Raw genomic sequence first — 144,179 nt, 5'->3', positions numbered from 1 at the left:
TACCAGGTCCAGCAGAGCATCATTGCTAGTTGGGGCCTCTATGAGCTGTGCCATAAAATTGTCCTGTATTAGGTTTAAAAACTTTTGCCCTTTAACTGTTCATGCAGTACCATTACTCCAGTCAATTTCTCGGTAGTTAAAATCCCCCATTATTATCCCTGTCCCACCCCTTGCAGCCCAATGATTACTTTTGTAGTACGCAATAGTATGTAATAGTTGGATCAGAAGATTTAGTGCGCCACACTGAAATGTCAAAGTCCTAAATGGGGTTTTATTTAAAGTATTTCCATGTAATAAACATAATACCAGCATGTTTCGGGAACCACACTTTGCCCCATTTATCAGCACTCAGACTATAAACAAAATTTGGATATCATAAGTAGCTCAGTATCATTCATCAGCTGATTTGTGTTACCTTCTTACTTGGATTTGCTGTACGAAACTGTTGCTAAGAGTGGGAGCTGATGAACACCTACACAAAGTGAAAAATGAGGGATGTTAGGAGCATACTCCTATTTCTACACATCAGACACATCAAAACAAAGAAAGAAAATCTATCACTCCGAGCAACAGCAAACAAATTCCAAAATAATAACTTGTAATTCCATGACAAGCGTTACTCTTACACAACCACCTGCACCTTTGACATTTCCATACTGGATGACTAGTGCAGAAAATATCCCTCAAACTTTTGATGTCAACTGCCTATGATGTAAAGAGAATTATTATATAATCAGCGGGTGGGGAACACCTGTAGTCGCTCTGTGATTGGATATCCTACATACCTTGTAAAACTAAATTCTGTATTACAAATTGTAGAAAATACTCAGTGACTGATAATTCAGATATAGAACCTACAGTCCCCAAAGTAAATCTGTTTAAAAAGACCTAGATGAAATGTCATACCTCCCTTTTCTAGGACCCATTGTGCTGTTCTATGCAAATCATGACTCTTTTGAAGATAGTCAAGACTAGCCCACCTCTCCTCTTGAATGTACAGTATCTATCTATCTATCTATCTATCTATCTATCTATCTATCTATCTATCTATCTATCTGAAAGTATTCAGACCCCCTTCACTTTGTTATGTTGCAGCCTGATACTACAGTTGTTTAAATTCATTATTTCTCATTCATCTACACTCAGTCCCCCATAATGACAAAGTGAAAACCGATTTTTAGAAGTATTTGCATATTTATGAAAAAGGAAAAACTGAAATATCATATTGGCATAAGTATGCAGATCCTATCCAACAACACTTGAAATTTAGTTCAGGTTCTCCCATTTAGCTTGATTATTACTGAGATGTTTCTACACCTTGATTGGAGTCCACCTGTGGTGAATTCAATTGATTGGACGTGATTTGGAAAGGCACACACCTTTTTATAAAAGACCTCACAGCTGACAATGTATACTGTATGAGAGCGAAAACTATGAGGTCGAAGGAACTGCCTGCAGAGCTCAGAGACCAGATTATTGCAAGGCACAGATTTGGGAAAGGCTACAAAAATTTTCTCCTGCACTGAAGGTTCCCAAGAGCACAGTGGCCTCCAAAATTCACGAATGGAAGACGTTTCGCACAACTAAGACTCTTCCAAGAGCTGGTCGCTCAACTAAACTGAGCAATCAGGGAAGAGGGGTGACCAAGAACCCGATGGTCTGGAAATTCTGTGTGGAGATGGGATTAAGTACCAGAAGGACAACCACCACTGCAGCCCTCCACCAATCTGGACTCTCACGCGGGCTTTCATGTGTTTTGCACTGAGGAGAGGCTTCCATCTAGCGACTCTGCCATAAAGTCCAGATCAGTGGAGAGTACAAGACAAAGTTCAGGCAACAAGGGAATCCCAGAATATAGCAATGGGTCAGGCAGAGAAACATGCAAGGCACCAGAAAGCTAATGCTATCACAAGCACAGAGGCACAGGCTGATGAGGTTTAAATAAGGTGCCTCCTGCATTGAGGACCAATCCAGCTATAAGGGGTGTATGGCCAGGTTAGTTACCCTGCAGCTGATGAGAGCAGCTAGGAGAGTGAGAAGAATTGTTAACCCTTAGCTGATGGGAGACACTGAAAAGTTGTCAAACAACCGCCCAAATAAACATTTCATCCAGCTTGGGTGTGTTAGACGGCATGGCATTGCCTAAAGGTATTGGTATTGTCAATTATCCAGTGGCACCTTTGTGGGTGATGCTACAATAAAATATTCTTTAATAAGAGTTAAGTTAATAAGATGAATTGATGCAACAAAATATTTACAGAAGAGAAAGAGACAATATTGCAACAGGAAAACAGAATGGATAAAGAATGAAAGAAACATAAAGTGTACAGTAAGTGTGATCAAAACCCAGCTAAGCTTAAACCTGCTCCCACCCCCTCAAGATTTTGACCAGACATCTACTTTAACAAATTCTTTAGTCTGTGATGTCAAATAGATCAGTGTATGCTCCCATAAATGAAAGAAAACTGCTCGCTAATATTCTTCATTTGATGGAAAATGAGAGTTTCAGTCTGCTGATGCAGCTGCACTCTTCTGGTACCTGAGGATGGTGTGGACAGAAATGACCTGAACAATCCAGGGTTCTAAAGAGTGGCCAAGGGGATGTACCAGTGTTTATGATAATGCAGCTGCCACTCTCTACATTTTATACACATAATATCTTTAAATATCTATAGGTTGGGGCGCATGCGTGGCCGGCTCGAGGATGGACGCGCGATAGCTCCCGCTCCGTCCACCCGCCAGCACTGAAGCGGCTCACTCAGACCCCAGGGAAATCCAACAGCACACGGCAGCTCCCGGAGTGTGCCCGCAGCCCACTAGACATGCCCCGGAGGAAAAAGAGTCCGGGGCAGCCAGGGAAACTTACAAACTTCTTCCCGGCCGTTATGCCGGGAAACCAAGATGGCGGCCGCCATACAAACATGTGGGGAGGAAGCAATGACCAGGAGGAGGACTACAGGTCCCAGAGTGTGGATCCCAGGCTACCACACCAGCTTTATCCAGGGGACCCTGGTGAGTTGTCACCCCCACTGTCACCCACGACCTGCAGCCCAGCAAAATCACGGCCACGGCTAGAGAGTGACTCCGACGACACTCACCAGGCCCTAAACCTTCCACCTCAGCCACCACATCCCTCCCTGCCCGATATAGACGCATTTCCAGCGTCTGACCAACCACTGACCGAAATCTGCATGAAAAACATGCTAACATCACTACGCCAGACCTTACACAATGATATATCTGCGCCATTGACCCAAATTACTGCTTTGGTACAAAGACAGGAACGCAGAATCCGCCACATTGAGACCAATATAGCAGACATCATAGAAGCGCACAATGATCTGATTGATGCTCATACAGATCACTTATCAGACATCGAACAAATCAACTTAAAATTAGCTGACATGGAGGACAGATCACGCCGCAATAATATCAAATTCAGAGGGATTCCAGAAACAGTGTCTACCAACGCGTTATTGCCATATCTGCACCACTTTCTTAAGCTTTTAATCCCAACACTCTCTGAAGTTGAGGCCACGATTGATCGCGCACATCGACTTCCTAAACCTTCATTCCTGTCAGCATCCATCCCTAGGGATGTGCTCGTCCGCTTACATTTCTACCATATTAAGGAGAGAATTATGATGGCCACTAGAAATCCACCTCCACTTCCACCCTCTCATGCGAATCTGCGTCTCTATGCTGATTTATCCAAGGCCACATTCTCCAATAGGAAGAAACTGATATCAATTACAAAAGCACTCAGAAATCACAATATGTCCTACCAATGGGGCTTCCCAACAAAACTAATAGTACGACACCAAGGCAGGGTGTATACCATTAAAAATTTGGAGGCTGGCTTGGACTTTCTTAACCTCCTTGGTGGTTTTCCCGAGTGTAGCTCGGGGTAGAATTTCTATACCAAGAACGGTAACCCCGAGCTACACTCGGGCTTACCATGCAGCGTTCTCTGGGGGTCCCTGCAGCACTTACCTTGTCCTTCGCTCCCACGATGGGTCCCCTGCAGCGTCCCCGTCCATCTCCTCCGGCGGATGCCGGCATCTGGCTTCCGTGTTCCGGTCCCCGTGACGTCGGAACGTTCGGGCGGCGGAACCGGCGGAAAATTTGAAATTTTTAAAAAATGACATTTTTGCTGTCATTGCTTTTTCACTGCATTTCACATACATTTTGTCCCCACTGCTTTGTCCTGTGCCCTGCCTGCATTTTGACTGTTCTTTCTGCCTGGAAACTTAGAAAAGTCCATGGCGGCCAAAAAGCGTCCCTTTACATCAAAAGCGGTTTTAGAACAGCGATAGTAAATCAGAACCACTTGCAGAATTGAGTGATAATGATTTGTGGGGAAATTCGTCATCAGACACTGAAAACGATTTTGCGACTTTGCTCAGCGATGTGCGAATTTGCCTCTGTATTTCAAATTTTTGGTTTGATTATATTATTGAATTAAATTTATTATTATTATATTATTATTTTTTATGATTATTTATTAAATTATAATTTATGATTTCGTGTTTCAAGTTTTATCATATCCGGAATGTTTAATAGACTCTTTTTCGGATAGATTTCAGTGAGTTATTCCTAAAAATTACAGCCTACAATTAAAAACTACATATTTCCATGCAAAAAAATGGTACCGCTTTCAGCACAAAATTCCTGACATGATCATACCGCCAGGGAGGTTAAGGCCTGGGGCATATTGCCTGCAGATCCACAGAAGAACAACCCTGGTTCCGTTCAAAACATGGAAGCGACCTGACGGGCCTAGCGGCACAAGCCGCGATACACATGTTTATGTTTTTCCCTGGAGGCTCCTTTTGAACACTCCTTTTTCTGGCGATCGGCCTATATCCAATGACTCTCATCTTCAAAATTTTCTATAGGTTTGACCCTTCTGGAGGTCAAAACCTGTCTGACTCCCCCATTTTTGAGGTAGCGATCCTAGCTACTTTGGTTACTTGCATTATACGCAAGAGTTTTTTTTACTGTTGTTCCTTTCCTTCCCACCTGCCCCTTACCATGGCACCACCAACTGTATATCTCGGACACTGGATCTAGATCTCCTGACCCCGAACACTGCCAAAGAACACCCCAAATATATATATACTCCGTAAATCCATGTATAAATGATTACCATCACATCTCTTAACGTACGAGGCCTCAATTCCCCATTTAAAAGATCGATGCTATCAAGAGAAATCCGAAGATCTCAAACTGACCTACTTTTTATACAAGAATCCCACTTCGCCACAGACAAGACCCCTAAACTGTATCTTCACCGTTTTTCTCAACAATTTATGGCAACTAATGTTAAAAAGAAGAACGGAGTTATTATCGCTGTTAATGACGCTCTCTCTTTCCAATCTGACTCCACCATAATCGACCCACAAGGGCGATACCTTATTTTGATATGCGAAATTACCGAGATTACCTATACCTTGGTGAACATTTATGGACCAAATAGTAAACAAATAAGATTTTATCGCAAGCTCTTCAACCTCATCTCCCAACACAAACGAGGTAGACTCATTATTGGCGGAGACTTTAACGTTCTTAGTAATTCACTTATAGACTCATCTTCTAACAAGAAACCCACCAACCTTGATCTCAACCGCTTATTACATGACCATGATCTATATGACATCTGGAGATGCCAACATGGCTCGGAGAGAGACTACACCTATTTCTCACCCCCACATCTCTCGTATTCTAGAATTGACATGTTCGTCACTGACAAATGGACTTTACAACACGTGTCATCATCCAACATTGGTACTATAACTTGATCCGACCATGCTCCGATCAGCATATCCTTAGACGATACCCAACGGTCAGCGATCCCACCTATTTGGAGACTGAATTCTACACTTTTGAAACTCCCGGAAAACCAAAAATTTATATTAGATGCTCATCACCTCTTTTTTTAAACTAACAGCACCCCGGATATCTCTATCACCACGCTTTGGTTAACATATAAAGCTTATATGAGAGGTATCCTCATCCAACTAAATTCTCGCATTAAAAAACAACGTTCACAGCAAATTGACCAACTCCTCACCTCTATACGCAAAAACGAAGACAATAACAAACAAAATCCGAACCCCACTACGACCGCGGCCTTAAACCGAGATAGGAATGCACTACGCACTATTCTATTACACACCTATGACGCGAACCTCCAAAAAACCAAATCCCAATTTTATGCGCTAGGCAATAAATCAAACTCTCTTCTTACCAAAATCATCAAACAAAAATGGCTTAAAAACAAAATCCCCACGATTTAACACCCAATCTCACATACTCCACTAACCAACCCACAAGACATAGCTAACGCGTTTGCGTGTTACTATCAAGCGCTATACAATATAAAAGACGATCCAAACACGACCCAACCAACAACCCCGTCGATTGAAAATTTTCTACAACATACCAATCTCCCTTCTCTTATGCCTTCCCAATTGGCCTCCCTATCTGTGCCGATTTTGCCTACTGAGATCGAGAAAACCATAAACAAGCTCCCCTTGAACAAATCACCAGGTAATGACGGCTTCACCAATGAATACTATAAGACGTTCGCACCCCATCTCAAGCCACCCCTGTCGGTTCTCTACAACTTTGTTGCCTCTAAAGGGGAATTTTCCTCTGATATGCTACAATCGATAATTACTACTATCCCGAAACCAGGTAAAGACTCCCAATTAGTTCAAAACTATAGACCAATTTCTCTGCTTAACACAGACTTAAAAATATATGCCAAGATAATAGCTCAACGACTGCTTCCATACCTTCCCATCCTAATCCACTCTGACCAAGTAGGATTCATACCAGGCAGACAGGCCCCTGACGCGACTCGACGAATCATATCACTACTACACCACCTTGAAACAGACAATCAACCCTCACTCCTCCTATCACTTGACGCAGAAAAAGCATTTGACCGCATTCACTGGCAATTCATGACGCTTACCCTCCAAAAATTTGGAATTACGGATTGGATGCTGTCTGCAATTTTGTCCCTATACTCCAAACCCTCCGCTAGAGTTCTCACCAACGGCACGCTCTCGCGACCGTTCCAAATCTCTAACGGAACTAGACAGGGATGTCCCCTTTCCCCCATAATCTTCGCTTTACTCATTGAACCACTGGCATCCAACCTCAGAAATGACCCCAGTTTCTCAGGAATCAAATTCCTTAAACACGAACACAAAATCAGTCTCTTTGCAGATGACATTATTCTAATGATCACAAACCCCTATAAATCACTTACCTCAATACGCACTCACATACAAACATACGCTGATGTTTCATACTATAAGCTCAACGAACCCAAGTCATCTATCTTAAACCTGTACACTCCTGCTCCACTCCAAAACCTGCTTACCAAACGATTCCCTTTTAAATGGGAAAAACATAATATCCCCTACCTGGGGATTAAACTGTCTGCCAACACTAATCAACTCTATGCAGCTAATTTTAAACCGCTACTAGATACAATTCCACAGGAGCTTAGAAACCTACGTACAGCTACTTTATCAATGTTAGGCAGAATAGCAACTATCAAAATGTGCATATTGCCTAAAATATTATATATCTTCCGTACGCTGCCCATTCCTATACCCTCCTCCTTCTTTTCCTCGCTTCAAAAAATTCTGAATAACTTTATATGGCTCTCCAAACGGCCGAGGTGCACCACAAACCTCCTGATATGTCCGCCCTCCAGGGGGGGAGCCGGTCTCCCGCATCTAAAATCCTATTACCAAGCGGTCTTACTAGACCAGCTCTTCTACTGGTGGCACCCTACTCTAGACAAAACCTGGACTATCATAGAAACCTCCCTATACTCGCCAGGCACATTAAGAGACCTACTTTTCACGCCCCATGTAGATCAAACTAGACCTCTGCATACACATCCATGTATCCAGGCCTCTATGATGGTTTGGCGTGATTTCTTGACCTATACGCATTCCCACAAAACTAACCTACGAATCCCTACCCCATTATCATCTCTACATTTTTTTTCCCCCCAATTGAACTTGACATCTTGGCAAGCGTGCGGTATATATCATATCCAAGATCTCTACAATCTTCAAAAACCAGACTCTTTTCAGACCCTCCAAGAGAGATTCCATCTCCCTGATAAAGAGCGATTCACTTTTATGCGAATAACACACTTGCTCCATAAAACAAACATACCACTTGAAATAGACTTTCCTGCTACTGCCCACCATTTCCTACATAGGACTATCTATCCAAAGAAGGGAATATCCACGTTCTATACTTTACTAATTGAAGCGCAATTCATAACCCAAACGTCCTCTCTGACTAACTGGAAGAGGAATTTACTTCTCCCAACATCCTCACAATCCTGGCAAACAGCGTTTACCATCACATACAAAGCCTCCAAGTGTAGTTCGCATTGGGAATCATACCTGAAAATTCTCCACCAATGCTATCTAACCCCTGCTAAACTATCTGTATACTACCCACAGCAATCACAAGCCTGTTGGAGACAGTGTGGCGAAACTGGCTCACTTTTCCACTTGCTATGGTCGTGTAAATCCATTAAGTCATATTGGAATAAAGTTTTCCAAATAATTTCTTCAATTATAGATTCACCAACGACTCCAAATCCCAATCTAGCCCTCCTTCATTTAACGATAGAAAAATTCCCCATACGCTCACGCACTATTATAGTACATATCCTGGCAGCAGCAAAGATAAACATTACTAAACTATGGCGGTCTACGTCACCTCCCCTATTGTCCCGTCTTCTTGTTGATCTCAATCTACAATGTGAGATGGAACGAAGAACGGCTCTTCGAAACTCCACTTACCATAAATTTATATTTCAATGGTCTCGATGGTTAAAACATCCTAATTGCTCACTCACCTGATTACTAATCCCAACTCATACTGGATCTTATACCCATAGCTTATTGGTGCCCCCTCCCTCCCTCCCATATTCTTCCTAACCCCTTTTTCCACCCCTACCTAGTTTCAATTGTGTTAAGTTCTTCCACAAGGTTCAGGAACCACGAGCATACCTCTCATGTAAGCATGATTACGATCAATAGGTCCCCGGCCGCGTGGTGGGGATCTACCACCTCTTCGCTCAGCTCATAGATTGTACACTTGTTTTTGTGAACCTTGTACTACAATGTTTCTATATGTTGTTACCCTGTTTAAGATACTGAAAATTTCAATAAAAACTATTTGAAATAAATATCTATAGGTTGCATTCTGGTAACCAGGACATTTTTGTCCAAAATGGGATTACCTTTTAAATAAATACAAATATGTTAGGTATCAGAATGTGCCTAGCCCCTCCTCAGTACCTCCTACTGTAGGCATGTGTGGTCGTAAAATGCTGGTGATTAATTAATACATGTGAATATGTTCTTATTTTGATATCACATTATCAGAAGTTATGAAACACATTTAAATTTTGACAGAATGTGTATTTTATTTTCTGCAAGCTAAACTATTTTACTATTGGGTGAAAAAGCCAATTGCTATTAGCCTGCACAGCTGGTTACATAAAGGTTCCAATTTCTTAGTGTCATTAAACCCAGACTATGAAAAACTCTCATACATGCTATATAACAGAGTGTGGGTGCTCACAAAGCCACTAAAGCATTCATTTTGTATAGAGTGAAATATACCTGGTTGATCCTGCCTTCAGCTGTCCCTCCCTCTTCTCTGTGTCCACTATACAGCCTGGGATTGTGTAGACCAACTAGTGTCCTCTACTGAGCATGCTCAATTTCAGTTCCTTTCTAAGATTTTAATTTCCTCCATTTTCTTATCTGTGCTGCCCATGTGACTATAGAGGCACACATGTGGGCGCAAACACAGTAGTAAATGACACTCCACTCACTCCCTCCTCCTCCATGTCCTCCTATTGCTAAACACTATGGGGACAGGATATAGTATACTGATTGATTGATTGATTGATTGATTACTTCACTAAGAAACTCACAAAAAAGTTTAGTCTTAATATAAATAAGTATTAAATATATCAAATGCAATTGATAATATCTGTAAAGTAAAAAAGGAGCCTTGCATGCAGATGCCGTCTGAACAAAATGGAAGCTAGTGTCAGCCATCTTTGACTCCACCTACACTAGAGTAAAAAATACATATTTGGTGTTCAATAAAGATTTCTAGGGAGCTGTAAAACAGTTTTTTGATATTTATATTTTAATTTGAACTGCTCTGCTGAAACTGTTTTTAGTTGTGTGACTGTCACAGCATCAATCAGGGCTGTGCAGACACAGACTCGTAATATATTTATCTGCAGGATCCAGTAGGATCTTTCCCTGCAGATGCCAAAGAACAGGGAAAGATCAGATAACCACACAACAGCACTACAGGAATAAGATACTTGGAGGATTAAAAAAAAAAAAAAAACTAAATGTAGTGGCTTAATACACAGGGGTTAGACAAAAAAATGGAAACACTACATGATTTGTAGGTGTGAAATTGACATCATGTTTCGTGTTGAAAGTGATGTAACATTCTTTTGCTTCCACTGTGTGATGAGACACCTAGCTAACACAAAGGAATAAAACTTGTTTCATAAAATCCCTAATACATGCATATAGTTGTGATTAAACGCCGCTATTCCTCTGTATGCCCAATCTTCTGCTGGTAGAGCGTGATGATGTCAGCCAACTCCACCCTATGCATTATAACACACAACTTCCTCAGTTCCTCAGGTAATACATCTTTCCAAAATTGGGATAGTTATCTAATGAACCTTTAACGTGGAATTCTATTCTAACACTGTTTAAAAATGCCTCCTCCCTCCCTCCTGCTACCTATGCTGCCTAACCTGTGTTAAAAATGATGTATATTCTTACCTATTTTTAGTCCACTCCTCTCCAGTTGCTTGATCCCCCTACTGCATGTCAGTGAGCAGCAGCTGAAGGGGAGAGCAGGGAGTGCTTAACAATGGCTGGGAATTCCAGGAACCATGATGTTACTCAGTCTCCCATGCCCTAGTCATTATCTGCACTCCCTCCTCTCCCCTGCAGCCGCCATTCACTGACACAGGGGAGATGGAACTGCAGATCCTGTGCCTAGAGCAGACTAAAAATAGGTAAGTGTACACCTCTTTTTACACAGGTTAGGCAGCATGGGAGGGAGAAGGAGACACGTTTAAACATAGTGTTAGTCAGAATTCTACTTTAATGTGTACATTACTACAATGTGATTGCATCCAATAGAACATATCAGACATCTTTGGTGATCCAGCCCTAAGCAGTTTTTGCATAAACTGCATTGCAAATGTTATTAGTTGTTCTGTAAAACAAGGTGCAATCCAAATATACTGGCCCTTTAAGACACAGTCACCTTGTTAAATGTTTATGTGAATTTATTAACATGCCAGTGTGTTTTTATGTGAGAAGGGCAGGTGCTCAATAAATTTTTCATTCATCAGATTATATTTATATTTCTCAAATGATAACCACAGAGTTTTAAAAGTATTGAAGCCATTGGATTGGCATGATACCCCGGCAGCTATTGTTTGTTGGAAGGTAGTTGGCAGTGGCAACTGACTTATTTCTCTTTATGTTGTAGAAATCACCTTTCATATACATTTTTATATAGTATGGCAAGGTATAGAAACTTTCCAACAGCCATTCCGCTTCTGATAGAGGAAGGTTCTTTATTCAAGATTCTGAAAGTGGAACGAAAGGTTAAAGACTACTTGTACTTTTTGAACCAGATTTCATTCTTGTATATTATTTTTTAACGGGTATAGTATATATATTTTTTTAGTTCCTTCAAGCAGAACTTCACCCAAGGCTACAAGTACACTAGCCTACCCTGACTGCAGCCACAGCATTTACAGTTGGCTGACCTTTCTTTCTTGGTCTACCTGACCTTGGCTTGGTATCATGAGATCCCTGAACTTGCCACTTCTTAATAGGTGATTTAACACTTACTGATTGGCATATTCAAGGCTTTGGACATCTTTTTATGTCCTTTTCCATCTTTATATAGTTCCATTACCTTGTTACGCAGGACTTTCGACAGTTCTTTTCTGATCCCCATGGCTCAGTAACTAGCCTAGTCAGTGCTTCCACATAAGAGCTAACAAACTCATTGACTATTTATACACTGACACTAATTGCAATTTAAAAAGCCACAGATGTGGGGCATGAACCTCTAATTGGCAATTTAACCCGTGTGTGTCACCTTATGTGTCTGTACCAAGGCCAAACATTCCAGGGTATGTAAACTTTTAATCATGGCCATTTGGGTGATTTCTGTTATCATTATGATTTAAAAAAGAGCCAAACAACTATTTGATAATAAATGGCTTCATATGATCATCATCCTTCAATAAAAGAGCATTTTTTGGCATGATCAGTCATATTTTCAATATCAATGCCAAAATTTCACAATTTCTGCCAGGGTTTGCAAACTTTTGAGCACAACTGTAGATACATTTTTGCCATATGTTACGTTTTTCCGCAGCCAGCATTCAAAATGTTTCTATCCTGAACAGGGGTGGACTGACAACTCATGGGGCCCCCAGGCAATAGGGGATCATGGGGCCCCTGTGTCCTTGCCCAAACTCAAAAAAGCCTATGAAAAAGGTACCAGGGGCATCTCATGGGGCCCCCTGCTTACCCCGGGCCCTCAGGCAGTGCCCGAATTTCCAAATGGTCAGTCCGCCCCTGATCCTGAACATGATTCTTCCACTTTCAGGAGAGGGAGGTTTAATCTCACCTAAACATGGCAGCTTCTAAACTTTCCCAAAAGCCTATGAGGTTGTTTTACTAAAGGCAAATAGGCTGTGCACATCAAGTGCAGTTGCTTGAGATCTGAGGAGAAGCTCTGAAATGAGGCGAAGCTGCTGATTTCTTTCATCTGATCATGTGCAAGCAAAAATGCATTTTTTTAATTCTCCCTGCATGTTACCCTCAGATCTAGAGCAATTGCACTTTCAGTGCACAGCCTATTTGCTTTTAGTAAATCAACCCCATAGGCTTTTATACAGTTGAGTTTAGGAGGTTTTTTTGGTGGCTCTCCCTCTTCTGCTCTGACTGCCTACACCTCTCCCTGGGATATGTCCTGCAGGACCATTCACAAAGCGCAGTGCAGCTCGCATATGTGCACTGGAAAGCTGTCTGTGAAGCTGCAAGGAGTCACAGCCAGCTTCCCTTACCCCTGGTTCACATATCCACGTTCCTGCGGGCCACGTATTGCTTGGGCACGAGAGTCCATTCATTTGAATGGACTCCCGTGCTCTGGGACACGCAGGGAAGAAGTCCCTACACTTCTTCAGAAAACGCAGCCCGCACGGGAACCAAGGTTCCCAGAACGGTTGCGATTTCCAGTGCCAGCGGCGTGCCATTAGAATTAATGGCACCCGCCTGCGGATCCGCATTCCTATGTGCGGGTGGTGCAGCTGCACGGATTTTTGTGCGGATCCGCAGCGGCACCACCCGCACAGATGTGAACCTAGCTTTAGTAAACTTGCTGGTGCCAGGGACCCAAAGACTGGTGAAGAACCGGCCCGGGGAGGATGGCACTGGGTCCCTGGACACGATAAATGTCCTTTTTTTGAAAGTCAACAGTGTAGCTGCTGACTTTGTTTGTTGAGACTGAAGATCCTCTTGATTGATGGCACAGTTTTCAGTCAATCCATCCATTAATCCTTAAAAACAGACAGGATACAATGACTAATGCCAGCTATAGCTGAACAAATCAGTACTTTCAAATATATGTCTTTATACATGTGTAATTATTGGATGGAAAAATTGACTAAATAATAAATTTAATCAAAGAAAAGCAGCCAATTACAACGCAATTAATTTTACAGCAGATCTAATCCTTTAGGAAACATATAGTATGCTTAAGCGTGGTGCAAAACAAAACCCACTTGCTGCATCCTTGGTGTGGTTTGCTTCAAAGCAAATCTTCTGCTGGGATAATTAGTGAAGCATGTAAAACCTCAGTAAAAAGTGGAAAACACCAGCGCTATAACTGTGTCCTGAGGCCCTATAGCAAAACCATTAAAGTGGTTGTAAAGGCAGAAGGTCTATTACCTTCGTTCATTCTACCTGAGCCCGATCTCAATCCAGTAATGAGAGGCTCTCTCAGCTCTCTCTCCCTCCTCATTTGCTCAGAAACAGCAGGCGGAGCCATTGGCTCCTGCTGCTGTCAATCATAGCTAGTGCTAAGGGAACTACGGGCAATGTCAAGCTGCACTGTGTGTCTTATAGAGCAAGCACACAGGAGTGCCCAGGGGCAGACTGACCATCCGAGAACTCGGGCACTGCCCGAGGGCTCGGGGTCAGTAGGGGGCCCCATGAAATGACCCTGGTACCTTTTATAGGCTTTTTTTGAGTGTGGGCAAGGACACAGGGGCCCCATGATCCCCTATTGCCTGGGGGCCCCATGAGTTGTCAGTCCGCCCCTGGGAGTGCCCCTACAGCAAACCGCTTGCTCTGGGGGCACTCGGTGGGGAGGAGCCAGGAGCACCAGCGGAGAACCCGAGAAGAGAAGGATCAGGGCTGTTTTGTGCAAAACCAATTGCACACAGCAGGAAAGTGTAACATAATTTAAAAAAAATAATAAAAACAGAACCTTTACAATTTTACACTTTAAGGTAAAAAAAACTTCTATTGTCAGCATGGTGAATGAGATGAAGCTTTGCTGATCTGCATCATCCAATCCTGTGCAAGCGACAATACTGTTTATTTTCCTCCAGTTTTCGACCAGTACACTATGCGCAGTATCCAAAAAATTCTGGAATTCAAATGCAGTTCCGGTAAAATGCAGAAGACAATACATCTGTATTAAATGTTTTTAGTTGCTTTTACGTTAGCTAAGTTGTAATGTAGGATTGCTATCTTTTCTTGTTCATGCAATAGCTGCGAATGGCAGTATATACAGTGCCTTGAAAAAGTATTCATACCCATTGACATTTTCCACATTTTTTCATGTTACAACCAAAACCGTAAATGTATTTTATTGGGATTTTATGTGATAGACCAACACAAAGTGGCACATAATTGTGAAGTGGAAGGATGATAAATGATAAAAAAATGTTTACAAATCAATATCTGAAAAGTGTGATATGCTTTTGTATTCATTTGTTCACTAATGTTTTCTAACAAACCTCTGAGGGTTTCACAGAACAGCTGTATTTATACTGAGGTTAAATTACACACAGGTGGACTCTATTTACTAATTAGGTGACTTCTGATGGCAATTGGGTCCACTAGATTTTAGTTAGGGGTATCAGAGTAAAGGAGGCTGAATACAAATGCACATTACACTTTTCATATATTTATTTGTAAACATTTTTGAAAAGCATTTATCATTTTCCTTCCACTTCACAATTATGTGCCACTTCTTGTTGGTCTATCACATAAAATCCCAATAAAATACATTTAAGTTTTTGGTTGTAACATGACAAAATGTGGAAAATGTCAAGGGGTAGGAATACTTTTTGAAGGCACTGTATGTGAACAGTGATAGATGTGGTTAACTCAGATGGAGACTGTTAATAGAAGACACCAGGTTAGATGTGCAGTGTGCTGTCCCTGCATGCCCTCATCTTGTTCTTTTTTTATGCAAAGTAAGCTAAATGTTATCATTTTTCCACCTGTGCCAAATATTAATCACAAGGGCTGGGGAACAGGATAACAATAAGGCAAGGCAGCAATTTTACTAGTGGGTGTAAGGTGAATTCAAGATCAAGGAATCAGATTGGGTCAGCTCTTTAGCCTTGGTTCACATATATGCGGTGCGGTATATTGCATGTGATTCGCACAGGAACCGCACCGCATTCCTGTGCAAATCACATACAATTTGTTTGGTGCAATCAGAGCCATACATTTTGTATGGCTCTAATCGCACCGCTCCCGCACCAAAAGGGTGCAGGACCCTTTTTTGGGTCCACATTAGAATCGGATCGCATGGGTATTCACACCTATGCGATCCGATTCTGCACATCGTACCACATTTTGCGGGCCGCTTTGCTAACTTAACATACACACCCGCAGCGGTTCACATGAACAGGGTGCGATTCTGATGTGGTGCAGAATCCGCACAGAAAATGCTGCGAATTCCACACTGAATCAGTGTGAACCAGGGCTTAAAGTGGATATAGGATCTCTTTTTGAACATGGACCGTAGTAGCAATAATATGTAGCATTCTTGATGGGTTTTTTTAAAGCTAAAAACTGAAATTTAGAATTAAAATGCATATTTAAAAAAAATCATTATATTAATATACAGTATGTATATACAGTAGATAAGGGTATTGATTAAATGGTTAGCACATCCGCCTGGCAGTACTAGAGTCGTTGGTTCAAATCCCAACCACGGTACCACCTGCCTGGAGTTTGCATGTTCTCCCTGTGCCTATGTGGGTTTCCTCTGGATACTCCAGTTTCTTCCCACACTCCAAAGACATGCTGGTAGGTTAATTAGCTCCTGTCTAAATTGTCCCTAGTATGTGAATGTGTGAATGTATGAATGTAAGTTAGGGACCTTAGATTGTACACCCCTTGAGGGTTAGGGACTGACGTGAATATACAATATATACATATGTAAAGTGCTGTGTAAATTGATGGTGCCATATAAGTACCTGTAATAAATAATAATAATTGTTTTGAAGCGGTATTAAATCCAAAAGCAAACATTTATTCTGGTGCAGCTTACCAATTCTTAGATGTGATGGCTGCATTAGTTTCCTTTTTAAGGCTTTCTTTCTTTTATTTTCATCTGGTGATTCACCCAGTAGACAAGTAGATCAGTAAAGGGGTAAATCATAAAACAATAAAGAAAAAAAAGGAAGGGGGGAGGGGGTGATGAAAAATATCACAATACTCCTCCAAGGAGAAAACCAACTACAGTGTTCAATTAGACATAGAGATATACAATACCCAAGCTCAACTGCTCACACAGCTTCTCGTGGCTGTAAACCGGTGCTCAGGCTGAAGTGTCCCCTCACTCAGTCCAAGGAATCCAAAATACAATTGAGCCGCCACTCGATATAACCCATAAAATGAAGATACTTTATTGGCTGCAGCTCGTGACGTCATCATGCAATCCAAAATTAGGAAGTGGTCCAATTTGACTCCCTGGACTTAGTTGTTTCTATAAGCACTTATAACCTTTGTAAGTAGTTTGTATGACCTTTTAATCACCTATACAGGCATACCTCGGTTTAGGAATGCATTGAAAACCAATTAATCCATTCCAGAGGTTAGAACAAAGTAAAAAAAAAAGTCTTTTATCTGTTCAAAACTCTTTATAAAGTGCACTTTAAAGGCATAAATACTGTACAGGGACATGATAAAAAAAAATTTGAAAATGCATTGAAAACCAATTAATTTGTTCGTATTGCGAAAGAAATTTGTAAACCAGACATTATTTTCAATGGATTTTCATTCGTAAACCGAAAGTTACGTTAACCGAGGCGTTCGTAAACCAAGGTACGCCTGTACAGTGTTGCGCTATGTGACTCTTCCGGCATTTTTTCCATGTTGGTTACTGGGTATCATTCATTTGTTGATAGGGCACCTAGAGTAGGGACCCTTAAAATGTAGATACCTTTTCTAAATCTTCCTGTGGTTAAAGAGTCCACTAACTCTGGTAAGAGTTTTCCTTGTACACAGAGGTGGTGGTGCACTCAAAGATGTTCTGGTGTTTACAATATCAGCTGATTGGATAGATCAAGATTTTCATCACTGACTCACTTTTTACTCTAGGATAATTCACATCACTGCTATTCCTTTTTGGGACAGTTTGTTTTTATTATGTATGCATTAACACTGGATTTATTTTTATGTATTGCCATTTATAATATTTAACTCATGTTTTCATTCTAGCACAGCACTTTAGGTTTATCTTTTATCTATACACAATTTATATAAATTGTTGTGTCAGCTGTTGTTATGCTTCTCAGCATGATCTCATGTTTATATAAACATATTGGTAGTAATCTAACATGTTTCGACTTTAACAGCCTTCCTCATAGCATGTGCTATGGGAAATGCCATTACAGCCGAAACGAGTTAGCTATTACCAATGTGTTTTAAATGTAGGCAAATAAGTATCTTCATTATACTGCTTATACTGAATGCCAGCTTAGTTGTACAGTGGCCAATTACTTTTAGTTAGTTAAAAGTGTACAGTCAGAGTCTGCCGGCATGTCCAAGATTCCCATATTTTTAGGTGTCTTTAACTCTTTTAATATTTAAACCTTCAAAGTATAACTAATGGCAACACTTTTTTGGTTATGAATATGGTGGAGATGGATTTGAACACCTATTAGGCTTGTATTGCTGTCTGTGCTCCCATTAGGGAAATACATCCCCTCTATTTGTCCTGTTTACTGTTATCATTGAAAGTGAAAGTAAAAGAAAAATCACAAAGTTTGGGTTGTCCCCAGAAAAGTAATCGGGGAAAAAATTCCAATAAGGACACTAGTTCTGGTGACTTAGGGGGCCCCAGGGGATTCCCTAATTTGCAGGGATTTTCTCTTACTCCCTGTTTTGGCTATGAGACAGGAAGTGAAGGGAAATCTCCCCATTGGGACACAGATGGCATAACAAACTAACAGGGGTTATAACCCTACCTTACTCTATCCAAAATGAAAAACAAAAAACAGTTTAGCCTATAGTTCTAGTTTAAAAATCAAACAATAAGGTAACAATGCAGTAAAAAAAGATAAGTAAAAATTACTTGAATTGATACAGGGCAAAACAAAATGAAGTAAAAAAATGTAAAAAGTCCAAGTCATGTAAACTAATCATGTTGGTGGAACAGTTTTCCCAAATATTGAACACAGTGACTGTATAGAAAGCATTAGATGAGGCAATGGAACAGAGATGAGACAGATGTAGTGCGCACATGATGACAGAGGTACAAGGTGACTAGGAGACCAGGAGCAGTAGGGAGAGAAAGTAGTATCGGAATCCAGGGTGATTCACACATCTCTCCACCCTATAACTGCTGGTTAGCATGTTTTGGGATAGACATTAATACCAGAGCCATAAACAGACGCACCCATGGGTGTCAGCTCCCTGTGAGCCTCTCACACCCTAGTGAGGCATGCGTTGTCAGGCTCATCCTAATTCACAAGCCAAACCAAGAGCTGCCTATCTCCTCCCCCCTCACCCAGTCATATAAAGGCAATCATTTGGTGATTCACAGATGCTGTTCTGACAAAACAAGTGACCCTCCAGCAGCCAGGATGAGCATGTTTGGTCCTTCGAAGATCCTCCTGTGCTGGGCAGCTCTGCTAAGTGTCTGCAGTAAGTATCTGAACCAATGGAATAGGTACCTACAGTATGTAAGATGAGGTGAGATAACTGTAAGATAACTGACCTGAAAGAGATGCTAAAGGACTAAGTTACCCAACCAGTTCAAAAGATTTTTGATAACATGCAACAGCAAAATCAATAAATTATGTAGAATATACCTTTGTAATGATGCAACTATATATAAATATTATAAGAGTATTGTAGTCATAATTTTAGAATTATATTTATTATTATTTAGAATATTATTATGTACTTTATAACAGAAAATCATACTTATAATATCAATGATATCCTTTTGTAATGGTCATATTATATTGCTATATATTGTTTTGCAATATATAAAGAATTACGATATATCTATAATCCTCTAATTATTTTTTCTATTGGTAGTAGTGGTAGTATGTACTATAATAATAATAAAATTAGAAATAATAATAGTAACATTTTGGCATTAGTAGTGTAGTGTACACTGCATATTATCAATTATTACTACTACTACTATTGCAATCACTACTATTATTAATAATAATAATAATAATAATAATAATGGTAGTGATTGCAGTAATAATAATAGTAATAGTAATAATTGTTAATATGCAGTGTACACTACACTACTAATGCCAAAATGTTACTATTATTATTTCTAATATTATTATTATTATAGTACATACTACCACTACTACCAATAGAAAAAATAATTAGAGGATTATAGATATATTGTAAATCTTTATATATTGCAAAACAATATATTGCAATATAATATGAAGATTTACAATATATCTATAATCCTCTAATTATTATTTCTATTTGTAGTAGTGGTAGTATGTACTATAATAATAATAATATTAGAAATAATAATAGTAACATTTTGGCATTTGTAGTTGTAGTGTACACTGCATATTAACAATTATTACTATTACTGCAATCACTACTATTATTATTATTATTATTATTATTATTATTATTATTAATAGTAGTGATTGCAATAGTAGTAGTAGTAGTAATTATTAATATGCAGTGTACACTACAACTACTAATGCCAAAATGTTACCATTATTATTTCTAATATTATGATTATTATTATTATAGTACATACTGCCACTACTACCAATAGAAATAATAATTTGAGGATTATAGATATATTGTAAATCTTTATATATTGCAAAACAATATATTGCAATATAATATGAACATATAGCTGCACCATTACAAAAGGATATCATTGATATTATTATAAGTATAATTTTTTAATATAAAGTACATAATATTCTAAATAATAATAATAATTGGTATGACAAATAATAATAAAAACAATAGTAATATTAATATTGGTAGTAGTAGTAAGGTTAGTGTTCGCAGTGATATTGCAGTACAAAATTGTATATTGTTGTTAGATGTCTGCATTCAACATCTGTATATACACCCTCATGTCAAAAATGTTGTTTTGGGGCATTTTTACTTTTTGTCTTTGTGCAATTTAGTAATAATAATAATAATATCACTATCATCATAATCAGAATACATTTATTATACAACTTTATTTTTTCCTACTGTACTAATATAGCTGTTTTCAATGCAAAGCACAACTGCACATTCTTTTGTTAAGTAACTAATTGATAGAGCTTACATTTTTGTTATTTAATTGTTATCCTTCCTATTTTTTGGGTGCTGGCAAAAAAACGCATTCTACTAAATTAATTTTATAGAAATCATGCCAAGAATCTATAATACCACATAACCCAATCATCCACCACAGTGTATTTGTTTTAAAATTAGTATGCAGTCATTAAATAAGTATAAATATTTATATTAGTATGATTAATTGGTACAGTATATACCTGATTGTTAGTGATTTCTTTGAACATGCCAAATGAAAAATCACTTCCAACTACCTTTCGAAGGTGACCAACCTATATTAACCTACCACCAACAGCTTAGTCTATTTAATGGCTCTAGTAGAAACAATTGGCAATGGATACATTTTTCTATTGAAATTTGTATAAAAGGGGCTGGTATTACCAGAATATCGCTGTACCTCCTGTCTGTATAAAGCTTCTTGCACACAGATATAATAAATTACTGATGTTTTATACTCAGGAGCTTTTTGACAAAAAGATCCTGATTAAAATGCTCCATAAAGATCTTATGTAAACGTGGAAAGATGCTTCAACATGTGTATGTGTATACCTATGTAAAATTCTTCTTCATCCTCTTCTAGTTGCCAATGTTGCAATATACCCGTCTACACGTGTATGTGCATAAATTACTGCACTCAAGCATAAAATGTAGATTTTTTTTCTTTTATTGCTCTGTGTTTATCGTCGTGTTAATGATCTTTAAGCAGCTTTAGGCACTGTTCTATAGATCAGTAAAAAAAAAGTGAAGTTTTTTAAAAGAGGACTAAGAATTACTTTATACATAACATTTAAGGCAAGCACCTTGACATTGGTATTCCAGGGACATTAGTCATGAAAATAAAAATGAAAAATGTAATTAAAAAGAAGACATTTTGATTATGAGTTATTACAATGGTGGTGTGAATTGTTAACATTTATAAAGATACAAGGATAAAAAAGCCTCTTTTACACGGAAGCCTATAAATTTCACATTTTTATGCATTCAGGCTTTATTTTTCACTGATCTGAATGCAGCCCAATGTTTTTAAACACTGTAAACTTGAGCTGCATTTAGATCAGTAAAACAAAAATAGCGGTGGTCAGTAATTTTACACATGTATGCACGTATATGCGCAAATACACTCATACGCCACCTTCCCTTGATTAAAAAAAAGCTAGAAGAATTTTTACATGTGTATAAACATACAAGCAAATATGTGTAAATATGCACATGTGCTATACAGTCCATCCTCATGTTTTTTTGTACCAGGAATATCTGATATTCTTCCATTCGTGCCATTTGCAAGTACCCAAAAAGTATTGGCAATTTAATACCTTTTAGTGGCTAACTAAAATAATTTAAGAAGGAATCTAGTGTTCCCAAAACATGTATTTTGTAATATTTAATTAGCTACGAAAATTTATCACTTTGCTATTATTTTTTGTGCCTTTTCTGTCTGTGTATGTATTCTTGGCTAATGCAGTATATTACTTGTCTTTCTGCACACCGATGGAAAATAGCAGGCTGTTTAAAAAAAGGATTCCCCTCTTTTATCCCTTTCAAAGAAACTATATAAAAGAACACAAATTTATAGTAAACTGACACTCAGCAATAAACTTGTTAGCTAATACATAAACCACCAATTGGCCCAGCAGTTGATTTATCCTGTACTACAGACTGTAGCCTGTATGTCAGCTCTGAGAGTAGTCAATGCATACATCTCGTGTTCTCTGTCCATGGTGCTGGGTAAAGCTGAAATATTTCAAGAACAGAAGTACATACCATTTATCTTTATATAAGCAGATAAAACATACTGTCTTTCAAGATTCTCAAGTTGTAACAGAAACATTAAGGACATGCTGGGCCATGAGCTTCCTCAAGAACCCAACTGGCCCTCCTTGTCTGTATTTTTGTGGCAGAATGCACAGACAGTATTGTGACCAAGTGGTCAGCATTGTAGCCTTGCAGGTCTATGGATTTTGGTCACTATGCACATGGACTATATGTATTCTCCATGTCTGTGTGCAAAATAACTTCTGGGAGGACAGGATAAACTATATAGACAGGTTCATGTTTGGTTCTTTTCTCAGCAGACTAGTAAACTTGCATGGAAGGAGAGGAGCATTCATTGTTCAGCACTAGCAATCAAGAAGTGAAGGCTGCATCTGTTATTGGCAAAAATGTCTGTGCTCATGTACAAATAACTGCAAATAATACATCAAAATAAATGCAATGTATAGTAGTTATTTATGAAATATTGCACATTCATATTTTGTATGCTAATCAGCAGTCTTTGCTCTGGGCTTTTTGTTCATACATTTCAACAGAACTCTTCTAGCCCTCTTGAATTGTATTGTAACTGTTCTATCTCCCTTTGTTTTGTAAAGAATTGCACAAACTTTTTGGTGCTATAAATCCTTATTATTAATAATAATAAAGTAATAATAGTAGTAATAGTAAAAATAATAATAATAATAATATAGTAATAATAGTAGTAATAGTAAACATAATAATAATAATATAGTAATAATAGTAGTAATAGTAAACATAATAATATAGTAATAATAGTAGTAATAGTAAACATAATAATAATAATAATAATATAGTAATAATAGTAGTAATAGTAAACATAATAATAATAATATAGTAATAATAGTAGTAATAGTAAACATAATAATATTAATAATAATAATATAGTAATAATAGTAGTAATAGTAAACATAATAATAATAATATAGTAATAATAGTAGTAGTAATAATAAACTACTAATAATAATGATGATAATAATAATAATAATAATACATTTTTACAGACTATCCCTGTGCCCTTTAATGGAAAAAGTTTATTGTTTACAGATCTAAATGGCTCATGCTAATATTTGCACATTAAAGTGAAATCAAAGCAAAGATTGCTCCCTTGTTAGACGGCTGTCTTCACTGAGACAAGATCAGCCTGAAAGGATATAAGTACTGCTGTGCTATAAACACATCAGTTTAAAAACATATAAAAAAAAACAAAAAAAATGTGCACAATAAATCTAATTTTCCTATAAATTATGAAAATCTATTGAAAAGCCAATTTACACAACAACGATATACACATGTAAAAGCTCTAGGAAACCTATACATTCTAATTCTATAGAATAACAATAGAGGCAGAATAAAGTTGTATCGTGTTAGTCATCAGCAAACATAGAAGTTTGGGTTTAAGGTGATACCATTTACAAAATCACAATACTTGCATCTATGCGGTCAATCAAAATTGTCTAATGTCTGACTCTTCAATGTTTTTACAGATGGTTCTCCACATAAGTTTTGCAAGGAGCCAAACTACATGCCCTCTAGTCCTAATGGTAAGTCACACATTAAAAAAAAAGTCATGAGAGAAACATGGGCACTGGTAATGTTGACCTTTGTTTCCAAAAGTGCCATCATCTTGACCCTCTGGCTTTGATGTTGACTTTCTAACTCAAAACAAGTGTGTGTGTGTATGTATATATGTATATATATATATATATATATATATATATATATATATACCTCCAAATTTCATGATGTCCATATTTTTTCCAAGTCAAAGATTCCAGAAGACCTGAAGCCAGAGGGTCAATATAACAGAGTGTCTAAATTGTCAACAGTGGCAACCCAAAATAAATATTCCACTCATATACAGAGCATGGTCTGCTGAGTCACCTATTGGCTTCATATACCTGTACACCATCTTCCAATTCTAGTCCCCATGTTTGTTTCAACCATCTATTAAGTTAAACTCCACCTGCTACCAAATAGGTGTACTTAGGGACATTGCTATGGTCCACCAAGACCCAGAGCTTCCTTGGACACACCTATGGTGAAAAATTGCAGAGGGCCACAGTGAACAGGTTTTACAGTGACTTTTTCTTGTTTTTCTAATTCTCAAATGTTCCCTTGCTTTGTTCTCTTCCCCTTTTTACAGTGCCCTTCTTCTCTAGTAGTACCCTAAGTAATTCTTAACACTAGTCTTCCTGTGTGTCTGGCCTTTAGTTCCAAAAAGCTTCTCACCACCTTTTTTAATCCTCAATTGCAAAGCAGCGTTATTTGCTTGAATGGGTCTTCTTCAACAGGGGTATCATTTCTGCCATGGCAGTAAAGCAGTGTATGCAGCCGTGGCCATTTGTTATTTTCAGAGGTGGGGGTGTCTATAAGGTAGGCTGTATAGACCCCTATGATTTCTAACAGCAGCCCTGTGCCCGACACTACATCATCTCTCAAAAGGAAAAATGCTGTATTTTTTGCAGGACCGACCCTTTTAATGCTATATGCCAATATAAACAATAGTTAACTTGATGGACGCTGAAGTGTAAAGCAAAGTATGTACATATTTTGCATTACTTGGAATGTAGTCAGGACTATAGCCTTATGGACTACTTACCTAGGGGAACAATCTTCTTGCCCAAATTTTTCAGCTCTCTACAGAAAGTAGCATTGCATATCATGTGGATTATTTTGTGTTAATTACAGTAATTAAATTCTGTTTATGACCACACCTCATGCATGAGATTATCCAGCTGTGCCATCTCCCCATGGCAGACCAGAGATTTTATTGCATGTGCACAGTTTTTTGGCATTAAAGTTGTTGGTGTTTCATCTTTTTGATTGGCAAGGGTGTGCCACCACCCAGATGACTGTAGACTCTGCCTAGAATCAGGCTGAGCAATATGACGATAAAAAAGTCAAGATATTAATCCAATTGGGATTCCACCCAAAGGTGAGGACACAGGAGAGAATTTTCAGCCAGGTCTTTGTAAATTAAAAGGGAATAACAAAAATAATAATAACATAGGGAATGGCATTATCACTATAGGTGTTGGTGGTGCAGAAAGATGTTGTTTATGAAGGCAAAAAGCAACCTGCAAAATCTGGTAATCTAGAGCATTAGAGTATTCCATTGGAAATCAACTCTTATCACTACTACTTTACAAACCAATGGAATCAGTTTAATTGGGCTTACTGCAAATCATCATTGCTCACAACCTTATTAACCACTTCAATACGGGCACTTATACCCCCCTCCTGCCCAGGCCAATTTTCAGCTTTCAGCGCTATTGGAACTTGAATGACAATTACTTCGTCATGCAACACTGTACCCATATGAAGTTTTTATAATTTTTTTCACAAAAATAGAGCTTTCTTTTGGTGGTATTTATTCACCACTGACTTTTTTATTTTTTGCTAAATAAAACAAAAAACACCTGAAACTTTTGAAAAAAAAAACGCACTTTTCTTCGATTCTGTTATAAAATTTTGTGAATAAATAACATTTCTGCTACATTTCTTGAAAATAATAATTGAATTTGTATTTTTTTTTTCAAATGTTTCTATTTTTTTTATTACATTTTTTTCTTTTTTTTACCATTTTATTTTTCAGCACACTGTGACCAAAGCAATACAATGTTACCATAGTAACATTGAACTACTTTGGGCAAGTGATCAGGATTTTTTTTTCTTTTAACACATTATGATTGCTAATACCAATGTATTTAATTGATATTTGCAATCATTGTTACTGAATGAAACTGAGTGATTCAGTCTTTTGTTGTGATTAGATGTGATTGGGCATAGCTGGTCACATGATACAGAGGCACTGTGTTGTGTACAGAGGCACTGTGTTGTGTACAGAGGCACTGTGTTGTGTACAGGGGCACTGTGTTGTGTACAGGGGCACTGTGTTGTGTACAGGGGCACGGTGATGTGTACAGGGGCACGGTGATGTGTACAGGGGCACGGTGATGTGTACAGGGGCACGGTGATGTGTACAGGGGCACGGTGATGTGTACAGGGGCACGGTGATGTGTATGGCGGCACGGTGATGTGTAAAGGGGCACTGTGATGTGTATAGAGGCACTGTGATGTGCAAGGGGGCATGGTGATGTGTACAGAGGCACGGTGATGTGTACAGGGGCATGGTGATGTGTACAGGGGCACGGTGATGTGTATGGTGGCACGGTGATGTGTAAAGGGCACTGTGATATGTATAGAGGCACTGTGATGTGCAAGGGGGCACAATGGTGTAGAGGGGCACTGAGACTTGAAAGGAAACTGAGGACACTATTGGATGCTTTAAAGGGGCACTGTGATGTAAAGGGTGGTGGGACTGTGATGTGAAGGGGGTCTTTGATATAAAGGGGGACTGTCGATACTGATGTAAAGGGGGGGGGCTGGGATGTCAAGAGGAGTTGTGATGTGAAGGGGGGCCGAGGACAGTGTTGTAAATAGGGTGCTGCTGATGTAAAGAAGGGTATATGATGTGAAAGGTCCAAGACACTGGTGTTAAGGGGGGGCATGATGTTTTATAACACAAACATGATAATTGGACCTCTTCCAATAGAAACCTTTACCATCTAGACCTCTGTAAATTTTAATTCAAGACCCCTGACCTATATAGTACAGTGAAACGCTTTTTTCTTGTCCCAGAGTGAGTTAGAACCCTCTGCTGGCTTTCTATTGCTGTCATTGCACTTATTAGGGAGATTTCCCTTCACTGGGATAGGAAGTGGGGAGATCTCTCTCCAACAGACCACCATTAAAAAGATGTTTAATTGTGGAATGACAAATGATAAGAAACATTATCAGGTTTTCATTACTGTTCATATCATCATTGAGAAGATCACCTTCATTCCCTGTCTTGTTGATGATTGTGGCTTGGACAGGAAGCTTATAAGTATCTCCTCAAAGGGGACACTGGCAACAGTAATTAGTTACAAAACTTTAAAAAGTACTTTTTTTCCCCATTTCAGTTTAACTTATATAATACTCCATCAAAACATCAGAATAATGTATTTATTGTTATCATCTTCCATTCACCTAGATGCCAATGCTTTGCTTCCAGTATGTGATGGGTCTCCAGGATTTATTCGGGTTTCAGGTGGATCCATTAGTAAGTACCTATCGTAGTCTACAGTTATTGTTTTGTCTTCAGGAACAAAAGTGATTTTTAGCCTTTTACTGTTTATTTTAAAACTCATGCTTTGCAATTCTACACAGTGACTGTGTTTTTAGCGTTCCTCCATTTATTAATTTGATGTTTTATTGATTTTACATATTTCACCAACTGAACAATATTACCAGCAGATAATACTGTATATAAGCATAACAATCCACGTTATTGAGGATAAAAACAGAATCGACTTACATGTAAAAACAGCAGCACACAGCCTAGTGAAGGGACATGATCACCAGACGGTCATAGGTAGGCAGGTGTAGATGTAGAGGAGAACCAGGATCCACACACAGTACAGTGATGTAAACACAGCTGGGACCAGTAAATGACAAGCTGCAGGCAATGCAGTGTGCAGAGAGTGCTAGCCAGGACACAGGCACAGGGGGAGCACTGAGCGCTCTGCATGCACATAGACACAGCCTCCTGGGACAAGGACTACAAAGGTTAATGGGCAACACGTTTACAGGAAAAATAGCCTTTGTCAACATCAGTGCAGAAGTATAAAAAGACAAAAAGTTATGAGACTGCACTTGGACTCTAAGCTTAGAATTGTTAACTTAATTACACATAGGAGTTAATTACACATAGGCAAATAGGGGGGGAAATTATCAAAACTTGGACAGACAGATCCTAACTTCAGTTTGTTCAGGTAAGCTTTCAAAATGAAAGATAGAAGCTGATTGGTTGCTATGTACAGCTGCTACAGATTCTGGCTGCTCCCATCTTGATAAATTTCCCTTGTTAAATGGACTAAGTAAAGTGTGTTGCTTTTGTTGGTATTCTTACTCTTACTCTTGTATGTTGCAGGCCACTCTGGATCTATGAGTGGAGGAAGCAGCTCCCAGTCTATCTTTAGTGGTCAGCAGTCCAGCTTTCAAAGTGGCAGCATGTCAAGCGGTGGAGGTGGTGGAGGTGGCGCTTATGGACAACCTGGAGGTGGAGGCTCTAGTAGCCAGATTATGTCTGCTGGGGGAGGGGGAGGAGGGGGAGGAGGAGGAGGAGGAGGAGGTGGCTACAGCATGTCTGGAGGAAGCTCTGGAGTTGGAGGCTCAAATGGGCAGAGCATTTTTTCTTCTTCTGGAGGAGGAGGAGGAGGAGGAGGAGGAGGAGGTCTTTTTGGCCAATCCAGCATGTCTGGTGGAGCAGGCAGTAGTTCATTTTCTGGAGGTGGAAGCTCAAGTAGCCAGAGCATATCTTCATTCCAATCAGCTGGAGGGAGCTCTCAACACAGCAATGTCATCATTGCAGGAAATGTCAACCCTCCTCAAAGACCAGGTAGTGGTGGAGTAATTGGAGGTTCCTTCGGCCAAAACAGTATGTCGGCATCTGGTGGAGGTGGAGGAATCATTTCGGGTTCATCAAGTGGAGGGGGTGGCTCATCTCTGCAAGATCAAGTCATCCTTGGAATGATAAAATTTGTCCCAGCATCGGGAGGAGCAATTGGTGGAGTAGCAAGCGGAGGTTCTTCAGGTGGAGGAGCTTTTTCAGGCTCATCAATGGGAAGTGGCAGCAACCACCATTCATCCTCAAGTGGAATGGGAAGCTCATTTCATGGGTCTTCCAGTGGATCATCAAGTTCTTTTCATGGATCTTCAAGTGGATCTTCAGTTGTAGGCACAGGTTCATTTCAAGGATCTTCAGGTTTAGGCACAGGGCAATTTGTAGGATCATCTGGTGGTGGCACGGGTCAATTTGTAGGATCATCTGGTGGCGGCACAGGTCAATTTATTGGATCATCTGGTGGCGGCACAGGTCAATTCATTGGATCATCTGGTGGCGGCACAGGTCAATTCAGTGGATCATCGGGTGCAGGCACTGGTCAATTTGTTGGATCTTCAGGTGGAGCTGGAGGTGGATTTCTTCAACAAATTAGCAGTGGAGGATCCGGCGGCGGTGGCGGTGGCGGTGGCGGTGGTGGAGGCGGTGGTGGAGGCGGCGGTGGTGTTATAGTAAATCCACCTAGACTGCCAGGTAAAGTATAACATTTATTGATTGCATTATGTTTACCATTTAATACACACATTTTATGTATTATTCAATTATGTAAAGATTAACAATGAACCAGCCCCAGTGATTAATATATCATTAGAAGTGTCAGATAATGTTTGTTCAGCTGTACTTTTCTTTATACTTTTTTTGCAAATGAGAAATGACACCATATGCTAAAGTCAGGGTTAGGGCGTGTGTTAGTGTTAGAGGGAGGGTTAGTGTTAGAGGTTGGGGTTACAAGCAGAGTTAGTGCTAGGGTTACAGGGAGGGTGGGTTAGTGCGTAGATTGATGTAACAGAGACCATTTATGTTATTGTTTCAGGGAGGGTTAGAGTTAAAACTGAGGCTACAGGGTGAGTTTGTCTTAAAGGTGGGATTTTAGGGAGGGCTATATTGGGGTAAAAGTCAGGATTAGGGGTGGAGTTGAGCTGCTTTCATACTGATCTGTTTTTATTCTGCTTTTGCGTAAAAAAAAAAGGTGGGAGAAAAATCTGTGACCATGTACTGTAATCCTACAGTCATGGCCGAAATTGTTGGCACCCTTGATATTTTTCCTGAAAATCAAGTATTTCACACAAAAAAGGTATTGCATTAACACATGTTTTGCTATACACATGTTTATTCCCTTTGTATGTATTGGAACAAATATAAAACAGAGGCAGAAAAGCAAATATGACATAATGTCACACAAAACCCCAAAAATGGGCTGGACAAAAGTATTGGCACCCTTAACTTAATATTTGGTTGCACACCCTTTGGAAAACATAACTGAAATCAGTCGCTTCCTATAACCATCAATAAGCTTCTGACACCTCTCACCCGGAATTTTGGACCACTCTTCCTTTGCAAACAGCTCCAGGTCTCTCTTATTGGAAGGACACCTTTTCCCAACAGCAATTTTAAGATCTCTCCACAGGTGTTCAATGGGATTTAGATCTGGGCTCATTGCTGGCCACTTCAGAACTCTCCAGCGCTTCTTTGCCATCCATTTCTGAGTGCTTTTTGACGTATGTTTGGGGTCATTGTCCTGCTGGAAGACCCAGGATCTTGGACGCAAACCCAGCTTTCTGACACTGGGCCCTACAGTGCGACCCAAAATCCTTTGGTAATCCTCAGATTTCATGATGCCTTGCACACAGTCAAGGCACCCAGTGCCAGAGGCAGCAAAACAACCCCAAAACATCATTGAACCTCCACCATATTTTACCGTAGGTACTGTGTTTTGTTCTTTGTAGGCCTCATTCCGTTTTCGGTAAACAGTAGAATGATGTGCTTTACCGAAAAGCTCTATCTTGGTCTCATCTGTCCACAAGACGTTTTCCCAGAAGGCTTTTGGCTTACTCAAGTACATTTTGGCAAACTGTAGTCTTGCTTTTTTATGTCTCTGTGTCAGCAGTGGGGTCCTCCTGGGTCTCCTGCCATAGCGTTTCATTTCATTTAAATGTCGACGGATAGTTCGCGCTGACACTGATGCTCCCTGAGCCTGCAGGACAGCTTGAATGTCTTTGGAACATGTTTGGGGCTGCTTATCCACCATCCGGACTATTCTGCGTTGCAATCTTTCATCAATTTTCCTCATCCGTCCACGACCAGGGAGATTAGCTACAGTGCCATGGGTTGCAAACTTCTTGATAATGTTGCGCACTGTGGACAAAGGCAAATCTAGTTCTCTGGAGATGGACTTGTAACCTTGAGATTGTTGATATTTTGCCACAATTTTGGTTCTCAGGTCCTCAGACAGTTCTCGTCTCCTCTTTCTGTTGTCCATGCTTAGTGTGGCACAGACAGACACACAATGCAAAGGTTAAGTGAACGTCTCTCCTTTTTATCTGCTTTCAGGTGTGATTTCTATATTGCCCACACCTGTTACTTGCCCCAGGTGAGTTTACAGGAGCATCACATGCTTGTAACATTCTTATTTATCCGCAGTTGTGAAAGGGTGCCAATACTTTTGTCCAGCCCATTTTTGGAGGTTTGTGTGACATTATGTCGAATTTGCTTTCTTTCCTCCCTTTTTTTGTTTTGTCCCAATACACACAAAGGGAATAAACATGTGTATAGCAAAACATGTGTTAATGCAATACGTTTCGTGAGAAATACATGATTTTCAGGAAAAATATCAAGGGTGCCAACAATTTCGGCCATGACTGTATGTAATCCTTCACACTGATCCGTTGCAGGTCTGCTGCATTTTTTTTAAACTCCTGCTTGCTGCATTTGTGGTGCAGGTTTGGTGCTGTAAACAGAACGCCCCTCTCCACTGAAATGAATGGAAAACTCAGCAAAACGCATTAAAAACGCATGTGCGTAGCGTTTTTAGTGGGTTTTTTTGTTACATTTTTTGAGTTGTAAAAAAAATGCCTCACAAATGCGGTAAAAAATTAATTTTTGCCATGTTTTTCTACGGATCAGTGTGAAAGTAGCTTTACAAGCAAGGTTACTGTTAGGGTTACAAGAAGGGTTGGTGCTAGGACTAATACCAAAAATCAGAAAACACCTTACACAGTTAAAATGAATTTATGTGAAATATTTTACCTGCCAACAGATTGAACTTTCTGTTCCTCCGATCTTGTGATTTGCAGGACCCTGCCACGTCATATAGCCACCAATATGTTTCCACTAGTTCCTGGTTCTGTTTTACAGCTTCCTCTGTCAGCTGCCCATTATATATACATCATTTTCCAATGAGTAGCCTAGGAACAGAGGGGTGACAGGAATGTGTTAAACTAAACCAAAATATAGAGGTTTCACGCATGGCTATAAAACGTAGAAGAGGTGTAAACTACAAGCCTGGGCAAGGAGAATTACAAATCCTTAGTCTAGGACCATATGACAGCAGGGTGGTCTCTTGTGGCAATTCACTTTTCTAACATGGTTCCCCAATCAAAGGTAGATTTCCACTAAAAATGATAGGTCCTGAATGTATTGCCCATCCGTACATCAATTGTGTGCTGTCAGAACCTATTCTGTTTTTCCTCCCCGGCCTGGCCAGTATAGAAATGTGACATAAAATGAAAATGTCTTCAAAGCTCAGGAGATTTTTCCAACATGTCAGACGTATAAGTGTGTCTGATACTTAAAACTTCTTATAACTCTTAAGCAGTATTGTATTGTTAGCCCAGCCCAACCCCCTGTAAAGGAAAAAAAAACCTCCATATGTTATGGAGATGAGGAGATGGCGAGATGTTCTGTGTTCCTAACAGACTTCTTGCCTTAAAGCAGCTGTAAACCCTTACATATACCCAGTGAAGTGACTGGCCTTGGGTGATACACAGAGATGAAACAATTCCTCCTACAACAAGTTGTACCTCTTTATCTGCAGTCTTCTCTTCTCTACATCCATTCAAAGAGATAAATTTATATAGCTTATCTGAGAGTTCAGAAAAAAAGATCCAGAGAGCTGAAATTACATACTGCAGAACTCCTTGAGGAGAGTTCTGAATGCTGATTGGAGGGAAGAAAAACACCCTCCTGCACACAGCCCACAGAACTTGCTAGTCAAGTTGCAAAATAATATTTTTTGTTCTTGGGTTTAGAAACACTTTAACACCTAGCTGGCCCATTTATACCAAGAGATGTTCAGATACCACCCTAATAGTTCACCAACTGTTTGTTCAAATAAACATGTCTGATCTTATTGTCTATAGGAGGACTAAACCCAAATGACATTCCAGTGTCTAAAGGCTGCAAGAAGCCTGGAGGAGGTGGATGTGAGTACTATTTTTGTTATTTATTTGTTATCTGTTTTAGTAGGCTATAGAATGGTTTCCGCTTTGGAAAACCCAAAACTCCAAGGTGACACATATTCATATCATGATCCTTATTGTGTTACCAAAAAGTTCCATCAACTCAAGCTATTGACAGGTTGAATGACACCTTTGGGTGTTGGGTGTTTCTGCATTCCCACTTGCCACAACTATTACGTTTTACTTCTGCAATGATGTTACATTTTGGACCGTGCAGCATATGAAATAAAACCTTGCTTGTCTTCACAGTGGCCACTGTGAAAGATTACAAAAAACATTGATGGGTTAGCCCAACCCCCTTTATCTCGAATTTCAGTGTGAACATAACTGACAATATCTAACAATTGTTTGATTATTATTGAGGAAAACAATTCCCCACAATGGACACACTTGAAGCATGCTTTGTTTCATTTGAGAACTAAATGTATTCCTACATCATTGTTGCAGCTGACCATGGAACCGGCGTTGGAGGAGGAGGCGGCGGCGGCTCCCAAAACCAAAACCAGGTTTCTGGTGGTGGTACTGGAGGTGGCTTATCTCAAATTTCCCAGTCACAAAATCAAGGATCACAGCAACAAGGTGGAGGCGGCAATTTTGGGTCTGGAGGTGAGTGATAATTCATGGTTTTATCAACAGACACCGCCCTTTAAAAGGCTGCACTTTGATACTTCATCTCTCTCTCTCAAGTGAGATTTTGGAATATCTCAAATGAATTCCTGCCCACACACATAACAATCTGACTATATAATCGCTGTGTAATGTGAAGTATTAAGGTCAACTTAAAGGAATCAAAGTTTTTCCAATCAGGAAGGGCTTCACATTTCACAGTTGTTGGTAAATGTACATTTTGAAAAATCAGAATGTAACTTGTGTGTGTCTAGTTATTTCAATAATTGGAAAGTTAGGTCCTTTTTAGTCAGTATTTTTATTAAGGTTTTGTGTTAAAATTGCTGCGAAAAGTACAGAAAACCATCTGATGATGTGCCAAAAATTCAGTGAGCTCCTTTCTTTGAGCAAACTATGTTGCCTCTACAGCACTGAAATCCCAAGCAGTGTTGTCACCTCTGCCTGGGGTCTTACCTTCTTGACTACAAATCACTTCCATTATATGTAATGGATGTGGAGATGAGGTGTACCGTAGTATAACTGGAGAGAACGTCAGTGCAGCAGAGTTTCTGTGGTGTCAGATCACTACAGGATGTTAGAATATTTATTTCAGGTACTTATATAGTGCCGCCAATTTACACAGCGCTTTACATATATATATATTGTACATTGACATCAGTCCCTAACCCTCAAGGGGTGTACAATCTAAGGTCCCTAACTTACATTCATACATACACATATTAGGGCCAATTTAGACAGGATCCAATTAACCTACCAGCATGTCTTTGGAGTGTTGGAGGAAACTGGAGTACCCGGAGGAAACCCACGCAGGCACAGGGAGAACATGCAAACTCCAGGCAGGTGGTGCCGTTGCTGGGATTCGAACCAACGACCCGAGTATTGCCAGGCGGAAGTGCTAACCATTTAGCCACTGTGCTGCCCAATAGAAGAATAGAAGCTGAATGCTTTTCTGGCAGACCAACAACTATTTGTCTTTACTTTCCGAAGTTGCAAAGAAACAAAAAGGGGAAAAATGTGTATATGGAGGTTTTTTGTTTTGTTTTTTTAAATACAATGAAACAAATGTTCAACAATGACAACAGTATGCTACATTACAAATATATATATATAATTTTTTTTTCATATAGTTATTGTGAAACACATAAATATCATCACCAAGAGCCACATAGGACAGAGTACCTTTTTCCAGAAACTCATCTATGCAGCCTCTCAATCTAAAATAGAAAAGCTATACAATATCTATACAAAACACTATACAATCCCTTTAAAAGTCCTTGTCCTTGGGTTGTGTTGTGTTTTAGATAGGACTATTTTTGTATTGACATATCAGTCAACAAACAGAGCATGTTATGTGTTGTATAGACTCTCTTTAGTACATCTTTTAAAAAAAAAGCCCCCCTTTTACAGAGTTCAATAGCTCAATCTGAACTGTATACACACATTATCAGAGCAGAGTCCCTTTTCAATCCAGTATCAAACAGCTCCATAGTGTGCTGTAAATTCAGCATCATAGGTGTAGCTTGTGGGATTTGAAATTATATAATGGTATTAATAGAGAAAAAGGTGCAGCACTAATAGTGATCAAATATTAATATAGCTTCTAAAATAAAGACATTAAATTCTCATAAATGCGTTATTCAATCTAGTGTCCAAAAACATAGTGTGCAAGTTCTGTCTGGTCTCCTTCTTTCATAAGGATGAATGATCCGAAGATGAACAGGGAAATAAATGAAATGCGCACTCACCAGAAGTGCGTTTATAAAACGCATAAAGGAGTTTTGTCTTTTTTTTGTCCGATACGTCTATGTCCTTGGCTCTCGGGTGAAGTTGTATTCTCTGATCCTCACCACTCATCCATTATGAGTCAGTAATTTTTTCTTTGTCTTTTCACCTCTGATTTGCAAATAAAGTATTTTACGCAGTATCACGCTATGTGATGTCCCTTATTGGGCTCTTTATGAGCACCACCCTTTCGCAGTACCGAGTTTAAGGAGGGACCCCAGAGGTGCATGAATGTCTGAGGAATCAGGGAACCTGGCCATAATGGATGAGTGGTGATGATCAGAGAATACAACTTCACCCGAGAGCCAAGGACCTAGACGTATCGGACAAGAAAAAGACAAAACTCCTTTATGCGTTTTATAAACGCACTGCTGGTGAGTGCGCATTTCATTTATTTCCCTGTTCATCTTCGGATCATTCATCCTTATGAAAGAAGGAGACCAGACAGAACTTGCACACTATGTTTTTGGACACTAGATTGAATAACGCATTTATGAGAATTTAATGTCTTTATTTTAGAAGCTATATTAATATTTGATCACTATTAGCGCTGCACCTTTTTCTCTATTTGTTGTCTTGGAAGGTTATATTGGTTGCCTTTTTTGGTGTTCTAGCGGCTTGTATCTGATTTTTGATCACAGTAAGTGCTCGCTATACAAATCTATATCTATATAATGGTATTAATCTTAATCTGATGGGTTATGTACAACGTCTATTTTTTTTATTCAGAAAAGCGTATCAGTTTTAAGGGCATTCCCCTCCGGTACATGTCAAAGCATCCTAACCTATAAAAAATAAGTTGTTAGAACTGTAAATTAGATTGTCTTATCTGTGATGGAAACAGATTGGCCAAAAACCCAGACAAGGCAAGATGAAAAGTGGATTGGTTGAACCTGATTATCAGTACCACAGTATATTACAAAAAAGTGGCTAGTCATGGTAAGGAACAAAAGGTGTAGCCTAGTGTGGCTTCTATTCTGCCCTCCAACATTGTGATGAGACAGAATATCTCCGATGGAGAATTATATGAAAAACCATACCGCCAGAACATTATACAATATATATGTTCTCTGTATAAAAAATAGATCTTTTTTTGCATTCTCTCTTATTAACTACCAGTTGTAAATTTCTCTTTCTTTCTCCTAAAAGGTTTTTCCCAGCAAGCACAATCTGGAAGATAGATCCTTAATGGGGCAAATTCACCAACTACTGAAGTGGTAAGTGTGTGGACACTATCTCATTCTATGGGAAGCAGTTGGGATCACTATCAAAGGGAAAAGGAATCAATTAAAAAGGAAGACTCATAAAAAAAAAAAGTAGTGATGTACCGATATATCGATCACCAACAATTATCAACTGAAAATAGGGTTATCTGCAATTTGCCGATAGGAAAAAAAAGGTGGCGATGATACCGATGTTTCATTTCTCTAAGGATAAGTTTGCCTTTCATAATATGGTACGCAGAGTGTAATGTGTTATGAACGGACTGGCCCTATTGCTCCCTGCTTTGACAGCTAGCAGGGCATCTTCTCCTTCCGCTGTCAAAATTTTTAAAAACCGCGACCGTGCGGGGCTCCACCCACGTGGACGCATCACTCATTCACAGGCTACTGTGAATGAGAAAATTACAAGTCTCGACAGCCTTAGCGGCTATCGGCTTGTAGTTCTCAATGAACTCCCACGGCACTGTGAGCGCTGTGGTAGTTTACTGAGTCTTCCTGTCAGTGTGTATCAGCTTGCTCGTACTGGATGTATGAGCAAGCAGATATACTGACAGGTCTGCAGGAGTCCTGCATGGCACCAGTAATCTGCTGATTGCTGGCGCAATGATTTCCAGCCTCCTGCAACAAAAAATAATAAATGCACATTTTTTTGCAGGTAAAAAAATGTGCATTTATTATTTTTTGTCAATAGGTGAACTTATTCTTTAATTTATTGTGCAGTGTATGTATGTGTGTGTATATATAGTATTTTTTTTTCAATAAAACTTATTTACTGGATATATACACACACATATATATATATATAATTTATTTTTAATTATTATTTATTTATTTTTAAACTATCCATTTCAGTGCACCCTGAATTTTTGGTTTCGGTCCAGAATTTTCATTTCGGTGCACCACTGAAAAAAATTTATTTTTAAAGCTTGGCTCCTTATAACATTCAGACAAATGATGGAGATATGTTAAGAAAGTGTTTTTTCTTCTGCTTTCTATGGGTCATAATGGGTCCTGCCAGGTCCTTTAGATATCTATATTCTAGAGTTGCTATACCAATGAACAGGAAGTAAAAAAAAAAATAGTGGTCATAAAACTACTATGAAATTAAAGCCTAATTATAGCCATTTTTGACTTTTTAGTTTAGAATGGTAGGGTGGGGGTGTCCTTATGAATCCCATATAAGAAATATGGGTGCGGTTGTCATCGTGGCACAAAGGTTCAGGCAGCAGTAAAAACATTGTTATATGCCCTAACCCTTTCTGTTTTTTTTTACTTTGCTGGAGAAATGACCCATCACTTCTAGTCCTTACAGGAAATGTGGAGAAATCTCCACCTTAGAGTTACTAAAAACCTGACCAAGGTTCTAACTCCACTCTCTATGACTGGAATTGGGCTCCACATACATTTAAGATTTTCTCCATTTTCTCATATAACAACGTATCCATATTTTAAATATCTTTTCAAGGCAATTTTCTCAAACTCTGCTCTAGGAAGATCAAGTGGTTTAGAACAAGCCCTCTTTACTGTTGCACTATTGTAACATTTTGTAAAAGATAATTTTCTACCTTTTCCAATATTTTTTTTTGGAAAGTATTTAATAAATATAGATTTAGAATGAAAAAATTAGAATGTATAAGATGGTGTTAGAGCAAAACACAGATACAGAAAGAGCCATATTAGAAGGCACGTAAGACACAAACCTGTATCTAGGGAAGAAAATAAAAAAAGCAACCTCTAAATGTAAAATTCTATACTTTACTTTTTTGACTGGTTGATTGCAGCAGCAGAACTGAGGATGGAGTTTTGTTGGCTACTGTTCCTCAGAATAGGTTTCCCACGGGAAAAATCCAAAATTACGTATATGACAGGTTAGAAACTGTCACTAGAATTAACAGCAGTTTTTCAAACCCTTGCTCCTCAAAAAACAAACAAACATTGTTTTATTACTTGTTGATCCTGCCAGTAGATCCTTTATTTTTTCACTTTCTATAAAGGGGTGACTACTCTTGTCATTCTGAGAAATCAAACAGCAGTGTAATCACCCTGTGGACAGGGTAGTCTTAGAAGAACACGTGGCTTTAAATAGACTTGTTTATTTTATTTTGACCTTTTTGCGCTTTATCCTTGTTATAATAATAGGACAAAAGTTTGAATAACCATGTGTAGTAATAATCATGTCTCTTTCTTACAGAACATTCAACATCTGATATGCTGAAACAGAAAAATTGCGAAGAAAAATAAGGGATTGTAAATAATTTATTTTTGTACCAGTTGTCCTATATTGGGGTCTATTCGCTCCCCAAAAATGTATTAATGGACCCTTTTACGGATGCGTGGATGAATATTGGTGCTTGTCCTCTGGTCAGCTCAGGATTTCCCAAACACAACTTACTCTGATCCTCTCAATAAGCTCTTGCCGAGAGCAATTTTGTGCCATATGAAATGTGTTTTTATATCTCTTTTTAAATAAAAATGTGAAGTCTTAATTTCTACATGTGCAATAAAATTTGCATCAGATATGTGTTAATGCGGGTTAGGCTCATTATGCTATATATCTCGTTTAATAGCAGGGACTTCACCTGTTCACACTATGTGCTGCTTTAGCACAATGCATTACTATGTGGTAAGGTGTGGTATGTTAAAGAATTCCAGGCATGCTATATCTTTTACAGAGTTACATTGGACCAGCTTGGACCAATGTAACTATGTAAATACCATACCTGACCAATGCTCTTGGAAGCCAAAAATCACTGAAGAAAACATTACTACACCAGTGATCTCCAATTATTTACGGATCCTGTAATGAGCAGCTTGTCCTAATGCATTGTGAATACAGGAGGTTGGCTCCCAGGCACCATTCAGAGAATGTTTTTTTGCCTTTTCTGAATCGAAGCAAAAGGTTCTCTGATTGGACAAGGTGGAGAGCTGGGGCAGTGCAGAAAGAATAATACTGGAGACAACATCTTGGTGAACACCAGAGGTGCAAAAGATATTTTGACTGGCAGAGCCACAAACTGAAAATGTAGAGTGTAGGAACTGCTTGTGTGAAACATGTAGGTACAGTACATTCACAGAGGCCATAATGTCTCCCGGGTAAATACAAGTAAGAATAATACTGGGGCCAGCACCTTGGTGAACACCCAAGGTGCAAAAGATAGACCGAATGGCAGTGGCACAAACAGAAAGTAGAGAGGGCCCACAGCAAATCATAGGAACCGCTAGTGTGCTGGAACAATGGCAACATGTAGGTATGTGTACTTGATGTCCACTGAGGCCATAAAGTCTCCCCGGTAACGGGGCAATGACAGACCTGGAAGACTCCATGCTGAGTTTCCGGAAGATAATTAATGCCTTAAGATCCAAGATGGGGCACATGTCCACTTTGGGATTGAGAACTGTAAACAGATTGGAGTAAACACAAGGTCTAGGGCAACGACCCCCTTTTTCAGAAGACCTGGTAGAGTGACAAACCAGAGAGTGGGCTGGAAGTGTAAATCTAGCTTGTAAGCACCTGGAAACCACCACCCTCACCCAAGCACCTGATATCCAGGAGTCCTTAAAGGTAAAAGATGTCCACCCAATTTGGAAAGTGGGGGGTGGGGCGCACGCTCATCTGGAGGAAGACTTTTCTAAAGGTTTGGAACAGATGGAGTTCCAAGGCCTGAGGGAGGGCTGGGGGCCAGACTTGAGTTTGAACTTAGAGTTTCTGGTCTCCATAAAAGAAGACTGAGAATAGTGGTGCATGAGAAAAGTCTTAGGAGGATCCTAGACTGGAGGACAACACTGATAGAAGCTGGTCCTCTAGTATCAACGTTGTGCTTACTACATCAATAGAAACTGAAATGGCCTCTTAAACTTTGGGAGTGATGGCACAAGACAGAAACTCATTAGAAGCTTGTATATTCGGTAAAGGCTAGAGAAACTTGGCATTGGGCAGACTCTCAGTGGCTGATAGATCAGAAACCACTAGATCTGCAAATAGATCTGTTGCAGAATCTTAAGAAGTCGCATACGTGTGACTCCCTGCAGTCAGAGTTGGTAAACACCTGAGCAAGTTGCCCTAAAAAATGTCAGTCATGACTGAAGTAAAAACCTCATTAGACAGAGCAGAGGAGGCAACCACACCCAACAGCGCTAGTGAAGTCTTCAAAGACAGTAGAAGCAGCCGTAAGAATGAGGCATATGGCTTCCAGGCTGCAAAAGTTGGCCACATTAGCAGAAGGTGAGCTAGGAGCACTTGGTACAGATGGACTGTCCCCTCTATTTCTAGAATTAGACATGTGGTAAAGCAACATAGCTTAGGGTATGAGGCAAGGCCTCAGCAATCACAAACCCAGCCACTAGTAGCAAGTGTAGTGTCTGATGGCCATAGATGACCAAGTCACTGTACATGGGCAGCAGGAACAGACTGAAGGTTAGAATTACAGGTTGCTCTACAAAGTAGGAGCAGCAGTGGGGTGATGCATCCTCTATGCTGAATGGTGGAAAACAGGACATCGCACACGTGTGCAATGCTCCACCCAGCGAACAGCATCAACACTCAGCATTAAACCTTTCCACAGCAAATGGAAACAAGAAATTTAAAGTGTTTGTAAAGGCTATTTTTTCAATAAAATAAAAAAGATTTCTTCTCATCATATTGTTTGAGAACCTTAATAAAGCTTGATTATAAATAAATATTTCATACTTAGTGGATTGTGCAAAAATATTGCCCATAGAATTTCTCACCTCCTCTTCTGGAGTCCTCCACCTGTGCTGTTCCCTCCTTCTTCCCTATGGGTGCCCCCTCAGCAGGCCGTGTGCTGTAAGGGGCACTTGTGTGAGGGCGCACTCCAGAGCCAGGGTTGGCCATGCCCCTGCTCCCTCCTCACAGGATATGGCAGCAGCAAAAGCCAATGCCTCCCCTTGGTCTCAGTGTGTCCTGTGAGACTAGGAAGGAGTAGCAGGAACAGCACTGAATCAAGAGAGGACTCGGTGAGTGTTTAGGGGCAGGAGGACAGGTAGGAGGCTTTTTTTTTTACCTTAATGCAGGGAATGCATTAAGGTAAAAAGCAGTTTAGGTTTAGAAGCACCTTAATGGTTCAAATGTCAAGCTAGTTGCTGGTGTTCAACACGATTAGCATACTCAAAGAGTAAGTCTTTAGGGACAGGTCAAGACAGGTTAAGTGTTAAGGCGATGCCATAACTCCACAAGTATCTTGTTACTAAAAATGGAGTCTGGAAAGTGCCTACAACCGAAACAAGTGCTGGAAGGGCACTTCCAGTCCAGCCAGGGCTGGGTATGGTACTCCAAAGCCAGCTACAGATCCAGATAGTTCTCATGTAGGGACCTGGTCAAGCAATAACAGCAGGAATCTTGACTGAAGAAAATAAAACCAAAGAAAAAAAGTAGGGTTGCACAGATATCAATACCAGTACCTGTGCCGATACTAGGCATTTACGTATCATTACTCGTGCAAGTGCACCAATACCTGAAACCGATACCTTCAGGTTCGGTTCTTTCAGCTGTCGGCAGGATTTCTACAGCTGACAGCTGAATTGTGAAATAAATAATGCCGGAAATTATCCGTTGTTAAGGAGCGAGCCACCACATCCTTAACAACCGATTACTCATTTAGCTGTCAGTGGGGCTCCCCTGATGACAGCTGAAGTGTAAACAAAACCAGGGGTAGCTGCTGCTGTGGCTGTCAGTGTGTCCAGAGGAGCGAATTTTCACCTGTGGGGTCTGTTGTGCATGAAGGAGTCATGTTGGAACAGGAAGGGGCCATCTCAACACTGTTGCCACAAAGTTGGGAGCATGAAATTGTTCAAAATGTCTTGGTATTCTGACACCTTAAGAGTTCCCCTCACTGGAACTAAGGGGCCAAGCTCAAGCTCTGAAAAGCAACCCCACATCATAATCCCCCCGCCACCAAACTACATTTGGCACAATGCAGTCAGCCTATTGCCATTCTCCTGGCAAAACACAGACACATCCATCAGATTGCTAGACAGAGAAGTGTGATTTGTCACTCCAGAGAACGTCTCCACTGCTTTAGATTCTAGTGGCGACGTGCTTTACACCACTGCATCCAAAGTTTTGCATTGCACTTGGTGGTATAAGGCTTGTATGCAGCTGCTTGGCCATGGAAACCCATTCCATGAAGCTCTGTATGCAGCGTTGTGCTAATCTGAAGGCCACATGAAGTTTGGAGGTCTTTAGCTATTGACTCTGCAGACAGTTGGTGACTTCTGCGTACTGTGTGCTTCAGCATGCGCTGATCCCACTCTTTCATTTTACATGGCCAACTACTTAGTGGCTGAGTTGCTGTTATTCCCTCTTGCTTTCACTTTGTTATAATACCATTAACAGTTGACCGTGCAATATTTAGTAGCAAGGAAATGTCACAGATGACTTACTGTACAGGTGTCAACTTATCACGTGGTACCACACTTGAATTCACTGAGCTCCTGAGAGAGACTCATTCTTCCACAAATGTTTATAGAAGCAGTCTGTATGTATAATGTAAACAGTAAAAATATGAGCGCTGGGTTACAATAGGCAAATTGGGCACAATACAGGCGGGAGCAGCCGGCATATAAGAGGAAACAACCTCAGATCCTCAAAGAAATGCCAGAAAAAAAAGTACAAATGCGGCGCTCAATAATAGTTACAGTATGTAGCTGGTATCTCACAGTATTAAAACTTCATTGATATGATATATACGGATTAATGTGACTGTTGTGACACAGTGAGCAATAATAAACTTTCGTGACTGCCGTGACCGTGGTACTAAATGATATTACCAGCAACAAAGCTTATTAGGTAAAAATCATGCGGAGTGAAGTGACTGTGGATATACAGTAAGCAAAGGTTAATATTCGTAACTGTTAACGCTGGAAGCAATGAGCATAATATGCATCGATTAGATAGTATCTCGTAGTAACGTAAACTTGTAGGATATAGTTCATGCGGAGTAATGTGACTGTAGTGACACAAAGAACAGCGGATAACTTTCGTGACTGCTGTGGCTGGAAACAATGAGCATACTATGCACTAACCAGATAGCACAGATAAATGTGCGTTGGAGTAAATAAGACCTACTCCTAGGTACTCTGGGGGTGGGAACTCAGCATGCGGATGTGATCATCAGGTGGAGGTGCTTCACCAGCTGTCATCTATCCAAAGCAGGTTTCCACATCTCAGGTTAACTGTGTCCAGCAGTACAATTTTCAGCCATCAGGGGGATCGTACGAAGCAGATGGGGACCAGGAAAAGATCCTTCAGGATAAGGACTCTCAGTGCCAGATAGAAGAGCCCAGAGAGAAAAGAACTCCAATAGTGTAGTATGTTTAATGGTCAAATAGGAGTAACATCAAGGTACAGGTAAGTAAAACAAAGCCAGCACTTACATGTGAGGTAGTATATGGTTAGCATTCCATGAGAAAGGGAATCTCTCTAACGCGTTTCGTGTAATAACACATTTTCAAAGGGAGAGAACCCTGTCCCCCATTGATTGATTTCTCCGTCACATCCAACAACGCTACCATCAAACCCGCCCTGCAGGCCAGAGTACTGGGTGTCATTCTGGACTCCAACCTATCCTTCCAGCCCCAAGTCCAATCTTTAACAAACTCGTGCAGACTCCACCTCCGCAACATCGCCAAAATCCGCACGTTCCTAACCCCAGAAACCACTAAACAGCTCATCCACTCCCTCATCATATCACGACTCGACTACTGCAACTCCCTCCTCACTGGCCTGCCTCGCCGCTGGCTATCCCCTCTTCAGTCCATCCTGAACACGGCTGCCAGACTCATTCACCTTTCCAACCGCTCTGTCTCCGCCACCCCCCTCTGCCAATCCCTCCACTGGCTTCCGATTGCGCAACGGATCAAATTCAAAATCCTAACGCTGACGTACAAAGCTGTCCACCATACTGCCCCGAACTACATCACTGACCTAATATCCAAGTACCGCCCAGCACGCACACTCCGCTCCTCACAAGACCTCCTTCTCTCTAGTTCCCTGGTCTCCTCCTCCCATGCCCGCCTCCAGGACTTCTCCAGGGTGTCACCCATCCTCTGGAACTCCCTGCCCCAACCCATCAGATTATCACCTACTCTCCTCTCCTTTAGGCGCACCCTGAAAACCCATCTCTTCAGGGAAGCCTACCCCACCCCCTGCTAACTTGCCTCCCTCCTCCACTCTTCCTACCACTCCATCCCCCACAGCTATCTCCTCCTGTGCCACCACCCCCTCCCTCCTAGATTGTAAGCTCGAAAGAGCAGGGCCCTTGATCCCCTCATGTTTTGCATTGTATTGGTATTGTTCTGTCACATGTTCTGTCTCCCTTTGTAATGTACAGCGCTGAGCGAACTATTGGCGCTTTATAAATACTGTATAATAATAATAATAATAATATCCTTAAATAGGCAAAGGCCAAATGAGTCCATTCAATACAACTGCGGCATCGCGGGCTTCCCGCGCATGCGCAGTAGCGTGTACCGCCCGCGCATGTGCACTAGCGCGTGTGGCGGCCATGTTTTTGGCTATAATGTCTAGAGGACAAATAGCAGTCGCGCATGCCCAGTGAGACCTCCGGCGGCCATTTTGCTGTGGATTAGAACAGTACATTAATGAAGGATGTACACAGGGCGCAGGGGAATATTCCAAAGTGTCAAATGGTTTGTCAGGGCATGTGGACATCTATCAATTGTTGTTTGTGGTGGTGCAGTAGAGTCTATAATACTAGGTTCAAAATCGATGGGATTATAACATGATCTAAATCTCTATGCAGAGATCTAATAGGAGCCACAGCACCACCTAGTGACCAAATGTGGAATAGATGATATGGGAAAAAGATCTCTCCTTATAAAGCCATAAAACATATGTAAAGCAAAACCTCTGACAGGATTAATCATAAAAATCCTACAATAAAAAGAATAAATACCTCGTGGTGACTGGATTAATAATAGGTTAAAAACAATGTATGATAAAAATTAAAGATTATAAAAATTACAATAATAGTATTCCATATCTTATTACTAAACCATATAAAAAAAGGTAAGAAGATAATCTCTGATGTCATAGTGCTTAAATACAACATAAAGGCCTATAATGCCCAATGGGTATTAGATAGTAACATAAATGTATGTGAATATATTAAAATGAATAATAGTGATGATAAAACTATGAATATAAGAGACATGGGTCATAAAAGTGTGAGAATATAAAAATATATAAAATGCACTCCAACGAGGAGTGAAATGGATAATGATGAGTATAAAAACGGAAAAAAATGATGAACCCAGTAAGGGGATAAGGGATTGTGTGATGTTATGAAGCAATTGATATCGAGATCGATGTTCAGGCCAGATGGTGACAGCGTTTGTAATAAATAAATCCATTTTGTTTCTAATTTAGATACAGCTCTTTTACTGTATGTACCTCGCCATTGTTTTTTAATAACATCAATTCCCGTAAATTTCAGGCAGTGGGGGTTTCTGTGGTGATGTTGTCTGAAATGCATGGATACAGAGTGTTCCTTAAACCCCTTTGTGATGTTTTTCAAGTGTTCACGCAATCTATCTCTTAGCCTTCGAGTTGTTCTCCCTACGTATTGCTTCCCGCAGGAGCACTCTAAGAGGTAGTAAATAATTGATTGTGTCGCGCTCCACCTCCTGAAATACGATATTTGTAATATTTTAACCATGCATATCATGCACTACTGTGTTAGATAATGAATAATGTGAGTGTATATTATTCCATGATCATATAATATGAATAAATATAGATAAAAAATCTCTGTGGTCCAATTAATTATTAAACAATATTAATAAAAAATGAAATCAATTTATTTATTTATTTTTTATTATTTTTTATTTTTTATGTTTTATTCTATTTTATTATTTATCTTTTATTATATTTTTTATTTATTATTTTTTTCATTTTTATTTTTATTTTAATTTTTTAGATTTTATTTGAGTTTAATATATTTTTTAAAAAATTTTCACTGTCAATTAAAGGTTAATAAGTATTTTTATTGTTTTTTAATGGAGGCTTTGTGTACTTAAAAATTGTATTCAATGGTGCCCAGCTCAGTTACAGTACTAATGGTGTTAAGTCAGAGTAAAGTAAGGGTGTTCTTCAATAAACCCTATGCAAATAATATAAGCAATGTGCTTAATTTGTGAACACATTGCATATGTATAAGTAATATCTGGCCCCATTGAGATGGCCGCTTCCATGCGGACTTCGAGAAAATGGCGCTGGAACGGCCTATATAAAGATAGCAGCGTTATGGCGTCCTATTGAATCCCCCTGAGGAAGCCACGTGACACTGTGGAGTAACGCATAGGGGAGGGGCTCTGACGTCACAACGCCACCAGTCAGCAGAACGGCGAGTACTGCTATTGTGCATGGGCACACACTGAAACACGCTCTGTATTGTTTTGAGAAATGTAAGTGCGCATTTTACCGGAGACAAATTAAAGTCTTGTTTGAAAGATAAAGCACTATGTGGGAATTCTTCTTTTACATGGCCTGAACTGGAGGAGCAAAAGGGGAGAAGAGGAGATAGGAGATTGATCCCCTCAGGACGAGGAGGATATCCGTATCCATCCACCTAGCCCTTACAGCTCAGAAGAATCTGGGAGGCCACCTAGTGGAAGGAGAGTAATATTATAGCCCATCTCAACAGCAATATATATATTGTTTACAATATATAAAGATTAAAATTGGGACATTCACATTGTGTCTAACTAAGGACAATAAATATATAGCTCCATTTAGAACTTTGGGCTGTACAAGTGAGGTGAATATATAATATCACTTGCACAGTAAGATTAGATTGAGGTTTTTATTTATTATTCATTATTTATTATTTGATATCAACTTTTTATATTTCATATTTATTTTTATATTATTCATTATTTATCATTAATCATTAGTATTAATTTATTTATGCATTTTGTATTTTGCACATTCACATTGTGTTTTGCACATATATGTCACTTTAGATGGTGGTTTTTATTTAACATTATTGATATGGAATTTTATTATATTTATTAGAGTTTTTTCACATAATTGATTTCATTTTTTATTAATATTGTTTAATAATTAATTGGACCACAGAGATTTTTTATCTATATTTATTCATATTATATGATCATGGAATAATATACACTCACATTATTCATTATCTAACACAGTAGTGCATGATATGCATGGTTAAAATATTACAAATATCGTATTTCAGGAGGTGGAGCGCGACACAATCAATTATTTATTAGTTTATTATCACACAGCATTATGAGTATGTGTATTTGTGTTGAGGCACCATTATTAATTTAGGTGTTAGTCATTTATAAATCATTTTTTAGTTGTTAGTTATTAATAAATTTTGCACATACCACTATAGTAGCTCACAAGTATATTTTATTATTATTTAACACTCTAAGAGGTAGACTACATGTGTAGTGTTGCATGTGATGGTGTTTTCAATGTCGAACGTTATACCTGTGGTATTCGATCTAAATGATTTTACAGTACTTTTGTGTATACCATTATAAACGCATAACATGCATCTATTACAGGGGTAAAAGCCACTGCGGTTGAAGAAAAAACTGGGTTGTTTGGGAGGGTTAATTATATTGGGTGCCAGTTTGTTCCTAAGTGTTGGTGCTCTGCGATAGGTGATTTCTGGTAAATCCGGTAATGTCTTACCTAAAACTGGGTCGTTTTTGAGGATGGTCCAATTTTTCTTGATAATTTTTGCAATATCTTTGTATTGCGTTGAGAAGTTAGTGATGAAAGGACATACTCTTTCTGCTTGGACCTTTGGTTTAATGGTTAAAAGGTCATTCCTATCCATATTAACGATTTCATTAATTTCACTTTCTAATGAGGTGGCATTGTATCCTTTCTCTATAAATCTATTCTTGAGAATGTTAGATTGTGTGATAAAATCTTCACGATTAGTACAGTTCCTGTGTATACGTAAAAATTGTCCTCTGGGTATATTGGCTAGCCATCTCGGTAAATGGCAGCTGTCTTTAGGAATGAAACTGTTCCTATCCGTTGGTTTAAAATAACTCTTTGTGGAAATAGTGTTACCGGTGTTAAAAAGTGTAAGATCTAAAAAACTGATAGTAAAATAATCGTACTGAAAGGATAACTTGATGTTTAATTCATTAAAATTTAAAGTAGTAAAAAAATTCAATAATGTGAACTCGTCTCCCTCCCATAAAAGCAAAATGTCGTCTATGTATCTGCGGTAGAAAATTAGTTGGGGCCAGTCGCGAGAATAAATGAGGTCTTCCTCCCATCTTGCCATAAACAGATTAGCTAGGCTGGGTGCGAACTTCGCACCCATGGCAACTCCGGTCCTTTGCAAATAGTATTTATTGTCGAACCAAAAGTAATTGTGACTCATAGAAAAATCCAGTAGATCCAGAATAAAGTGCTTTTGTGTTAGAGGGATGTCGTCAGCAGTATCCAAATAAAACTCAACAGCTGCGTGGCCATCTGTATGTATGTCTAGGTGCTTGATATTTTACATCTGTGGCCATGGAGGTGATTGGAACACCTGAATCCAGTGATTTGGAGAGCTGTCCCAATACTTTTGGCAATATAGTGTGTGTGTGTGTGTGTGTGTGTGTGTGTGTGTGTGTGTGTATATATATATATATATATATATATATATATATATATATATATATATATATATATATATATATATATATATACACAGTCCGGTCCATAAATATTGGGACATCAACACAATTCTAACATTTTTGGCTCTATATACCACCACAATGGATTTGAAATTAAACGAACAAGATGTGCTTTAACTGCAGACTGTCAGCTTTAATTTGAGGGTATTAACATCTAAATCAGGTGAACAGTGTAGGAATTACAACAGTTTGCATATGTGCCTCCCACTTGTTAAGGGACCAAAAGTAATGGGACAGTTGGCTTCTCAGCTGCTCCATGGCCAGGTGTGTGTTATTCCCTCATTATCCCAATTACAATGAGCAGATAAAAGGTCCAGAGTTCATTTCAAGTGTGCTATTTGCATTTGGAATCTGTTGCTGTCAACTCTCAAGATGAGATCCAAATAGCTGTCACTATCAGTGAAGCAAGCCATCATTAGGCTGAAAAAACAAAACAAACCCATCAGAGAGATAGCAAAAGCATTAGGCGTGGCCAAAACAACTGTTTGGAACATTCTTAAAAAGAAGGAACGCACCGGTGAGCTCAGCAACACCAAAAGACCCGAAAGACCACGGAAAACAACTGTGGTGGATGACCGAAGAATTCTTTCCCTGGTGAAGAAAACACCCTTCACAACAGTTGGCCAGATCAAGAACACTCTCCAGGAGGTAGGTGTATGTGTGTCAAAGTCAACAATCAAGAGAAGACTTCACCAGAGTGAATACAGAGGGTTCACCACAAGATGTAAACCATTGGTGAGCCTCAAAAACAGAAAGGCCAAATTAGAGTTTGCCAAACGACATCTAAAAAAGCCTTCACAGTTCTGGAACAACATCCTATGGACAGATGAGACCAAGATCAACTTGTACCAGAGTGATGGGAAGAGAAGAGTATGGAGAAGGAAAGGAATGCTCATGATCCTAAGCACACCACCTCATCAGTGAAGCATAGTGGTGGTAGTGTCATGGCGTGGGCATGTATGGCTGCCAATGGAACTGGTTCTCTTGTATTTATTGATGATGTGACTGCTGACAAAAGCAGCAGCATGAATTCTGAAGTGTTTCGGGCAATATTATCTGCTCATATTCAGCCAAATGCTTCACAACTCATTGGACACCGCTTCACAGTGCAGATGGACAATGACCCAAAGCATACTGCAAAAGCAACCAAAGAGTTTTTTAAGGGAAAGAAGTGGAATGTTATGCAATGGCCAAGTCAATCACCTGACCTGAATCCGATTGAGCATGCATTTCACTTGCTGAAGACAAAACTGAAGGGAAAATGCCCCAAGAACAAGCAGGAACTGAAGACAGTTGCAGTAGAGGCCTAGCAGAGCATCACCAGGGATGAAACCCAGCGTCTGGTGATGTCTATGCGTTCCAGACTTCAGGCTGTAATTGACTGCAAAGGATTTGCAACCAATTATTAAAAAGTGAAAGTTAGATTTATGATTATTATTCTGTCCCATTAACAAGTGGGAGGCACATATGCAAACTGTTGTAATTCCTACACCGTTCACCTGATTTGGATGTAAATACCCTCAAATTAAAGCTGACAGTCTGCAGTTAAAGCACATCTTGTTTGTTTCATTTCAAATCCATTGTGGTGGTGTATAGAGTCAAAAATGTTAGAATTGTGTCGATGTCCCAATATTTATGGACCTGACTGTATATACACACACACGCACACACATATATATATATGGCTAACAGGCTGTAGTGACCCCTTTTGTGGACATTTCCTTGTTCTGTGTGAGCTGAGGCAAGGGAGTCTGCCACGCTGGGATTTGTAGTGTCATAGAGGCAAGAGGGAGAAAAAGGAGGATTCTCTGTTTCTCTTTGTCCCCCCTCTCCCCCCACACTCTTTCCCCCCTTTCTTTTTTACTCCTTTGTCTCTCTCTCCCTACACCCTCACCCCACTCTCTTGCTCTGCACTCAAGACATAATATTTTATGTTACTTACTCTTGCACTCAAGCATGTTGTATGGACTGCAGGAGGAAGGGGATGAGGGATGGAGGAAATGAAACTGAAGGAGCAGGAAGATGTGAGACTGCAGGAAAACGACGTAGGCAGGGGCAGATGTGACTGGAGGAGGAGGACGTGGGATGCGGGAGATGGGACTGGAGGAGGAGGGCATGGGATTCGAGAGATGGGACTGGAGAAGGAGGAGGTGGGATGACAGCATGGTCCTCCTAGCTGTGGGGCTGGCAGTGCTGAGTGTTGGGAGTGCTGTGTTTTTTCAATCACTTGGTCTCAGCCAGATGATAATATTACACAGCACATTCATAGATGATGGAGACCCCTCTCCCTGCTGCTCCTCTTGATCTCCATAATTGCCGGTAATAGGTATCGGCGAGTACTTAGAATAAAATATATAGGTACTCGTACGTGTTACTAAAAAAGTGGTATTGATGCATCCCTAGAGACCAGTTATGGTGGTCCATGAGGTCAATCCAGGCAGTGAGCAGGGTTACTATGGAGAACCACTGGTTCCTTTCCAGAGGCGTAAACCAATGTCAGCAGAAGAATAACAGAGGGGTGGAGCTAAGACTAGTGTCACATGAAAACGAAATAATGTTTATAAACACAATGAAGGACAGAAGGCCATGTTGTACAGGAGTAGTATGTAAATTGTACAACAGGATTTACTACAGTTTGAGTCATGCAATATATTCCTCCCTCAGCTGCTCACTGGGACAAAATGAAACCTGACCCTGACCACTTCTTCATTATCCATTGGTTTAGGGTTCATTCATATATGTGCTAGTTGAAACACTTCAGCCATCAGTCGAAAAGGCATGGCAAGAGAAATCCTTTCTTTTCTATGGTGTCCGTTCACACCTATGCTTGGTGACACAGTGTGACTTGGCAAAAGGTGCAGGCCTTTTTTTTTCGGTGCGGCATAGTACCTTTTTTGCTCCATAGACTTCCATGGGAGTGCAAGAAAAACACATGCAACATAAATTTTAGTGCACGCATTTTGGTGCATGACAATAAGCCTCCATTTCCTTGCAACCAATATTTTACTTTGCCTTCACTGTTCCAAACAAAAACACATAGTGAATGAATACAAAAAAAAAAGGACCACTACAAATTGTGGGCTGGCTGCCCACAGAGAAGAGCGAGGAACATCCAGTCCCCCCTCTTCCTCTGTGATGAATGAAGCTGAAGGAATGAAGAGGATTTCATCACTTCCAGTATTTGGTTCTTCGTTTACCTGGCCAGGGAGGCATCTGATTAAACCAATCTGTGTTTGATCCGCTGTCTTGGAGAGTCTAATAGTCCTCTCAGTAAAAAGTACCTGACGCTGCCCAAGCTATTACAAGGAATGTTGTTCATCCCTTGTGATAGCAATAACAATGAATTTAAAAAATGAATAACAAAATAATTTTAAAAATTTGTTACAATTCCCCCTTCCAAATACAAACACATACGCAAGTCCCGCAATGATACGTAAATGGTGATTGCACCACACATGTGAGGTATTGCCACAAATGTGACACCATATGCAAAAACTGAGGCATGCTTGTAGGAAGGGTTACTGGGCTGACCTAAATGTTTTTTGTTTGCCAGTGTCCTATCCTCCTGTAGGTGGCAGTATAACCCAATAGTTGAAAAGGAGCTTTGTTTTGTGTTTTTAATAGTCAGCTGCTGACTTTCAAAAATCAGGCACTTACCAGTGCCTAGGGTCCAGAACTGTATTCCAGCAGCTGGTTCTCTCTTAAGGATACGGAATCCTGACACCACCATGTTGGATTAAGGATCCAGCTGTAGCTTCCTGAGGAAATACATCCGGTTCCCAACTATGCATGTGTGAGCTCAAGTAGCACTTTTGTAATTGGTCCTCAAGTCTCCTGGGACATGTGACGTGGGCTGGGAGGGGGCAAGGGATGCCAGTACTCTCCAGGAATCAGTATTCTCTCCCCCTCTTTCACCAAAACTCAGTTTCAAGCTGGGGGGCGGGGGTGAACCAGCGGGACTTTACTTTGTGAATGAAGTTCCACTTTAAAGGGTTTAAAGTGTCCTTTATAGAATAAAAAAATCTAATCAAATGAGTTTTTACATACACTAACTACCATCTAAGTGGCATTCTTGGTTAAAATGAATGTCAGGAGAGGAACATAACCCAGCATTTATAATCACAGGGGCAACTCCGTTTTCTAATCCTCATAGTGTCATTACCGTATCAAGACAGATGTGACTGTCCAAGAAAGTGACAGATGGTGTGAACATTTGTAAAGCACCCTTCTTTTTTAATTTACCTAATCCAAACTCTATGGCGACATAACGTCAGGGATAGACTCACACAATCACCACATATCCCAGACTCAATGACTTACGCCATAAACTTTTCTGTCACTGTCCAAAACTTCAGCATACTATAGCCCTGTTGTTGCATTGTAAAGTGCAATTCTTTCATTAATTTTTTATGGTTTACCTAAAAAAATACTTGTTTCCATTTATATCATACATACAGGAACCATGAGAATCTTGGTCTCAAACAACTGATAAACTATGTATACACAAATTATAGACAAGTGTTACTGCATAGACTGGGCCTCTTTTCACTACCACCTTTAGGAGATCATATTCAATTTTGTGGTAGATTGTTGATTAAGTTATAATCTAGTTGGTTGATGTATGAAAATGAAGACATTTCAGTGAGACACAACATTCTACAATTTGTTCCATAGGAACTAAATCTGAGGCTGGAGAGCAAGCAGCCTGGAATCTAAGCTGAGCCCACTGCCTGTCACAGTCACACTGGGGTGATGGAGATCTTTCTGGGTCACAAGAAAGACCTTATGGGGGGAAGAATCAAGTCCTTCTTTGCTCCACTCAAAAACACAAGGAGCAGTGTGCACCGTCCACATTGTCATTATATTCAGAGACTTCATGATCTCATTCTGTTCGGCACAGTCTAGGGCTGATTTAGTTCTTTCATTCTGTACGGCACAGTCCAGGGCTGATTTAGTTCTTTCATTCTGTACGGCACAGTCCAGGGCCGATTTAGTTCTTTCATTCTGTACGGCACAGTCCAGGGCCCATTTAGTTCTTTCATTCTGTACGGCACAGTCCTGGGCCGATTTAGTTCTTTCATTCTGTACGGCACAGTCCAGGGCCGATTTAGTTCTTTCATTCTGTACGGCACAGTCCAGGGCCGATTTAGTTCTTTGATTCTGTACGGCACAGTCCAGGGCCGATTTAGTTCTTTCATTCTGTACGGCACAGTCTAGGGCTGATTTAGTTCTTTCATTCTGTACGGCACAGTCCAGGGCCCATTTAGTTCTTTCATTCTGTACGGCACAGTCTAGGGCTGATTTAGTTCTTTCATTCTGTACGGCACAGTCCAGGGCCGATTTAGTTCTTTCATTCTGTACGGCACAGTCCAGGGCCGATTTAGTTCTTTCATTCTGTATGGCACAGTCTGGGCTGATTTAGTTCTTTAACATCTGCTGCAAAGTCCTTATTGTTTGTTGAAGTCTTGAGATTTTCCGATGTATGGCGCTATCCTGCAGAGAAAAACCAAGAGATTTTAGTAGAAGTAGGTGTTTGCATAATTCCTCTAGTGAGCACTAAATATGATTTGTGAGTCAATTACACCAGGGGTAGGCAACCTTAAAGAGGTGGACATCTACCTGAACAACATGGGAGAAGTCAAATATCACTGGGCACAGTGTCGTCTCCTCACACCAGTTAAACGTGTAATTGCTGTATTAATGTGTTACAAAAGTGTGCATTGCATGGTAATCATGGGTTTAAATCAGGTAGTGAGGAGGCAACATATCACCTCCTCACCACCTGTCAAACACACTCGGGTCGCTTTTTAGAGGAGCAGCAGTACCTGCTGCACTTGTGAACGAGCCCTTAGTTGCACTGACAGCGGCACCCTTCACACATAAAGTTGGTGGGGTGGTAAATCCTGTGGTTTAATCGCAGTTTTACTGCCCTCCCCCCCCCCCCAAATCCCTAACCCCTTTAGCTGCTGAGGCAGCAGCCAAAGGTATACACATGCCGCAGCCGGAATTAAGCCCCCCTGTTGCTTTTGGTGGGTGCTACCGCCAGCCAATCGCTACCCATTCAAGTAAATAGGACACTCTACAAGCGCCCTGCAACTGCATGTTTCTGCAGGGGTCCAAGGGGTTAAAGCAGGTGATGAGATAGAAACACAACACTGCCTGCTTTAACCCCTTGTTTGCTGTACTGCACAAGCTTGTAGGGCACTTGCAGAGTGGCCTCATTCACTTAAATAGGTCATGCTTGGCAGGTGCTACATCCATCAACCATGACAGGGCATATAACTCCTGCTGCGGCTGTGACATGTGTACACCGCTGGCCATCAAAGCACATGGTACAAACAAGTTTTAACTATGGGGTTCCCCCAAACTGCAAATGTAAATGAACCCCTATTGTTCTGGGCCCCCTATAAGGGTGTTTTCACACTGATGTGCTGCGGTTTACCTTCTCCACAGGTGCAGCGCAGCTCATCTGTAACTTCCCTGGGTTAGCTGTGCTTTGCCATTGACTTCTATTAAATCCTGCAGGTGTGGCGCACTTTGTGAAAGCACACCAAAACCCCTGCATTCAGAAGTTTTTCACAAATAGGAGTCTATGAATAAGGGCAGCAAATCCGCAGGAAAGCTGCAGGTACACTGCACAACACGCGGGTATGAGTAAACTGCAGCACAGCAATGTGAAAGCAGCCCTATACTCTTATGTCCAGTGTATTGATTCACACTGACCTGAGCATCTCCTCTTCTTCTGGCACCACTCTGGAGACCACTTGGCAGGATAAGAGGTGGAGTACAGTTGGTATCACTCCACATGGGACAGGAGCCAGCACTACAGAGGAGGCATCAGCTTATGCGGCTCCTGCTCCCTACTACAGCTCCAACTTCACAAGTAGTCCCTCTGCATTGCACTCTGTTTGTTGTTCTGGAATGGCGGGTCAGAAAGCCCAGACTGCAATCTACCAGTCACCTGGCCACAATCTACTGGCAGATCACTATCTACGGGTTGCTGACCCCCAAACTACACAGTATAACATGTTGCACATGAGGATGAGACACATATATAAAACACCGTCCGCTGGGTACCTCATTGTCTTCCTCCTCAAGTGGCTTCTTGCCCTGAAGTTGACGTTCTAACTTGTCAAGCTTAGGTTGTAGCTTCCCGACCTCTGACTTCGGGTCAACAAATCCCTGGTGAGTAAAAGACAAAAACAGTCAAAGATGTACAGTGGTGAGATCTCACCCTAGTTCTAGCAGGAAGAGAGAATACATTGTAAAATGTAATTTTTTTTAAAATTTGTGTCTACTGTGTGAGCCTACCTGTCCACGGGATATCATTTCCATCCTCACATTACTTGGGTACCCCAGCCTACCCACTGTGAAAATTAGGTGCATGGGTCACACGGACACTTTGATTAAAGTGGATTTTTTTCACCCAATCCACCCCCCACCACCGTGTTTCTTTTTTAAACCACTACTTAGCTGGTGGGGAAATATATGCATTTCAGATCCAGCGGATCCACTGCTGTCCAGCTAAGATCCACTTCTCTTCTTGGTCCCACACTGCCAAGTTTTTGTATGATGTTATTGATAGGCTGCTGGCTGCTACTAGGCCCACCCCTTCTTCTTTTAGTGCATGAAAGGCTTTGCCCCCTGGGATATTGATGCGCATATCCCAGGAGGCAAAGGTAGGACAGTGTATGTCATTCATCTGCACATGAAAGGAGGGGCATAAAAAACGTAAATAAAGGGGGGAAAAAAACCCTATTCATGCAGAGGGCCAAAGGAGGGGTGGAGATCCACTTTGATTACAGTTTTTACAAATCTGTACCAGTGTTCTGATCATCTCACTAGAGGCAGATTTTTCTAACCTGAAGATTCATATAAACGCAGCAGTTATCTGTTACTTGCTCCATGGCCCAGCCAATTCTGTCATCGCCCTCTTGAGATGTATCACTGGACAGCTGAATATCAAGAGATCCTGACAACGACAGCGTCTGTAGAGGGGAGCAGAAAGACTGAAGAGAGGCCAGGTCCTCTTCCCGCGAACAGAAAATGTGGACTGTTTTGATTAAAAAAAAACAGACATGAGAAAAATGACTGCTAAGCCAAGTATATTACACATTGCTTTCCGAAGTGCATGCCACTAACATTTAGTATAGAATCATTTCGAGAAAAAAATATAGGGTATGTAAACAGCACATAAACCCGACATATTTTTCAATATGTTTGACATTTTTTTCATCATGCCTCACTATACACAGCTTTCTTAAAGTGGAACTTTAGTCAGAAAATTAGGTCATGCTAGATGACTTCAGGTTGGCCCCTTTTGCAGGTATAGCTATGTAAAACATTATAAATTTGTGCCTATACAGTTTAAAATTCAGTAATACACCCTGCTCTACACATGCTCACTTGCCCTCAATTTTTGGCACTGTGCTGAAAATCAGAGCCACTAGAGGCCAACCTGCTGACGGCTTAAAGATTTACTTATGCTCAGGGGCTCTGGGCTTCAGCAAAATGGCAGCAAGGAGAAAGCGGAACAATGCCAGAGACAATTTACATCACACACTGATTTTGTTAACATAATTACTAATGTGGAATGTATGTTCCTTGATAAAGAACATTCTTTTTTATCAAGCTGTTATAAGTAAAGTTCCGCCTAATCATTTTTTTTTTATAACTATTGTTTTTTTATTGGTCATTTGATTGTTTACAACAATTAACAGTATTTTCGCAATAATGTATTACAGATTTGTAAAGGATATATATAAAAGAGTATGAGCATAGTCAACATCTTACAAAATTCAGCTTATAAACAATGTGACTTTGTAGTCATTACTGTCATCAATACATTTCTTTTTTTTTGATGAGTATGCATTGTTTGTTTGAAATATTCAGTAAGTCATTAGTTTAGAGAAGAAAGGTTGTGAGAAGTGGAGATTAGAGATTAGAGAGAAGTAGAATAAAGAATGAGATTTGAAATTATTACATATTTCCTTTTTTTGGATAATAGGGTGATAATAATAGAGTGGAGTAACTGTATCTCTAGTGGTGTTTGATTGGTACATCTTGTAGTTTCTTATGTAACGGTACATCGATGATCTTTGAGCCATAAGTCCCAATGTTTCCGGAATTTAGCAGATGAGTTGTGTATTTGAGCAAAGGTTTCTTCGAAGGCTGTGTTTTTGTTCAGGATTTCAGTTACTGTGTGAATGGATGGCGTTGTAGTTTGTTTCCAAAGCCTGGCAATACTCAAACGTGCCGCTATCAAAATATGCATTAGTACATTTCTGGACTGTGGTGGCCAGGAGTCTATTCCTATTCCCAAAAGTGCCAGGGCTGGATCAGGAATTGGAGAGGAGTTTGTAATTGATGTTATAAATGTGAAGATTTCTGACTAGAATGGAGTAATTTGTGGACATTCCCACCATATATGGTACAAGGATCCTTGTTGGTTACAGTTCCTCCAGCATAATGAGGAGTAGCGGTTGGATGAACGTGCTGCCAAATGTTGTGTTGTTATGTACCATCTGTGTAATATCTTTTGAGCTGATTCCCAATGGTTAATGCATCTGGTAGTTTTCCTAGTCCAGTTTCCTGCTGTTTGCCATTGTTGAATCTGGAATTGTTTCCCAATGTCTCGTTCCCATTTATGCATCGTTGGTAATTTTCCTTGGTGACGATGTTGAAGAAGGATATTATATATGAATGAGATACCTCGTTTGTGAGAATCTATTCTTTCATAAAAGTTGGTCAAAGATCTGAGGAGAGAATCTTCTTGGTATTCCAGGTTGCGTAATGCATGACAAATTCTTAGATATTTGAAAAAGTCCTTATGCATAATTTTGTATGTTTCAGAAAGTTGTTGAAATGTTTGTAGGGTACCATTGGCATATAGTTGGGCAAGATTTTGAAGGCCTGCTTTTGACCAGGATTTAAGTTCTAGATCAGGTGTCATCGATCATATGGAGAGTAGAGGAATGAAGCCATTAATTGTAGGGTGATTTCCCTTTGAGGTTCGTAGAATAGACACCCAGGTGCGGAGAGTCACATTGATTGTGTCTAGGCAGTATCTTAGGGCTCTATGGGTGAGAGTAAGAGCTCCCAATGTGGCTTGAGTGTCACTATGGATAAGGGACTGTTCTATCTGTACCCATCGTTTGTCTATTTGAGGTGTCCCCCAATGCTCTGTCTGATCCAACACTATTGCTTTATGGTATAATTGTAGATTGGGGGCTCCCATACCTAAATTTGATCGAGAAGTGTATAGTGTCAATTTGTTGACCCGTGCCTTTTTGTGTTCCCAGATGTAAGTGTTTAATAGTGATTGTAGTTTTTGTATGGATGAAGATAGTAATGGTATTGGGATGGCTCGAAAGAAATATAAAATGTGTGGTAAGATAAACATTTTTACAATAGCAATTCGCCCAACCCATGAAATAATAGTGTTGGAGAACTCTTTACATAGTTCTGTTATTTTAATGAGTAGATTGGAAAAGTTGATCTTAAATGTGTTCGAGTGGGGAGACGTTAATTTTATTCCTAAGTATGTAATTTGTGATGATGTGGCCCATGAGAAGGGGGAGATTGATGAAATTTGTTTATGTAGTTTAGGTGGGATTGCCATCGGCAACATGGAGGATTTGGCTTCATTTACTTTGTACATGGATAATAAATAATTGTAAGATAACCTTTTGCAATGCTATTATTGAGATGATGGGGTTGGTCATAGCAATTATGATGTCATCAGCGTACAGTCCTATTTTATGTGTTTCGTGACCTATTTTGACACCTCCAATGTCAGGTTGTGTATGTATTGCTTCTGCCAATGTTTCTATGCATAAAGCAAAGATTAAAGGTGATAAGGGACACCCTTGCCTTGTACCATTCGATATCTGGAATGGGTCAGAGAATATACCAGATGACCATACTCTAGCACTAGAGCATGTATATAAAGCCATAATTGCTTTCTTGAACGAACCTGTTATTCCAAATTTTTTTAGTACCAGTTGTAGGTATGGCCAGTAGATTCTGTCAAACGCCTTTTCTGCATCTAATGAGATGAGTAGAGATGGTGTTTGTGTGTAATTTGCCCATTGAGCTAAATTTATGAATCTATGTGTGCCGTCTGGTGCTTGACGTCCGTTGATAAATCCAACCTGATCTGAATTAATTGGTTTTGGTAATAATGATTGAAGTCGGTTGGCTAGTAGTTCGGCATACATTTTTGTATCTGTATTTAAAAGTGATATAGGTCTAAAGTTGGCTGGTGATGTGAGAGGTTTGCCTGGTTTCGGCAGTGTGATAATAAGGGCTTCTAATGTTTCTTTTGGGATATTTTCAGATGTGAATTTATTAACAAATTTATGTAGATATTGGATAAGGGTTGGAGCAAAGGTTTTGTAATATTCATTGGTATAACCGTCAGGTCCTGGTGATTTGTGAGAAGGGAGATCATGAATTATTTTATTAATTTCAGAGGTGGTGAAGGGTTGTGATAAGGAGTCTAGTTGTTCTGTGGAGATCTTAGGAAGTTGGAGTGATTCCAGAAACGTATTAATTTGGTTATCAGTAGGAGGTGTAAATTCTTGAGAGTTTTTTATGTTATATAGTGTTGCATAGTATCTACTAAAAGCATTGGCTATATCTAGTGGATTTATAAGTTTTCCCTTAGATGGGTCTTTTAGATATGCAATTTTCGATTTGGATCAATATCACTTAAATTGTTTTGCTAAATGTGGTCCCACCTAGTCATTTTTTGTGAATCTGTTGCAAGGTTTCTTACCTGGAGATCCTGCCAGGAACAGTCTTTCCTGTTGCATGCTGACAATGCTACTCCAATGAATCTCATTAAAAGCAGCATTCTTAGCCTGCCATGCGCACTGCTTCAAGTGGCATCTGTGTTTGTCCATCAGGTCTGTAGCCTAACAGACTAATAAAGGAGGATGCAGAAAAATGATTTGCTTAGAAAAACTGTCTACAGTGAGGCATAAAGCCAAACATATATGGAAATTTAGACTTTGGATTTACATAGACTCGATGAATGATGTTTTCCATCAGAAGAAGGATGAGGAAGAAGGAGGGAGAAGGAAGGAGGGAGAAGGAAGAAGAGGGAGAAGAAGAAAAAAATGGAGAAGAAGAGAAGGAGGAGAGGAGGATGAGGAGGAGGAGAGGAGGATGAGGAGGAGGAGAGGAGGATGAGGAGGAGGAAGGAGAAGGTGTGGGCTGGGCTCTTGTAATATTATTGGGAAGGGGAAGCAGTCAGAGGATTGTGAAAACAATAAAATCATAGGAGGAGGAAGAAGAGGAGGATGAAGATGAGGATGAGAAGAAGAAGAGGAGGAGGAGCATGAGAATAAGAGGAGGAGGAGAAGAAGAAGAAAAGGAGCATGAGAAGAGGAGGAAGAAGAGGAGAAAAAGAGAAGGGGAGGAGAAGGAGAGGAGGAATACTACAAAGCAGCAGCAGTGGAAGCAATCAGTGGATTGAGAAAACATGGAAATTATGATAGGAAATCCAATAATATAGCTCTCAAGAAACAATCACAATACACCACAGACCATGCTCACTCACCTTCAGGTCTTGCCTTGGTCAGGCTGAATTCATTCCTCAATTTTCGTACTGTCCTGATTACTGAGAGAGCAAAATCAAAGCATTTCCCCTCCTCTGGGTAGTTCCAATGACCCTAATTAGGGGAAAAAGAATCACTAATAACAAGCACAAGTAAAATACCAAGACTACCCATTTGGCCAGCATCTGATTCAGACTGGGAAACACCCTCCAGAGAAGAATCAGGTGTATGGATGTAACAGCCTATTGTAAGATTTAGACTTCTCAATAGATAAAACATGAAAATGCAAATGTGTACAGGAATGTATGACCTGCAAGTATAAAACTTACTCCAAAAATCTGTTCTGTATCACCTGCATTGTACTTGGAGTGTAGCTAGAACCTAGATAAGAGCTATTCTTTCACTTTTTCTGATAGTTATTGGTCTGTAGTACCTCACAGAGCTTTTATAAATCTCAGGGATATGATTTAATGACTTTAGAAGCTTTAATTCCATCATTAGTGAGGAGTGATAAAGCCAGCTGGCAAACTGAAATTGGTGACATTTAAAAATAGTCTACAGTGAGTAATTTACATTGTGCATGTTATGCTTATTTTTATGTTGCAGCAACTGCATGTTTATTAAAAAAGAAAAACGGCTCCAATATTTTATTGTATTAAAGATACTGTTCGGACAAAAGCTAAGAAAGCCTAAATCTACTTCCATCCCCATTCTAAGCCCTATACTAACTACTCTGTATAGGAAAGACTTCTATACCTCTTCCTAGATTGTATCCTCTATAGAGCAGGGCCCTCTGTTTCCTTTTGTACCAAATTGTATTGTAATTGTAATGTCTGCCTTCATTTTGTAAAGCGCTGCACAAACTGTTGGCATTATATAAATCCTGTATAATAATACTTACCTATTGTGAAGGCACTCCAGTCTGGTCACATGATCTCCCCAGCTGCTGGCTTCAATGAAGAGGAGAGATGGTCTACAAGGGCTGTAGGGTCTGGGCGGTGATGTTACCCATAGACTTACTATGGGGCATCCGTTATCTGCTCTCCATCCTACTCTGCAGCTGGTGCTGGGAGCCGATCATGTGACTGGACCGGAGCACCCTTAGATTAGGTAAGTATACACATCTTTCCTTTACAGGGTAGTTAGAATAGGCATAGAATGGGGCTGGGAGTAGATTTAAGACTGGATAGCTTTTGACCGGACTTCAACTTTAAGACCATGCATGCAAAAAAAGGACCTAAAATCAAAGAGTGGAGATTTGCTATGTTGCAGAGAACGTCTAGAAATTCTAATAGTCAATAAGCAGAAGATTTATGAATCCTTCCTGAATTCCTCCTGAAAAATAACAGTGCGCTGCATGGTATGTAAGTGTGCCTAAGTATTCGTGTTCCTACAGCCTCATTGCTGTATATCTGAGTGTGAGATTAAAGGCTAAGTTCACCTTTATAAAAATGAATTAATAAATGCACATATTTTTGCAAAAAAAAAGTGTCTTTTTTTTTTCACAAAAGCCTGCAAAGCCATGCGTTCATGATCACTGGATCATGTGTACAATATTAGGCTCTTGCTGACACTTCCTCCAGCTTCCTGCCCGTACCTCTGTGAAAGCTTTCAATTGGAAAGCTGGAGCAAGTGTCCATAGACTACAAGTGCAACGATTACTGCATTTGAATTACATTGAGCACTACAATTCCGTCTGCTGTGGTGGCAGTTGAGGCATGTAGTTCTTTAATTCACAGATCCTTGTAAATGAAAGACGTGACTGCGTGAGCCCAAATACAAGTGTAACATGTTGCTAAAGGTGGAGTTAGCCAATAAAGCAGTGCTGCCTCTGACTGTTAGTGTCATGAGATTTGGTGATGTCATTACTGTGCTGCTCACTATTCTACTTGCTGGGGGTTCTTACACAATGAAGCAAAGCCCTTCCTCTGCCAAGATGGATGCCTCTACACCAAGACACAGTGGAGAACCTGGAGAACCAGGCATGCTAAGTTAGTAATGGAGAAAAGATCAGCTGCTGCAGGGAGACCACAGGGAATACTGGTGACTAGCCCTTTGCCATCTGTCTGCTTTTTTTGGGCATTGCTTCCAAAGTTCAGTTCCTCTTTAAGGCTCACCCTATGGTTGCATTTGAGTCGTTTCTGCACTGCGTTTTGTGTTGCGTTTTGCATTGCGTTTTTATTTTTTTTGTTGTTAGGCAGATTTAAAACGCAAAAAACATATCAAAAACACGGCAAAAACATACTACATGCTTTTCTGCAGCATTACCATTGAAGCCTGTAGAACCAAAAATGCAAATTTTTGTGTTCAAATAAAGTCCCTGACCCTTTCCAAAAAATGCACTGGGTGAAAACGCGCAGATGTGAATTTGTCCCATAGCAAATTATGTTAAATGGACTGTACTGCGTTTCTGGAAAACGCTTAGGTGTGAACCTTGGGTTACCTAGGCTACAGTGTGGTCCTCCAGTTCTGGGAGGGCATCCATGGACGTTCTCCCAGAACCTCACCTCCCATGCGCTCTCTGGGGCAGTGCATCGGGCACACTCTGTGACCGCTGTGTACTTTGGACACAGCTAGTCACAAATTGTGGTAAAGCGCCAATCACAGTGGATCTCATGTAAACAGACTCACACATTGTGTCTTTGTGAGGAAAGAAGAGCTTATAACTAGTTAGGCTGTCAGTACAGAGTTTACACTGATCATCAGTGCCCAGATGATCAGTAAAGCCCCATCAGTGCAGATTATCAGTGCCGCCTATCAGTGCCCATCAGTGCAGCCTCATCAGTGCACATCAGTGAAGAAGAAAAATTACTTATTTGACAAAATTTTAAAACAGAAACTAGGAAAAACATATTTTTCCATTTGTTAAGCAACAAATAAAAAACCCAGTGGTGATTAAATAAGACCAAAAGAAGGCACTATCTGTCTCAAAAAAAAAAAAAAAGATAAACATTTTGGTATAGGTACAGTGCGACAGCAATGAAAGCTGAAAATTGGCCTGGGCAGGAGGGAGCTGAAAGTGCCTGACATTGAAATGGTTAATATGTTGTCAGTGTAACTCCACAATCATCAAGCATCCTTTACTGTGTATTTTAACCTTGGACAACTTTTCTTTTTCACTAGATTTAAATTGATCTGAAAGACTGCCATTGTTGTATTTGGTGTGGATGTTGTACCTCTGGTGTGTTATAGGTTGTACCTATAAGGGGCAAGGGATGCATACAGGCAAACTTGCTCTCAGGTTGTGCTCAGATCATTTTGAGTTAAGGACCACACACTGTAAAGGTGCCCTGATGTGGCAGTGTGGCTTTACCTGTATTTGCAAATGTATAGTTGAACTGGATGGACTTTTGTCTTTTTTCAGCCAGACAAACTATGTAACTATGTAACACAAACCTATGTTTGGTAAGGTTTTCTTGTGTGTTAGAGATTTTTGGTATTACATTAACCTCCTTGGCGGTATTCCCGAGTGTAGCTCGGGGTAGAATTTCTATACCAAGAACGGTAACCCCGAGCTACACTCGGGCTTACCATGCAGCGTTCTCTGGGGGTCCCTGCAGCACTTACCTTGTCCTTCGCTCCCACGATGGGTCCCCTGCAGCGTCCCCGTTCATCTCCTTCGGCAGATGCCGGCATCTGGCTTCCGTGTTCCGGTCCCTGTGACGTCGGAACGTTCGGGCGGTGGAACCGGCGGGAAATTTGAAATTTTTTAAAAATGACATTTTTGCTGTCATTGCTTTTTCACTGCATTTCACATACATTTTGTCCCCACTGCTTTGTCCTGTGCCCTGCCTGCATTTTGACTGTTCTTTCTGCCTGGAAACTTAGAAAAGTCCATGGCGGCCAAAAAGCGTCCCTTTACGTCAAAAGCGGTTTTAGAACAGCGATAGTAAATCAGAACCACTTGCAGAATTGAGTGATAATGATTTGTGGGGAAATTCGTCATCAGACACTGAAAACGATTTTGCGACTTTGCTCAGCGATGTGCGAATTTGCCTCTGTATTTCAAATTTTAGTGTTTTTGGTTTGATTATATTATTGAATTAAATTTATTATTATTATATTATTATTTTTTACGATTATTTATTAAATTATAATTTATGATTTCGTGTTTCAAGTTTTATCATATCCGGAATGTTTAATAGACTCTTTTTCGGATAGATTTCAGGGAGTTATTCCTAAAAATTACAGCCTACAATAAAAAACTACATATTTCCATGCAAAAAAATGGTACCGCTTTCAGCACAAAAAATCGGAAAGAATCATACCGCCAAGGAGGTTAAGGTATGTAATTTATGCCCTTTAAAGCTGGCCAAGTGTCATATATATTGTCTCATGTTAGGATCCTGCATGCTAAATAATGTGTGAGTGTAACATGACACAAGTAAAAATCCTCCCTTACCGTGTGTCTAGGTGTTGGATACTCAGCAACACAGACGCTGGGAGCATTTTGCGAAGCAGCAGCTGGAAGACGTTGCCACAGCTCCTCTGACAGGTAAGGCATAAATGGGGACAGAAGGCGAAGCATGTTCTCTGCTCCCCAGTAGAGTACTTGTTTGGCATCAGCAGCACCAGGTCCATTCAAAATTGGTTTTACAGCTTCCTGTGTTGGAGGAGAAGATAACAGACCTCATGTGTGGGTATCAACCAAGGATTTCTATAGCAATGTTTTAACAGAGATTTAGCCCTCATGCACATTTGACGTTTTTACAGCAGCTGTTTTTGGCGTTTGATGGTTTTTACTACAGTCAATAAACTCCGCAGCATGTTATCCTATGTGTCCATGCACACATAGGCTGTAATCAGTGTTTTTTGGCTGGGACATTTTTTTGGCAGGAAAAAAAAAACAAAAGTAGGTGGTTTCTATAGGAGTTTTTTAGCTGTAAAAATGATCTAACACTGAAAAACGCGGTAAAACACGATAAACCAGCGGTTTTGGACTTTTTTTTTACCTAAAAAAAATTTTTTTGAGGGGGGGTGGAAAAAAAAACGCGAACAAACACGGAAAAATGCCTCTAAACGTTAATGCAAAAACGCTAAAAAAATCTGAAAAACTCATGTTTTTAACGTGACTTTACACAGCTAACATTACCAGTGTTATCAAAACGTCCAGTGTACATCAGGAATTATTTATGGCACTTCTGAAATATCTCTGAAACTAGGCCTAACTACACGCACAAAGCGCAAATTCTTTGGAGCCAGTACTGTGATCCAGGTGTTCTGCCAGACAACACAACCAAGTACTGGAACTCTCTCAAGACTACACTGCAGTATGTAATACAGCCTGGTCTAGGGCCTGTGAATGGACAATGGAAAAGCAGCAACACACTAAATAGGTCATCCTTCTACTCTCTCCTCAGTTCAGGAAGCTAATCTGAACAGTACAATGCAGTACAGCCTGATCTGGCTCACAATGCTCTCCTTTTCTTTCCCAGTATAAGTGCTGTGTGGGAATAATAGGAGGCCGATATACACAGTGTTCCAAATTATTATGCAAATTCTATTTAAGTGTCACAAAGATGAAATATTTTGTTTTTCAGTTTAACTCATGGATGGCATTGTGTGTCAGGGCTCTTTTGATCACTGAAAACAATCTCGGACACCTGTGATAATTAGATTGGCCGGTGAGCCCAATTTAAGGAAAAACTACTAAAGGATTGTGTTCCACATTATTAAGCAGAGCACCATTTTCAAGCAATATGGGGAAGAAAAAGGATCTCTCTGCTGCCAAAAAGAGTGAAATAGTTCAATGCCTTGGACGAGGTATGAAAACATTAGCTATGTCACGAAAACTTAAGCGTGATCATCGCACTATTAAGAGGTTTGTGGCTGATTCAGAGCACAGACGGGTTCGTGCAGATAAAGGCACATTGAGGAAGATTTCTGCCAGATCCATGCATCGGATCAAGAGAGCAGCTGCTAAATTACCATTACATGGCAGCAAACAGATATTTGAAGCTGCTGGTGCCTCTGGAGTCCCACAGACATCAAGGCGTAGAGTCCTCCGGAGTCTTGCAACTGTGCATAAACCTTCTATTCGGCCACCACTAACCAATGGTCACAAGCAGAAACGGCTGCATTGGGCAGAAAAATGCATGAAGACTAATTTTCAAACAGTCCTGTTCACTGATGAGTGCCGTGCAACCCTGGATGGTCCAGATGGATAGAGTAGTGGATGGTTGGTGGACGGCCACCCTGTTCCAATAAGGCTGCGATGTCAGCAAGGCGGTGGTGGAGTTATGTTTTGGGCAGGAATCATGGGAACAGAGCTGGTCGGCCCCTTTAGGGGCCCCGAAGGTGTAAAGATGACCTCTGCAAAGTATGAGGAGTTTATGACTCACCACTTTCTTCCCTGGTACAGAAGGAAGAACTATGCTTTCCGTAATAAAATCATCTCATGCATGACAATGCACCATCTCATGCTGCAAATAATACCTCTGCATCAATGGCTGTTATGGGGATAAAAGGAAAGAAAGTCATGGTGTGGCCTCCATCCTCCCCTGACCTCAATCCTATTGAGAACCTTTGGAGCATCCTCAAGCAAAAGATCTATGAGGGTGGGAGGAAGTTTACATCCAAACAGCAGCTCTGGCAGGCTATTCTGACATCTTGCAAACAAATTCAAGCAGAAACTGTCCAAAAACACATAAGTTCAATGGATGCAAGACTTGTGAAGCTGCTATCAAATAAGGGGTCCTATGTTAAAATGTAACGTGACCTGTTAAAATGTTTAAAAAAGTTAAAATGTTGTTAAAAGTTTGATTGAAATAGCTTTTGATTTCAGTAAATATGCTGCAAACACAACAAATGACAATTTTCAGTTCTTTACAACCTATAAAGTGTTTTGAAACTTACTGTGTGTAATAATTTGGAACAGTGCATTGTAAGTTTTTTATGTTTAAAAAAAATCCTGTTATCATTAGGAGGTTTGTTCAATAAAATGTGAATTGTACTCTTAATAGTTGATAACATGAAAATTATGCTGACTGTTATTTACATCAATTATTTAGGTAAATGAGAAAAATATCATTTGCATAATAATTTGGAACAGGGTGTAAATGCAACTTCAGGTAATAACATTAGCTGTATATATTTTCCTGGAGTTCAGTGTTAGGGCTCATGTACACTGCAGCTGATAAACTGACGTTCAGGAGCTTTTCTGCGTTTTTTTCAGCAGCCCCTGAACTCTCCCTAATGTTTTCCTATGTGTCCATGTATACATCGTCGTTTACAGTCAGTTGAGTTTACAGTCGTTTTTTTGAACGCACCAAACTTGCGCTCAGGAGTAGATTTTATCAGCGTTTCAAACACTTGTAAACACGGCTAACCGCATTTATAAGCTTTTGCATTTAGAAGCGTTTTTAACTGGTCCATATCCAAATGATGTTCTGAGCCTTTTTTCATCATCAGAAATGCATGCAAAGCATTTTCCATGTATTCAAATACCCCAGCGCAGTTAGTTCCAGGTTTTGTGTGAAGGAAAAAATGGTAGAACGTGCCGCATTATGCTCATGATGGGATCCATAGTGAATACAACCAGAAAAGACAGGTAATCTCAACACATACTGATCTCTCTGCTTCTGCTCTCTCTATTTCTCTCAAAATGTCTGAAATAGTTAATTTTTTACTGTTTTTCAGTGCATTCTGGGCATTTGAGAAGGTCTCCTGAGGTTATCTTAAAAAACGCTTCTAAATACAAACGCTCATAAACGTGGCATGGAAACGTGGCTAAACAGTCGTTTTTTAACCTACGTTTTCCAGCAGTCAGTTTCCATCATTCAAAAGAGTTTTCCAAACGTCCTGTGTACATGGAGCCTTAATGTTTACAATACTCTAGTCTTAACACTTCATTTAGACAACAGATTTGAAGATTCTCCCCGGTGGTTAATTATATGTCATGCATCTGACTTCCCTGCAGATTGCTGTCACAATAAACTAGACAGTTACACTGCGGTGTCGCAATGTAGTTGTGTTGGTATACCCACCACATAGACATCACAGTAGCTCTGCAACCAGAATGAATGAATGGCCCCAGCAGCTCCATGAATCTCGAAGGTCTGGAATTTCTTCTCGCACTCCTCTGTCGTTTGCCTCAGACGATCCAGAAGCCATCGGTCAATGGGGGCATGGGGCCTTAGCTACCATGAAAAGCGTATAATTCAAAGTCTATTCAGTGTGAGTTTCAGTCTGAGCAGCACAACAATAAAAAAAGCCATTTCACTTAATTCAGTACTTCGACAAACAAGCAGAAAGGAAAAGATAGCAAAATGTTACTGGGTACTGTGGACAGTAATTTATCATATATTAAAACATTTGCTTTAGAACAAAGAAAGGGTGCAATGTTAGCCAATAGTGATAGAAGAGCCTTGATGTCATGTAATCAAAATAAATCTTTACAGTGCTATACAAGTGCAGGAATGGACACTGCTCAAAGATAAAAACAAACAGAGGGCACACCAGCCTAGTGCATTACCTTTAAAAATGTATTTATTAATGAGAAAAGTAGGTATTGTACTCACAAAATGACAATGCAGTTAAAGGTAAAATCGGGAAAGAACCACTCTGTCCAATTCGCACTACGTGTCTGTCCGTAATGGGAACTCAGGACCTCCAACAGGCTGACACGTTTGGAGGACCAGCCTCTTCCTCAGAGCCAACTCAGGCTAGTTCATGAAACGCGTCAGCCTGTTGGAGGTCCTGAGTTCCCATTATGGACAGACACGTAGTGTGAATTGGACAGAGCGGTTCTTTCATGATGTACCTATGGCTGCATTGTCACTTTGTGAGTACAATACATGCTTTTTTTCATTAATAAATACATTTTTAAAAGTAATGCACTAGGCTGGTGCGCCCTCTGTTTGTTTTTATCTCTACTCAGTATATGTGGACTTCCCTGGTCCTTTGAGGGCAGCAAGACGTGCATATCCCAAGAAACTCGTGATGTGATTGTAAGCTCTAAGGAGCAGGGCCCTCCTATTCCTCTTGTATTGTCTCCCATTATATTGTAAAGTGCTGAGCAAACTGTTGGCATTACATAAATCCTGTATAATAATAATAATAATAATGATGTGGTCCTATCCATACAGAGTCCATCCCTAAGCGCAGGAGTATCTGGGTTTACCACTATCTTCTTCATGGACACTGCTCAACTAACCCCAGGAGTCCAATGTTGAGGAATGGCCTCAGCTGCCGTACTAAACATGCCTTCTGACGTGTTTCGCCCCGCCCACCGGGGGCTTGGTCACAGAGCACATATGTACTACAATCAAATGTCAAATTACTGAGCATAAAAAACATAAATTGGTTTATTTATGCACAGTGATTTATGACATTTGATTGCAGCACATAACGCTGTAAAGATTCATTTTGATGATGTAGAGTGTAACAGCACTTTGATTGCAGCTGCTCTTGTGTATATGCACATTCATCCTAGCGCAGGTGTATAATATATCTTGATGTCATGTGACTTTAGTAGAAGGACATACCTGATCCATCGGCAGTGGAGTAAAATCTTCACCCAGTGCTGTTAATGTAAATTTCACTCCATTCCAGATTTTATTGCAAAAATGGCGGACAGCGAGGACGGAGGTAACATCTAGATTAATATCATCACCTTAAGGGAATATGAAATGGAAACAAGCAAAATCAGAGGGAAAAAAAGTTGCAGTGTGATAAAGACAATTTCTAAACCTTCTAAGCTTTAGTTTGAAACCAAACAATAAACTGCCCAGCTTTGCTTTCCACAGCTTTGGGGAAATCAACTGAAGCTATGAGCAGGCAGCATGTACCTTCTATACAGTCCAGTGGATGAGTAACCATCTCTGAAGATGCCAAAAACATTTTCTATGAGACATGTAAAGCTAAAAGTTTTTATTTGGCTGTGGATAGCACAGAGAAGGGTTAAAACCTCTATCAGGTTATTTTTTCTGCTTGTTTCTTGATTATCTCGAAGATGCAAGGAAATGAGAGGCAATCTCTCCACAGCAGTTGGAATACTGATAGACTGTTGTCACAGGAACATGTCACAACTGGAGGATTGTCCCTCACTGCTTTGTTCAATGACAACTCAAAATGTTGGATTTCCATTGCTTTTCCCACTCTGTTCAAAACTAAAGAGAAACGTTCATCTGCGATGGCTTCATTCACATTTCTTACCTATACTGCATTAAATGATCTGCAAAATAACACTAAGGGTTATATTTTTAAAAAGCAATTTCCACAGCTATGCTGTCTGATCATCACCTTATTAGCTTCACTCTCTCCCCGTCTCCCACCTCCTCTCCCTCCAACTACCTAACAGTTACCCATAGAAACCTTTGCCACCTCAACCCTTCTCTTCTCTGCTACTGACCACCTCTAAGACAAGATATCATCCCTGTCCTGCCGAGATCTAGCCACTTCTGTCTACAATAGTTCACTGTCATCCTCCCTAGACAAGCTTGCCCCTCTCACTACATACACAGTCAGGCCCCGACCCCTACAACCTAGGCAAACAGATGACACCAGAGGTCTCAAAAAACATAGCTGCGCTCTTGAGCGTCTGTGGCATAAGACTAAGTCTCAGAATGACTTCAACCAATATAAATCTGCCCTCCAGAAATACTATTCCTGCCTCCACACTGCCAAGCAGACCTATTTCATCATTCTCAGTAACACCTTCTCATCCAGTCCCTGTCAACTCTTCTCTACCTTCAACTCTCTTCTTCATCCTCTACTGCCTCCACCCACTAACTCACTCGCTGCCCAGATCGCCAATCACTTCAAAAAGAAAATTGATACAATTCATGAGGAGATGTCCGATGTGCAGATACCCCCACTACTTCAACCCCACTAATATAAACAAGGTTGCTAAACTTTTTTCTAACACCCACCTAACCACGTGCCCCCTGGACCCTGTTCCATCGCAAATGCTACGGTCACCCTCTGACTCTATCCTACACTCTCTCACATCTTCAGTGTCTCCCTTGCTTTCAGCATCTTCGCCAATTCTCTAAAATATGCATTAGTCACCCCCATAATTAAAAAGCCCTCACTAGACCTCACCAATCTTAACCTACGACCCATCTCCTTAATCCCCTTTTCCTCCAAACTCCTCGAACTCTTGGTCTACAACCAGCTGAGCAACCACCTCACTGAGAATAACCTTCCTGATCCCCTTCAGCCTGGATTTCGCTCTCAGCACTTCACGGAAATTGCTCTCCTCAAACTTAGAAATATTCTTCTAACAGCTAAAACCAATGGACACTATTCTGTAGTCTTACTCCTGGACCTCTCTGCTGCCTTTGACACAGTGGACCACTCCATCCTCCTCAAAAAACTACTCCTTTGGTCTCCGTGACTGTGCTCTTCATTGGTTCTCATCATACCTATCCCACCGCACCTTCAGTGTCACTTACAATTCTACTTCTCCTCTTCCTTTCTTCGTTGGGGTTCCCCAAGGCTGTTCTGGCACCCCTCCTATTCTCAATCTACACCTCTTTTCTAGGTCAATTGATCGCCACCCATGGCTTTCAATACCATTTCTATGCTGATGACACTCATTCCATCAGTCTCCTCATGCATCACTAATCTATTAACTGCCATAGCAGCCTAAAAGACACACCACTTCCTGAAAATTAATCTATCCAAAATTGAGCTCATAATATTTCCTCCCCGACGTGCCCCTTCCACTGACTTTTCTGTCAATATCAACAGCTCAAACATCAACCCGTCCCCGCATTCGAGGGTGCTTGGTGTAATCCTGGACTCTGAACTGTCCTTTCGGTCCCACATCCAATCACTGTCCAAAGCTTGCCGCCTCAACCTCTGCAACATCTCCAAGATACGCCCCTTCCTAACCAATGACACCACCAAGCTTCTAACTCACTCTCTGGTCATCTCTAGCTTCGACTACTGCAACTCCCACCACACTGGCTTGCCTTTGCCCAAGCTATCCCCCCTCAAGTCCATCATGAATGCTGCTGCCAGACTCATCTGCCTTACCAACCAATCAGTGTCTGCCACCCCTCTGTGCCATTCCCTCCACTGGCTTCCACGCACCCAACAAATAAAAATCAAGATACTTAGAACAACTTATAAAGCCATCCACAACTCGGCCCCTAGTTACATCACTAACCTGGTCTCAAAATACCAACCAAATCGTTCTCTTCATTCCTCCCGAGACCTCCTGCTCTCTAGCTCCCTTGTCACCTCATCTCATGGTCACCTCCAGGATTTCTCCAGAGCCGCTACCACCCTCTGGAACTCCCTTCTCCAATGTGTCGAGCTATTTCCAACTCTGTCCACTTTTATACGATCCCTGAAAACTCATCTCTTCAAAGAGGCCTATCCTGTCCCCACCTAACAATTGTACATGTATTTTGTCCATCAACCCATCCCCCACAGTTATTAACCTTTGTATCTCTTGACCCTCCCTCCTAGATTGTAAGCTCTAACAAGCAGGGTCCTCTGAATCCTCCTGTATTAATTTGTATTGTAATTGTATTGTCTGCCCTTATTTTGTAAAGTGCTGTGTAAACTGCTGGCGCTATATAAATCCCGTCTAATAATAGCTATTCGTCCAGTGAAACTGCTGGTATATTTGCTCTTTGAGAATGAGGTAACACCAAATGTTCTTCCTCTATTTCCTCTACAGGTTGAATGTTAATAATTCAAATAAAAACAGAGTAAATCAGGAACATACCATATTATGTCCACTAGATGGAGCTTATTTCCTATGGATACTTATTCCCTATGATCCTCAGCTCCATCTAGCAGCCTTTAATAAATAAATAAAACAATGTATTTCTTCACATACATCTTAGCCTAACTTTACAGCTGTTATCGGGAAAGAATTGTCACTATGTACATCAGTCCAATTTACTAACAAACATTTAGACAAGCATAGAGTGTTCTGTAGAGGATTCTTCTCACCTTGTACTCTATGAGAGCAGAGAGCGAACCTGAGGGCATCCGTACCACACTCAGGGATCCCATTGGGGTAATCTTTTAACTGACAAGAAAAAGACATGTTGTTATAAAGAGTCTTCTCCTTGTATAGGCAATAAAATTTCCATGATCCTCGGAGAATCCACTCTTAGACCAGGACATAATTAAAGTGGAATTTCACCCAAAAGGTTCTGCTGTTTCTCCTCCTCCCCCCTCCTCGGTCATGTTTGGCATATATAATTTTGGGGTGGGGGGGCAGGTACCTGTTTTTGACAAGTAATTGCTCCCACTTCTGCTCGGTTCACCTAGTGCACCTCCCCACCGCAGTTATATGGGACATTTCACAGGTCACAGAAGACCATGAAACCATTCACAAGGCGCAGCGCGGCTGTGAAGCTGCAAGCAGTCACAGCCGGCTGCCCACAGTTAAGAAGCCAGGAGGTACCAAAGACTGATAAATAAGCCGGCCCGGGTAAGGACAGCACTGGATCCTGAGAATACATTTTGGCCTAGATTTATGACGAAATTTGATTCTTTAAATTTTTTTACTGGACATATTTAATAGCAATAAGTCAAAAATATTGTTTTTTTTTCTCAAAATTGTCGTTTTTTTTTTTATAGCACAAAAAATAAAAACACACAGGCAATCAAATACCATCGAAAGAAATCTATTCGTGGGAAAAAAGGGCATACATTTTATTTGGGTGCAGCGTTGCATGACCGCACAATTGTCAGTTAAAGTAACGCAGCGCCATAACGCAAAAAAAATGGCCTGGTCAGGAAGGGGGTAAATCCTCTGGAGGGCAAGTGTAGAAAAGACATGTCTCTTCTGCATTAAAACTACTTACCTGCCTGTCTGCCCTTGTATAGAGAGACACGTATGCACAGCTCACTGTACAAATCTGGTAATGCCAAATCTGGCTGAACTCCTGCTAATGCGCAGGACTGACGTCATCCCCACCCCATGACAGTGGCTGGCAATCAAGACCCGGAAGGCAGCCGCTCGAAGATGTCAACAGCTGAGCGGGGAGCTTGAGGAAGCCATATCGCTGGAGCTGAAGTGAGTATTGTTCTGCAAACGGACTTAAAGTCTATTTTACTAGTTCTGTCTTTAAACCTTGACTCCAGGAATGATCTGTATTGCATAGTTACATTGATCTGCTTTTGACCAATATTAAGTCTGTATATCTCATATCTGAGGGACATTGGGGAAGCGGGCACTTACTGTAGTAGTCAGGGCTACTACAGTGATGGCTGCAATCTTCCAGGTCCTGTGCCAACAGATTCCCCTCTGCACACTGATCACAATGGATCACTCGGTCAGCACTGGAGTAATTCACAGAACTTCTTATATTTTTTTTTTCAAGGAGTAAATGGCATTCTCTTAACTGGACAAGGTGGAGAACCTGATGTTACTGCCTCTCCTCCTCAACACCTCGTCTAATGAGAGAACATCTTGTATTTATTAGAAAAAACAAATTACAAAGTATTCTATGAATGGTAGCAGTGTTGATGATCAGATGTGTACAGAGGGAAAGCTTCTTAAACAGAACCCAGGAGATCATGGCTATCATTGTAGTAGCACCAGCTACTACAGCGACTGTCAGCTTCCACAGCGGCCGCTCAGGTATGAGCTGTGCGTACTTACATTGTGCCAAGCTGGATTTCAATTTGGATTTCAATTTGTATTTCTAACAAGGATTTTTATAGAAAAGAAAAGCAAAACATAAAAAGCTCAGCTAGCTGCCATCTCAGCTTTTGTTTTGCTTCCTTCTTTTTGATTTTTTAAAGAAGCAGATCTACTATGTATAATTATTTCCCTAAAAAAAAAAAAAAATCCATCGCACAGATCTTGTAAAAGCAACAAACATGTAAACACTTCAGACACACAATGATTTTACTACACGTGAAACTCAGCTTTTCTTACCAGTCCAGCTTCTGCCACTTTAAACTCCCGTGGATCCATATTCCCTTCCTTTAACTTGTCCCTCAAATGCTAAAGAAACAGGAGAAGAGTTAGGACATGGAGACGGAGGGACGGTCAGAAAACGTTTCTCTTAGTTATCTTTGTACCTCTAGACTTATTCCAGTCATCACATCCAGAGGATCAAGAACGTTTCCCAGGGACTTGCTCATCTTCCTTCCATGAGCATCTCGGACCATTGAATGCAGAAATACCTGAACACATATACAGACATATTGTGTTATGCTGTATTCCACAGTATGAAGCACAGGAACAAGATAAGACCTTGTTCACACTGGCATATTAAAGCGTACATCCATGTCAGGGAAGTGTTTGCCCACATGGGATGCACAGGTGTTCTGTGTATCCAGGCATGCCCATTCGTGTCTATTGGAATGCAGAAGCTGCACAGAACAGCTGCTGCTCTCAATTTGAAATCCTTGTGGGTGCATGTCCCCGAACACACACTGTGTAAGTTGGGAACATGCACACGCACCACATGGATGGAAAATTGGGAGTAGCGGCTGTGTCTGTGCAGCCGCTGCGCCCCAATAGACGTGAATGGGATTGCCTGTATGCCTGTGCATCTTGTGTGGACAAACACAGACCTGTGCATGGAAGTACACTTAAAGCGGTAGTAAAGCCTCAGTAAGAAAAATGTGCCACCCTGCAGGTTTAAGCCATATTGTACCAGTATGCACTGCATACTAGTACCTTATGGGAGATTTGCCTACACAGATGGAGCTGTCCAGCGCTGAGCTGTCACGGCTCTCTCTGGTCCATGGTGCTTCAATGTTAACCCGCTCTTCCTTCCGGGTTCCAAATCTTCGGCTACTTGAACGGCCGAAGATTTGGTGCACAGGAGTTACATGCATAGCGGCTGTAAATTACGTGTGAGCTGCACATGCGTGTCTCAGATCACAATACCCGCTGATAGGCAGGTGGGTCATTTATGACAGAAGAGACCTCTAGGGTCTCTTCTGCTATAAAAACCCTGCTTGACCGTGCTTTTTTTACTAGATAGGGCTTACTACCACTTTAAGTACGCCCATGTGAACGCAGCTGCAGGGCTATTGGCAAGGATTATGTTACTGATGTCATTAACTATGTCTGAACTTATAAGCTGCTAGCAGTTATGTCTGGTACACACTATCAGGCTTTTTTTTCTTTTATTCAACCCAGCGGGCTGAACAAAAGAAAACTGAAGAACTCTGGAGGAGATCGCTGTACTAACTATCCGATGCTGAGCTATTGTATTCTGGCAGTGGGACTGCCCCCACCAAAACACAGCAATCATAGCCATTGGCTGCCAGCACTGATCGGATGCCAATCAGATGCTGGTCTTCCAGCATGCCCGTTTGACAGAAGCCGGCCGTTCAGCTGACTTCAGCCAGACAGGCTAGTGTACACACGGGACAAATGACGGCGGATTTCTATTGAACCAGCCGATACTGACCGATATTTGTCCCACGTGTACAGGGCTTTAGATGTTGGTTCTGTGTGTGTGATTACAAAAAGTAAAACTTTAACATTATCTTCCATAATTCACCTCCTGTAACTAGAGAATATGATTGTTAGGATTCATCCATTAGGAAACATCCTTCAAACTTTTCTTATAAGATAATGTCACAAGTGCATGCTGCCCTGCATAGAAAAGAGTGGTGGGCTACTAGGTGAAGTCCCCTAATGCATCATGCTGCTTTAAGCTGTCGGGCACAACTGGCTCAGTCACAGAGAAAAGCTGCATCTGGTCATGCTGCAGCACATGTTCCCCCAAATAAAGCACCGCTCAGTCCTTATGCACAGATTAACAGATCTGCACCTTCACCCGTTCCTTTTATGAAACTCCAATTGCTGCATTACTTGGGGCATGGTCACATGAGAGAATTTCTTGTTGACTGCACAATGCAACGTCCTGTCCATTTCAGGAAGAAGACTCAGGATTGCCAATTAAAGTGTATGGTATTGTATGGCCCATGAAATGCACATTATTACTAATTGCTCCTTATTATGGCTTACCTCTTTAAATGGTAACTGCCCTGTCAGCTGCTCTCCTAACATAACCATCCGGGCCACCCAGAAGAAAAGCAGATCACTGCCTGTTTCCAGTAGAGAGTTGGGATAAAATTCTTTCAGGTCTCCTGTCTGTGGAAGGAAAAGACCAAAGTTTAAAATGGACCTGAAGTCAAAAAGTGAAGTTTTGCTATCTTTGATAATATGTAGAAATATTAATTTTACCGAAGCAGTAGCTTGAAACCCTTTGTTTTCAAATCCTTGTAAAATAGTGCACACCCTGGCATCTGAGGGTTCCTAGGCACTCCTGTTCTGTAGCCTAGTTCTATGCAAGCAGTGTGAGATATAAAACATTGTATACCTGTGACTACGATTTGGCCGTGTCACTATTATGTTGCTCACTGTTCTCCTTGCTTAAGGGGAAGATGTACCTGAGGATCTACAGGGCAAGCATCTCTCTTCATTTTGTGGGTCTGTGCTTCCCACCAGTCCTCAGGGGGGGCAGCTATGAACTAAAGAAGTAAATCCTTGCTCATCTCTCAGTATGGACACCTCCACACATTAACACAACATGGAAGGCATGAAAAATCAGTACTGGGGGGAAATCAATGGTACACATCATGGTATGACATCTTAGTCATCAATGCATGTGCAACGATGACCAAGATACCTTTTTTTTCAGCCAGCAATTCCCTTCCATGTAAAAGTAATCCTAGCGGCTAAGATTCTGCTGGATTACTTTCACAGGTGGCAGAAGGGGGTCCGACCCACTCCTGCTGCGGTCTTTACTGGGCTCTCCAGAGCAATTGGGGAGTCTGGTAAGGATGTCACTGGTGGTATCCACTTCCCTGAACACAGTGAGAGGATCTGAGTTTGTTCCTCCCATTGTGTGGCATCGGAAACCGGAAGTGACAAGGATTTCAGCACTTCTAGTTTTGGTTCCTTTGTTTACAAGCTATTGCTAGCTTATGTATAAGCAGTTCAAACCGATCTTGGTTTTATGTGCTGCTTTGGAGTCCAGAGGAGGGATCTGGGGTCTCCCCATTCTCACACGCAAAAGCAAACACACACATGCAGAAACAGCGATCACACCACAAGTGAGTTACTACCGCAAATGTCAAAACGAGAGCAATATTTCTAGCACCAGATCTCCTGTGTAACTCTAAACTGGTAACATGTAAAGGCTTTTAAAGCGTCACCTATGGATAATTTAATGTACCATAGTTTGTTGCCATTCCACGGGCGAGCACAATTTTAAAGCGCAACTTGTTTGGGAGTTATTTGTTCAGCGTGACATCATCTTTTATATCTTAAAACAAATTGGGTATTTTCTCAAAAAAATTTGCATTTGAAAAAGCGATGCGCAAATATTGTGTTAAACAAAATATTGCAAGACCCTCCATTTTATTTTCTAGGGCCTCTGTTTTTAAAAAAATATATATATATATATATATATATATATATATAGTAAAGGAAATAAGTATTTGATCCCCTGCTGATTTTGAATGTTTGCCCACTCACAAAGAAATGATCAGTCTAAAAATCGAATGGTAGGTGTATTGTACCACTGAGAGACAGAATAGCAACAAAGAATTCAAAAGAAATGCATGTCTAACAAATTATGCACTGATTTGCATGTTCATGAGGGAAATAAGTATTTGATCCCCTATCATTCAGCAGGATTTCTGGCTACCAGGTGTCTTTCATACAGGTAACAAGCTGAGATTAGAAGCAGTCTTTTAAAGGAGTGCTGCTAATCTCATTTTGTTACCTGTATAAAAGACACCTGTCCACAGAAGCAATCAAACAATCAGATTCCAAAACTCTCCACCATGGCAAAGACCAAAGAGCTGTCCAAAAATGTCAGGGACTAGATTGTAGACCTACACAAGGCTGGACTGGGCTACAAAACTATCGCCAAGCAGCTTGATGAGAAGGTGACAACAGCTGGTGCAATCATTCGCAAATGGAAGAAACACGAAACAACTGAAAGTCTCCCTAGGCGTGGTGCACCATGAAAGATCTCACCTCGTGGAGTGTCAATGATCATGAGAACAGTGAGGAATCATCCCAGAACTACACGTGAGGATAATGTCAATGATCTTCAGGCAGCTGGGACCACAGACACCAAGAAAACAATTAGTAACACACTATGCCAGCAAGGACTGAAATCCTGCAATGCCTGCAAGGTCCCTCTGCTTAAGAAAGCACATGTCCAGGCCCGTCTGAAGTTTGTGGCTGAACATCTGAATGATGCAGAGGAGGACTGGTTGAAAGTGTTGTGGTCAGATGAGACCAAAATCAAGCTCTTTGGGATCAACTCAACTTGCCGTGTTTGGAGGGGAGATTTGCTGTCTATGACCCCAAGAATACCATCCCATCTGTCAAATATGGTGGTGGAAACATTCTGCTTTGGGGGTGTTTTTCTGCTAAGGGGACAGGACAACTGCACCACATCAAAGGGACGATGGACGGGGCAATGTACCATCAAATCTTGGGTGAGAACTTTCTTCCCTCAGCCAAGGCATTGAAAATGGGTCATAGATGGGTGTTCCAACTTGACAATAACCCAAAACACACGGCCAATGCAACAAAGGAGTGGCTCAAGAAGAAGCACATTAAGGTCCTGGAGTGGCCTAGCCAGTCTCCAGACCTTGATCCGATCGAAAATCTGTGGAGGGAGCTGAAAGTTTGAGTTGCCAAACATCAGCCACCAAACCGTAATTACTTGGAGAAGATCTACCAAGAGGAGTGGGCCAAAATCCCTCCTGAGATGTGTGCAAACCTGGTGGCCAACTACAGGAAACGTCTGACCTCTGTGATTGCCAACAAGGGATTTGCCACCAAGTACTAAGTCATGTTTTGTGATGGGGATCAAATACTTATTTCCCTAATAAACATGCAAATCAGTGCATAATTTGTTAGACATGCATTCCTTTTGAATTTTTTGTTGCTATTCTCTCGCTCAATGTTACCATTCGATTTTCAGACTGATCATTTCTTTATGAGTGGGCAAACATTCAAAATCAGCAGGGGATCAAATACTTAGGTCCTTCACTATATATACATATATATATATATATATATATATATATATACACATATATATATATATATAATGTTTGGGGGTTCAAAATAATTTTCTAGCAAACAAAAAATGCTGATTTTTTTACATGTAAGAAAGGAATGTCAGAATTGGCCTGGGACTCAAGTAGTTAATCACATTTAAATCTGTGTTGAAATCTTGAATTGGATGGACAATGTTATCAGTAGGTCTGAAAGTGAAGGTGGAATATCCTTAACAGGGCCACAAACAGCAATAACAAACACACACACTAAAGATGGTCATAGATGAGGTGATTTTCTTTCCTATAAAATTAGACAAAAGCTCAGCGATCGTGATTAGCTTCTAGCCAAAAGTGTTTATACGAAAAAAAAAACACACCAAAATATTACAAAATACAATTGTTTTCAGCGCTTGTAAAATATAAATGAAAAAAACAACACCCGTGACAAGTGTGTGAATCAAAAAGTAATAAACAGTCCAACAATGTCAAAATATTCAAGGACAGTCTTCTCCTCTGTGACTTCTCTTCATGTATTAAAAAATAGTGTTTGACCTCCACCTTGAATTAAATGCACACTCTCCAGACCCAATTGCTGTCTAAATGAATAGAACAGCAATAGCGCTTTGTTAAACAATGAAGCTCTCCTCCAAGAAAATATGTTCCAAGCAAATCGATATCTCTTCACCACTCTCTTAGCCCGTTGAGGCCACAGAAGACCATCAACAATAGAAAAAGGTCTTATAGTGTAGTCATTTTATTAAAAATTCACAGCCATAAACATAATGGACATGTGTTAAAATAACCAACCAAAAGGAATTCACATTCATGCTTAGCCGCCAAACTCACAGGAGAGTGGCGGCGGGACCTCTGGAATATCAGAATACAATCTCTCTACAGCTGTTTTGCACCAACGCGCATCATCAGGAGCAAACAAAGGGTTCAACTCCCTCACCTCAAATAGTCCATCTGCAATCAAGCTGAAATTGCATTGGTTTGCACATGCCCATTATCTTTATAGCTGTGAATTTGTAATAAAATGACTACACTATAAGACCTTTTTCTATTGTTGATGGTCTTCTGTGGTCTCAACGGGCTAAGAGAGTGGTGAAGAAATACTGGTTTACGTGGAGCACAATTTTCTTTCGTGCAACCACAGGTTGCCTCCTGCAGCGCTATTATGTTCTCCTGGTGAAGGGGAAAAGGGAAGCCGTCCCCGCTGGGACAACACAGTGATTACTGCTAGCAGCTATAATTGCCGATGGCAATAATCACATGTAAAATCCAGCAGGCTGGTTGTACCCAAGTTGATTGATCAATCAACTTGGGTACATTCTTTTTTTTGTAAATTCTTTATTTTTGTACAACTTGGGTACATTCAGCCTGCCCATACATGGTTCGAATCTCGGCTGGTTCCTGTCTATGGCCAATTTTAGACTGAAAAACAAAGTTTTGTCTGGGATGCTATGTTGCTGCTTTTTTTTTAATTTTTTTTTTTTTTTAATACCACATACTCTTTTTCTATTTGCTTTAGTTAATAGCTCTGTCAGTAAAGATTAGGTGTCTGGGATGAGGTTCTTTGCATGGCATTAGTTTGAAATACTAAAAGGGAAGAAAAAGCAGCCTTGTTCATTATATACATGGAAGATCACGTGAATGTCTGTTACGGTTTACCTGATGACAGCCCAGGAGAAATGAAGGAATCAAGCTACACGGACAAGGGACAGTACTTACCTTCTCTGGCCATCCCAACATGGCAAATGGGAAGAGAGCAGATGAAAACCAAGTGTCCAGAACATCTTCATCTAAGATGATTAAGAAAAATGAGAATCAATTCCAGCTCCATATAAAATTGAAACAAAAGAGGTTCTTTTATTTAAACAGGTGAAGAGCAGCAAAAATCAAAGGTCTGCTTAAATGTTTGTCCAAAATGTAGCCATGAGACTGCCCAAGTTCACAGGATAAACTAGAGCTGGAATCAAAGCTAGCACAGGAGATACCTCTTCCCTTTTGATGGACCATATCAAAGTCAATACTTTAACCCTGCCCTCCTGGGGAATGTAAAAACTAGCCTTGTAGTGGGGCTACCCCTGCACTGCAATAGATAAATGTTCACTTTTGTAAAAGGAAAACCATAAAAAACACTTTTGCTCTAATCCAGGGTTGCTCAACCTTTGGAAGAGGAAGGGCCACTAAAGTGATATGGTAACCAGTTGAGGGCCACAATGAAATGAAATGGTTTAGAATTTAAAATTTTTTATTTTCCAAATTAGCATAATGAAAAATTTCCTCCTGCAGCCGCTGAATGCTGGCGGGAGGGAGAGGAGGAGAAGCCGGCTTTCAGCAGTTGCAGAGGGAAAATAGAGATCCTGTATATACTGCCCCTCCTGTCCAAGTGTAAAACAGAATGTGACAGGGAGGCTGCACGGGCACTCTGCAGCATGGGGCAGGGGTTTACCATTGTGACCCCTGACGCTACACCAGTGGTTGGAGGGAGCGTGGTAAAAACATGTCTCAACTATGGAGTTTTAATGCCCCCAAACCGCATATGTAAATGAGCCCTTACTGTCTTGTGCCTCCCTATAAGGCTGCTTTCACACTGATGTGCTGTAGTTTACCCACACCACCAATGCAGCGCAGTGCACCTGCGGCTTTCCTGCGCTTTGCCTTAGACTTGTATTATATCTTGCAGGTGTGGTGCCCTTTCTGAAAGTGCTCCCAAACTCTTGCATTTAGGAGTTTTGGTGCGCTTTCAGAAAGTGTGCCAAACCTGCAGGATTCAGTGAATTTCCCTGGTTTGAGGTCAAGGGCCACAACAGAGGGCTCCGAGGGCCATAGGTTGAGCACCCCCCTGCTCTAATCCTTCACACGCCAATGTCAATGCAGGACCACCAGTCCTGCACTGTGAGGATACCAATGCCTTACTACCTATAACCCGGAGCAGTCATTTTAAATTTTTTTTTAACATGGAAGAAGTCTTGAAATACAGTAACTTCTGGGTCTCCAAGAACCCCTGGTAATAATCACTTAGTGATCACTGGTAGGAATGCCCCATACATTGGTGGTCATTGGGAAGAATCCCCCCTTACAGCTGGCTAAAAAGATCACTGTTGTCAATGGATACTCATCTAAGGGGTAGATGTTGCTCATTGCTCGAGGAATCCCTGTCAACCTCTAGAGGAACCCAAGGTTTGCACAGAACCCTGGTTGGGAAAGACTGTTCTGAAACATCAGATTGCTGAGATTGTTGGCTGCCAGGAGAGTGAGTGTAAGGTAAAGTAATTTAAGGTTTCCCTAGACCAGCCTTTCTCAATATCTTTACCCCACAGGAATGCTTGTAATATTTGTCATGTCTCATAGAGTTCCTGATAAAACTAATTCATTGGGGCAAAGTGGATAGATGCCCCTTAAATTGGTGGTCAGTGGGAACAATCCCCCCTTATAGATGGTTAAAAAGATCACAGTTTTCAGGAGTTGCTCATTTGAGAGGTAGAAGTTGCTCAAAGCTCAAGGAACCCCTAGAAACCTCTAGAGCAGTGGTTCTCAACCTGTGAGTCGTGACCCCTTTGGGGGTTGAACGACCCTTTCACAGGGGTCCCCTAAGACCATCAGAAAACACATATTTCCGATGTGTAAAGAGCAGCTACTGTGTAGAAAGCAGCTACTCTGTTAAAAGCAGCAGTATTGGAGGTTAAACAACACTCATGAATTATAATTACTGGGTAAATAATTTTATGGTTGGGGGTCACCACAACATGAGGAACTGTATTAAAGGGTCACGGCATTAGGAAGGTTGAGAACCACTGCTCTAGAGGAACCCTGGTTGAGAAAGACTGACCTGGAGTATCAGATGGCTGAGAATGTTAGCTGCTAGGAGAGTAAAGGTAAGGTAAGTCATTTTAAGGTTTCCCTAGACCATCCTTTCTCAATCTTTTTACCCCAGAGGAATACTTGTAATAATGTTCAGGTCTCAGGGAGTCCCTGATAAAACTAATTCATTGGGGGTCAGTAGATAAATGCCCCTTACAGTGGTGCTTAGAATGCTACCCTTACAGACAGCTAAAAAGATTTTTGGTGCCATGCAGCTGGTTCTGCCAAGTGGCACTGGCCCCGAAACTATGCAGGTACCACTAAATAGAGGGATCATTACCCATAGCTCCAGGAATCCTTGCTCCTAGCAACTTATTAGGGAACCCTGGTTGAGAATGGCTGCCCTAGACAAAAACAAGCATTTAACCCTTGCAGTGCAGGGGAAGCCCCACTGCAAGGTCAGTTTTACAATTCCCAGGAATTCAGCTTCAGATCTGATCCATCCTGCAAAGTAAATAAAACATTGGAGGAGGAATAGGGACATCTTGTGGCTTTATACACATGCAACAGGTGGCAGTAGAAAAACCACCAGGCAAAGGCAGTTGAACTAACAAGCAATTACTTTCTATGTTTTATTTTATTTTATTCTGAAGAGAAGACGTGATCTGACTGAATATCTGCAAGATAATGCAAGTATAGTAATTACTAGTATAGTCACATGGTAACAGTCTGTGTGTATATAACCATGAACTGTCTGCTAGGCTCCCGAAGACATAATCACCCAGTCTCTGAAAATCTGGCTTTAAAAGTGAAGCCAGCATGTTGACAAGTGAGGGCGAACTGCTGAAAGAGGAACAAGAGCACTTCCAGTGCTGCACAATAATAGCCACCAGCATCTGGGTTATAGCAAAAATACGGAACGCAATATCCAGCAGGACACTGAAGACACAGAAACAGTCCAGATATGCTGAACTCCAGCACCTAAAAAAGACAAAATACCAATGTATAGACAAAAAAACAAAAACAAAAAAAAACCCCAGTGTGGTAACGTTATGCTAATGCTGCAACAGTAAAATGTTAGAACCTGAATATGTGGTGGTCTCAGTGGTCACATGATCAGAAACCAGTCCCACTGACTCCCAAACATTAGTACGGACTAGTTGCTGCCTTTGACAGCTTCATTACTGTGCTGGGAGCATACAGTGAGTCAGTGCTCTCTCAGCACAGAAAGCTCTTCCATCCATGGGCACAAATATGCCAGCGCATAGGAGTTAAAGCCCACCCTGTTTGTTGCTGCACATATGTGTTACATGGGCAACAAGAGGTTAAAGTGAATTTCCACTTGGCAGACAAAATTGAGCAATCCCTACTATATGATTGTTATGTGTTCCTATTTATACTGCTGACCTATAAATAATTAAAAATATATATATTTTTTTACTTTACTTGCTGGTTCTTGTGACCAAGATTTTACATAGGACAGGTAATTTAGATTATTCAGGATAGCTTCAAATGTGCAATTAAGGGAAAGACTATGGGACAGTTTGTTTGTTTTTTTTAATTTAAGTGCAATACAACCCAAGCTTCGAGCTCTTTAACCCTTTTGTGAGGACAGTGTGCACTTCTAACTTACAACTGATAATAAAGATCTGCCAGCACAGTACAGACAGGGTTATTTATGGTAAACATAACTCCTCAGCACCCTCCTAACATTGTTAAGAAAGGGAAAAGCTAGGCAGGATTTTTATCATTAAGTTATACCATGTGAATGAGAACATGCAACAAATATAAAGTGGATGTTATCCCAATTTCTCTGCAAAAGTGGAATTACACTTAAAGTTGTATTGCTTCCGTTGTGTGACATACCTGGTGTTCCTGCCCGTCCTTCTGCTTTCCTTGTAAAAACTGACCATAATAAGCAGAAGAGCACACCGTGGTCAGTTTTTTAGAGGAGCGTGCATTCCTCCAATGACTCTCTTTCTGCTCACATGCCACTGCCCCCCCCCCCCCCCCCCGCACAGCCATTCACTGCTGTTTCTCCTCCCCAGCTCTCTATGATCCATGTGAAGCTGAGAACAGAGGGTATGTGATCACATTTCTAAAAGGGGAAAAAAAGATGTTTATAATGTTTTTTTTATATCTATACACAAATGTTTTCTCCTTGATTTCTATTTTAGGATCCATGAACACTGAGCTTACAAAACCCCAGTTCCCTTGGCAGAAAAAAATGCTCACAAAGCATTTTTGGACAGGAGTTTAGGGACATTCAGTGTTTCTTTTCTGCCAGAAAACGCAAAACCACAAACCAGAAGGGCTTTTTTTCTGCCTCTAAGTGCTGAGCTCAAAATATGCCCCCACTTTGACAGCTAGCAGGGCAACCTTTTCCCCCCTCGTTATCTGTCAAATTGTAAAAAAAACATGGCAGTGCTGGGCTTTGCCAGCCCGGCCTAGTCACTCATTCACTGTGTTCTGTGAATGAGAAACTACAAGTCCCAGCAGCCCTAGTGGCTGTCGGCTTGTAGAACTCAATAAACTACCATGGTTGTTTACATATACTATAAGGGAGCAAAGATACTACACAGATTAGTTAATGCTGAATGGACAAGCATCCATAAAATTGTAGATGTGTTTAGTGACAGCAAACTCTCTCCTAACCTCTTTTCACGCTGAGCTCACTCTCCGCCTTTCCCAAGGCCTTAGCGGCTTTTTTTCGAGCTTCCTCCTCAGTATGAGCAGGTACCCAGAAACCTTCATTCTCACTAGTGATCTAAAAAGGGAAAAAAGAGGACATGTTAAAGGGTCAAATTCTGAGACCGTGTCAGTGGCTATTCCATAGGGTACCGTCAAGTGCAACTCACTGGGAAAATAAGACAGTTCAAACTCAATTTGCCTTCATTTTGAAATGCATTTACCTGCATCTCTGGAAGAGTCACAAGATAAGCAGGAATCTGATGTCCCCACCATAGCTGCCGGGACACACACCAGTCACTTAAAAAAGGGAAACAAATGAACAATCACTTTTCAAAGTTTATCTAAACTATAAAAAAGGAACAAATTACAGTTTACCAAACCTCGAACGTGGCGCTAACATTGGCTGTCATTTTTTCAGGCTTTTTTCCTTTATTTTCACCTATTGATACTTTCAATAACACACTTCTGTCCTAGGATGACAACACTTATTTACTGTACTGTAGCTATGGAGGAGCAGTGTTGTCAGCCTAAAGTCATACATACAGTATGTTAGAACTACAGAACAATTTCTGCTCTCCTCCTCTCCATAACATATGGTTCACTATATTCCTGGCAGATCAACAGGTTTTTCTGTGCTTACAGTGTTTTAAAAAGATGACAAAAATGGGAAAATGTGCATGTTTTGGAGAGATGTACTGATTGGTTTGCCCAGATATATACTTTAAGCGAAAGTCCACCCCATCTCATTTACCAGGTTAAGTCCTGGCAGATACCTGCTTTAGACTTCCAAAAGGCATTTGACTCTATTTCCTGGCCTTACTTGCGGTATCTGCTGCCTTAATGGGGTTTTGGCCCCCATTTTTGCACCTGGACCCTTTCCTTGTACTCCTCCCCCCACACGCACATGTGAAATATTCAGGTTTTCATTTTGTGTGCTTTCCCATTAGATGCAGAACTTGGCAGGGATTTGATTACTCCAAGACCATTTACATCCCATGTTTTGCTATTGTAAAATGCAATAAAAATGTATTGAATGATAAACAAAAGGCACTATCTTACAATTGCAATAGTAGAGCTAGTGGTAGACAATGATCAATTGAGAACCAACACAAACGGTTGTCAGTTCCTTTAGCTCCTCCCATCATCTTACAGAGCAGACACCACAACTACCAGTTTAAATACAGCTTTACGCTTATGTATTGCAATCAAGTAAACTCAAAATGCTTTGATAGGTGGAAGTCAGTCTCGAGGAGTGGGTGTCCACACGTAATGCTGAACCTCCATAATTGCAAGAACTAAAATCCAATAAATGGAAGGGGTGGGCCAGGGACAAGTCCGGCTGAGGAGCAAGGTGCTAGATAATGCTGGATGTCCTCCAGCAAGGAAATCAGTTGGGCTCACAGTGTGCAGTGAAAGCAGAGTAAGGTCAACTCCAGGGGTAAGTATAAAGCGTTTTATTTTTTTAATTGATATGGTGATAGATCATGACATAAAAGCCAAACGTGAAGCGCAACTGGATTTTTTGCAGCAGACAGCACAAAATTTAAGGTGGTTGTAAAGGCAGAAGGTTTTTTACCTTAATGCATTCTCTGAACCAGATCTTGACCCAGCGCTGTGCCTGAGAGGAGAGGGGCTGCTCTCTCTCTCCCTCCCTTCTCACTGGACTGAGTGAGAGCAGTGGGAGCTAATGGCACGGTTTGTGTCAATACATGCACTGCACACAGTTTGACTAGGATTTGGTCCCGCATAAGTGCTCCCATTACAAGGGGCTTGCTATGGGGGTACTTAGAAGGCAGGAGGAGCCAAAATCGCCTGCAGGGGACCTCAGAAGCGGAGGATCAGAGCTGCTCTGTTCAAAACAATTACACAGAGCAGGTAAGTATAATATGTTTGTTATTTTAAAAAATAAAAAAGGAACCTTCTGAATCACTTTAACCTAAGTACAGCAGCAAAAGTTTGTATTTATTTATTTAACTGTGCTGGGCTATTTATCTTTAATAAATGGTGGAAACCGAGTTCTGCTTTAAGAATGAGAAATCCAATGCAAGAAAAATGAGCCTTCCCAACAGAGAAGTGTTCGTAAAACTGTGTGAAAACATGTGAAACACACTCAATTTCCACCTGATATTTGAAAGCCAATTCCTCCAGTTCTTCTGGTGATAAGAAGGAATGATTTGTAACTGTCCTGAGTCAACAGCCTGGAAAAAATAAAGAGCAGACAGAACACGTGAGAAGCAACATACACAGAGAGTCACACAGTACAAGCTTGCAATTTAAAGTAATTGTAAAGTCTAGAATTTATGTTTTTTATAACAAATATGTTATACTTACCTGCAATGGTTTTGCACAGAGTAGCCTTCTGGGCTCCCCAGCTTCCAGGCTGCTCTTCTTTATGTGGCACAAATCTGGGCTTGTGCCTGAGCCACACAGCCTGTGTCCATAGACACACAGTGCAGCTCGGCCCCGCCCCTTCCTCACAACATTTTTATTGACAGCAGCAGGAGCCAATGGTTCCTGCTGCTGTATCTGAGCCAATGAGTAGGGAGAGAGCTGAGAGAGCAGAGAGAGCCTCCGCTCTCATGCATATAGCTAGCTTGAGATCGGGCTCAGGTATGTATTTAGGGGACTGCAGAATGCAGTAAGTTAAAATAACCTTCTGCTCTGACAACCGCTTTAAGGTAAAAAAAACCACAGAGCCATTAGAACCACTTTAACCCAACTTACCTTTATGGCCCTTTGTGCCATCTTCTCACAGTTTACAAACCACTGGTTCTTCAATAAATGCTCAATCACATCACCGGAACGGCTACCAAAACACAGGAAAAGAAAGGTAGAGATAGAAAGATAAACCATCAGGCAGATATAAAAAATGCCAACTGAAAGATTTATATAGGTATGACCTAACCTCAAACCTTCCTTTAAAATCATTTTCAGGCTTTTTTTTTCTTATTTGTCCTGTAGCAAGAAACAGCTTTTAAAACATCTTGTGATATCATCAACAGGCTTGTAAAAGTTTGCATGGGTATACATTCCCAGAACTACATCTCCCAAAAGCTCTTTGCATACACAGTGTGTGGGCAGATTCTTGGGATTCAAAGCAGCAGCATTGCTTTTCTGTAAAGAAATAAAAGGGGTTGATTTACTAAAGGCAAATAGACTGTGTGCTTTGCAGTTGCTCCAGAGCTTAATAAAGGAGTTCTGCTGACTTCCATCATCCAATCATGTGCAAGCAAAAATGCTGTTATTTTCCTCACATGTAATTGGGTATTCTTTGTAAAATGAAAACTTACCACATTTACTAAGCTCTGGAGCAACTGTACTTGCAGAGTGCACAATCTATAATGTATGTGAAGAAGGACAGAGAGGGGTGGTCACATGATCGGGCAGTCTGTCCTGTACATAGACGAACACACAGAGCCATGCAGAAAGGAGTTAAAGTGATTCTAAAGGCTGAAGGTTTTTTACCTTCAAGTATTCTATGCATGAAGGCAAAACCCCTCTGTGTGCAGTGGCTCCTGCAGCCCCACCCCCAATCCTTACCTGAGCCCCCTCCGATCCAGTGATGTTTGACAACCTCTGCTGTCTGGGGACTCTTCCTCCTCATTGGCTGAGACAGCAGCAGGAGCTCTTTGGCTCCCCCTGCTGTCAATCACAGCCAGTAAGCCAATGGGGAAAGAGTAGGGAGCAGGGCTGAGCCGTGACTCTATGTGTCTTATGGACTCAGAGCAGCGGCTTGGGGCTGAGCACGCAGCGGTGCCCCCAAGGTGAGCAGCTTTCCCTGGGGGCACTGCTTGAGGGGGAGGAAGCCAGCAGAGACCTGAAAAGAAAAGGAACAGGGCTGCTCTGTGCAAAACCACTGCACAGATCAGGTAAGTATGGACATGTTTGTTATTTTTAAGAAAAAAAGAAAAAACAAAGCTTTTGTGTCCCTTTAATATAAAAACCTACTTGTACAATCACACAGAAAATAATATTCATTACTTAATATTGTAAATAGGGATCAATTAGCAGAATGATGGTGTTTTTACACTCTGGGGCCTATCCATGCATGCGCACAAACACACACGAACAGGTCATATGACCTACAAAGGCATTAAGCACATTATATTATTTTGGAGTTTTATGCTTCTGTGTGTCTGAAGTTCCATTTGAGTAACAGAAAGTTCATTAAATGACAGTAAACAAATTTGTCCAAAGTCACTGCATTCTCCAACTCTCATGCCCATTTGCTGATGTATGAGTATACTGTTAAGGAACTCCCATTCATCAAGGATTACAGGGAGGCGCAGGAGATGTGGCCATAGCTGATGGGCAAGCTCAGCACTGACTACAGGTGCTCTGTGTGTCCGCTTGGCGTTCTGTAGTCAGAATGTTGGCGTGAATGATGGCAATGCTATCACATCAATCAGCATTGCATTCATTCTCAGGAAGAGGCAGGTGGTGGCAGGATCAACAAGAATATCCACGCATGTATCACCCACCTAGTAAAAAGCTTGCTGTTGTACAAGTAAAACTAAACAAAGAGGAATTTTTAAGGCAATTCAGTTTTTGTGTTTACAAACTTGTTTATGCACAAAGCAAACTACGAACTCCATAGCTGAATCTGCACACTGCAAAATTTGCTGTGACTGTTTATGGGGAAAGGCTCGACTTTTGTAACTTTTTACATGATCGGATTCTAAGTTGGTTCATGTGCAGACAGACCACCCATTATAGGAGGTTCTGGATTGGAAGTGTAGTAACCAAAAATGTGTCAGCATTCTTTTTAGGCTAATTGTACACTGACACAGGTGAGAATTTTCAAGCTACAGGATTGCTAAAAAGGCAGGAAGAACCCTTATCTGCCTTCAATGTGCCGCTCACTCGTAGGCTTTGGCACAGAGGCATCACTGCCTTGCTGCTGAAAACTCTTCAAAGTGTACGTTGACAGCAAGAAAGTAATACCTTGCTTGTCCGGGGGCAAGAGAGAGCCACATGCAAAGAGGTGAGTGTTCCACTGCCCACATGCGTTTTTCAAGGCGATCCTGCCACTGGAAAGTTCTCACCAGCAATAAGATCGCCAATCTGTCCCTAGTGTGAAGTTAGTCTAATGCCTAGTACAGGGCTTAAAATTTCAAGTCCTGAGCTACTAGCCAGGCCTTAGAGTTACTCGCCACCAACAAACACACACAAACAGAGACACCTGTACACACACACAGACATGTACATACACACACACAAACATGTACACACACGCACAGAGACACATGTACACACACAGGCACGTACAGACACGCATACACACAGATACATGTACATACACAGAAATACACACGCACAGACACGTACATACACACAGACAAATGTACATACATACACAGACACATGTACACACACACAGACACATGTACATGCACACACAGACACATATACACACACACATGTACATACACGCAGACACGTACAGATACACACATGTACATACACACAGACACATGTACAATTGTACATGCATACACAGACACACACAAATGTACATGTACACGTACACACACACCCCCATAAAAAGTTGCAGTACTTCGTTGTTTACTCACAGATCCGGGTACTGCACTCTAGGGGGAGGCAGAGAGCACAGCACACACTCCTTGCTTTGCTTTCACTGCGCTCAGCTATTGAGCAATCTGACGGCTCCCAGTGCCAATGACAGATCTGGCCTGAGCTCCGAGCCTGCTCAGCAAGACGGCCCTGGGGGACACACTTGCCCCCACCATAATTTCCGCTTGCCATTGGCAAGCAGACATTTCAAGCCCTTGCCTAGTACACACTATGATAAAATGGAACGAACAATTGAGTGATTTTCCATGAAGGTGCATATCATGATGTAGCCGACATCATGATTAACTTGTACAATAAATAAAGAAAAAATCCTCTTGCGCTGCCAAAGCTAATATGATAAATTAAGAGAAGCTGCAAACACCAAATTGCGTTCCCACAACACTAAAAAATAAAAGAATAAATAGATAAATAGCGCTGCGCTACTCACTAAACCTAACCATAAAGCAAAAAGTAAACACCTGATTCACAGACTATCACTGGGTTGAGGGCTCAGCTGGGTGTTTATTATTCAACATTCTCTTTTTATTTTATTTTGTATGCTTTGTTATATCATTATTTTTGCCTTGATATATATCACTCAGATTGTCTATTTGCACGTGTTGAAGCTTCACTTATTGATTTGTTCATATTTGGTATTCTCTAGCAGTCTAGTCTGTTTGGATATTTTCATTCACTTGTGTTTGGCTATTCTCTAGGTATGCACTTATATCACCTTAGTTAGGGGCTCTGTCAGATGTTTACTTTTTGCTTTATGGTTAGGTTTAGCGAGTAAAACACATGAAAAAACACTCAACAGGTGATCAAGTAGCGCATAAATCAAATCTTATATGTGAAAATAATATTAAAAAATTATAAAAATGAATGAATAAAATAAAATAAAGTGTATAGTCCCCAAAAAAGTCCAAATAATATTATATATTATATACACATTTTATTCATTCATTTTTATAATTTTTTATATTTTTATCACATATAAGATTTATGCGCTACTTGATCACTTGTTGAGTGTTTTTTCATGTGTTTTATTAATTAATTTTTAAAGTGGCATTTTGTTTTTGTGTTTATACACAGTCATTATTTGTTTATTAGTGGTATTTATCACTTTTCACACATTTTAGCACAGTTTTTTTTACCGTTTATTATTATTCATCCCTTTAGGTTTAGTGAGCAGCACAGCACTATTTATCTATTCATTAACTTATACAAAACTTCTCGACCGACAAAGGCAAACATAGCTACGTAGAACAGGAAGTGTAGGGTTGTTTTTTGCTTCCGAGCATATGTGTTTTTTTACTATTTGATTATTTCTGTACGATTACTGTACACATTGAGTGAAAATACGACGTCGTGTTTGCGTACAATAAAAAATTTCTAACTTGCACCTTCAGTTTTTGTCGTCCGAACAGTCGGAATCAGCTGTTGAAAGCACTATACTAACGATCAAATAATTAACCGATTGTTCCTTGTACAGACATGTTCATACAATTTTCTCGTGTATATGGGCCTTAAGACAGCTGTCCCCACTAGAAGGTTTACCCTTACCTGTTGTTCTGGTAACAACCAGGGGCGGACTGACAACTCATGGGGACCCCGGGCAATAGGGGATTATGGGGCCCCTGTGTCCTTGCCCAAACTCAAAAAAGCCTATGAAAAAGGTACCAGGGGCATCTCATGGGGCCCCCTACTGACCCCGGGCCCTCGAGCAGTGCCCGAGTTTCCAAATGGTCAGTCCGCCCCTGGTAACAACATTAGCAGTTTGGAATTGCCATCACTTTCTGCATCAGTGATAATGTTCACAGGACAAAAAAGGAGTTGATTCTACCTACTGAGAACACAGACACCTACAATATAAGAACTTGACAGGGGTTCCAACCCTTTTTTTCCATCTACCCAATACTAAAAAAACAAAAAAAACAAAAACAAATGTGTCTATACTTACACTGTAACTCTGTACTTGAAATGTAATATCATTACTAGACACCCTACATTGTATTTTACTATATAAAATGAAATAATGCCATTAGTACCACAGGGTGAAATGTGTTCTTCTACACTAGCCCCAGAAGAGGAGTAGATTAGGGACACTCCTACCTGCAGACAGGAAGAACCATGGAGTGTTCGCTCTCCCCTCTATATAGCTTCTTTTCTTTTAGTGCAGCCACAATCTTCTCTCGAGCATCAAATCTTTTCACCCCCTGACAGACAAAACATATTGATGATGATGCAAGATGTAATGTAAACCTGGCCACACAAGTTACAGTTTGAATGTACAATCTCCCTTAGACTTGCTAATCAGCATGTATACTGTATATGTAGAATGTAGCAATAGAATAGATCAGTGGTCTCCAAATTGCAGTCCTCTGCTTGCTTTTATCCAGCCCTTGGGGCACTAATTTTCCCACTATTCCCACTAATACAAGACACTCTTCTACTAACACCACAAATGGGGCAAAATTCCATCTACTGACACCACAAATGGGGCACTATTCCTCCCCCTAATATCAAATATGGGGCATTATTCCTCCCTCTAGTATAAAAAATGGGGCACTATTCCTCCCTCTGATATCAAAGATGGGTCACTATTCCTCCCCCTAATATCAAAGATGATGGCACTATTCCTCCCCCTAATATCTAAGATGATGGCACTATTCCTCCCCCTAATATCTAAGATGGGGCACTATTCCGCCCCCTAATATCTAAGATGATGGCACTATTCCTCCCCCTAATATCAAAGATGAGGCATTATTCCTCCTCCAATATCAATGATGGGACACCGTTTACTCCCACTGATGGCAGGACAATTTCTACCCCCACTGGCCACAGTCCAGCCCCCCTAAAGTCTGAAGGACAGTAAACAGGCACTTTGTTTAGAAAGTTTGGAAACCCCTGAAATAGATCATACTACATACAGTAGTTATTTTTAGATCTAAAGAAGATTATACAATCAGACAGCCTCATGTGTGGCTTAGGGCAACAAACAGAACACAGAAACGACAACAGTAGCTTGCAACCTAAAATTATCACAAAATCTTTAACCTGGATCCAGTCTCCGCTGGCTTGTGTCATAGTCCCATCTTCCCCGATCACAGAAACGAAGGGCAATGCAAGATCCTTGGCTATCTCAAAATCCACCTGGCTGTGGGCAGGGGTGACCTTTACAGCTCCTGAAATACACATCAAAAGATACATCTGTGCTGTTCATAAGCAAACAGCTGCATACAATGTTTCTTTTCCCTAGTCCTGACAGCTACACAAAGGAGATAAAGAGCAGGAGTGTGAAACTACTGACATACAAATTCAGTGTGACAGACCCAACCAGGACAGGGGCTTTTGGAGGGGACGGCAGGCTAGCCTCTTGCCTACTGACCATGCACCCTGGCACCCGTGGGGGCTCTATTCTTAGGGAGGGGAGTGCCTAGGGGGACCTTTGGAGTAGTTTTACTTCAGATTCAAGTCCATCTCTCTCTGAAACACGCAGACTCTGAGAACTGGAGGACCAGGATACAGATTTGGGGTCTCTGTGCACAAAAAAGCATTGACTGCTTCAACCCTACTCCTAAACTCAGAGCAGAGGTTAATATAATCAGTTCACAACAACTTGATGCTGAAATCTCTTGCTGTAATCTGTTTATTAAGGTGTTATGTGTTTGCTGTGTCTTTGTCCCATTGGTAATTGAGTCACCTATTGTTTCTGTCTCTTGGCTAGTCCTCCTGGAGGTTCGTACATGCTGGGATTAGTCTTGTGTCAACATTACTTAACCAGTGTGGGATGTTTATCCCAATGTGTAACATTTGTTTGTATTGTTCATGTGGGGACTGCCCCTATTTTTGAAGTGTATAAAAACCTGTATTTCTGTTTAATAAAGGGTTCCAGTTGCACCTAAGCTAAGGTTGGCTAGTTCTTGGGTGCAATGCCCAGCTATATTACCTTGGTCCTGTGTCCCAGCAGCAAGGATGCAGTTCGCTGACGGAAGCACCCATGCGGGGTACCAGATGGTCCATCACATTCAGGATTGGGATAAACGGATTCTAACCAGAGAACAGTTGACTACAATGCATAGTGCTTAGTGGAGGTCACTTATTACTAATGACAAAAACCAGGTGACATGATACTGACCTGTGCCAAACTCGGGCTTGACCAGGTTGTGGGTGACAACAGGAATTAAACGTCCATTGAAAGGATGAAAGAGATTCTTTCCATGGAATTTCTGTGAAGATGATTAATAAAGCTAAAAAATGTAACAAAGACTGTTGATACAACTTATCATACAAAGCGTGTTTTACTGCATAGAGACCCTAGGGATCTGTGGAGGATGTTACACAGATATAAGAGGTAAATAATTACCAATAACATAAAAACTCCCCTAGTAATCAGTGCGTCACTGCGGCTCTGGACCTAGTGAAACCCAAAGCTCCAAAGCAGGAACATATGAGCAACACAATCCATTCTTTTACCCCCCTATATACTGTGCTCGCTAAGAAACACATCTAAAAGTTTTTATAATTATTTAAACTCTCCTGTACCACCACCAACTGGGGAGGGGAATTCCACGTCCCTAATACTCTCAGAGTAAAGATCCCCTTAAGCAGTTTAAAGTGGTATTGAACCCAAAAGAAAACATTATACTGCAGCATATCAATTCTTAGAAGTGGTGGCTGCATTTGTTATGTTTTTTTTAGGCTTTCTTTCCTTTATCTTCCCCTTGTGATCTGTCCAGTAAGTCTGTTGTTTAACAAAACAAGCTATTTTACAGATTTATCAGTTACAGAGACTAACCATTTACCACTGACAGGGGTGTTTACAGTGATCAGCTTTTATTTATCTAAAACCTTTATCCCCCAAAGAAAACAAAAAACTGTTTGTTGTAACAGCTTATAAAGTATTAGTCCTGGTTCACACCAGTGCAACTTGTCATATGACTTGAAAGTTCAAATTTGAAAGACAAGTCGCATCCCATTAGCAGCAATGGAACCGTTCAAATCGATGAGACTCAAGTTGCAGCTACTTTGAAAAAGGTTCCTGCGCTATTTTTGTGCATTGCAACTTGCATTGACCGCTGTTAAATGAAATCACACAAAGAGTGTCAGTAAGCCACAACGAAGTCCCACTGAATAGTCAGCTTTGAAGTTGCACAAAGTAGCATGATATCAAAGCTGCACTGGTGTGAACCAGGACTTAGCTGGTGCCTTAGCTGGAGCTCAGTTTCAATGTGTTAGTGTATCTAAATCTGCTAATGCATTTAACTACTTGAGCTCCCTTCATGGCCAGGCCATTTTTTGTTAATAAGAACTGCATTACTTTAAGTGGTAATTGCACAGTCATGCAACGCTGTATCCAAATTAAATTTATATAATTTTTTCACACAAATACAGCTCTCTTTTGGTGGTATTTGGTGGATTTTTGTATTATGTAAATAAAAAAAAACATCAAAAATTTTTTAAAATATGTATTTTTTTTTACTTTCTGCTATAAACACATCCAATAAAAAAAAAACCCACAATAAGTTTATATTAATTGGTTTGTGTGAAAGTTATACAGCAGTATCTACAATCTATGGTATACTGGAATTTTTATTTATTTTTTTTTACTAGTAATGGCAATGATCAGCGACTTACAGTGAGACTGATGGGCTGGTGCAATGGGCAATTTGAAACTGACAGTGAGGTCAACGGTGACACAGTGATCAGTAAAAATACTATACACTGTCCCTGTAGTAATGACACTGGTTGGGAAGGGGTTAACACCTTGGGGTGTTGATTTGTGTAATATGTGCTGCTTTTTACTAAAAATCCCTCTGTGCAGAGCTCTGTGGTGTTTGCCAACACAGGGCTATGGGCTGTGATTGGATAGAGCCAATCAGCAGGTCTGGCCATGCAGCCACCACATCTAATGATTGGTAAGCTGCAATTTATTACATTTTTGGCTTCGGTTTTATACCGCTTTAAGAATGAACCGTTGCTTGTCCAACTTCATTGTGTGACCATGTGTCTCCTTTACAGCCCTAAGATTATAGAGTTTTCTCCGCACGATATAGTCCCCGTTTAAAAATTTGTATATTGCGCTCATATCCTCTCTTAAGCACCTCTTCGAGTGAATATTTGTTTCAGTGTTTTTCAGGAGTATTCAAAGAAAAGGTATATTATTCACGATATTTCTTATGCAAAATTAACATTTCTAAATGTTCCCTACAATAAACTTTTTGAGTACAGATCCACATTAACTGAATATAAGGCAAGAAGCTGACCTGGTATCTTTTGTCATTGGGATTGACAGCTACAGCAGTGTCACCCAGCATGGTTTCCGGACGTGTGGTGGCCACTGTGATTTCATCTTCTAGAAAGAGCATGTGAATGGAAAAGTAAGAGGAGGTGTAATAGCAAGTAAATAATTTAACAAAAGGCAGTAAAACTTGTTAAAAAAATCTTACCTCCACCTTCTGTGGGATAAGCAAACCTGAACAGAAGCCCAAAAGGAACTTTCTTCTCATATCCAGGCACAGTAAGGTAAGTTTTACTGGTCAGCTGTCTGTTCTCCACCTGTGACCAGAGAACATAGAGTATGATGAATGCTGTACAACACAACTGAGAAATCTTCTACTCAATAGCGAGGTGCTGTACCAAGTAATCAAGAGGCAAGAAGCTGATTCTACAAGATCATACTTAGTGGCTTTATACCTAAACCACGGGTGCTCAACCCATGGAGCCCTCTGATGTGGCCAGCAACCTCAATCCAGGAAAGCACATATCCAGGGTCAGCAACCCATCAATCACGATTTGGACTTGCCAACCCCTCATTCCAGAACATCAGAGTGTATGGAGAGGAAGTAGGGGGCCACGGAGGGAGCAGGAGCCATATAAACCATTGCTTCCTCTATAGTGCCGGCTACTGTCCCAGGCAGAGTGATACCAAGTGCACTTCTTCTGGGACCTGTCTAGCAGCCTGGAGAGCGATACTGTCAGGGAAGGCTTGGCCACAGTGCAGGTGAAGTTCCGCGGCGCACAAATATGATCATGCGCAGAGTCCTTACGAGCCAAACAGATGTGCAAGTACTTGGACATCGGCACGCACACACGCACTCGCACATGCGGGCGCGCGCCTTTCACTAATGCTGGCGCCAAAAGGGCTATTTAAACTGGCTGCAGTAGTTGTCCCATTGCCGTATGGTCTTTTACCTGCTCGTGTTCCCTGATTTCTGTGATTGTCTCCTGATACCGAACCAGCCTGTTCCTGATCTCTGCTTGATTGCTTCCTGCCCTGACCTCTGGCTTGTCTTGGATTATTCTTCTGTCTCCTCTCCTGTCTGATTGATCTTCCATTGCTGACCTGGCCTGTGACCTGACTACTCTTCCTCCTGCCGCTGTAAGCCTGATCTGCCTGACCGATACCGAACCCGGCTCGTCTGACCCTGCATCCTTAGCACGCTGCGCTCAAGTATCCATCCATCCCGCACGGCTACGTCAGAACCCTGCTCCCTGCCTACAACTCATCAGCTCACCTGCTATTACTGGACTGATCACAGGCACCCATACCCCACCGTGCCCCTGTGACCACTGTCTCACCATCAGCAGTCCTTGAGCCAGAGTTGTATGGGAAGCCTGCCTCTTCACGTCAGGCTCACTATCCAGGTACGTGACAGATACCAGCAGAAGTTGGAAGAAGAAGGTTAGTGTATTAAACAACAAATACACTGAGCTTTTGCAATGGGCATAATAGCACCTATAAAATGGTTAACAACTATTAGGATGCCTTCACACTGATCCACAAGTGCAGTGCAGTGAACCTGTAGCTTTCCTTGTGGTTAGCTGCACTGAGCCATATAATTCTATTATATCCTGTGGGTTTGCGTTTCCTGAAAGCGCAGCAAAACTCCTGAATGCAGGAGTTTTGGTGTGTTTTCAGAAAGTGCATGGCACCCACAAGTTATAATAGAAGTCTATGGCTCAGTGCAGCTAACCAGCAGGAAAGCCGCAGGTGCTCTGTGCTGCACCCATGGTGTGGATCAACCACAGTGCATCAGTGTGAAAGCAGCCTTTGAAGGAGCTGGGGGCAGTAAGGGCTCGTTTACGTTTGCGGTTTGGGGGGCAGTAAAGCCCTATAGTTGACTTTTTTTTTTTAGCCATACACCCCTAACCACTGGTGTACTGTCAGGGGTCATAATCACAACTGCGCCCCATGCACCAGGGGGCCCATGCGGCCTCCCTGTCACACTTACAGTTGGACAGAAGGGGTGGTATATACAGGAACCAATCTTCTCCATTTTCCACCTGCAATCGCTTAAAGCCAGCTTCTCTTCCTCCTGCCAGCATTTAGTGGCTGCAGGAGGAAAATGTTCATTATGCTATTCAAAATTAAAAAAAAAAGTGTGAAAAGACGAAAAGGAGAAGGAAAAGAAAAGGCAAGAAATTAAAGGAGAGGGAAAGAAAGAAGCAAGGACAGAAACAAGAAATATAGAGGAGGAGCTAAAAAGATAAAAAATAAATAGGGAGAGAGTGTGTGCAAGGAGCAAGAAAAGAAAGAGGAGAGAGGAAGAAAAGCAATGTAAGAGAAGGAAAATTAAGGAGAGAAAGAGAGAGAGAGAAAAAAAAGAAAAAGGAGCAAACAAGACAAAAAAACAGGAGACAACGTAAAAAAAAAAAAAAAGCTAGAGGATTTGATAAACAGAAGGAAGAATGCAAAAATAAAAAACGGAGAGAACAGATGTTTGCAGCATTTTACAGAAGCTAAAGCAAGTTTCAGATTTCTAATAATCTCACCTCAATGTCAGAAATAGCTGAGCGCAAGGCACAGGACCAATTAACAAGGCGACGTCGACGAGAGACTAAACCATCCTCATAGAGGTGAATAAACGCTTCAGACACCGCCCAGGAGAAACCCTAAACACGGGAAAGAAAAATCACAAACAGAACAAATATGAAGCAGTTCAAGTGTTACATTCCATTGAAATTCAGCCTCTATTCCTTGTTGGGGTCTTCCCTCTATTATTGTTCACTTTAGGCCCAATCTTATTTTAGGACTGAATTAGTCATATGATATAAACACTAACAAGACTTAAGTGACGAATAATCACTGGGTAATACTATATCTTATTTTTAGCAAGAAGCAAAGCGTTGCTCAGAGATATTGTGTAATGCCATTCAAAACTATTTTCTTGCAGCACACGTGACTGACTGCCTAGAGGGATGCTGATTTAACAGCCAGGTTTTAGCAACCATGGGTACACAGGCTTAACGTGAATCCTTTACATCCCAGAAAATGACAACAGAAAATCTAAAATGACTAAACACGATGATGATGTCAGATGGTGACAAAACGCATAGGATAGGACCTGTGACGTCATCATGCCAGACACTGCGGCCATTTAGTGGGTTATCAAATGCACATTTCCATGTTCTTATATAAGTGTGGTAGGCAGCTTGGTTGGATCACTGTGGTGCTGTGTGGATCCTTTAATGACACTGGAGACGGTGCTGGAATTTCCTCTTTGGAGTTGGATCATCATTATATATGAACTCTATAGTGTTTATGTGGACAATATGGTCTATTGTTTTTAGCACTGTAGTTTGATATAAAATACATCACCAATGATCTCCATCTACTAATAAATGAATCAGACTTTATTTTAAAATGGTCTCATGTTTTTATTATTTAAAGAAAAATCCTAGCAACAACTGAATAGATAAAAATTAGCTATTCTGTTCAGTCAGTCTAGTGATTCACCCACTCCTGCCACCACTGTTTACTAAAGCTGTTTATACACTTACTGAATTTCATCCAGTTCAGCAGGAATAGCAAAATTTTGATTTATGTATACCCCTCTCTGTTCAACACAAGCTGATCATCTGACCAGCTTCTGTTGAATGGCCCTGCTGGAAAACCAGCATTCCATCAGTCTGACTAAGGAAGGGAAGAGGAGATCCCCAATGTCAAACTGTCAGAATACAATAGTGCAGCAGGAGTGATTTTGCACACACATTGTTTGCAAGGATTCAGGAATATGCAAGTCTTTTTTTTTTTTTCCAACCCATTGGTTGGACAAAAAAAAAAACTCCCAGTGTATACCCAGCTTAACACAACCTTGCAATTTTGGAAAGCCATAGATTATGCAAATTTCTTTCCTGCAACTACGGGTTGCAGGAAAGAAAATTATCTAATTTCGCCATCAACACAACCGGGGAGGGGGGGGTGCAGGGAGCTGTTCCTGACAAGAGAACGCAATGATTACTGCTAGCAGATATAGTCGCTGTAAATAATCACATGATAAAAATCAGACATGCTGGTTATATCCATGTCGATCGATGAATCACTTGGGTACAATCAGCCCGGCCCAGGGGCGGTCTGACAGCTCATGGGGCCCCCGGGCAATAGGGGATCATGGGGCCCCTGTGTCCTTGCCCAAACTCAAAAAAGCCTATGAAAAAGGTACCAGGGGCATCTCATGGGGCCCCCTACTGACCCCGGGCCCTCGGGCCATGCCCGAGTTTCCAAATGGTCAGTCCACCCCTGGCCCGGCCATAGATGGATCGAATCTTGGCAGATCCTTTCTGAACCAAGCGAAAATGTATCCATCTACGGCCGGCTTTGCTCACCACTGAGGCAATGAATATGTAGCATCTAAACTGCTGTTGTGTGACAGAGGAAGCTGTAAAACTAAACTAAGAAATAATAATAAAAAAAGGGTGTCACCTTCCTACCTTCCAAGACATATAGTGTGGCAGAGGTGTGTAAATCACACAAGTAGCTGAATGAATTTTAAACATTTTTGGTAGGAAAAACAGTCCATGTGCATGTATTTTAAAATGTGTACTGAAATGTTAGCTAAGAGGTCTACTTAAAGGACTTGTTCACACCATCGTTCACACCATGTCCCTAGAGCTGTGCTAATCTGCATTGATCAACAAAAGGGTACATACAAAACAATTGTTTTCTATGTGCTCTGTGAACACAGTACACATGTGATGGTGTGCATTGCACAAAAATGTAGCATTTGTGCATTATTACATGTTAAATGTCAGTGCGCTGCAACATGGTGCATTACACTTCAGTGCATAAAGTTGAATGCAATGTCATTTTGTTACACTTTATCAAAGATTAAAGGGAAAAATGACTTTCACAGGGCACACCAGCATGCAAGCGTTATATAGCGCATAACATTCCTTATTTCCATGTTTTTGGATTCTGGTGTTATCTTTGAAGAGCTTAAAAGATGAGTTCACCTTTTGTAACATGTTACCCGTATTTAGGGTGGACCTGTTACTGTGCAGCAGCCGATCCCCCCCATACCCCCTGTTACAAAGCTGGAGGTTCCTCAACCGTTGTCACATTTTGAAACAGCAAGGCTGTGCAGGGTTCTGCCCACACAGCCGCATCATTCATTCACAGAGATCTGTGAATGAATGAACATCAAGTCCCATTTGCCATCACAGCAGACGACTTGTAGTTCATGAACTCCTCCTGTGCTTCAGTAACTGTCTGTCCGTACAGGAGGCAAAGGCAAACAGCTGTACTGAGTATCTGCTGGAGCCTGATCAGTGGATAGTGGGTGTAACGCTCATAGGTTGCAGTGTAAAAAAACATAAATGCACATTTTTTAACTGTAAAATCATGTGCATTTATTAATATTATTTTTTTTTTGTACAAGAGTTTAACTTACACTTTAAAACCTAATTTCAGACAACTAAAAAGGTATCCCGCACTACAAGGATTAATTACTCATTTATGTCTAGGGGAACAAAGAAGATTTATTTACCAGACACTCCACTCATCCCCGCAGCCTCTTCTCCCCCACGCTCTAGTGGTCTAGGATCCTGACGTCATCAAGGCCAAAGCAGGGTCCATAAGCCTGCATTGGACGTGTTGACGCCAAGGGACAGTACCCCACCAAAAGATAGGGGAGCGCCATCTGCTGGAGAAGCAGAGGATCAGGTAAGAAATAGTATTTTTTCCTCTCCCCTAGACAAAATAGGCAATTAAATCTTGCAGAACAGGCACAAAACCACTGCAAGGAATAATTGTAAATTTTCTCAGAGTTCAGCTTTAACCGTTTCAATACCGTGCAATTTTACACCTTCCTGCCCAGGCCATTTTTCAGGTTTCAGCGCTCTCACACTTTGAATGACAATTGCGCGGTCATACAACATTGTACCCAAACTAAAATTTTATCATTTTCTTCACACAACTAGAGCTTTCTTTTGGTGGTATTTAATCACCGCTGGGGTTCTTATTTTTTGCTAAATTAACAAAAAAAGACCAAAAATTTTGAAAAAAAAACACATTTTTCTTTATTTCTGTTATAAAAGTTTACAAATAAATAATTGTTCTTCATAAATTTAGGCCGAGATGTATTCTGCTACAAGTCTTTGGTGAAAATAACCCAAATTAGGATGTATTTTTTAGTTTGTAGGAAAGTTATAGAGTTCACAAACTATGGTATAGATCTGAATATTGATCAATCCTGAAGTACTGACAGCCAATCTAATATCTTGAGGTCCAAGAATGTCAGAACAGTACAGATATCCCCCAAATGACCCCTTTTTGCAGAGTAGACAGTCCGACGTATTTCATAAGAGGCATGGCGAGTTTTTTGAAGTTGTATTTTTTTGTCATAATTTTTCGGAAAATTAAAAAATTAAAAAAGTTATTTTCACTATTTTTTTTTTTTTACATACGGTCACCAGTGCAGTACAGCGTCATCATATAACTGGCATGGCGGTGAACAGCGACACTGACTGGTGACAGTATGAAAAAAAAAAATATATTTTTTTTTTTTAATTTTTTTTTTTTTTTTAATTATATTTAATTTTTTATTACATTTGTTTTTATTTTTTTAAAGATTTTTTTTCATATTTTACTATGACCAAAATAGTACAATGTTACCATAGTAACATTGTACTACTTTGGGGAAGTGATCAGTATTTTTTTTTTTTTTTTTTACACAATTTGCTTATAGCAAAGAATTACTTTGCTATAAGCAAGCATTTACCTGAATGAAATCGATTCATTCAGCTTTTTTTTTTTTTGTGCTTAGCTGTGATTTGGTCACAGCTAATCATATGACATGTGCATGTGATTAGCTGTGGCCATTCACAGCTAGGCACTAGTATACAATTATACAATGGATGGCATCATGAATGAAGCCATCCATTGTATACAACTGACATGTGACCTGCTGTGATTGGTCACAGCAGGTCACATGGTACCGGCAACGGGAGCCGGTACTCGGATCTGTCATCGGCCGTGTCCGAGGTGCACGGGCGGTGACAGATCGCACTGCTGCGTCGCTCTGCAACCGCGCAAACCGCGCATGTGCGGGAGCACGCCAAATGGCGTGCACCCGGAATACAGGAGCACATTTGAAGCCGCCAAACGGCCATTGGCCGGGCGGCTAATGGTTAAAGTATAACTAAAAGGCAAAACTTTTTTTTAAAGTTTTGGATAGTGGAGAGGGATTGGAACACTTGTCAGTTTTTACTGATTTCTGTGTCATTGTTAAGGCGATTCCCCCTCTCTATTTGTCCTGTTTACCATTATCACTGAAAGTGAAAATAAAAGAAAATCCCATTTTTTGGGTTGTCACCAGAAAAGTAATAGAGGGGAAATCTTCCTCTGGGGACACTAGTTCTGGTGAGCCTGGGGGTCCCCAATGAATCCCCTTAATTTGCAGGGATTTTCTCTCACTTCCTGCTTGACTTTGGGACAGGAAGTAAATGGAGATCTCCAAAACGGGACACAGATGGGGAAAACAAAACTGGCAGGGGTTATAGCCCTCCATTACTCTATCCAAAATGGAAAAAAAAAAACGTTTTCCTATAGTTCCACTTTAATATAACAATGGTGGTCTTCAGATTCCTCTTATGCACATTCTGGGGTGGCTTCGAGCTGCATTGTGGTTGAATATCAGTTTAATCCGAGTGAGTGTAGTTTCAGAGGAGGCATTGTTCAGAATAGGTAAGGGGTAATTGGTATAATACAGATCCCCCAAAAAATGGTAGAGAAAACGATGGGCACGGTAAAGGGAATAATTATAGGAATGGTAACAGAAATGGAAAACACTAAACACAACTCCGCAATTTATCTATAAAAAGTTTACATATGAGGATTCAGTAAACAAGACATGGCCTGAGGAGGTAACAGAAGAGTCAAACCTAGTTCTCTATCCACACACAAAAACAAAGACAAGAACAAAAGTAGGTTAATCTATGGGATTCAGCATGTACCTCATCCATAGTAAAGCAAACTCGGTCCCAGTCAAGTGAAGCACCAAGAGATTTAAGCTGATGGTAAATTCTGTCCCCCTTCCTAGAAGAAAAAAAAAATATTTAAAGTATAGCTAAAAGGTAAAACTTTTTTTTTTTTCTAAATTTTGGATAGAATAGGGGAGGTTATCAGTTTTTTTTCTTTTGCCATTTGTGTCCCATTAGAAAGATTTCCCTTCACTTCCTGTTCTGCAGACTCAACAGGAGGTGAGAGAACATCTTTTCAATGTGAGGGAAATCCTCTCTCAGACAGCTGTCATGGGAACAAGTGTCCCCATTAGAAGAATTCTGTTCTGGTGGCAACCGAAAATTCTGGATATTTTTTTCACTTTCATTTGCGGTGACATTGGTGATTGGGACAATTTGATAGAATGAATCTTCCTAGCGGGGACACAGTGCACAATAAATAACTAAGATTGGTTCTACCGCCCAACTCCTCTATCCTAATCTAAAAAAAAAATACCTTTATTATGCTTGCTTGGGAACTGGAACCAAAAAAAAAAACCCATCATGGCTAGAGTATAGGGCTTCCTTACAAATAAACATTTCCTGCTCATATAATTGGCTCCCTGCTGTTCCTAGCAGTTTTAGCCACACACTGCAAAAAATTCAAGCCATGGGTGGCTTTGTCAGCACCCTCCCACCCGACATTCTTCAATCTGAAAATCTGACCTCAGCTTTCCCATCTATCTTGTGAATTACAAAACATCTCCCCTCTATAATGGGAATTAGGAGAAGGGAATAAAGAGAAGGTGCTTTTAGTCCTAATCAGGAGAGCAGCCTACGGTGATGCTGTCCTCCATAGATACAGTACCGTGTGTACGTGCGTTGTCACCATAGGACAAAAGTGCGTTACTGGCAGGATCACCAGGTGAACATAAAAGGGGGGAAAAAAGAAAACCAATGCAGCCACCACATCTAAGGACTAACACGTTGCAATATTTTATATTTTGTAGTTTGGGGATTAGATATACATGAAGAACAGTGGCTAAATGGTTAGCCTTCTGCCTGGCAGTACTAGGGTCGTTGGTTCATATCCCAACCACAGCACTACCTGCCTGGAGTTTGCATGTTCTCCCTGTGCCTGCATGGATTTCCTCTGGGTACTCTGGTTTCCTCCCACACTTCAAAGACATGTTGGTAGGTTATTATTATTATACAGGATTTATATAGCGCCAACAGTTTGCGCAGCGCTTTACAATATAAGGGAGAGCAGTACAATTACAATACTTTCAGTACAGAAGGAATGTGAGGGCCCTGCTCGTGGAGCTTACAATCTAAAGGGTTAATTGGATCCTGTCAAAATTGTCCCTAGTATGTGTATGTATGAATGTAAGTTAGGGACCTTAGATTGTACGCCCCTTGAGGGTTAGGGACTGATGTGAATGTACAATATATATGTAAAGAGCTGCGTAAATTGACAGCACTATATAAGTACCTGAAATAAATTATAAATAAATAAGAAACACCTTCAAAGGGAATAAGAAAAACAACAAAAACAATTATCAGCCACTAACTCTTCCTTCCACTTCCAGACCGCCTTTAGGAATTCCTCTCGGCCGAGATCGTGTCGGGAAAGTCCTTGTTCTTTAAACAGTTTCTTCTCAACCACGGCCTAGAAGACAAAATGATCAGACTAAGTCTAAAAGTCTGTAAGGTGAACAGATTCTTCATTTCATTAACTAGCGTTCCCTGAATCAATGATGTCTGGAATTAGACTCGTTGGTATAGGGATACAGACACACAGTCCATCTTCTGTGCAGCCCAGTAACACTGAGCCTAGTAAAACCACTGGCTCAGCATTACAGTGCTCCCTACCCAGCCGCTGTGCCTGCCTCTTCAGCAATGTGGAGACTGTTAAAAGTGCAGTTTCAGAATCACGGAGCACAAAATAGCTGACCATTGTGTGACAGGTGTAGCGACCAGACAGAAAAGGCCGCCAAATGAAGCTGAACGTGTACATTTAAAAGACTCGGCGTCGCTGAGCTTACTGTGCTTTGGTATGCCATACAGTATATATTGATTTGGAGAATGACAGATCATAGCTTACCTGTGTTGCAATACCAGCATGATCAGATCCAGGCACCCAGAGAACTTTCTGACCCAGCATTCTCCTCCTGATAAAGAGAAGATCCAAAAAAGAGTTATATGTGCTAAGGAAATATAAAGACTCAAATCCATTCCACAACAAAATAAAACGGTATGTGCATAATGGGAATTGGATGTATTTTTCACTGGCATTTGAAGTGTTTACAATTGGTCCATTTGAATATGATCACATCTATGGATATAGGTGAAGTACACTATATTGCTCATCTTGTGTTAAATGGCAAGCCTAGTCTTTGTCTTTGGATAGCGTAGGGAAGCCTTTGTGGGTTTTTACTGCTATCCAGGGTTCTGTTAATGTATGTTTACTTGATCATCAAAAATTCTCTGCTTACAAAGCTTTGAAAACACACTTGACGTTCATGTTTTTTTATATTGCATAATGCGTATCACTACCCATTGGTTTGGAATTTACAGGCAATTTTTTTTTTCTCTATGAATGGGAGGAGAGATACATTGTATCTCTCTCTCTCTCCTTGCAGAGAGAAAAAAATAAAAAAACTTTGTAAAAAAAAAAAAAAGATAAATAAATATTAAAAAATAAAAGAACAAAAAAAAAACCTAGCTCAAGGTTTGATCTAGTTCAGTGCCAGGGTTAGTGTTTGGGTCAAGGTCAGGGTCAAAGGTCATGGTCAAAAGCTCAGAATTTTTTTTTCCCAGTATTTTTTCAGTTTTTTTGGTATCAGTGTCAGTGTGTTTTAGGTAAAAAACCTAAATAAAATGCGCACTATTGTTTTTGGGCTGTACTGTGGGTACAAACAACAAATAACATACACAAATATGGCATCGCTGCGATTGTCAAGAGCTGCACAATTTATTTTGGGTTGTTCTTTGGTGGTAGGTTATGGTAATAACAAGAAACACACAGCTAAATTTAAAAAAATATATATTTTTTTTTACTATTTTGGGCCAGTTTTCCTTTGATAATAAAAAAAAAAAAAAATCAGGAGATATGCATTACCATTTACCACCAAATGAAAGCCCAATTTGTCCTGAAAAAAACAAGGTATAATCCACCTGGAAGTACAAAGTAGGTACGATGATATGTACAGTTTTGCTAACACATGTCAAAGTTGCACTACCCTTAGGCGTGAAGGGGTTAAATGGGTGAACTCACCAGCGAACAAGAGAGTCCTCAATCGCCACAGTGAGAGCATGTCCAAGGTGAAGTGAGCCAGTGACATTTGGGGGAGGAATGCAGAGAGAGAAGACCTCTGGTGTAGACTGAGGGAGACGACTCTGAAAAGACAAAAACATTCCATGACCGGGAATGCAACATCTAAAACAAGATGTCCCTACTTAATTACCCAATTAAACTTTCAGTCTAAATGAGCTAAATATATTCCTGATACATTAAAACAAAATAGGTCTTCCAGATGGTTTTCTTTATAAAGCAGCCACAGCTAGAGTAGAAAAGCCTGCCTCTTGCCAACATACTGTAGAGAAGAACCCTTGCTCTCTGTGTGGAAGCAGTGGTCTCTCTACAGAGGCCTGGCACACCCACTACTGAGCCAGCTTAAGAGCTCCACTCAGCAGAGGGGAGCACATGCTTTGGTGATTGTAGAGCCATATATCCAACTCAGTAGGGTGGGTTGGACCTCCACAGAGAGGTCACTACTCTAAGGCTTCTTCCTTCCGATCTATGTAATGACGGTACTTTTGCTTGACACTGGGATAGGTTGGGCAGCTTACTCCATAACCCAGGACATCTCAGAAACATATAGTTGTTTTTAAAGAGACCCTGTCAACTTCCAACAATTGCACAGCCTCCTCCCTCCTTGCATGTCATAGCCCTCACCTCTTCTGAGAGTGCCTCATTGCTGTCTCTGCTGGCCCAGCTCCTCAGCCCCTCCACTGCCTGCACAACCTTTTATGTAGCAGCCAGGGGAGGAGCGAAGGGGGATACTATAGAGTGTTACAAGAAAGACACTGGGTCTGTTGAGGCTGCTGACATGACATCGGAAATAGCAACACCCTGCAACTGTCTCAGGGCTTTTGAAGTTCTACACAAGGGAGACTTTTACAAGTAAATAACATGGCTAAAATATGTTAAAATGCACATATAATCATATGGGAAGATTGTTGTTGAAACGAATGATCCGGTGGCAGGGTCTTTTTAATGCAATAAAGTTACCAACAGTACTGTACATAAAGGCAGTTGGTCCACTTTGATCAATCATTCAATCGAGAAGCAATATGTAATACTTACAATAACATAGATATGTATGTGTGTCAGGGTGGATAAAAATCAATGATTTTTTTAAAAAAATAAAAAAAATCTGATTTTTTTTATTTAAATCGGATTTTTTTAAATAAAAGGCTTTTTGAGGAAAATAAAGGTTCAAAGGTTATTCCATCATGAAATAAAGATTAGTTTTTTAATTATGTAGAATAAGGCTGTATATGTTTATTTTTTTTGGTGAATAAATTCCATTAATCCATTCACAATGTCATGCTCTTCCAGAGGTTTTTGTAGGATTATTGGGCAGTTTCTCTGCCTACAAGATATTATCACAGATGCTCGGTTTACTTTTGCAGTTCTCAAAACTGAATTTGACTCAGCGGAGATCACATGCCTCTTCTTCACAGCAAAAATGTTATAACATGAACAGAGTTAAGAAAAAGACCTTAATCCTAACTTCTACAAACCTATGAATACAGAACCAACCCCTTCAGTGCTAAGTTTCAAGAAGTTCAGTGAATAGAAGAGAAACAATATTTTTCTGATTGTTTGGAGTGGAATAGATCTGCACAAGAAGAAAGTGAAACTAAGTGTAAGGAGGAAGGGGCTGACAGTCTAAGTTTCTTAAAATATATATATTTTGTTTAGCCAAATTAGTTAACAAACATGGATGTTTGTTTCAGCAAATAACATATGCTGGAATGTTATTGTTTCAGTTGAATAAATCGATTTAAATTGTTATTATTAAGGTAATGATTATTTTTCTCCTTCCTAAGTACAACAGAAAAGTTGTCCAAATATGAATGATTAACCTAATAAACTGGGGATAAAAAAACTAATATGAAAAGTTGTTATTCTAAAAATCTTCATCTACTTGCATATTAAAGTTATACCAGCAAGAATTAGTCTATGTAGAAAACTATTATTTAAATCAAGCCTTACTGACTAGTGATTTAAATCGTGATTTAAATCAGTTTGATTTAAATCAAATCCACCCTGATGTGTTTATTATACAATATTTACACCTATTCCACATTTGGGTGTCTAATATTTCCCATGAGTGGTGCAGACCAAATGACAACCCTTCAGTGTCCTCACCTGGTACTCTGGCTTGAAAAAACCTTGCTTCACCCACCAAGCATACCAGGCAGCTTCTACATAGCGTGGGCTGTAGGAGGAAGGCAGTGGACATGTTGTATCTGAAAATGAATAGCCATATATTGATAAGCACATAATGTGACAATCACAACTAATACATTTATATCGGGGCAGCATTAACTGCAAATATAGAAGTAACCAGGGTTTTTGTACTTTATCCCAAGTAGACATGCATTTTTTGTATATATTATTATTTAAATTTTGATTATTTACAAATGTGGCTTCTTAGCCCATATCTTTTTGGGATATTTACTAACTTTTATCTGTGTTTGTGTATGTTATTTCATTTTACTTTTCATTTATAATTTTTTCATAATTATTTTTATCCATTATTCTTTTTCTCTTTCCTTCTTTCTTTCTTTCTCTCTTTTCTTGTTGCTCTCTGAAGTCACTGTTTTTGATACAATGGTTTTATATGTTTTGTTACAATGTATTAATAGGTGTATCCTCAGGATTCAGGAGTGCTGATTAGGACAGGTGTTCTTTATTAACTGATACCTACAGTATATAAGACAGCACTTTTGTTGTTTTCTTTGTTATGATTAAGCACAATATCGTGTGAAAGCGTTAACAGGTCCCGTATTCATCTCCTGGTGTTTTTGTGTGTCCCATGGATCTATAAATATACACTATATTCATCAATCCTCCGGTGTGCGGCTGACCATTCTTCCTGTTGCATTGTGTGTGGTGGCGAGCCAGAGCCTGCACCTGTCGTGGATTGATCTGGATTGTTTGCCTGAGCGGTATACGTCTGTTCTTTGGATTCAGTGCAGGGGTTAGCTTTATGAATCTTCTGCTGGTATGTTTTGACTCAATGCTGTGAGGCTGTGACACCAGTTCTCCCAGTGCAAGACAGGGTGAGCATATGCTTAGTCTTGGGGATTCTTTAAAGCAGAGCTATAGACAAAAAAATGTTTCTCATGTTGGGTACAGCAAGGGAGGGTTATAACTGCTAGCCTACAAAACGTGCGCTAGAAGTAAAAATATTAATACGTGCTAATAATGATGTGAATCATTAACAGATAAATAAATACTGGTGATGATGCTCAAATGTAAACCACTTAAACCTCAAATTCACATTACAACACAGCATACACAGTACAAATAAACAACAGTGAATTATGAAGTGTCCATCAGTGTCCAAATGGAATTTAAACAATACGTTGTTTCCATTTTGATGATAGATCGTCTTCTATAAAGTGCTCAGTGCCCTTACAAATCATAAGATGCCTATGTGCTCAAACGACACTCTGCGATTGGTGATCTATGCTCCTCCTTTATCCGCACTCAGCAGACAAGATGGGTCCTCTGGTATATAGCACAAGAGTCAAATATGCATTCTCTGGTAAGGGATGCCTCGTTGCTGGTCTTCAACCTCGTTCAGAATGCCCGTGATCATTCAAAGATATGGAATGAATAGTTAAAGATGAATGAGGGTGCCGCATGCAATAGTAAAAATCAGAGGGGAAGAGGGAACTCTCATGGTGTAGTAACTTATTTATGAAGATCCAGAAATCAAATTGCACTTACATAGATAAAAAATGCATTTGCTTTGAATGAGAGTTAAGAAAAAGAGGCTCCAACACAGCCTGGGAACGCCACTGGTCCACATGTTTTCCACAGACTGGATGTAACATCACCGGAAACCGGATGTTTTGTCCAACGCGTTTTGCCCCTTTCGCAGGGGGCCTTCAGAGTGTAAACACTGTATTGTTTAAATACTATTTGGACACTGATGGAGACTTCATAATTTACTACTGTTTGCTTGTACTGTTCTACGCTGTGTTATAATTTGAATTTGAGGGTTATAATGCGTTAGTTTTTTTTCCGTCATAAAAGTTCTTATACTGACCTTTCCTCTGGCTCACTTGGTAAAGGGGTTGACACCATCCTCCTGCCGATGAGATCCTGGGAGATAGCGAGTACTCCAAATCTCACAAGATGAAGCTACAGTACATTGGCACAACTAGAAGAGTCATCTCAGCGTCCTTTGAAGTACTCTACATTCCCGATGCTCGCCTGAAGGAGGATGATGTCACCCTTGCCCAGGCACCATGGGCAGTAGCAGGGGGAAAGGGAAGGATATTAACTTTTTTCCCCATCTACAGGGTTTACTATAGGATTATGCTGCTTTTCAGAAGAGGTGGGGACTTAAAAAGGTGCCCCTTGCATTTTAGGCTTCATTCACACTGGCCCTGAAACCTGTAGTTTGTGAATGGGCAATGACACAGCTGCTTGTTCCGATTTGACAGGCATTGGGGACCACTCATCCACATCCCTGTGAAACTGAGACAAGTGACTGTCTGTGCTGGCATGGCTCAAGCACATAGACACACGGCCCCTTCATGGACTACTGGCGTTACCACCTGTGTGAAGGAGGCCTTAGATACAAGTTCCACTTTAATATATGCCTACTGACCTTTCTTATCTCCTGGCACTGTGGAGATTTCATACTTGATCACTTCCTTCTCTTTCCAGCGTTGACCTTTAACTTGTGAGACCTGTCATATGAGAGGGATAAGACAATACATATGTCCACAGATAATAAAAATGAAATCGAAAAAAAAAAATCGAAAAAATATATATATATATTCCCATCATATTTTGTGACAATATCGCACTGTGCATGTGTGACTAGCAATGGGCCTTCGGCAGGTTTTTCTGCTCATGCTGCCAATCAATCTTTGGAGGAGTAGCTGGAGTATTCCCCAACTCCTACTCCCAGAGAATGATGATTGCCTGTGCATGAGAAATCATCCTGGTAGAGAAGCTGGGGAACAACCTGTGTATGGGGGCTTGGGAGGAGCATGGTGTTCTGAGCTGCCTCTACCTCAGGCTGCAATCCTGGGCAGGAGAGCACTGACAAGGATGACTACAGGTGAACCTGCAAAGTAACGGAGCCACCCTAAAATCGTAATCAGAGGTAAGGGAAATTTGGAAAGATAATTACATAGATGACAAAAGGAAAACAAAAGACAACAATCCAAATAAAGTAAGTGCAGATGTTTGCTGCTGTAGGCCATTTTTTTTAAATGGCGGGATTAAAAAGGCTTTAAAGCCCAAGTTTAGCTAAAATAGAAAAAAAAACATAGAAATCAGAACAAAGGACATAATTTACAGTTAGTATGATGTGTCCCTTGTGCTGATTCTTCTTTTTTTAAGGGGAAATCTTCCTCTGTCCTACCACCGCCATTATAATCTTTGGTGCAGTGTGGCGTAATAAAAATAAAGGGCTCTCAGGAGCTCTCATCAAGAGAGCTCAACTATGCACGAATTTCCTGTCCGATCCGTCCTTTATGGAAATCATATTACAGCTTCTATGAATGACACAGGATCTCTGAATGGAAGGAGCAGAGCTATCAATCTTCTTCTTGTCCTCCATTAGGAATGGCATAGTGAAGTCGGGGGTGTGGTCAGGATGGAGGAAGATTTCTCCTAAAAGAAGAATCAGCAAAATTAACGCATCATACTAACTGTAAATTCCCTTGTATTGACTTTTACATTTTTGATTTTAGCTAAAAATTAGGATTAAGGCCTCTCGCACACTGCTGCCTGAAAACACTCAGTTTTCAGGCATACATTTTTTTTTACTTATCTAAATGTATCCTGTAGTTTTTACTGTGCCTGTACACACAAGTGCATAAACATGCGCTGTGTATAGATCAGTAAAAAAAAAATCTGTGTTGCCAGTTAGTATTTTTGTGTGTATACATGCATATGCCACACTTGAAATAAAGAAGAATTTTTATTCTTGCGTGTGTATACTTGCAAATACACGCAAGTAATATACAGACCATCCTCACATTTATTCTGCCAGGAATGTCTGATGTTCATACATCTGTACGTTGTGCAAGAGGCCTTAAAATGACACTGCCATGAGGGCAGCATGGGGGTGACCAATGCTGGCCACTAACAAAATACTTGTTTCCTGGCTGCGCCTGACATTAGTATTTCCGGGTGAGAGACCCAGAAGAAGTAAATGAGGGCAATTAAAGTGTCAGAATTTTTTATCTCTATATTTCCAGGTCAGTGACTGTACTGAAGCCAAATTATCATGAGAGCCAGGAAATGATAACGTGTATGTCTATTACCCGAGCAGCGTCCTCTTCCTGCTGAACTCGCTGTCTCTGCCTACGCTCGTCCCGCTTGATGCGCTCTGTGATGCTGGCAACACCTCTGCGGGGCAATCTCCCAGCAGCATTATGACTGGTGTCAAGAAGGAGGCGGAGCATAGTATGAAAGGGGAATGTAGAGACCTAGAGGGGATCAATGGAGAAAGATTACTATGGAGATTCCAACATTTATTCCTATAATGCCGATAACACAGAAGCTTCATCATATTCACTAGGCGAATTCAGATTATATAAACACAATGTAGGAACATTCTACTGATTTTTAAAACACTGTCCTCTCCTGAAGCACTATACAAGGGTATGAAGAATAGAATCTGCCTGCTAGAGGTTTCCCTTAACCACATGCTAATCCACGTATATATATAAAAACTTGCTACTATCAAGAGGTTAGGACAAGACCGTGACTGATTTTCAGCTTGCAATCAGCTGCTTTGTAAGATGATCCAGGTGGTTGTAAAAGCCTTTTTACAGTTCTGTGAATGGCCAAACCCATCTTTGTCTCCTGCAGTGGTTACTGGGCTCTCCCGTTCCTCTGGGGAGTCTGAGACCATAGTAAGCAGTTGGGACAGCTTCCCACAGAGGATCTGTGCTTGGTTAGCTGCTATTTGAGGGCAGGGGAGACATCGGGGTCTAATAGAAGAAAGAAGACCTGTCACCTACCCAGGGGCAGACTGACAACTCATGGGGCCCCCGGGCAATAGGGGATCATGGGGCCCGTGTCCTTGCCCAAACTCTTAAAAGCCTATGAAAAAGGTACCAGGGGCATCTCATAGGGCCCCCTACTGACCCTGGGGCCTCGGGCAGTTTCCAAATGGTCAGTCCACCCCTGAGCCTACCCAAAGCTATCACAAAGGTGCATCTTTGTCCCCTTGTAATAGCAATAAAATTAAAGGCAAAAGAAAGAATTAAAAAAAGAGGAAAAAAAATAAATTTAAATAAAATAAAAATAATTGTAAACATTTTCAACGCCCCCCCTCCCGTCCACTTACGCATACAAGCAAATGCATGTGTAGGTATTGCTGCGAACGTTGGAGTGAGAGCAATGATTTTAGGGTCATAATTCCAGATTAACCCTAAACTGATGACCTGCAGTGGCTTTTAAAGCGTCATCCATGGACAATTTCAGGTACAGTTGTTTGTCAACATTCAACTGATGCCAGAAATTGAGTCTTGACATGTTTAGTATCTGTCAGGAATGGACTCGCCAATGGTGGTGGGACTCACCTGCCTTGTGGGCTGCAGTACCAAGGCTGGCCAGTGGGTGCTCTCAGCATCCAGAATCTCACTCCTGCAATCAAGCCATCACCTGAGGCTGATTGCAGGAGGTGTACTTAAGCAGGACCAGGCCTGTGATCAGTGCCTTGGTATTTGTTTCCCATGAGCCCCTGTACCCTGTGTTCCTGTTCTTCTGCCTATCTGACTTGTTGCCGATCCTGACCTCTGCTGACTTCTCCTGCTCTGACCCCTGGCTCATTTGACTACTCTTCTGGACATCCCTATTCTGATCTGAACCCCCGTTACCGAACCTGGCGAGTGACCTGACTACCCTTTGCCTGCTGCCTTGTACAGTGGGGATCGAAAGTTTGGGCACCCCAGCTAAAAATTTGTATTAATGTGCATAAAGAAGCCAAGGAAAGATGGAAAAATCTCCAAAAGGCATCAAATTACAGATTAGACATTCTTATAATATGTTAACAAAAGTTAGATTTTATTTCCATCATTTACACTTTCAAAATAACAGAAAACAAAAAAATGGCGTCTGCAAAAGTTTGGGCACCCTGCAGAATTTATAGCATGCACTGCCCCTCTTGCCAAGCTGAGACCTGCCAGTGTCATGGATTGTTCTCAATCATCGTCTTGGAAGGCCAGGTGATGTCAATCTCAAAGGTTTTAAATGCCCAGACTCATCTGACCTTGCCCCAACAATCAGCACCATGGGTTCTTCTAAGCAGTTGTCTAGAAAACTGAAACTGAAAATAGTTGACGCTCACAAAGCTGGAGAAGGCTATAAGAAGATAGCAAAGCGTTTTCAGATGTCAATATCCTCTGTTCGGAATGTAATTAAGAAATGGCAGTCATCAGGAACAGTGGAAGTTAAAGCAAGATCTGGAAGACCAAGAAAAATATTAGACAGAACAGCTCGCAGGATTGTGAGAAATACAATTCAAAACCCACGTTTGACTGCACGATCCCTCCAGAAAGATCTGGCAGACACTGGAGTTGTGGTACACTATTCCACTATAAAGAGATACTTGTACAAATATGGTCTTCATGGAAGAGTCATCAGAAGAAAACCTCTTCTACGTCCTCACCACAAAAATCATCGTTTGAACTTTGCAAATGAACATATAGACAAGCCTGATGCATTTTGGAAACAAGTTCTGTGGACCGATGAGGTTAAAATTGAACTTTTTCGCCGGAATGAGCAAAGGTACGTTTGGAGAAGAAGGGGCACAGAATTTAATGAAAAGAACCTCTGTCCAACTGTTAAGCATGGGGTTGGATCAATCATGCTTTGGGGTTGTGTTGCAGCCAGTGGCACAGGGAACATCTCACGAGTAGAAGGAAAAATGGATTCAATAAAATTTCAGCAAATTTTGGATGGTAACTTGATGCCATCTGTGAAAAAGCTGAAGTTAAAGAGAGGATGGCTTCTACAAATGGATAATGATCCTAAACACACCTCGAAATCCACGGGGGATTACATCAAGAGGCGTAAACTGAAGGATTTGCCATGGCCTTCACAATCTCCTGACCTCAACATAATTGAAAATCTATGGATAGACCTTAAAAGAGCAGTGCGTGACAGACAGCCCAGAAATCTCAAAGAACTGGAAGACTTTTGTAAGGAAGAATGGGCAAAGATACCTCAAACAAGAATTGAAAGACTCTTGGCTGCCTACAAAAAGTGTTTACAAGCTGTGATACTTGCCAAAGGGGGCAGTACAAGATATTAACTCTGCAGGGTGCCCAAACTTTTGCAGACGCCATTTTTTTGTTTTCTGTTATTTTGAAAGTGTAAATGATGGAAATAAAATCTAACTTTTGTTGACATATTATAAGAATGTCTAATCTGTAATTTGATGCCTTTTGGAGATTTTTCCATCTTTCCTTGGCTTCTTTATGCACATTAATACAAATTTTTAGCTGGGGTGCCCAAACTTTCGATCCCCACTGTACATATTAGTATTAGTTAAGGTTTGGTTTTGTTTGCTCTGCGTTTGTTTATTTTGTGCAGCTATAATAAATCTTATTATTATTTCACCATACTTGAAGCCTGCTGTGTCAGTCCACACATCTCTGGTCATACCTAGATCCCTGACATAACACCAAGGCCATTCCTGACCAGAAGTGGCTGCACAGGGAAGCCATCTTGGCTTGTTGTTTGTGAAGGATGCATCCTAAGGAGGTTGAGTACCTGTCTCTGCTAGTCTTGGAAGACAGAGTATACGGCTATCAGATTCTGAAGAAGTATGCCAGGGATCAGCTGCTAGAGTGCATGCGGGTTGCTCATTCCCTAGTAGATCAGGGCAGGTTGTTTTTTGAGGTGCAGCCATTGATCCAGGTTTGTGCTGAATTGGCTCTGTAAAGTACTCCTGAAAGCAGGGATGACTTTTCGCCGCCATTCAGTGTGGATCAAGTACAGTCACTGGTATGGTTGTTGGAGGATGATCCGGCTTGCTTCTTGGAGCATTATTCAGCATGTTCACAACATGTGCTAGTGGATTGTATAAACGCAGTGCAGTCTTTGGTCAGACAGGCTAGGTCAGGGGTGGGCAAACTTTTTGACTTGACGGCCGCAATGGGTTCATATATTGGACCCGGGGGCCGGACCAAGAGTAGATGAATGATGTGTATGTGTCATCCATAGTAAGTATAGTAATATTCCCCCATAGTAAGCATAGTAATTAATCCCTACCCAGCCCGATGATCCTACCCAGCCCGATGATCCTACCCAGCTTGATGATCCTACCCAGCCTGATGACCCGGTGTTCGTGATCCAGCCTGATGACCCGGTGTTCGTGATCCAGCCTGATGACTCGGTGCCCGCTGTTCTGCCAGATGACTCAGTGCCCGCTGTTCTGCCTGATGACTCGCTGCCCGCTGTCGAGTCAGATGACTCGGTGCCCGCTGTCGTGCCAGATGACTCGGTGCCCGCTGTCGTGCCAGATGACTCGGTGCCCACTCTTCTGCCAGATGACTCGGTGCCCGCTGTCGAGTTTGGTGACTTGGTGCCCGCTGTTCTGCCAGATAACTCGGTGCCTGCTGTCGAGTTTGGTGACTCGGTGCCCGCTGTTCTGCCAGATGACTCGGTGCCCGCTGTCGAGTCAGATGACTCGGTGCCCGCTGTTCTGCCAGATGACTCAGTGCCCGCTGTCGAGTCAGATGACTCGGTGCCCGCTGTCGTGCCAGATGACCCGGTGCCCGCTGTCGAGCGTGGTGACTCGGTGCCCGCTGTTCTGCCAGATAACTCGGTGCCCACTGTCGAGTTTGGTCACTCGGTGCCCGCTGTTCTGCCAGATGACTCGGTGCCTGCTGTTCTGCCAGATGACTCGGTGCCCACTGTCAAGTCAGATGACTCGGTGCCCGCTGTCGAGCTTGGTGACTCGGTGCCCGCTGTCGTGCCAGATGACTCGTGCCCGCTGTCGTGCCAGATGACTCGGTGCCCGCTGTCGTGCCAGATGACTCGGTGCCCGCTGTTCTGCCAGATGACTCGGTGCCCGCTGTTCTGCCAGATGACTCGGTGCCCGCTGTTCTGCCAGATGACTCGGTGCCCGGTGTCGTGCCAGATGACTCGTTGCCCGCTGTCGTGCCAGATAACTCGGTGCACGCTGTCGAGTTTGGTGACTCGGTGCCCGCTGTTCTGCCAGATGACTCGGTGCCCGCTGTCGAGTCAGATTACTCAGTGCCCGCTGTCGAGCTTGGTGACTCGGTGCCCTCTGTCGTGCCAGGTGACTCGTGCCCGCTGTCGAGCTTGGTGACTCGGTGCCCGCCGTCGTGCCAGATGACTTGGTGCCCGCCGTCGTGCCAGATGACTCGGTGCCCGCCGTCGTGCCAGATGACTCGGTGCCCGCTGTCGAGTTTGGTGATTTGGTGCCCGCTGTTCTGCCAGATGACTCGGTGCCCGCTGTCGAGTTTGGTGACTCGGTGCCCGCTGTTCTGCCAGATGACTCGGTGCCCGCTGTCGAGTCAGATGACTCAGTGCCCGCTGTCGAGCTTGGTGAGTCAGTGCCCGCTGTCGTGCCAGATGACTCGGTGCCCGCTGTCGAGCTTGGTGACTCAGTGCCTGCTGTTCTGCCAGATGACTCGGTGCCCGCTGTCGTGCCAGATGACTCGGTGCCCGCTGTCGTGCCAGATGACTCGGTGCCCGCTGTCGTGCCAGATGACTCGGTGCCCGCTGTCGAGTTTGCTGACTCGGTGCCCGCTGTTCTGCCAGATAACTCGGTGCCCGCTGTCGAGTTTGATGACTCGTGCCCGCTGTTCTGCCAGATGACTCGATGCCCGCTGTCGAGTTTGATGACTCGTGCCCGCTGTTCTGCCAGATGACTCAGTGCCCGCTGTTCTGCCAGATGACTCAGTGCCCACTGTTCTGCCAGATGACTCGGTGCCCGCTGTCGTGCCAGATGACTCGGTGCCCGCTGTCGTGCCAGATGACTCGGTGCCCGCTGTCGAGTTTGCTGACTCGGTGCCCGCTGTTCTGCCAGATGACTCGGTGCCCGCTGTCGAATCATATGACTCGGTGCCCGCTGTAGAGCTTGGTGACTCGGTGCCCGCTGTAGTGCCAGATGACTCGGTGTCCACTGTTCTGCCAGATGACTCGGTGCCCGCTGTTCTGCCAGATGACTTGGTGCCCGCTGTCGAGCTTGGTGACTCGGTGCCCGCTGTCGTGTCAGATGACTCGATGCCCGCTGTTCCGCCAGATGCCTCGGTGCCTGCTGTCGAGCTTGGTGACCCGGTGCCCGCTGTTCTGCCAGATGGCTCGGTGCCTGATGACGTGCCTCTGCCTGCTGCCCAGCCTGACGTGCCTCTGCCTGCTGCCCAGCCTGACGTGCCTCTGCCTGCTGCCCAGCCTGACGCACAGCCTGACGTGCCGGCTCCTGATGCCCAGCCTGCTTCTGGAAATACTGTGTCCAGCAACCTGCCTTCCTGCGGTCTCCTGCAAAAAGATAGGCCTATCAGCAGGAGACCCAGCCAATCGCTTGATTCCGGCAGTGGGATGTCCAGCCAGTTGCCGGACCCAGGCGGTGGAACATTAGGGCCATTACGGACTGTTTAGAGCATCCTGAGGCCGCTCCTTGAGGGGGGGTACTGCCAGGAATGGACTCGCCAATTGTGGTGGGACTCACCTGCCTTGTGGGTTGCAGTACCAAGGCTGGCCAGCGGGTGCTCTCAGCATCCAGAATCTCACTCCTGCAATCAAGCCATCACCTGAGGCTGATTGCAGGAGGTGTATTTAAGCAGGAGCAGGCCTGTGATCAGTGCCTTGGTGTTTGTTTCCCATGAGCCCCTGTACCCTGTGTTCCTGTTCTTCTGCCTATCTGACTTGTTGCCGACCCTGCCTGATCCTGACCTCTGCTGACTTCTCCTGCTCTGACCCCTGGCTCGTTTGACTACTCTTCTGGACATCCCTATTCTGATCTGAACCCCTGTTACCAAACCTGGCGAGTGACCTGACTACCCTTTGCCTGCTGCCTTGTACATATTAGTATTAGTTAAGGTTTGGTTTTGTTTGCTCTGCGTTTGTTTATTTTGTGCAGCTATAATAAATCTTATTATTATTTCACCATACTTGAAGCCTGCTGTTTCCCTGTGTCAGTCCACACATCTCTGGTCCTACCTAGATCCCTGACAGTATCTATTTATTGATTATTATTGTGTGTTTGTGCTCAATAAAACTTTTAGTGTATTTTTTCCTAATTTATCTTTGCATTTGATAAACAGCTGTGCAAATATTGTGTGGCACGAAAAATTAAAACAGCCACCATTTTATTCTCCAAGACATCTGCTTTCAAATAATATACAAAGTCTGAGGGTTCTAAGTAACTTTATTGCAAAAAATGCTGATTTTAACATAAATGAAATATTTTAATACACCCCAGAAAGCATGTGGTTAGAAAAAAAACTCTACTGAGAAAAATAAGCACACTGCCAACATTCTAAAAAAAAAGCAAAAATTAGCCGCTTTGGCTGTCTCCAGGTTTAGTATTTTCAAAGTACACCGTAAGTATGATCGGAGCGATGTTAGGAACCTCTGATCTACATCCATCCATCAGTAGCTTTTAGCAAGTGCCAAAGCCAATGGATCATAATGACAGTCAGGGAACTGGCATTTTCAGTGAGAGACATCAGCAGTTGAAGCCCCCTAAATTCTCAGGTTTCCTTTAACCCTTTTGCTGCCAGTAATTTTTGCATGTTTTTGCACATGTTTAAAAAAATCATTTTAGGCCTGAAGATTGCATAGAACCCCCAAACATTATACAGTGGGGAAAAGAAGTATTGAACACGTCACCATTTTTCTCAGTAAATATATTTCTAAAGGTGCTATTGACATGAAGTTTTCACCACGTTGGTTACAACCCATGCAATCCATACATACAAAGAAACCAAAGCAAATAAGTTCAGAAAATAAGCTATGCGTAATAAAAATGGAATGACACAGGGAAAAAAGTATTGAACACGCTAACTGAAATGTATTTAATACTTCATACAAAACCCTTTGGTGGTAATGACAGCTTCAAGATGCCTCCTGTATGGAGAAACTAGTCGCATGCATTGCTCAGGTGTGATTTTAGCCCATTCTTCCACACAAAACAGTCTTCAAATCTTGGAGGTTCAGTCGGCCTCTTCTATGAACTCTGATCTTTAGTTCTTTCCATAGGTTTTCAATTGGATTCAAATCAGGTGATTGGCTGGACTATTCTAGCAGTTTTATTTTCTTTCTTTGAAGTCAATTGAGTTTTTCCTTGGCTTTGTGTTTGGGATCATTATCTTGCTGAAATACCCACCCTTGTTTCATCTTCATCATCCTGGTAGATGGCAGCAGATTTTGCCAAGAATGTCTTGGTACATTTTTCCATTCATCCTTCCTGCAGTAATATAACGTTTGCCAGTGCCGTATGCTTGTCACTGTTGGGATGGTGTTTTTGGGGTGATGTGCAGTGCCATTTGACCTTGGTGTGAATTATGGCAAAGAGTTCAATTTTGGTCTCATCTAACCAAACTATATTCTCCCAATATGTCACAGGCTTGTCTAAATGTTGTTTTTTTGACAGCAATGGAGTCTTGTGTGGTAAGCGTGCATACAGGTCATGGCGGCTGAGTGTATTATTTATTGTTTTCTTTGAAACAACTGTACCTGCTATTTCCAGGTCTTTCTAAAGCTCTCCACAGGGTGGTCCTTGGCTCTTAGACAACTCTTCTGATAATTCTTTTCACTCCTCTGTCAGAAATCTTGTGAGGAGCACCTGGTCGTATCCGGTTTATGGTGAAATAATGTTATTTCCACTTCTGGATTATGGCCCCAACAGTGCTCACTGGAACATTCAGAAGTTTAGAAATCCTTTAGTAACCAATGCCATCAGTATGTTTTGCAACAATAAGGTTGTGAAGGTCTTGAGAGATGTTTCTTGTGTGACTCCTTGGTACTGGGACACCTTTTAATAGGTGATCTGCGGAGACTGAACCAGCTGATATTAATTTAACAGTTTAGGGAGTGCAAAGTATTGGTAAAAAAAAAACACTTACGTTAATTTTAGGGCATACAAATGTAATAAATTACTCATTTTGTTTGTAAAACTGAAAAGATGAGGTTGCGCTGGGTATATAGATACTTAACATGTCAAACCTTAAAATTGCATGCACCTGTGAAATGGCGGCAAACTTCAATACCCTATATTATGCACAGACAACACTTTAAAGGTTCCTACATGTCGCCAGTTTAGTTACCCAGGAGCCCTGGTGCTAGAATTGTTGTTTTCATGCATAGTTGTCCCTGAATTGTGCATTTATGTTCGTACATACATGTATGTGGGGGTCTCAAATATTTTTTTGGACGGGAAAATTTTAAGTGCTTTGGTGCTTACTGTCTATGCATGATGGTAAAAAACCTTCTGTGTGCAGCATCCCCCCAGCCCCCCTAATACTTACCTGAGCCCCATCACGATCCAGCGATCTGCATGAGAGCCTTAGCTCTCCAGGGACTCTCCCTCCTCATTGGCTGAGACAGTCAATCACAGCCAGTGAGCCAATGGGGAGGGGGGCGGGGACGGTGTGAATGGACACGCAGAGCAGCAGCTGTGGGGGCACTTGGCAAAAAGGAGGAGCGAGGAGCGCTGGTGGGGGAACTTAGAAAAAGAGGATCAGGGTTGCTCTGTGCAAAACCACTGCACACAGCAGGTAAGTATAACATGTTTGTTATGGTTTAAAAAAATCCTTTTAATATCAGTTTTTACAAGTATATATAAACCCTCACATTGTAAAACAACCCATTCCGTTTACAATAGAAATAAAATGCATTTGTCTATAGCTATAAAAACATTATAAATACCTTCCCCCCCCCCCATGTTTTATAAGTGATCAAATTCCCTCTATGCTCCTTATGTAACTGAGAACAGAGAGATGGGGAGGAGAAACAGCAAAACACTGGTCTTCCCAGTGAATGGCTATGCAGTAGGGGGTGGTGTCAGAACAAGTCTGATCATTGGAGGAGAGCACACAGTGTTCTCAGCACAGCTAGGGAGCTAACCATGCTGCACTCTCATGCCTAGTGTGGTCAGTTTTTTAATAGAAAATCAGAGAGACTGGCAGGAACACCAGGAATTTCACACAAAGGAAGCAATACAAAGAGAACAGGATACTTTTTCAATATGAAATGCTGGGTTTACAAATTCTTTAACATTTTTTTTCTCACATAGAGAAGAAGTAATGAATTACAATTCAAGGAAGTCCAGTTGCTAAAATTTGCTTCCAGACGAAGTCCATATTTCTCTTTTCAAGTAAAAGAAAAAAAGAACCACCTTACATAAGGTGTCCCCCTCGGGGTACCTCTTAGTTCAGTTACTCCCATTAGAGTACCCCCCTTAAATCAGGTGTCACCATACATGAGGTTCCCCCACCAGTGTTCCTTCACATCAGGTGTCCCCATACATCAGATTCCCCCATAAGAGTCTATCTATAGATCAGTAAATTCCATCAGAGCCAGGTGGGAGGCGGGAGCTGGAAGAAGAAGCGTGCTACAGGGGGCGGGGCACACACGTGAAATCATTGGTTGGTATAATGCCGGCAATCCTAACAACCAATGACTGCAGCTTAGTAAGGATCCAGCAGAGCAGAATGGTGGGCTTTTGGTTCAGACTGGGCTTCCAGGCGGTCCGCCATTTAGTGAAGGCTGACATAAGGGGGAAAAAGTCCCCTATTTTTTGGTGACAGGTTCTCGGAGTCTGAGACATGGCAGGGATGAGCATGGGGGGGGGATGTGTGCAGAGCCGCCCAAGCGCTTCTATCTGTCAGCTGGCAGTCGGGTTCTCAGATATGCACACTGGCTGCAGCCACAATTATTATTATTATACAGGATTTATAAAGCGCCAACAGTTTGCTCAGTGCTGTACATTATAACGGGAGACAATACAGTTCAATACAAGAGAGATAGGAGGGCCCTGCTCCTTGGAGCTTACAATCTAGGAGAGTGTGTGTACAACCCCTCCACTGTCAGGTCCATACAACATACAGATCTGGCAGTACACGGGGTTAAAGCACTGATCCAATGAGAAGGTGTGCACAGTGCAATGTCTGGGAGGAAATACAGGAACATTTATTATACTTCAATGAGTTGTGGCTGGCTCACGTCTACAAAACAATAGGAGTTTGGGTTGGAGATGAGTACAGAAGACACTCCAAATTCATCTCTAATCTGGAGATTCCCCCTGAAGGACTTTTTCTACCACTAGATGTCCTCATTCTGAAAACCAGCATCATTTAACCCGCTTCCTCTGAGCCCAAGTCATGCTGGACCCACCCCCCAGCCTGTGACTGGATCATGAAAGCAGAAGCAGCACAGTGATGAGCTCATCTCTCTACCACTCCTGTGAGTCTGAGCTCTGCTGTACAGGGGCCGATATCAAGTGACATTCAGGTACTTACTGTGCTTGTATTTACAAAGTATGTTTAATCGCTTCCCTACCGCCCTATAGTAGAACTACTGCTAGAGGGCGGCACGACTGCACAAAATCACATATACATGTGGTTTGCATTTCCGGGTAGGGGGAGCGTGCCGCCCTACCCACGCCGCCGATGGTGGCTACAGCTGTCAATCGCTGTGTCCCGGCCGCAGATTCCCTGCTGGTACCCGACGATTGCTGAGTAACACTGACAGGGGAGAGACCTGTGTGTAAACAACACAAGTCTCTCTTGTAAAAGCAAGCACATGCTACTGTGTATTTCTCTGCACAGCAGTGAGTTTCCCTAGTAAAACACACACAGCACATGATGTAAAACACACACAGTTGACCCTTTGATGGCCCCAGATGTTAACCTCTTCCTGCCCAGTGTCATTAGTACCGTGTCAGTGCTTTTATTAGCACTGATCACTATATTAGTGTCACTGGGGATGTGAGTGGCAGTTAGTCAGTTCCCACCCAGTGTCAGAATGCCGCCCGCAGTCCCGCTATAAGTCACTGATCACCGCCATTACTAGTAATAAAAACAAAAATATAACAACAATTCCAGTATATATACCACCATTAGTAAATGCTATAACTTTCACATAAACCAAATAATTTACACATATTGGGATTTTTTTTAGCAAAGACATGTAGCAGAATACATTTCTGATGAAATTTGATTTTTTTAAATTTTTTACTGGATATGTTTAACCTCCCTAGCGGTCTGATTATTTCAGATTTTTGGTACTGAAAGCGGTACCATTATTTTGCATGGAAATCTGTAGTTTCTTTATTGTAGGCTGTAATTTTTAGTAATAAGTCACTGAAATCTGTCCGAACAAGAGTCTATTAAACATCCCGGGTATGATAAAATTTGAAACACGAAATCATAAATTATAATTTAATAAATAATCATAAAAAATAATATAATAATAATACATTTAATTCAATAATATAATCAAACCAAAAACACTGAAATTTGAAATATAGCGCCAAGTTTGCACATTGCTGAGCAAAGTCGCAAAATCGTTTTCAGTGTCTGATGACGAATTTCCCCACGAATCATTATCACTCAATTCTGCAAGTGGTTCTGATTTACTATCGCTGTTCTCTAGCTGATCTAAACTTTTGATCTTTTGAGCTAAAGGGACACTTTTTGGACGCCATGGACTTTTCTCAGTTTCCAGGCAAAATGCAGGCAGGGCACAGGGCAAAGCACTCGGGACAAAATGTATGTGAAATGGTTTGATACAGCAATGTTTTACTATGTAAAATTTGTTTGGAAAAAAATGAAATTTTTTTAAATTTTCAAATTTCCCGCCGCCGCCCGTACGTCCCGACGTCACAGGGACCGGAACACAGAAGCCGGATGCCGGCATCGGCCGGAGGAGATGGCCGGAGACGCTGCAGGGGACGCATCACGGGAGCAAAGGACAAGGTAAGTGCTGCAGGCACTCCCTATGCAGCGCTGCATGGTAAGCCCGAGTGTAGCTCGGGGTTACCGCTTTTGGTACAGAAACTTTACCCCGAGCTGCACTCGGGAATACCGCCAGGGAGGTTAATAGCCAAAAGTCCAAAATATTGGGGATTTTTTTCAAAATTGTCAGTCTTTTTTTGTTTATAGCACAAAAAATAAAAAACACACAGACAATAAAATACCTCCGAAAGAAAGCTCTATTTGTGGGGGAAAAAGGGCATAAACTTAATTTGGGTGCAGCGTTGCACGACCACGCAATTGTCAATTAAAGTAACGCAGTGCCGTAACACAAAAAATGGCCTGATCAGGAAGGGGGGGATCCTCTGGAGGACAAGTGGTTAATGATCACAGAAGTGCACTCATCTCTCATACATCCCCTTGGAGCTCAGCTTTAAGAACAGGACATTCAGATGAGTCGTAGCTAAAATCTGATTGGCTGATATGATTCACCATGAAAAATAGCATTTTAAATAAACCCAACTCAGTGCTGACAGTTTCTCTTGAGTGTCTCCGCCTTGCCTGTCTATTACTTTCTGCCTACCAGTCACAGCCAACCCAGTTCTACTCCCCTCCAGCCCGGGCTGACCTTGCCTCTGCCTCCCCGGCATGGAACCCCACCACGAGCCGCTCAGCGCTGACAGCAGAAAACCGGAAACAGCGTGCGTTCCAGCGCCAGCCTCCACCAATCAACGAGCGAGCCCGGAAACATTGTGTGCGTTCCAGTAGCAGATTGCTCCAATCGCAGTGCGAAAGAACGAAACCCGGAAATGCACAGTGCGTTCCAATAGCAATTTCCACCAACCACACCGCGGCCTCTGCCAATCAAAAATTAAAGCGTGCATTTCCACCAGAGTTCTCCACCAATCACGGGCGGGTTTTAAGGCTACTGATCCGATCACTGCGCGACTATCTAACTATTGCACCAGCAGCGTCTCCTGTATTTTCTCCGCACCAATCAGATTCTAAGCTGATTTTCAAGTATGAGTTGGAGGTCAGCAGCAGAGTTGCATGCTGTGATCATGAGTTTGTATGGTGGTGAGCTGTGTCTCTACCCTTTCCCCAGATCCTGCACATGAAGTAAGAGCAGGCACTGCTACCCCTGGAGGGTCAGAGACTGATAATCAATGACATGATGTAATATAAATACCGTGCAGGCTATTATTAAAGTAGATGTACACCCAATCACTTCAAGTGGTAGTAAACCACCAAAAAAAATAAAAAAAAAATCTCACTGCAAGTTAAGAACATAATGTGCTTGTATCCATCACTTCCTTCTTCACCTGATCTTCCTTCCAAGTTTGCGAGCTGCTGCCATCTGATTGGACGAGCCGCGATGTCGTCACTTCTGAGCATGTGCGAAGGGTGTTTCGGCCACGGCACAGGTCTCTCAATGGACGGCACACCGTGTGTTGAGAGTGCAGTGCGCATGTAACTGGCATCTCTACAGTATCTCCTAAACAGTTCGCAATTAGGAGCTATTTACAGGACCTACTTGTAAGCCTTATTAACCGCTTACCTTCGGCCCTATAAGTACTGCTACAGGGCCACGACTCGTCATTCCTTTGTAGCACAGAAACATAAGATGAAGAACAAGTGGTTCATCAAGTCTGCCCCTTCTACTTCTTTGAGTATAGATCGATGTTTGTCCCAAGCAACTGTTGACTGATTCACTACCTCTGCTGGAAGGCTCTTCCAAGTATCAACTACTCTTTCAGCAACATAATTCTTTCTAAGGTTAGCTTTGACCTTTCCTCCTGCTAGTTTGAGGCCATATCCCTGTGTTCTTGGTCTTTGCTTCATATTGAAAATATTGCCCTCCTGATCCTTAATCACATCTTTTTAATAAAGCTCCCCCTTTCCTTCTATCCACAAGACTGCACATATGAAGGATACAGGACCTCCTGGTAGAATTCTATTGACTTTTCCAATAATCTGAAATAAGCACCCTGAAATCTTTTCTTCTATAGTTCTAGCTAACACTGTACCCCCAATAATCAGAGGATTCTCTTTCCCTTAGTACATTATTTGCATTTAGAAACCTTGAACTGCAGTTCTCACTGCTTTGACCAATACCACAGTGTAGCCTTGATAGGAGGACCCTTATAAATCATGGAAGCTGCACAGGTTGGGCATTGTGAAAATGCTGCACTTTGTTCCTCTTTCCTTCTAGTGACTGGCAGCACAGTTGGGAAAGAGAAAAGATTGGCTGAGTCAGTGACCCAGAACAAAGCTTCATTCCTGAGCACAAGAGAGGAAAACCTGAGTAGTTTCATCTTGGTGATCCTGCCAGTAACAAACTTCCTGTCCTAGAGTGACAACACTCATTGTATCATATCTATTGTGGAGCAGAGTTGTCACCCTAGGACAGGAAGTGTGTTACTGGCAGGATCACCAAGATTAAACTATTCAGGTTTTCCTCTCTTGTGCTCAGGAATGAAGATTAGTTCTTCTGATATGGACTAGAGAACAAATAATAAATGGACATACCCAAAAACATGCCGGAATTGACTTGGCAATTCTAGAATTTGGTTGCCAGATCATTATCAGAATTAGCCCTGGTTCACACAAGTGGAGCACTGAAATCTCGCAACTTCAAAGCTGACTATTTTGTGTGACTTCGTTGTGCCTTGCTGACACTAAGTGCAACTTCATTTAACAGATGTCAATGCAAGCTGCAATGAAGCCACAATGAAATAGTGAAGGAACCTTTTTCAAAATCGCTGTGACGTGATTCGCATCGATTTGAACAGTTCCATTGCTGCTAATGGAGTGCGAATTGTCAAGTGACTTTGGACTCTCAAGTCACATGACAAGTGTTCACTGGTGTGAACTGGGGCTTGGTGCAAACTCTGGTATAGGTGGTCTGCATGGGTTATAAACATGATGTGGCGGGGTGATGGTGACAGCCACAGTGAGAGAAATAGATATGGTCCCATGTAAGCACTCATTCACTGCAATGTGTAACCATCACACCACCTCCTGATACTGTTGCCACATGGGACCTCGTGATACTGTCATGTGACAATGTCAGGCCTTTCCTGGTTGGCTTCATCATCATGGTGTGTCATTAGTTACTATGCATAGTGTTTAGAGAGAAAAAACTGTGTCTGCTGGAAGGAAGAGGGATGACGTTGTATCCTGTGCAAGAACACAGCTGAAGAAGTGATGCTTCAGCGAGGGCGGGGGTCACAACTGAGAATGGAGGAAGGGGGATGCAAAGGTAACAACTGTGAATAGAGGAAGTTGGATGCAAAGGTGACAACTGTGAACGGGGGGGGGGGGAATGCAAAGGTGACAACAGAGGAAGAGGGATGCTGAGGTGACAACAGAGAAAGGAGGAAAGGGGATGCAATGGTGACAACTGTGAATGTAGGAAGTCAGATGCAAAGGTGGTAACTGTGAATGGAGGAAAGGGGATGCAAAGGTGACAACTGTGAATAGAGGAAGTGGGATGCAAAGGTGACAACTGTGATTGGAGGAAGGGGCATGCTGAGGTGACAACTGTGAATGGAGGAAGGGGGATGCTGAGGTGACACCTGTGAATGCAGGAAGGGGGATGCAAAGGTGACAACTGTGAAAGGAGGATGCAGAGGTGACAACTGTGAATGGAGGGAGGAGGATGTAGAGGTGACAACTGTGAATGGAGGAAGGGGGATGCAAAGGTGACAACTGTGAATAGAAGAAGGGGGATGCTGAGGTGACACCTGTGGATGCAGGAAGGGGGATGCAAAGGTGACAACTGTGAAAGGAGGATGCAGAGGTGACAACTGTGAATGGAGGGAGGAGGATGTAGAGGTGACAACTGTGAATGGAGGAAGGGGGATGCAAAGGTGACAACTGTGAATAGAAGAAGGGGGATGCTGAGGTGACACCTGTGGATGCAGGAAGGGGGATGCAAAGGTGACAACTGTGAAAGGAGGATGCAGAGGTGACAACTGTGAATGGAGGAAGGAGGATGCAGAGGTGACAACTGTGCATGGAGGAAGGGGGATGCTGAGGTGACAACTGTGAATGGAGGAAGGGGGATGCTGAGGTGACAACTGTGAATGCAGGAAGGGGGATGCAAAGGTGACAACTGTGAATGCAGGAAGGGGGATGCAAAGCTGACAACTGTGAATGGAGGAAGGAGGATGCAGAGGTGACAACTGTGCATGGAGGAAGGGGGATGCTGAGGTGACAACTGTGAATGGAGGAAGGGGGATGCTGAGGTGACAACTGTGAATGCAGGAAGGGGGATGCAAAGGTGACAACTGTGAATGCAGGAAGGGGGATGCAAAGCTGACAACTGTGAAAGGAGGATGCAGAGGTGACAACTGTGAATGGAGGAAGGAGGATGCAGAGGTGACAACTGTGAATGGGGGATGCAAAGGTGACAACTGTGAATAGAAGAAGGGGGAGGCTAAGGTGACAACTGTGAATAGAGGAAAGGAGATGCTGAGGTGACACCTGTGACCAGAGGAAGGGGGATGCAAAGGTGACAACTGTGAATGGAGGAAGGGGGATGCAGCAGTGACAACTGTGGATGGAAGAAGGGGGTGTAGAGGTGAATACCAAATTCCTGTACTACGTTTGTTATCTACCCTGGACCCTCCTGCACTGTACATTATTATTATTATACAGGATTTATATAGCACCAACAGTTTGCGCAGCACTTTACAATATAAAGGAGACAGTACAATTACAATACATTTCAGTACAGAAGGAATAAGGGGTCCCTGCTTGTGGAGCTTACAATCTAAAAGGGTACATGTACATTACCCACATCAGCTATTATGAATTAGAGAATTATGATTTTCAATACAGTAGTCCCAGGTATGTATATGGGGCAGTCAGGGGCGGACTGACCATTCCAAAACTCGGGCACTGCCCGAGTCTCCGGGGTCAGTAAGGGGCCCCATGATATGTCCTTGTTACCCTACATAGGCTTTTTTAGGTGTGGTTTAAGTGTGGGCGAGGACACAAGGGGCCCCATGATCCCTTATTGCCCAGGGGCCCCATGAGTTGTCAGTCCGCCCCTGGGGGGAGGTGTTTTGTAGTCTACTGAGGTGAACTAGGCAGGGCTACTAACACATCTCGAGATTACAGCACAGCAGAGGCAGAGACCACAAAATATTTCAAGCTCACTTTCTTGCAGAAGAAATAGGTATTTCTTTGCATGTATTAACCGCTTGCGGCTCAGCGTGCATATAGGAACATCCTGGGCAGGAAGTAGTCACAGCAGGATCCTGGCTGCAGCCATGCTTCTGATAATGATTTTTAGTGCTGGCCTTCAGCTTTCTTGTTAAAGTGGCCCGGATGGCTGTCACTTTTACAGCAAGATCTCATCTCTTTGCTCTCCCCTCCAATCAGCATGCTCCTGGTTAGTTCATTTAATGATCACAGAACTGTATTCATTTGTGGTTTTTCTATCTTCCTGGAGTTCAGCCTTAAAGCAGAGCTCCACCCAAAAGGGGAAGTTCCGCTTTAAGCCTTTGTCCCCCGCTCCCCATTAAGGATTGGCACCTTTGGGAAGCGGGTACCCGGATTTGACAGGTACCCGCTCCCACTTTCGATGCAATCGCCTAGATGATCGGAATCGGAAGTTGTCCTCTCCTCTCTCTCCTCGTAGTCTTGTGGGACACGTGACAGGTCCCAGAAGACTATGGGGCCATTCACAAAGTGCAATGCTTCTCGCGCATGTGCAGTAGGCACCCGGCTGTGAAGCCGCAAGCTGTCACAGCTGGGTGCCCACACTAAAGATGCCGGCACCAGGGAGAGAAGACGACCGGTGAAACCAGCCGCGGTGAGGACACTGCTGGACCGAGGGACAGGTAAGTGGCTGTAGTTTTTTTAGCTGTTGACTTCTTTTTTTTCCAGCTGGAACTCCGCTTTAAGAACACTGCAGTCATATGACTGGCAGCAAAAATCTGATTGGCTGTTTAGGTTCACCATGAAAAGATGGCACTTTAAACCCAACTCAGTACTGACAGGTTCTCTTTAATGTCTCCGCTTTTCCTGTCTATTCCTTCCTGCCTCCCAATCATAGCCAACCCAGTTCTACTCCCTACCAGCCCGGGCTGACCTTGCCTCTGCCTCCCCAGCCGGCATGGAGACCCAACACAAGGAGCTCAGCACTATCAGCAGAAAACCAAACACAGCCTGCGTTTCAGCACCGGTCTCCACCAATCACCGAGCGAGCCAGAAGCCCGGAAACATTCTGTGCGTTCCAACAGCAGTATGCACCAATCGCAGTGCAGGGAGAGGAAGTACGGAAATGCAGGGTGCGTTCCAGCAACGACTTCCGCGGCCTCTGCCAATCAGAGAATTAATGCGCGCATACCACTAGCGATCTCCTCCAATCACGGACGGGTTTAAGGCTAGTGAGCCAATCACTACGCGACTATCCAACTACTGCACTAGCAACGTCTCCTGTATTTTCTCCGCACAAATCAGGCTCCAGGCTGATCTCCAAGTGTATGTTGGCCCGAAACTGGAGAGTTGCATGCTGTGATCATGAGTTTGTATGGTGGTGAGCTGTGTCTCTGCCCTTTCCCCAGATCCTGCACATGGAGGAGGTAAGAGCAGGCACTGCCACCCCCACCCCTGGAGGGTCAGATACTGATAATTACATGATGTAATAAAAATACAATGTAGGGGTTTTATTAATAAAGTGTAACTAAAGGCAAAACGTTTTCTTTTTTATTGCACAGAGTAAGGCAGGACTATAACCTCTGTCAGTTTTTATTTTGCCATCTCCGTCTCATGGGGGAAATTTCCCTTCATTTCCTGTCCCAAAACAGGAAGTGAGAAGAAATCCCTCCAAGTGAGGGAATCCTGGGTTGTCACCAGAACTAGTATCCTGTTAGAAGATTTCCCCTCTATTACTGTCTCAGGAACAACCTCAAATTTGGGATTTTCTTTTACTTTTGTTGATAATGGAGATGAATAGGGTGAATCTCTCTAACAGGTGCACTGACAGCAATAGAAACCTGACAGGTGCTCTAATATCTCTCCACATCCAAAAAAGGTTTCCCTTTTAGTTGCGCTGTAACATAGATATACACCCGATCACTACATTTCCATATAAGATGTGCAGGGACTGCCATGTACTAATTATTTTAGTGTTGTCAGCAGTAGGGTTTAATAAAGTTATAGGGGGTGTATTTATATAAAAAAAATTGCTTAGCTCTGTGTAAATTCATTTTGTAGCAATGGGGCAAAGTCGAATATACTCAGGCTGTAGTCTCTGCAGATCGAATATATGACTGGGGATAATACCGCAATGTGGCCACTAGATGGCGCAGAGGGTCATTTCTTGTAATAGTGCCATCTAGTGGCCATAATGCGGTATTTTCCCATTAACATGTGCAGAGCTGGAGAACATTCCATTTTTTCCCCATTTATTTCAAGTACTTCTATAGCGCCATCAAATTACGCAGCGCTTCACATATATATTGTACATTCCCATCAGTCCTTGACCCTCAACGGGTGTACAATCTAAGGTCCCTAAACTCACATTCATACATACACACCCCATTCACACAGAACAGATTTATATACAGCTTCAATAGATGAACAACTATGCAAGTTTTCTATAAATACTTACCATAGCGATATTGCTGCATAGAATTGGAGCATGCCTTACTATTAGTAGGTGTATAACCAATCACTAAAATCCCACATAGGTGCTAAAATGGGTCATTTCAGAACTCATTTTCATTCTTTTAAAATCTGTAGCGTTTGTTAAACGATTGTCGTCACCCATGTAATGTATATGTGCCGTGGCAAAGAAAGGCACCGTGCTTGTGAGTCCATGGGCAGCAGAGGTTTCTGTGCTGAGAGCGCTCTCAATGGTAATCAGCTGCTGCAATCTCTGTGTTCTAGTGAAAAAGCTGCAGTTTCTGCATCCCTTTAGAAGTATTTAAAGCTGATCTAGAGGAATTCAGCTATTTTGTAAAAAGTGAAGGCATACCACGAGTTGAGTCCAGTGAGGTGCATGCCACCCCATGGACGTAGCACTTTAAATTACATCTGACAGGTTTTTTTGTGCTTCAGAAAGACAGCTTACTGAGCTCTGATCTCAGTTCCTTAAATATGAACCTGCAATGCCAGTCTCTCTCCTCCTGTCCAATCACAGAAGCCTTTGTATTATATTAAATATGAAGACTAGGCAGGGGAGGGGTGGGCATAGCTGCCGTGTGCTTTTCTCCTCACAACCCAGAGTGTAGACTCCAGGAGTGCAATAAACCTGTTAGATGTAAATAATAGAGATAAGTTCAGGTAGTGACATGCTGCTAATTGGACTTACTAGTGTGCCTTCACTTTTTAAAATTTGCTGATATCCCAGAAAGCTTTTAAGTGGTTGAAATCTCCTAAATGAAAAGTGAACAAAGCATATCCCGCTGTAGTATGTACTAGCCTCAATCCAAATCATTGAGTGTGGTTGCTATCTGCTGTCTCTACTTTCTGCTATCGGTATGAGTCACTCCTGGCAGTCTATGCCGACACCACAGAATCCTGGGGATGGCTCCACCCCCTCCAGCACACAGCAGGGAATAGACAGTCTCAGCTGTGCATGTTTCCCTACGGTCTGTGTAGGAGGAGATGTCTCCTTTCCCTCCACTCAGATCTCAAGGTACACTTGGCTCTCCTCTCTGTGCTCTGCAGTGTGTGACATCAGATCCCGGCCCCCTGCCTGCCAGAGCTCAGAGATGCTGTGTATGCTGTATTTGTTTTCTGTGAAAGTTGAGTTATCCTTCAAAAGGATCTCCTACAGTGAAGGAAATAAGTATTTGATCCCCTGCTGATTTTGAATGTTTGCCCACTCACAAAGAAATGATCAGTCTAAAAATCGAATGGTAGGTGTATTGTAACACTGACAGACAGAATAGAAACACAAAATTCAAAAGAAATGCATGTCTAACAAATGATGCAGTGATTTGCATGTTCATGAGGGAAATAAATATTTGATCCCCTTCACAAAACATGACTTAGTACTTGGTGGCAAATCCCTTGTTGGCAATCACAGAGATCTGACGTTTCCTGTAGTTGGCCACCAGGTTTGTACACATCTCAGGAGGGATTTTGGCCCACTCCTCTTGGCAGATCCTCCAAGTCATTAAGGTTTGGTGGCTGACGTTTGGCAACTCAAACTTTCAGCTCCCTCCACAGATTTGCAATCGGATTAAGGTCTGGAGACTGGCTAGGCCACTCCAGGACCTTAATGTGCTTCTTCTTGAGCCACTTCTTTGTTGCCTTGGCTGTGTGTTTTGGGTCATTGTCATGCTGGAACACCCATCCACGACCCATTTTCAATGCCCTGGTTGAGGGAAGAAGGTTCTCACCCAAGATTTGAAGGTACATTGCCCCGTCCATCGTCCCTTTGATGCGGTGCAGTTGTCCTGTCCCCCTGGCAGAAATACACCCCCAAAACAGAATGTTCCCACCACCATGTTTGACAGTTGGGATGGTGTTCTTGGTGTCATAGGCAGCATTCCTCCTCCTCCAAACACGGCGAGTTGAGTTGATTCCAAAGAGCTCGATTTTGGTCTCATCTGACCACAACACTTTCAACCAGTCCTCCTCTGCATCATTCAGATGTTCAGTGGCAAACTTCAGATGGGCCTGGACATGTGCTTTCTTGAGCAGAGGGACCTTGCGGGCACTGCAAGATTTCAATCCTTGTTGGCGTAGTTTGTTACCAATTGTTTTCTTGGTGACTGTGGTCCCAGCTGCCTGGAGATCATTGACAAGATCCTCACGTGTAGTTCTGGGATGATTCCTCACGGTTCTCATGATCACTGACACTCTATGAGGTGAGATGTTGCTTGGTGCACCAGACCTAGGGAGACTGACAGTTGTTTTGTGTTTCTTCCATTTGTGAATGATTGCACCAACTGTTGTCACCTTCTCACCAAGCTGCTTGGCGATAGTTTAGTAGCCCAGTCCAGCCTTGTGTAGGTCTACAATCTTGTCCCTGACATCCTTGGACAGCTCTTTGGTCTTTGCCATGGTGGAGAGTTTGGAATCTGATTGTTTGATTGCTCTTGTGGACAGGTGTCTTTTTTACAGGTAACAAAATGAGATTAGCAGCACTCCCTTTAAGAGACTGCTTCTAATCTCAGCTTGTTACCTGTATGAAAGACACCTGGTAGCCAGAAATCCTGCTGAATGATAGGGGATCAAATACTTATTTCCCTCATAAACATGCAAATCAGTGCATAATTTGTTAGACATGCATTTCTTTTGAATTTTTTATTGCTATTCTGTCTCTCAGTGTTACACTACACCTACCATTCGATTTTTAGACTGATCATTTCTTTGAAACATTCAAAATCAGCAGGGGATCAAATACTTATTTACTTCACTGTATCTTGCCTATCACCACCACTTGCAGACATTCTAACCTCTTTCCTCCAAAACTAAAAGAAAAAATTTCACCTGAATGTCTAACAATCACTCCCAACAATCTTCTCAATTTTGTTTTTGCAGATAATGGACAAAAAAATCTTAAGAAGAGAATATTCGGTGGAAGTACTTGAGTTAATATGCTTGTGACTGTAACCCACAAGGCAAAGACAACATTGATGTTCAACATTTCATTAATCTGGTGCCACCATCTACTATCAAGCAGGGACATTACATACATCCCTTAGAAGTGTTCTACGTTATATTAAAGGTGAACTAAAAATTTGGGAGATCAAAAAAATGAACGTGGATTCAGAAGGCAGTATAAGTTTTGATCCCGAGAATTCAGAAGAAAATGTAAAGAGACCAAGAAAAAAGTCTTGGTTAAAGTCAGGCAGCGGCTCTGACTTTAAACCCTCGAAGACTTGCAGCAGTGACAAGCGATTGAGTAAAGCCAAGGAGCCAACCAAGGTTGTTCAAGGCGAGAAGGAGAAGCCACAGTTTACATGTCCACTGTGCAAGAAGACCTTCAAACAAGCTGGCCATTACAGAAGACACGAAGCCCTCCATGCTGGAAAGAAACTCTACAAATGTACCGAGTGCGAGAAAAGCTTCCGAGACAAGGTAGAACTGGACCGGCACATGAGGACCCATACAGGAGAACGGCCTTTTGAATGTTCTGAGTGCAGAAAACAGTTTATCAACAAGGCCCACCTTACTGTCCACGAGAGATCCCACACAGGGGTGAAGCCCTTCACCTGTTCCGAGTGCGGGAAACAATTTGTCAACAGGACCCAACTTACTGTCCATGAGAGATCCCACACAGGGCTGAAGCCGCACAAGTGCCCCGAGTGTTTGAAAAGTTTTGTTCGGAAAAATCATCTCAATAGGCACATAAGAATCCACACTGGGGAGAAACCCTTCAAGTGTGAGAAGTGCAAGAAGAGGTTCACTAGGAAGTTTAGTCTGGTTTTGCACTGCAGATCTCACAACCAAAAACATTTTTCAAATTTGGAATCCGATGTATCTTCTGGTACAACTGATGACTCGGATGATTGGTGAGATGCAGTCAGATCCATAAATATTGGGACATCAAAACAATTCTAACATTTTTGGCTCTATACACCACCACAATGGATTTGAAATGAATCGAACAAGATGTGCTTTAACTGCAGACTGTCAGCTTTAATTTGAGGGTATTTACATCCAAATCAGGTGAACGGTGTAGGAATTACAACAGCTTGCATATGTGCCTCCCACTTGTTAAGGGACCAAAAGTAATGGGACAGTTGGCTTCTCAGCTGGTCCATGGCCAGGTGTGTGTTATTCCCTCATTATCCCAATTACAATGAGCAGATAAAAGGTCCAGAGTTCATTTCAAATGTGCTATTTGCATTTGGAATCTGTTGCTGTCAACTCTCAAGATGAGATCCAAAGAGCTGTCACTATCAGTGAAGCAAGCCATCATTAGGCTGAAAAAACAAAACAAACCCATCAGAGAGATAGCAAAAACATTAGGTGTGGCCAAAACAACTGTTTGGAACATTCTTAAAAAGAAGGAACGCACCGGTGAGCTCAGCAACACCAAAAGACCCAGAAGACCACGGAAAACAACTGTGGTGGATGACCGAAGAATTCTTTCCCTGGTGAAGAAAACACCCTTCACAACAGTTGGCCAGATCAAGAACACTCTCCAGGAGGTAGGTGTATGTGTGTCAAAGTCAACAATCAAGAGAAGACTTTACCAGAGTGAATACAGAGGGTTCACCACAAGATGTAAACCATTGGTGAGCCTCAAAAACAGGAAGGCCAGATTAGAGTTTGCCAAACGACATCTAAAAAATCCTTCACAGTTCTGGAACAACATCCTATGGACAGATGAGACCAAGATCAACTTGTACCAGAGTGATGGGAAGAGAAGAGTATGGAGAAGGAAAGGAGCTGCTCATGATCCTAAGCATACCACCTCATCAGTGAAGCATGGTGGTGGTAGTGTCATGGCGTGGGCATGTATGGCTGCCAATGGAACTGGTTCTCTTGTATTTATTGACAATGACCCAAAGCATACTGCAAAAGCAACCAAAGAGTTTTTTAAGGGAAAGAAGTGGAAAGTTATGCAATGGCCAAGTCAATCACCTGACCTGAATCCGATTGAGCATGCATTTCACTTGCTGAAGACAAAACTGAAGGGAAAATGCCCCAAGAACAAGCAGGAACTGAAGACAGTTGCAGTAGAGGCCTGGTAGAGCATCACCAGGAATGACACCCAGCATCTGGTGATGTCTATGCGTTCCACACTTCAGGCTGTCATTGACTGCAAAGGATTTGCAACCAAGTATTAAAAAGTGAAAGTTTGGTTTATGATTATTATTCTGTCCCATTACTTTTGGTCCCTTAACAAGTGGGAGGCACATATGCAAACTGTTGTAATTCCTACACCGTTCACCTGATTTGGATGTAAATACCCTCAAATTAAAGCTGACCGTCTGCAGTTAAAGCATATCTTGTTTGTTTCATTTCAAATCCATTGTGGTGGTGTATAGAGCCCAACATGTTAGAATTGTGTCGATGTCCCAATATTTATGGACCTGACTGTAAAAGGCTGTTCAATGGATCATATAATGCTTGGAATGGTGACATAATCGTAGGGGTGGAGTGGTACTGACACATAGAACTGTGTTTTTCATCTTAAACAGAGAGGAATT

General features: G+C 41.5%; 3 protein-coding genes across 4 annotated transcripts; 2 read left to right on the top strand and 1 right to left on the bottom strand.

Annotated features, from left to right (window-relative positions):
• Positions 1-19,155: 19,155 nt before the first annotated feature.
• On the top strand, positions 19,156-39,803 carry LOC149460317 (uncharacterized). Its single transcript, XM_089679853.1, has 8 exons — positions 19,156-19,304; positions 24,227-24,283; positions 27,778-27,846; positions 28,717-29,880; positions 33,546-33,608; positions 34,092-34,250; positions 37,203-37,270; positions 39,468-39,803. The coding sequence occupies exons 1-7, from the start codon at positions 19,244-19,246 to the stop codon at positions 37,232-37,234; spliced, it is 1,605 nt and encodes a 534-aa protein (XP_089535979.1). The 5' UTR covers positions 19,156-19,243; the 3' UTR covers positions 37,235-37,270; positions 39,468-39,803.
• A 12,726-nt stretch (positions 39,804-52,529) lies between these two features.
• Positions 52,530-131,739, bottom strand: VARS2 (valyl-tRNA synthetase 2, mitochondrial). 2 transcript variants are annotated; one of them, XM_089679851.1, is made up of 30 exons: positions 131,675-131,739; positions 118,411-118,575; positions 116,739-116,820; positions 114,260-114,360; positions 112,097-112,218; positions 110,924-110,990; positions 110,391-110,488; positions 108,835-108,916; positions 103,375-103,494; positions 101,049-101,157; positions 100,866-100,954; positions 98,738-98,828; positions 97,657-97,784; positions 96,712-96,815; positions 91,750-91,831; positions 91,147-91,223; positions 89,247-89,322; positions 88,990-89,101; positions 84,259-84,329; positions 79,466-79,591; positions 77,557-77,661; positions 77,411-77,479; positions 75,469-75,547; positions 72,042-72,169; positions 70,542-70,694; positions 66,959-67,159; positions 62,559-62,670; positions 57,856-58,046; positions 57,071-57,175; positions 52,530-55,486 (listed from the first exon to the last, which is right to left on the bottom strand). In XM_089679851.1, exons 2-30 carry the CDS (start codon positions 118,549-118,551, stop codon positions 55,412-55,414), a joined length of 3,096 nt encoding a protein of 1,031 aa, XP_089535977.1. In that variant the 5' UTR covers positions 118,552-118,575; positions 131,675-131,739; the 3' UTR covers positions 52,530-55,411. The 2 variants fall into 2 exon arrangements, with proteins under 2 accessions (XP_089535977.1, XP_089535978.1); XM_089679852.1 differs by lacking the exons at positions 116,739-116,820; positions 118,411-118,575 and having other exon boundaries at positions 131,675-131,727.
• A 5,704-nt stretch (positions 131,740-137,443) lies between these two features.
• Positions 137,444-143,932, top strand: LOC149460315 (uncharacterized). Its single transcript, XM_089679850.1, has 2 exons — positions 137,444-137,642; positions 141,559-143,932. Exon 2 carries the CDS (start codon positions 141,775-141,777, stop codon positions 142,534-142,536), a length of 762 nt encoding a protein of 253 aa, XP_089535976.1. The 5' UTR covers positions 137,444-137,642; positions 141,559-141,774; the 3' UTR covers positions 142,537-143,932.
• Positions 143,933-144,179: the final 247 nt, after the last annotated feature.

The sequence above is a fragment of the Staurois parvus genome, unplaced genomic scaffold (assembly GCF_062004578.1).
Source record: "Staurois parvus isolate SC_StPar_1 unplaced genomic scaffold, SC_StPar_1.0 ptg000232l, whole genome shotgun sequence".
Classification (NCBI taxonomy): domain Eukaryota; kingdom Metazoa; phylum Chordata; class Amphibia; order Anura; family Ranidae; genus Staurois; species Staurois parvus.
The sequence above is the reverse complement of the archived record's forward strand: the minus strand, read 5'-3'. Positions and strand labels throughout refer to the sequence as shown.

What these genes read in the sequence shown, in the direction of transcription:
- LOC149460317 (XM_089679853.1), top strand. Translation starts at nt 19,244, where the DNA reads ATGAGCATGTTTGGTCCTTCGAAGATCCTCCTGTGCTGGGCAGCTCTG. An exon ending in CATGCCCTCTAGTCCTAATG is followed by an intron (nt 24,284 to 27,777) that starts GTAAGTCACACA and finishes CCATTCACCTAG; the next exon opens with ATGCCAATGCTTTGCTTCCA. An exon ending in GGTTTCAGGTGGATCCATTA is followed by an intron (nt 27,847 to 28,716) that starts GTAAGTACCTAT and finishes TGTATGTTGCAG; the next exon opens with GCCACTCTGGATCTATGAGT.
- LOC149460315 (XM_089679850.1), top strand. Translation starts at nt 141,775, where the DNA reads ATGAACGTGGATTCAGAAGGCAGTATAAGTTTTGATCCCGAGAATTCA.
- VARS2 (XM_089679851.1), bottom strand. Translation starts at nt 118,551, where the DNA reads ATGCTCCGCCTCCTTCTTGACACCAGTCATAATGCTGCTGGGAGATTG. An exon ending in CAGCTATTTCTGACATTGAG is followed by an intron (nt 101,158 to 103,374) that starts GTGAGATTATTA and finishes CTCTGGTCACAG; the next exon opens with GTGGAGAACAGACAGCTGAC. An exon ending in GGCAGTTACCATTTAAAGAG is followed by an intron (nt 77,662 to 79,465) that starts GTAAGCCATAAT and finishes ATATGTGTTCAG; the next exon opens with GTATTTCTGCATTCAATGGT.